The sequence below is a fragment of the Xenia sp. Carnegie-2017 genome, unplaced genomic scaffold (genome assembly GCF_021976095.1).
Source record: "Xenia sp. Carnegie-2017 unplaced genomic scaffold, XeniaSp_v1 HiC_scaffold_24, whole genome shotgun sequence".
Classification (NCBI taxonomy): domain Eukaryota; kingdom Metazoa; phylum Cnidaria; class Anthozoa; order Malacalcyonacea; family Xeniidae; genus Xenia; species Xenia sp. Carnegie-2017.
The window spans coordinates 10,261,010-10,405,188 of record NW_025813487.1 but is presented as its reverse complement, the minus strand read 5'-3'; the positions used below and the strand labels follow the sequence as shown (position 1 = coordinate 10,405,188).

General features: G+C 35.5%; 5 protein-coding genes and 3 pseudogenes across 6 annotated transcripts; 3 read left to right on the top strand and 5 right to left on the bottom strand.

Moving 5' to 3' along the window:
* The window catches only part of LOC124451086, a 1,395-nt pseudogene extending 34 nt beyond the window's left edge, over positions 1 to 1,361 (top strand).
* Positions 1,362 to 21,366: 20,005 nt separating this feature from the next.
* On the top strand, positions 21,367 to 21,981 carry LOC124452114 (P2X purinoceptor 7-like). The gene has a single exon (XM_047002704.1). The coding sequence runs from the start codon at positions 21,367 to 21,369 to the stop codon at positions 21,979 to 21,981; it is 615 nt and encodes a 204-aa protein (XP_046858660.1).
* A 2,255-nt stretch (positions 21,982 to 24,236) lies between these two features.
* Positions 24,237 to 34,723, bottom strand: LOC124452112 (annotated as a pseudogene).
* A 2,905-nt stretch (positions 34,724 to 37,628) lies between these two features.
* LOC124451354 (UDP-glucuronosyltransferase 1A7-like) lies at positions 37,629 to 39,287 on the bottom strand. The gene has a single exon (XM_047001964.1). It carries the CDS (start codon positions 39,211 to 39,213, stop codon positions 37,636 to 37,638), a length of 1,578 nt encoding a protein of 525 aa, XP_046857920.1. The 5' UTR covers positions 39,214 to 39,287; the 3' UTR covers positions 37,629 to 37,635.
* A 24,718-nt stretch (positions 39,288 to 64,005) lies between these two features.
* LOC124451029 lies at positions 64,006 to 95,512 on the top strand. The gene is made up of 29 exons (XM_047001661.1): positions 64,006 to 64,755; positions 68,883 to 69,114; positions 69,646 to 69,876; positions 70,192 to 70,360; positions 72,372 to 72,434; positions 75,054 to 75,188; positions 75,395 to 75,526; positions 76,219 to 76,345; positions 77,185 to 77,470; positions 78,029 to 78,456; positions 78,964 to 79,152; positions 79,683 to 79,943; positions 81,041 to 81,130; positions 81,285 to 81,481; positions 82,101 to 82,208; positions 82,864 to 83,028; positions 83,991 to 84,341; positions 84,860 to 85,019; positions 85,457 to 85,615; positions 85,690 to 85,773; positions 86,375 to 86,626; positions 87,033 to 87,299; positions 87,979 to 88,165; positions 88,581 to 88,787; positions 89,116 to 89,320; positions 91,475 to 91,757; positions 92,430 to 92,652; positions 92,958 to 93,106; positions 95,003 to 95,512. The coding sequence occupies exons 1-29, from the start codon at positions 64,267 to 64,269 to the stop codon at positions 95,156 to 95,158; spliced, it is 5,985 nt and encodes a 1,994-aa protein (XP_046857617.1). The 5' UTR covers positions 64,006 to 64,266; the 3' UTR covers positions 95,159 to 95,512.
* A 5,542-nt stretch (positions 95,513 to 101,054) lies between these two features.
* On the bottom strand, positions 101,055 to 102,152 carry LOC124451034 (annotated as a pseudogene).
* A 21,038-nt stretch (positions 102,153 to 123,190) lies between these two features.
* LOC124451233 lies at positions 123,191 to 131,854 on the bottom strand. Of its 2 annotated transcripts, none has more exons than XM_047001857.1 (2): positions 131,719 to 131,854; positions 123,191 to 126,371 (listed from the first exon to the last, which is right to left on the bottom strand). In XM_047001857.1, the coding sequence occupies exon 2, from the start codon at positions 126,331 to 126,333 to the stop codon at positions 124,999 to 125,001; it is 1,335 nt and encodes a 444-aa protein (XP_046857813.1). In that variant the 5' UTR covers positions 126,334 to 126,371; positions 131,719 to 131,854; the 3' UTR covers positions 123,191 to 124,998. The 2 variants fall into 2 exon arrangements, with proteins under 2 accessions (XP_046857813.1, XP_046857814.1); XM_047001858.1 differs by lacking the exon at positions 131,719 to 131,854 and adding an exon at positions 126,596 to 126,715.
* Positions 131,855 to 142,818: 10,964 nt separating this feature from the next.
* Positions 142,819 to 143,485, bottom strand: LOC124452111 (UDP-glucuronosyltransferase 2B4-like). Its single transcript, XM_047002703.1, is given in 2 exon segments — positions 142,819 to 143,248; positions 143,250 to 143,485. Coding segments are annotated over 2 exon segments (666 nt in total).
* Between the last annotated feature and the right edge of the window lie 694 nt (positions 143,486 to 144,179).

The following is a 144,179-nucleotide window of genomic DNA, read 5'->3' as shown; positions in this document are numbered from 1 at the left end:
ACTCGGGAGCAGATCAGCGCAAGCCCGAAACCGAAGGTAGAGGGTTGCACATGCTCGAGATGGGCACGAATGCAGCACTCTGTTACTTGTACCGGATCAGAAAACACATGGCTAATGGCAAGACATGTGAAGGAATTTCCATATTTACCTGTGTCAGAAATGGACTTGTCATCTGCCAAACAGAAACATGCTCTCCTCGCCGGCAGAGGAAAGGTTCCAATGACATTAAGGGACCTTCCTGTTAATAAAACAGAGGAATAAGGCCCACAACAGAGGAATAAAATCCTTTTTTTTAACATTAGCAAATGTGAAGGCAAGCCTGGCATTTTGTTCCTTAATGAAACTTTAAATGAATTTGTTTGTTGCTCAAGAGGAAGCTCTCCCAAATCCATTGACTGAACAATTTTTTAAGGAAGAGTACATGAAATTAGGCTTTAAAAGCCTGCTGTCAAAGGGAAAGGAAATTATAATTGACATAAAGAAAGAACAATGCTTGCTTATTAAAAGTTCCAACAGAGAGCAATCAAAATCAAGGATATGGTATCAGCAAAGAGCCGGGCGAATCACAGCCAGTAAGCTAAAGTCTGTGTGCCACACAAAAGTCGAAAGGCCATCACAACGTTTAATCAAACGTATTTGCTACCCAAAGGTATGGGGTATGAAATATGAGGATGTGGCAAGAAATTCATATTTGGAGGAAATGGAAGCAAATCACGAAGACTTTACTTTGTCAGATAGTGCTTTCCATGTAAATCTACCTTGGCCTTTTATGGGGGCATCACCAGATGGCATGGTTAGTTGCGAGTGTTGTGGATTAGGTATTTGCAAAGTAAAGTGCCCCTATAAAGCACGTGATGTCCATGCTCTTGATGCAGCTGCTACAATTTAAAATTTTTGTTTAAAAAAATCTGCCGTAGACGCTTGTATTACATTGGACAAAAAGCGTGCCTACTACTATCAAGTACAAGCTCGAATGCACATTTGTGATGTTGAATTTTATGACTTTATTGTTTGGACAACTAAAGAGCTGTTTGTAGAAAGGATAGAACCAGATCGTCACATTTGGACTATTGTAACAAGAGAAGGAAAGGAGTTTTTTTAATAAATTCTTCCAGAAATAATCGGAACGTGGTACACAAGAACTTTCGTTCCATTTTCAGAGTACCTTTTACATTCGGATGATGATGATGATGCATATTGGTGTATTCGCCAGCAACTTATTGAAGACAGTACACTGATACGATGTGACAGTAAGAACTGCAAAATTAAATTTTATCATCCTAGATGTGTGCAGCTGAAAGAGATCCCACAGGAAAATTGGTTGTGCCCTAAATGTTTCAGCAAGGCATAAAGAAATGTAAATATATGTAAATAATTGATTATGTAGTTAATGTATTGCTCTGATTATTTTTGTAATATAGTTAGTGCTTAATCTTCAATCAGTGATTTAGTTTTCAAGGCATATTAATTTAACACGAGAAGACATTACTGGATTCTAATATATTTATTGCAATTATTAATATTTATATATCATTCAAACTTATTGCACTAAATCAAATTGCTACTACGTCTATCATAAAAAATCACTATATTAGAATCCAGAAAAGCCTTCTCTTTTTAAAGATGAATTTATACATACATATATACCAATAAAACAATACAATTAATATTACATACAATTGCTTGGCATTAATTCAGTTGAACCAATATAACTTTGAATTTTGTTCAAAAAAATTAATAGTATAACAAAAATAATATCCAAAATTGCTTAATATGAAAATATTTTTATTATTACGTGTCGCAATTATTCGACATATAACTCAAATAACATGAATAAAGAATTTAATGAAAGTATTTGGGAGCCTTAATATAATGTTAACGTAGCTGTGGCTTATTTTAATCAAACAGTAAAATCGATATTTGACAAACATGCACCGAAATAGTGTTAAAGTTCGAGGAAAACCTTGCCCATGGCTTCATAATGATCTTAGAAAATGCATGACTAATCGAGACCGAATGTTAAAAAAGGCAGGAAAGTCCAACACGGTTGAAGACTGGAATATGTACAAAAGGCTACGGAACACATGTAACAACAAATTAAAATCAGCCAAAAGTTCATTCCAAAGAAAGCTTTTGGATAAAAACTCACTAAACCCCATGAAATTCTGGCAAGTAATTAAGACGATTCTTCCTTTTCGGAAAACTGTAACATCAATTGATGGAAATATACCAGATAAAGGAACTTTAGCAAGTCAGCGGAGAATTTCAGCAAATACTTCTATACAGCTGTAAATAAATTAAAGCACGACACAATGAAACTGATGAATTTTGTTTGGAAATTTCGAAAAACAAGACATTCACGTTCGTCCAACGTTTTTGAAATACAAAGTGTCTCGAATGCTTTTGTCCTCAAAGAACTTAGAAAAATGAAAAGGAATAAGGCATGTGGTGTTGATGATTTACCTCATGGATTGTTGAGGGATTCTTGTGAGCATATTTGTCAACCACTGGCATATATAATAAACTTGGCCATACAAACAAACAAATACCTAGAGTTCGGAAAACTGCGAAAGTGGTTCCAATCCATAAAAAAGGTTCCAAGGACAACCCAATGAATTACAGACCAATTTCTATTCTACCTGTACTATCAAAAGTACTTGAGAGGGCTATACATCAGCAGTTAATGAAATACCGAGAAGAGAATAGATTATTGACAGATTATCAATTTGAGTTTAGATCGAATAAATCAACTAATGTGGCTGCAACTATATTTGTTGACAATATCAGAAGAGAGGTTCACCGTGGAAATTTGGTTGGCGCTGTGTTCATTGATCTAAGTAAAGCATTCGATACAATAAGTCATAGCTCTTTACTGAGTATACTTCCAGAATATGGAATAGTGGAAAATGAATTAGAACTGTTTACTGATTATTTTATTTGAAAGGCAACAAGTTGTTCACTTAGGTACAAGACAGTCAAATATTCAACCAGTTTACAATGGTGTTCCTCAAGGGTCTATATTGGGTCTACTTCTTTTTATCATCTTTTATAACGACTTTCCTGATTGTATCAGCGAGAGTCAGTTTTCGATGTATGCTGATGAGTCAGTAATTTATTCAGCTGGTAAAAATGTTGAAGAGATTAAAAAAACGTTAACAAATGATTTAAAGTTTATTGCTGATTATGTTGATGAGAATGAACTGATCATCAATCTGAAAAATGGTAAGACCGAGGCTATGTTATTTGGAACAGCAAAAAGGATCTCACTCCAAAATCGTCAGATGCAAATCAACTATCGTGATACACCAATAAACAACACTGAAACATATACGTACCTGAGCTACATACTAGACAAAAACCTAATAATGCAAGAAAATTTTGATAAAGCATATAAGAAGTCCTGCAACCGACTTAAGCTCCTATCTAAACTACGGCATTTTATGAACGCAGACACAGCTCTAAGGATATACAAAACAATGATTCAACCTGTCATGAATTATGCTGGAATGCTTAAACTGCAACTAACAGGTACCCAGTTAAGTGGAATGGAATCAATTGATAGGAGATTACAAAATATGATTCAAGTTTCGGGAAAGTTAGGTAGCCTCTACTTTAAAGAGCATACAAAAACGAGCTTGTAAAACAGTGAGGCAATGCCTGCACAAAAAAACATGTGCCAATTTCCATGATTACTTTGAAATAAAAAACCAAAATTGTCATACAAGAAACATGGGATCTCTTATAAGACATCCAAGAGTCAAATTAGATTTTGCTAGACAATCTTTTTACTTTCAAGGTGCAAAACTTTATAACAATATGCTACGGTGGCCCACAACTGTCACGGCAAAACAGTAAACTCACGGCAAAATAAAGAACACTCACGGCAAAATAAAGAAAACTCGCGGCAAAATAAAGAAAACTCACGGCAAAATAAAGAAAACTCGTGGCAAAATAAAGAAAACTCACGGCAAAATAAAGAAAACTCGCGGCAAAATAAAGAAAACTCACGGCAAAATAAAGAAAACTCACGGCAAAATAAAGAAAACTCGCGGCAAAATAAAGAAAACTCGCGGCAAAATAAAGAAAACTCACAAAATAAAGAAAACTCGCGGCAAAAGAAAAACTCGCGGCAAAATAAAGAAAACTCGCGGCAAAATAAAGAAAACTCGCGGCAAAATAAAGAAAACTCGCGGCAAAATAAAGAAAACTCACGGCAAAATAAAGAAAACTCACGGCAAAATAAAGAGATGAAATGGTCAGCGGTCACTGTATGTAAAATAGATGTAAAACTGCTACTTCCGCGCTATTTTCTCCGCACTGTTTATCCATGTGTTTATCTTATGATTTATCGCTATGTTTTGTTCAAATTGTGGACGATCATGTGGGGATTCGGATAGATTCTGTACAAATTGTGGTACAGGTGAGCTTTCCAAATTTCTATATATTATGTCTTCATGGTATATCGTTGATATCGTTTACTTGTGACATGTTTAGGGATAAATTCAACCATACTCGAAGATGATGTTGATGAAGAAAGAGAAGTTTCCATTGACGAACAAAGTCTCATCACGTACTATTTTCATCGTGGGTTTACGTACGATGAGATTATTCTGTTTTTAGCTAAAAGACATAACACTGAAATGAGCTACAGCACTTTGTTGAGACGACTGAAAGTCTATGGCCTTAACAGAAGAGGGTTTTCCAAAGAGATGAATCTGAAGAAACATTTCACTAAGCAAAAAGGCGGATCAGTGAAATGATCAATGGACCGCAATCATCAGCTGGATACCGATCAATTTGGCACACCTTGGAAATGGAAGGGTTGAGGATTCCGCGTGTTGTTGTACAAGATCTTTTAAAAGAATTACATCCTGATGGAGTAGAAGCAAGGAAAGCTCACCGTCTCAAAAGAAGAGTCTATCACAACCCTGGCCTAATTATGCATGGCATATAGATGATTTTGATAAGTTAAAACCTTGGGGCTTTCCCATTCATGGAGCAATTGACGGCTTTAGCCGTCGGATTCTATGGCTTCGTGTCACCAGATCTAATAACTGCCCTGATAATATTGCAACATTTTATCTAAACACAGTGAAGCAATTGATGGGTTGCCCTGTTGAGTTGATTACGGATCTTGGGACAGAAAATGCAATAGTTGCTGCAGCTCAAAGCTATTTTCGAGAAAATCATGATTCTCATAGATATGTCGCTTCCCCTCGGAATCAACACATAGAGAGCTGGTGGTCTTTTTTTTTGCAAGAACAGAGCACATTGGTGGAGAAGCTATTTTCATGATTTGGAGTTTCAACAGGCTATTGACACTTCATTTGAACTTAGTAAAGAGTGCCTGTGGTACTGCTTTTCTGGTGTTATTCAAATTGATTTGAATATCGTACAAGAACATTGGAATACACATTACATCAGAAATTCACGGCACAACACTGTTTGTGGTAGACCAGACTCACTTTTTTACCTACCATTACATCATAATGCAATACCTAATCTTCTTCACCAGGTGACCATGGCTGATATTGAATGTATAAGTTCAAGTATTGTTCCAAATGATGTTCCAAATGAATATGATGAATATTTTGATTATGTCTCTAGTGAACTTTTGCTAGAATCTCCAAAAGATTGGAGTGAGGCATATCAACTATATTGCAAACTTATGGATGTATCTAAAAATGGAGCTTAGAGTAGACATGTGAAAATATACATGAGTATGGGCTAATATTGCTCGTTGTAGACGCATTGTTTTAAAATGGCTTATACTGTATCTAACACTGTTAAGAAAGAATTTCAACTTAAGCACTCTCTAAAATTGTAAGTTCGCAATTATAATTTACACAAATAATATTTTCTAATAAAGTGTTTAGCAGTTTGTATATTAAGCTCGCTGCGCTTGCGCAGTTTGAGCACTCTCGGATTGTGTAGAGAGTCTCATAAAGAGACGTTGACCACTTTCGTTTTATGCAAAGCTCACCTTTATAGGTTTGAGTGCTCTGATGACTCTACAAGACAATCCATACAATGTGTAACTGTATCACCATACCAGGTATCACCATAGTAAAATGGTGACTCTTGCACTTGGGACACAGGATGTATGGCTCTATGGGACACTATGGTTCTATGGGTACTTTGGACACAGGATGTACAGTTTAAGCTGGAAAAATGGTAATCCAGGCATTGTATTGTTTAAAAATGAAAGTTTCTCTGGATTTTTATAAAATTATTTTTTTGAGCTTTTGACTCTGTGAAGAAGAAAATTCACAAAACTAAAATTTCATCCTGACAAGCCTGTTTTGTGATTTCTGAAGAGTGAGAAATCACAAAACAGGCTTGTCAGGATGAAATTTTAGTTTTGTGAATTTTCTTCTTATCGATATTTACGCTCTGCTCTAACGCATCGAGAACTGTAATTACGGAAATCAAATAAACAAAACTTCTTATATATATGACTTCATATGAAATTATATTTGCACAATAATTTGTTATGATTCACTATATGGACATGGAACAATGTGTAGTGAATCATAACAAAATATTATTCAAATATATATTGCTCTATCTAAATTGATATTGAGTACTTCGTTAGTTTGTATACATTTTATTTGATATTATACTATATATATATATATATATATATTACAACAAAGATGAACTGTAAACTGGCATTAAATGCAAACAAAAACTATACATTTATCTATGATAAATGTTTAATCTTGTCAAAATACACCAAAAATATGAACTAACAGAACTATGAATTAATAGATTCCATAATAAGTATGCCTCTTTAGTATAAGATCTAATTTCTATGACTGTAAGCAAAAGACTGTTCATAAATCAAAACAATTTCTAAAAGCAACAGCTGAGTCAAAGTGAAACATAAACATAATCACTAATAACAAAAGATTGATAAAAATACAAGGTACATTCATTCTTATAAATGATGGTATCTATGCCTTACCAAAAGACTGGCCTTTGGAAAATGCCATTAGAAATACTTCTTCAAACTCCTTTGCAGTTTTCATGTGCAGCACAGGTAATGTAAGAACCTTAGCACATGCACCCACTTGGGGGAAGCATATTTTGTGCTGCGGATTCCTTTTTGTGCAATCATGATCAAATCTAACTGTTATAGAAATAAGTTCACCATTTAGTGGCTTATGTTTCTGTCCAGTCAACCACCCCATAATTCCTGCAGGGGAGATCAGGTGCTTGAAAAATATCATCACCTTTGAATTGCTTTGAGACGTCATCCTCATCTTCACTGTGGTTGAACGAAATCGCTTCAGGGAATCCTAATAAGGTTTTATCATCTTCAATCTTAAACAGGAAGTCCTGCAAGTGATCCATAATAGCCTCTTCTACTTGCTTCATTGAGCTGCCATCTTCTGAATATTCAGGATTTATGATTGATAATAAAAAATTGGCATTTACTTCATTGGATCCCCTCGCAAAAAGATCTCGGCAAGCTTCAGGATACTTCCATATGGCTTCAGACAGCCCAAATAACTTGAGCCCTTCCATAAATTCCCTTACCAAATGCTATGAGACAATGCTAATGACCATGGAATTGATAATTTGTTCAACATGGTCATTATCAATTTTCCCAGTATATTCATGATCAATAATTGTGGATGAGAAAGCAGTAACATTACTTCGCACTTGATTTAATAGTTCCTTGTCAGACGGTGTTAAATGATTGTAAGTATCAAATTGCCGAGGACGCAAATTCTGAGCTTCCGCCATTAGATTAAAGACACTGTCGTCCAAACATTTCAGAGCTGGTCCTCCTTGAGCTAGAATTGCAGCCACAATCTGGCCACATGCCTGAAAATCGCCATTTTCTACATGCAATGTTGAGTTGATAGGTGCTCCCAAGGGAAAAAGTGAGCTGTCAATCTTTCTTAATGTTTCTGTAAAGAACTCAAGTGCAATAGCACCAGAGTCTATGCCCTCTTCGCCAAGGATACGAACTCTAACAGCTTTAGTCAATGATGATGGGTTTTTTCTCACTTCTCTCTTCCAGATTGAAAGAATTCTTCCGACAGGAATGCCTCGTCTTATTACTATAAAGAACTGACCAACTTTATCCACATTGGTGGAAATAGAATTAACAACTGATTTAGAATCGGCGAGTTCCAAATCGTGTGCCGGTTCATTCAAGTTCAACTGATTTTGTTCTAGCTCAAAAACTTTATGAAGTTGTTTTGCAAATTGTGCATCATTTTCAGTTTGTGGCTCCTGTTCAATTGGCATTTTAATTTGTTTGGATGGGTTGTTGTTGCTACAAGTGAGGTCAACAAGGACTGGATCTGAAGAAGAGCAAGGCAAAGTAGTCGCTGAAGTGCAACTTTCATCTGAGCAATTGCTGTCACTGAGTTCAAAATCACCTTTAAAATACTTTTCTTTTTACCAAACTCTCATCACCACTGTTGTCACTGTCCAAAAGTCCTTCTGCCAACAAGAACTCGTGTTCAGAACATAGAAACATAGTTATTCTCTTGAAATCCTTGCCAATCTCATCTTTGTATCGTTTAAGAGAAAATGGCTCTTTATCAGTACCAGGTACCCATACTGCCATTCTACCATCCTCAAACAGTAAGTAGTACTCTTGGTTTTCATCATACATATTGCTATTAAAATTCTTCCACTTTTCCAAAGCTTGTTTAAGAAGGTTGACATAGTTTATCGAGGGAAATACACGCAAAGGAAGTCTTTTACCCCTTTTTGGCTTCAACGATTTATCCTTTTCACTGTATTCCATTAAGGATATATTAATAACAACATAATCTTCCTTGCTTTCCTTTTTACTGACTGTGGCACCAGACTTGGATACTCGTGATTTCCACTGACCACCCTTCTCTTTTCTGTAGTCTTCAAAAGACTTAACTGGTTTTTTTATTGTGGGCAAGTTGATCTGATTAGAATTGCAAGTCGATGTTGATCCTTCATCAGGGTTGGAATGCAACAAGGCTTTAAAAAAAGAATAAATAAGTTATCACAATAAATTATAGCAGTTCAATTTTAAATTCAGAATACCCTTACAACTAAATTATTGATTACTAATTTTCAAAGAACAAACTTTTACTAATTAAGATATGTTGCTTTTCAGGTAGATTGCAACACAAGTATATCGAGGAATAAACTGTCATACCTTGTTTTGATTACTTTATTTAGGTTGCTGAGTTAAAAAGAAACATTTTCGCACGTGCAAGCTAAATTCATTCTCCTTTAATACAGGCAATTAGGATAGAACAGTCTAAAGGATCATTTTATCATAATGTCAAATAATATCCATCAGTTTGTGATGAGTAATGCAGTTTGCAGTTAGTTTTTTCTTGTTTTGCTTCTTTGTTGTTTTTCAGCACAAATCTTAGGCATATTTTAAATTAGCTGAGAACTCATAATTTTAACAATGTGTACTTTTTTATTGTTATTGTAAATTTATATGATATGTAATTTGTAATATGTAATTTGTACTTGGTGCACTGAATGCATTATCCAGGGGTGTATTGCTGGGGGGCTCGTCTCTCTAGCTAAAGACTAGCTGAAAATATATATATATTTCAAAGAGCCCTTGTTAAATTTTTTCAGAGCAATATTAAATATCAAACAGGTTATTACTGTTTATCTTCATATAAAACATATAGAAATTTGGAAAACTCACTTGTACCACAATTTGTACAGAATCTATCCGAATCCCCACATGATCGTCCACAATTTGAACAAAACATAGCGATAAATCATAAGATAAACACATGGATAAACAGTGCGGAGAAAATAGCGCGGAAGTAGCAGTTTTACATCTATTTTACATACAGTGACCGCTGACCATTTCATCTCTTTATTTTGCCGCGAGTTTTCTTTATTTTGCCGCGAGTTTTCTTTATTTTGCCGCGAGTTTTCTTTATTTTGCCGCGAGTTTTCTTTTATTTTGCCGCGAGTTTTCTTTATTTTGCCGCGAGTTTTCTTTATTTTGCCGCGAGTTTTCTTTATTTTGCCGCTTTTCTTTATTTTCCGCGAGTTTTCTTTATTTTGCAGTTTTCTTTATTTTGCCATTTTTATTTTTGCCAGTTTTCTTTATTTTGCCGCGAGTTTTCTTTTTTTTTTCTTTTCTTCCGATTCTTTTTTTCCTTTTTTATTCCGTGTTTCTATTTTCTTTATTTTTTTGATTTTCTTTAATTTCATTTTACACATAATAACATATCTATAATAAATTTCTCAATCTATTAAATGAATTTTATAAATGATAACTTTCATATTCTTTTTATTTTTTATTCTCTTATTATCTATACTTATTTTTATATGAATGTACTTTAATAATCTTTTTATATATTTTATTGTTTATATTCATGTAAGTAGAGGTAACATTTTGATAACAGTGTTCTTGACACTGAAATGTTTTTAACCTCTGTAAAGATTAATAATAAGAAGAATAATAATAACATAACATGTGTATAATACTTTATCTAGAACTCTCTGTAAACATCATATGAATTAGCCTATCCTAGTTTTACTCATGCGCGTAATTAAAACTTGCGCACTTGACAATGATAATTACGTTAATACACTTAAGTTTCAAGAACGTTTTCTACGCCGTATTCTTTGACACTGAAAGTCGCTTAAAAAAACAATTCCGTTGCTATCGGTAGGGCACGAAGTTTAATTTAAATAAATTTATGCATTTTCATATGCTGAATAAGAATTTACTTAATGTCACGCGTATAAACCTGCAGTTTATGAGCATTTTGCCATCAAACATCAACCATTTTTGCTTCTCTGAAACTTGATCGCCACCATTGTTCCATGGAGATACTTCATTTAATTTACGGTGATATTACTAGTTCCAGTTTCATATCTGGCTTACTTTTGCTTGGACGTCATTAACTTGTTCAAAGTTGGTAACTTTTATTCAATGTCTTTTGTGGGAAATATGACACATTGCAGTTAAAAATAAAATTGCAGTTAAAAATTATTTGATTATTATAATATTCGACATGAAAATTCGTCAATGTCGTCTAAATCCTCATCAGTACTTTTGCTATCTGAATCCTCTATTTTGGGACTCTCTTCATCATATTAGCGTGATTTGTTTTCGCAGTTAACACAAGATTATAAATCCGAGCATACTAGGCCAGCTTTTCTACATGAGCATGGCATACTTGAACTCCCAGTCGTACATTGACAGTCTACGAAATCAAGAAGGGAGTCTGGAGCCGAAAGACGCGTTATCCATACGATATCAATGCCTCCGTTTGAAAGCTGCCAACCGTTACCAATTAGGAAGAGAAGAGTTATTTGGGGGAAAAGAGACTGATAGCACACACCCGCATGGTAACTTACTCTTCAAATGTTTAAGAAGGCTGTCACATGTTGGTAGCAATATTTCATCTGAACATTTTCCACCCTTAAACAGTGTGAATCGGCATTCATCTGCATTTTTGGATGTATTGTTACCATGTAGTAGACAAGTGAACTTGTTTAAATTGCGTACAAGGACGATGGTACGAGGAAAGTTACAATTAAAGAGAGAAATTTTCTCAACAAATCAAAGATGAGCAATTGACGTTTTATGCTTTTGATCTTCCCTTTTCCGAAAAACGAGCTCGTGCGGTCACTTCCTAAATGTAAAGCAAACGTCAATCCTTTAGTAATGGTTACCCTGATATTTTAGAACTTAGTAGAAATATAATATCAGTGAAAATATTGGCAAAAAATGAAAAAATTATGCAATGATTAGAAGAAGTCATTTCTCTGATCACCCTGATCAAAATACCGTCGTTGAAATACTAACCTGAAAACGCGTGAAAGCAGCGACAAAATTCTTCGTTCATGGCGACAGTAACTGCATTGATATGCGCATTGATATGCTCATTGCACGCTTGGCGTGTTAAAACATATGGGTGTCGGCTTCCTCGTGATCGCTCTTTTAGCGTACTGCATTCACAACATAAAACCGGGTCATCGTCAAAAGCTGAGCAAAAAAGTACATAGCATTTTTCTTTTGCAGTAATATATAAATTTTAAATTTGCGTCAGTTGAGATGATTTGTACTCTTTCCAATGTTCGTACAAAAAAGCATAAGGAACTCCTTGTTTTCTCCACAACTTAAGAATTTTTTCCACTTCTTTATAACGGGCTGATCTTTATCAAAAATTCGAATTCGTTGAACTCCTTTCTCGGCCCTTCTCTTTCTTTCAGGGTTTTTGATACTCAATTTTGAGTAGGGATCTGTGACGAAGTCCAATCTTGTAGCATTACAGTGTAGTGCGATTTTAAGAAGACATTAAAATATTGGATCAGATAATTTACCGAAGGTCTTCCATTTTCATTAAATAAACAATTAAAATGAGAAAGGTCTCTGAATCACGCATAGAATTAACAAAACACTTAATGTCAAGTTACGACAAAGAAAGACAAGTCTACGTCGTTAAATTCAAAAGAATATGTCGTGGTTGCATTTATAAAGGAAGGTCTGTGCATGCCACGTGTCTTTAACATTTACCTTTGATAACTTGCAAATCAGCCTTGCATCTACCAAGGGCATTGTTGTGAAAGCTGCGAATATCGACTTCTGGATTGTCTGCTTCTCTCTCCAAAAATTCAAACAGATTAGATTTTGCAGCTTTTGCGATTCCTCCATTTGGAGTTGCAAGTGACAGGGGAAACGATCCGAGACTGTATGACAATACCTCCTTCAAATTGACGTCACGATTTTTTGCTATGACGTAAAGCTTTTCAAAAAATTCATTTTGATTTTTTTCCTTCCCTTTTTGGCCACTCAGTACTTGTTTCCTCTTTCCAGAGAGTCTTTCAATGCTGCTGCGCTCCAATTTTGTGAAAATATCTGGATTGTCGCAGAATAAATTGTTTTCAGTAATTTCTAAGAACTGCCGCACACCCACTGGCTCTTTAGACAAACGTTGATCTGCCACTGTGGTTTCTATCTCTACTCCACTTGCCAAATTATCAACTGTTCCTGATTAACATCAAAAGGATGAGCAATTTGAGATATAGAAGTTAGTACGTCTTGAATACATTTTGAGTTTGTGGCTAGATATACGCATTTCCTTTAACGTAGGACGAGAAAACAAAAACTGTTGTGTTCGTGTTACTCGCCATATCTCTTTTCAAAATACACTTTACATTTTCAGTTTCAACTACAAGTGAACTTGATGAACGAACGAACTAATTTTATAATTTAACAGAGAAATGTTTATAGTCTTCATTACAAATAAAAAATATTATCATGGGTCAGAATAGTTACTCTATTTAATCTATAAATGGTGCATATAAGGAAATACTGGCAAACCAAATGATGCATATAAGGAAATACTGGCAAACCAAACTGGTACAAACATACGTCTCCTTTGACGTATTTTTGTGATGTATGAGCATGACTCAATATACTAGTAATAATGACAGAGTAAATATATTGCTTCGTACAAACACAGATACACATTTAATTCCCTATTTTAAATCAATGCAAATCAGAAGCAGCGCCAGTATGAGCCATTTAAAAGACTAGAACTAGTACAATAGCTATTTATTACATGTTGTATCCTAAGAGAAAATGGCGTCGATCAAGTTTTAAAGCAACAAAAATTATTGATGTTTGATGGCAATATGCTCACAAACTGATGTTTATACGTGACAACAAGTAAATTTTTATTCAGCATATGAAAATCTATACATTTATTTAAATTAAAACTTAGTGCCCAATCGATGGCAGCGGAACTGCACGATAACTCGATACCGGCCTATTCCGTCTTGCAATAACTGCACCTAGTGAAATATAAATATAAAAGCCTCGCACGTACTGCAAAAACTGTATAGAGAACAGAATAACGGTGTAAATAACTTTTCGCTAGTAGAGAAATATTTTCAGGTTTTTAGTGAATCCTAGCATGACAGGCAACGATATAATATTCGATAAAGAAATCAAATTTTTACAAGAAAAGCACGAAAATTTTTATGTCGATGGACATTGCTGTTATGGTTACGTAGATGAAAATTACGAAGAAATTTTAGAGTAATTTTCAGCAATTAGCTCCACATATTTTGTTACGTCAGAGTCTCATTTTAGACCCCAAGGACTTAAGAGATATTCCGAAATTAGTATGTAAAAACCAGCTATGGTAATGGTAATATAAATAACATAGTATCAAATGGTCCTACACTCAACTGGCTCCCTCCTATAGTTTATAGTTGGGGGGGGGGGTCTGCATGTTGACAAATTTAGCAGTTACTTAACATTTGAAATCATTATTAAAACATATACATAGTAACAAACATGGACTTTTTACACAATCCAATGTTTGAACGCAAACGTGGAAACATTCCAATTTATCATTTTGGAAAGTCGTTTACAATCATCGGAGCAGAAACCAGGCAGTGCGTACATGGATCAGAAAAGATATTTAGTTTACGTTACACTAGCTGAAATTATGTTCATAGCTCAATGTCAAGATGTCATTGGTCAATAAGACTTGCTAATGAACATGGCATATTTGTAGAATTTTCGCTTTCGTTTCTCATTTGATCACTAAGGAGTCAAGAGGTGGCTGGAAACCAAAAGAATCAGACAATCATAATTATGGAAAACACCATCAACTCAAACTTCAAGGAACGCGAAAACTAAATTTTCTAGATGTCATTTAACTACGTCACATACATATTTACGATGATTTTGACTTATCAGGCAGTTTTTTGTCTCCCCGAGCTCTTAGAACAGCCAAAGAGAAAAAATCAATGGAGCTTAAGCAAAAGATTTTTTCTGGCGAGACATTATCAAAATTTTCTCGACATTATCTAAAAGTATCTTTAAGTAGAGAATATGTTGGCCATCCAGTTCGAGAATATGCAATGGTCAACAAATTATAGATAAAAGAATCGTGGAACGAATTCACGAACTAGCAAACAAAAATATAACAGCGATTCTAGAAGTCATTCTTTATTTTTATATGTTCCTCCAAAGATTGATTTAACAAGAAAAAAATACTTTTAAGAGCCCTATAAGACTCTGTGAATCTCCCATGCTTATTGAATATTAGTTACTTAAAAGAGCAACCGGTGAGTGCGAGCGTAGTCGCAAAGTGTCCCTAACTTCTGGTGATGCTAATCCCTTTCAAAAAGGATTTTAGTTTGCAAGATGTCTTGCAAGAGGAGAATGTGTTAATCAAGAGTTTGAACTAGGAAAGAAAAGAGCAATACTTGCATCTGCACTTTTGAGAAGTTGTTATGATGATATGATTGAGCAAAAATTTCACTTTTTTAAAATTCATGCTTAAGACATGTCAAATTTATAGATATGCTAATTTAATATTTATTTATTAAGGCAAGATGATTCCTCTTGTAAAATTTGTAGAGTGTGAAGGTGAAGACTGGGTTGGCTGTAATGCTTGAGGACAATATTTTCATTCCAGCTGTCTTAAGCTTGATTATGGTGAAGGATTAAAAGGCATGTTTTACTGTCCATAGTAATTACTAAGGCTAATAGAAGTAAGATAGCGAAAGTTGTTTTTAACTTTTGATGGCAGTTTGAAGTGTTTATATTACGAATTTTAGCCCCCCTTTTTTATTGCACAATTTGAAAATTTGGACTATTTAGAGAAATATGATATGTCGATGAACAGAAAAATATAAGTTCATTAACTTCGGTATTTTGCGAACTTTGTACGATGCCATAATGACACTTGTGACGTAGATCGTTGAACACGTCTGCTTCCGGTGATATAATATTATATAGAAACATATTAGGTGATTTGAATCTTTTGACTGTCGTTTTTCTAGTTTTTCAAATAAATATACACATTTTTCTTATAAAATAAAAAGAATATAGTAAGAAAAACTATTGCTAAAGTATGGCCTCCAATCAATTTTCAGTTTGAAACGATAACTTAGTGTCTGAATCCGTTTCTTCGAGTCGAGAAAAATCAAATAGCTATAACGTAATGTCAAAGAATTTTGTGAATTTGTATGCGATTACAAACAGCTTGCTGCAGATGGTGAAGGCTGTGCTCCAGACAGCATTTTCTTGGCTACATTCGACCGACAAAGTAACGCTCCTATAGTGCATACTGTATAGCGATCACGCTCTTACAGTTTCTGCGCCACTGGTAGACGATAGTTCATTGTCAAAAACGCGTTTCTCTCTTGGTTGATGTAGAGTGTTTCAAATATTTTGCACTAGCTGTATATCTAATCTATATTATGAAAGATAAATTCTCAGCAGTTTATAATTATACTGGATAGTTAATCATAAGCGTAAATTTGGACTTTGTTGTCATTGCTTTCGATCGGCTATCTCTAACGGCTCAGGTATACCAGCAAAAACAATGATCGGATGCATTTTTCGTCAAGATTCTTTGCTATTTGACTTGCTCTTTTAATTTAAGGTCGAACCAAAAATCCTCAAAATGTGCAGAACAAGCGATCAAGGTAGAGAAAGCCTCGAAGTTAGTCAATGTTTATTCATGTATACCCGCTAAATTTATCCCTTTCCCTCTTTTTTGCCACTTATTTTCTTTGTTAGGAAACAAATAAATTGATGTTTCTTTATTTTTTGAGTTTAACTTTATTTTTGAGTTTAACTAACATAATTAGGTCGACCAGTAACACAACTTTTTGCATCGTTTTTTTTGCATAGATTACTAGTAAAATATGCCATGTTGATTAGATTTGTTTAGCTATCTACATCACACTTCGTTAACATACCATCAAAAAGTTCGCAAAAATATGTTTAAAAATCGCAAATTTGAACGTTTAAAAAATTACCTCTGGAAATTAGATTTGAATTATCATTGCAGGAATGGAATCCCTGAAAGCTATTCTTTGAATTTAACTACTAAAAAAGGGAGGGGGCTACATTTCGTGACATAAACAATTTTAACAGAAGAGAATAAATTTTTGAGGCTTTAGCTTTGTATAGAATGCAGTTGTTCCACATGTTAGACATTCAGTCAATAACAACTATCTATACGTACTCATTGATCAAGGACATATGCTTGCACAGATTTTACTTTGTTCGATATAGAGGCTACTTGAGGAGAGGGCCGGCCAGAGACAAGTACAACAAAATATGACATCTTTACAATTCATTTACTTAATGATGGCACTGTGTAAGATTTGCTCTGCAATCTGTCTAGAATAATCTTATCGACATTGAGGCTTCGCACGTTTTCACCTTCAATGCACAAAATTGTTTGCCAGAATTTGCAATTATTATGTTAGTTATTTAGTTATTTAGTTATTTAGTTAAGTATGCATGCGTCATTGATATGTTCATGTGACTGAACTTGAGAACATAAGGTCGTTAGCTCTTATAACTTAGTATTTCTTTTGTATTCCATATATTTTTCATAATAAATCGATTAGTAATTAACAGGACATGGTCCAGGTGCCGCGTAATATATAGAGTACTTGTCTTTACTATAAAGACGTAAGAAAATCGTGTGTTTCTAAATTTAAACGTGAGTTAAAATCGAATTAGTGACATCGCGGAGATTACGATGATAGAACACTCAAACGGGAATAACTTCCAGTCATGGAAGTACAATATTAAGTTGGTTCTAATGGAAGGTGGCTTATGGGGATTCATCACAAGGACTGAAACTCCTCCGGCTGAAACAGCAACTGTTCAAGCTAAGAATGCATTTCGATTCCGATCGGATAAGGCTTATTCACTAATAGCATTGAGTGTCGATAAGGGCTTACAAGCTCATATCTTCACGACGGTTGAACCTTTTGTTGCTTCTGAAACCCCGCGAAAGCAATTCGAGTTTGTATCATAACACAGATAGTGAGATTAAATCGACATTTATTTGCAGCAACCATGAAAGAAGGGACTGACATTATGGATCATCTCACATGTACGACTTCACTCGCAGAGCAGTTAAGAGAACTTAAAGACGAGATATCTGACCAAACATTTGCTACTGTGCTGCTCGAAAGCCTACAAGAGTTATGCTAAAGTTTTATATCCAATTTAAATGTAAGGAAAGAGACGAACTTAACTGGGACAGTGTTAAAGGTCTCCTGATTGAAGAGTACATGAAACGAAAGGAGAAAGGAGTGAAGCTGAGTCCGGATTCAAGCATTCAAGAAAAACTATTTTCAAAAAGAGGAAGTTTTCCAGGAAGAGGAAGGTTTCGACATGACAGAGATCATGGAGGACAAAATACCGATGGAACAACCAAAACAATCAACAAACACAATTATATCAAACACAAGGACAAGGTCCAAAATGCTTCAAGTGTCAGAAAGTTAGACACATTGCCAGAAACTCTCCAATTAATCACAGGAATCATCAATTAAACATGGCACAATCAAGATAAACGAATGACAGCAATGATGTAGCCTTAAATTCTACGTCAAGTAATGATGAAAGGAGCAATTAGTGGTATGTTAATAGCGGTACAACAAAGCACTTGACATCCCAACATAATTTATTTTTTGATTATATCGAATTCAAGAAACCATCAAAGATATATCTTGGTGATAATCGAGCAATTCAAGCTTATGGCGAAGGTAAAGTCTGGACTGTTATAGTGGAGAAGAAATAGTTTCATTGGCAATATATAAAGTGTTGTTTGTACCAGAGATCACAAAGAACTTTCTATCAGTACCGGCCATGGCACAAATGGCATCAGAAATTCTATTTGACAATGGAAAGTATAGTATAACGAAAGATAAAAGAACCATTAACATTGGTCACCTTGTTGATAATAAGCTGTATGCAGTAAATATTACAATGGAACAGGCTAACATTATATCGGGAAAACCCTCCTTGGAACAATGGCACTGTAGATTTGGTCATTTGAACTTTACTTATTTAAAAAAACTGATTGAAGGATCCTTGGTAGAAGGAATGAAGTGTGGTATTGTTAAACAAATAAAGAATGCTAAATCAAAAATGCATAGAATGCCATTCCCAAAGAAAAGCAAACGCAAAACAAGTCAACCACTTGAAATAAAGAAAAGCAAACAAAGAAAAGCCTCAGAAAGATTTAGCCCAGATGAATGTAATATTGCAGAACCCACCATCTCAGAAGAAGACGACCCGTCTTCAGTTAATAAAGCATTGAATGGCAACCATTCTGACAAATTGATACAGCCCTAGGGGATGAATATAATTCATTAATGATCAACGAAACGTGCGAATTGGAACCGCTTCCAGAGAACTCAAATATCGTGGTTCAAAATGGGTATTGAAAACAAAGAGAGATGCAAATGGAAACGTTGCCCTACACAAATCTAGATTTGTCGCGAAAGGATTTACACAAACAGAGAGAATAGATTATGAAGAAGAGTTGTCTCCAGTTGAAAGATACTGTAGTATAAGAACATTACTCGCACTTACAAATGCACACGATTTTGTAATAAAGCAAATGGATGTAAAAATGGCTTTCTTAAATGGTGAGATTGAGTATGACATTTACATGTTGCAACTCGAAGGTTTTGTCAATCCCAATCTTCCCGAATATGTATGCAAGTCGAAGAAGAGCAATTACAGACTCATTCCCCGATGCTTGAATAAACCCTTGATGATTTCGTTACATCAAACGGTTATCGTGAGAATGGTGGTGACGGTTGCGTATACGTCAAGTTTAGAAGAAACAAAAAATGATTCTATTACTTTCGTAATATTGGCTATTTATGTCGATGACATCATTTCTATCTCAAATGACATCGACACGATAAAGGATGAGATGGTTAACATTGGAGAAATTCAGTTTATCTTAGGTATGTCAATAAAGAGGAACAGAACAACGAAAAAGTGTTTATCAACCAACAAAAGTACCTGGGAAACATGCTATAACGGTTCAGCATGTGTGATTGTAATTCTGTTTCAACATTACTCGAAATGGGAACAGAAATTCAGCAACAAACAGAAGAAAAAAAAAAGAACCATGCGACAAGAATGTGTATTAATAAGCCATAGGATGCTTAACCTATATTTTTACAGCCACGAAACCAGACATCTCAGCAACAGTGAGTATCTTGTCCGCATTTACCTCAAATCCAAGCGAGCAACACTGGAATGGAATAAAGAGATTATTGAGATGTATCAAAGGGACTTTGAGTTATGGATTAAAATTTACAGTGAGTAAAGAGAATTGGACCGGTCACGTAGACAATTGCCGTTCTACTTCCGGATAAGTATTCAAAGTGGCCAATTCTATGCTAATGTAGTTAGAAGCAGGCAAGGGTAACTAAATTCACCCCAGAAGCAGAATACGTCAGGCCAAACAAGAAGCCATATGGATGCGAAGATTTTTGACAGATGTTGGCTGTGCAACGAAGAAATCTACAACGCTATTTGAAGACAACCAAGGAGCAATCGACCTGTCAAGGAGCCCTAAGTTCCATAATCGGACAAAGCACATCGATATGAATTACCATTTTACCAGGGGAAATATTCTATCAAACGAAATATGCTTGAAATACTGTCCAACCATTGAGGTCCTAGCTGATATAATGACAAAAGGTCAAACAAAGCAGACATTTGAAAAAATTAAGAAAGAACTAAATATTCGTTCATTTTAAGGATTTTGTAACATAATAATTAATTGGGAATGCTTGCCAGAATTTGTAATTATTAGGTTAGTTATTTAGTTATTTACTTATATGAAAGAATGTTATATGCAGAGGTCATGGGTTCGAATCCCGTTGAGTCACCTGAATTTTTCAGGCTCATGAGACAATTGCTTAAATTGTCCAGCAAAAGTGCGAAGATCATATCTTCATTTAATTATTTACTTATTTAGTTAAATATACATGCGTCATTGATATGGTCATGTGACTGAACTTGAGAACATGTGGTCGTAACTTCTTATAGCTTATTATTTCTTTTGTATTCGATATATTTTTGGTGATAAATCGCTGAGTAATTAACAAAAATGCATAGGGAATGTTGCATTTCTTTGCTCATAGCAGCTCCACATTCTGACTATTTTCACAACTGAAAATAATCGCTTGTCTCCATTATTTAAAACCATTAGGATAAATGCAAAAGGAAACTGCCATATCAGGGAAAACACTTACCAAACCTGACTTGTCCTTAAATTGATATATGAGTTAAAGGACATTGGCAACGAAAATTTTTATGGCACATATTTGAACCTTTGTGCTGTCTAACAACTAAAATAGCAAAAAAAATTTTCAAAAATATTTCGTTGCTGAGATATTAACAGCAAAAGTTTAATAAATTTCGCCATCTTGGATAAAATTTTGATAAAATTATCTCGAGCGGTAGTGACATCATTGGCTGGTGAGCAGTAAAAACAACAATACAATTTACTTTGTGATTGACGGTGTTACAATACATTTAAAGCATATTTTATGGGGTTTTTTGCTGTAATGGATGACATACACGAAAATCAACGGAGTGAGGTTCTGCCCTATCAGTATAAACCTGAAGTGAAGGCCGAAACAAGTGAAGAAAGCGGTTCCAAACAGGAGAGTGAGCAGAGCGACTTGTCTTCGTCAGAGGATGAAATAGATGCTGAATTTGAGAGAGCAAATGCTTGGCGCCTTCAAACTCTTAATTGGTGTAAGTGTGGACATTGTACTTTGTCGAAAAAGGCAATCGAGTGTCTTTGTTGCCACGAAAAAGCACTTGAATACGATGAGTATGAGGCTTTGCTAGGCCAAACAGAAACTCAAGAAGAGTATTGCTTGACAACACACCAAGAATTTAGGGACAATATGCTGTCAGAAAGTGTGTTAAAGATAGACGTGTGTCGGTATCTTGACGAAAACTGGCCCCTTTATGATGAGGATCTGGAGAGAATACACAAGCTGTATCGATTAGTCGCACATGAAAGATGTTCTAGGGGGATTTTTCAAATTTTAGGGAATAAACATCGAAGACCATTTCCTGCTTGTGCTTATGCTAGCATACGAAAACGCTTCGCGTCACCAGACGGACTTTATACACATTTTAAATACGCATGTTATCAGGAAAGACCGTAAATTTAGTCTTAGACAGACGCTCTTTGATGTTCTTTGTTATGATCAGCAGTTGCGATGCTATATCATTGTCAAAGGATTGTCACGAACTGCGCAAAAGCAAAATGCATGAGTGATCCACCCAAAACTTGTATTCATTCATAAGTTATAAAGTTAATAGAAAAGTGTACTTGTACATTGTGCACGCAAACACGCTCGTAAAACATTACGGATAAACGAAACTGTATAGTCAAGAACAAAACATACCATTATTATAGCTTATCACCTATATAGAACTACATAATCTCGCAGACTCATATATATAAATAATAAATTAAACTTATAACTCTTTGTTGGTCACAGGTTTCTAATATGGGAAAAGGAAATATTTCTATTGCACGAAATGTTCAGTATACAAAACACGCTTATTGTTGTCTGGGCTTACACTTGTAAGGGCGAAAGCCTAGTTGTAACATCTGCTAAAATAAACGTTTCTACGTCTTATAACGACTAAATATTGGAAAAGTATATAAGCGTGATATACTACACAACTTTTGTTAATCTTAACAACCGCCGACTGTTGTTTTCGTTTTAAAATTCCAGTGAACAAATGTGCTATATTTTATAAAATACTATTATTTTATATTGTCTCATTCAGTTGATACCAGCCAATGACGTCAGTAATGTATTCCGGCATAATTTAGCATAAGGCTTTTTTTCAAAAATGGCGGATAAGGATTCAACTTTATGTCAAATTTTCTCGACAGCAAAATTTAAAAGAGACACGGAAACACAAAATTAAGTATTCCATAGCTATCTATGACAAACGTATTAAAAAAAAATTCATTGCCATTGTCCTTTAACATTCTCTAAGCACACAAAACACAGCCTGTCAAAGTTTATTAAAACTAAGTCTTTAATCAACAAGTTTACACGCATTCATTCTGTTTCTAAGTGAAAAATTAAAATGACCTGGCTTAGAACTGAAAAAACGTTTTGAGCTTGAAAATTTTGGAGCCATTGATAATCTCATCAAATGGAATATGGATTCCTTCCCCACCTTGCTTCTTGCTTGCCCTTTGTCAAAAATTGTAATCTGCATCAATAGTTTGTAGCGTTCATCTTGTAGCATTCATCTTGGCTTAACTAGAATGTTAATTGGGGGGTGTGTATATTCATATATTCAGTTGTTCCCTACTGATTTCTTTTGAAATTCAAATCACTTTCAATAGAAATCAGTAGGGCACAACAGAATATATGAATATCTCGACTCTGCTACAAATATCACTATTATACGGCGTTAAAAAGCGGCATGTTCTCTAATGTACGTCCGATGAACTCGACCCAGTCACCGCACCTCACAGTGCTGTGATGAAGTAAGCAATCAAGTTTAGCGTTAGAAACCCGGAATAACGCAAAACAGCGGAAATTCTTTTCGTTGTTCGCTATCGATTGCTTTGTTGCTCGCTATCTATTGAAAATTGGATGGGGAGTAGAGTAGGCAATCAAGTTGAAGCATTTGCGATAGAATACTATTATGATTCTACTAATAGAGAATAGGTAGTAGCTAAAGCTAACGACTCAGAAAAATATTCTTCAAACACTAAAGCACAAAGGTTTAATGACTCACATATTTCGCAAACATTCAGTCAACAAAAACCAAACATTGTCCTTATTGCAAAAATGGCGCATCTAGTCGAATTAGTAACGGCTGTGTTGTAGACGCAAGCAACAAACTGCTAACAATAAAAAGTTATTGTACTTGTCTATTGACAGAGTTTTACAGCATAGCCCAGTGTGACCATAGTTTGTGACATATTTTACGATATAACATGTAACAAAACTCCTGATCACTATAAAAAATGGTCCAATTGCAAGTCATTTACACCGCTTAACTATTTCCGAATTATAAGATTAAGTAAAACCATTTCTTTTTAAGGGAGGTGGGGGAGGGGGATTTCCTGTGAAATATGAATGTGAGAGGGTGATTTTTGTGAGCCCTAATGTCCTGTGACATCGGTATTGCATTGTCATTTATAAGTTGCGAAAATATTTACTGCTTCTCCTCTCCGAAATTATAAAACTCGCGTGCGCCTGTGACCTTAATGCAACTAAACTTCAGATATCCTTCAATAAAAATAAAAAGTCCTTGAACAATTTTCATTTATAGGACATTTAGCACGAAACACCTACAATTAATCTTACTCAATGTTGCTATGAGTAAAACAGTCAGAGAAACGTCTAGACTTTGCGCTGCTGTCTTAAGCTTTCTTATATTTCTAGGTGGATGTTGTTTTTACACATTGGTAAATATCAAAGCAAATCATAAAAAGTGCAAAAAAGATAAGAAAAAATACAGAAAATATAAATAGAAAAATATCAACGGAATACAACTTGTACTCGGGTAGATACAAAGCAGCACTAACTAAATATTTTGCTCCGTCATGACGTAATGCATACTCTATCCAATCTGTGCCTTCCTCTACTGGTGACTCTTTCCGGTCCTTCATCAATTTTGAAATACGTTTCACGTTTTCTTCGTATTTCTTCTTTGACAATACTTTATTTACGGCAGCTGTGAGGTCTTCTGACGTCATCGTATGACGATCTAAGATTGTGCCAAGTCCTTTGAGTTGGACAATAGCGGCTTGTCTTGACCGATCATATAAAAAGGGAATACCTACTATGGGTACACCGTGTAAACAGATTCAAGAAAACTATTTAAATCCAGTTGAGTGACGTATACTTTGGTGGACACGTGACCTAACATTTCGTTCTGTGGAACCCAATCCACAAGCTTAACATTTTTTGGCAAGCGTGAAGGATGCGAGTTTTCTGATTTCTTCCACAAGACAGGTACTAATAAATTACCAAGTTGCTCAGTAACTGTCTGTAAGAAAGATTTACTCAAATTAAATAGACTTGTCCCAAACGACACTAAAACTATATCACTTTTATTGATGAAAGCTTCAAATTCTGCAGAAAGCTTTTCTGGAGGGCAGGCGTAAGTGCCCAGATAACTTTAACGTGTGGAACCATGGGTCATGGATATTCCAACGCAAAATCGTGAAAGATGAGAAGAATGCCTTGTGGTTTGAAGGCATCCATTGCACTGGACGATGACGATTTGGCGTATTTCCTTATCAATGCTTCAAAATATCTCATATACATCGTTCTTTGGTCAACGTAACGCTTTAAAGTCGCTAGACGATTAAAAAATGAAAGTATGTTTGAATCGTTTTCATCAGAAAGCGTGTCCAGGGACAAATAAATCGGTGCCTGACTTTGACTGCGGTATTTGACCATGGGCATTAAAGGACACATGCAAGCTAGAAGACAACTTTATTTTATTGTAATGCCTATAGCGTGAAAATAAGACGTACCAAGTTTCAAAGTCGTCCGCAAAATATTTCAAAAGATATTTAGAGTTATAATTGGTAAAAACACGATATTCGATGACCATTGCTAAAATGCCGTGAGATTGTTTAAGTCTGGGAACTGGGAAAGAGTGACGTATTAGTTGACATAAACAAGAATCGTTCTTATATCGTTCTACGACTTGCACGCAGTGCTTGCACGGCTTTCGGTAGTTTGCTATTACTGTTTTTTATTTATCAAAAATTAATGGAGTCTTCTGAAGAAGAAGCCGATTATGATATTGTCATCAACAACAATGAGGTTCAACCTTACATGTTTGAGCCTTTGGCCTACGCGCAAGGTGGTCATAGTAATGACAATTCTTCATCATCGGAAGATGAATACATTCACAGAATTGGAAATGTTGAATGGTTAGTTGCATTTTGTTGATGTTTCATTGTTTTTCCCAAAGTAAAAACAATTTTTTCATCTTTTAGGTGCGAGTGTGGCTTTTGTGTGGTCATGAGTACAGGACGGGAAAGTATAGGTTGCCAAGAGTTAAACAATACTGATCCTCGGATACATGGCGATCATATTTGTATCACACAAGAGGAAGAATTTGCCACAGTGTGTACAAACGAAGCTGTCGTAAAAACAGCTATGGTCGTGTACACACATGACATTGGACCTAGGCCTGAGAGTGAAGAAAACGAGTGAGAGTCTGACCCATTGTAGCTATTGCTCATCGTCGACGTGCTTTCTCTATCAGACCATACAGCGCTATCCTCAAAATGGTCAATTTCACATGACGTCGTCTGTGTGCTGTGATTTTTTGTTGAAATTAACTCAACCTCCGTACCTTAGCATAAAATTATCGTATTGCTGGATTTTTCACAAAAATCAAAACGGCCGAAATGGAAAGTCTATACCTCTACTTATCATATTTGGCACTTTTGTTTGAGTGGTTCTTGACCTTACGTGTTTTTGCAGACGGATTGTTATGGCTGCTTGGCATTTCACATTGCGCTTCTAAGGTACAAGGAATTTTCTATGAGTTAAAATAACAAAGAAAAGATCAAATGACATTAGTCTGAATTAGTTACCACTGTATATGTTTGTGTTTCGCTGTCTACATTTATTTTGACATCTTTTATCTTAGAGAAACTTCCTTTGAGGTAAAACGCACAAACATTTCGAGCTGATGTCGACACACCGTGGTCGTTGCCTACATGAAAGTCGTCATGTTCTGCAAGAACGTCGTCAATAATATAAAATTATAAAATTGTCCTCAATTTGGTAATGCTATATAGCTTAGTTTTTGATAAATGTAAACAAATATTGCTAACTATAACTATAATAATCCCCTCTTGCCTTCGTCTCTTCTCAAATGCAGTTCTAACATTTGTTGGCTGCTTCCTTTTAGATGCTACACTTGTGGGTTCCAGACCACAGTGTATTCAAAAATCTTGGGTACAGCATCCTTAAGGCGAAGCCGTCCTGCTGTCCATCCTACTGATTGCATCGCTTCAAAATTTTGCACGAAGGACGAACTCTCGAAATGTTGCGAGCACAATTTTGAGCTCTTTGTTGGCTTCAAATTTTTGCGTCGGATTTTTTCAATCCAAATATCTCGCATGCGCTTGTTTTCGGGAAACGAAAAAAAGAACCCTTTTGCTGCGTTTGGTGGTTCTTAGAAGAACCGTTTTTACAATTAAATGCGGCACAATAAACCATATTTTCAATGCTAAATTGTCGTGTTGTTAATGCAGGCAAAGAAGTTACCAATATATTTTGAACGAGGCGCGCAATTGACCGCGTTTAGCTAATGTCAACTATTACGTCACAACGACCTTTTTCCAATCGGTAGCCGTCGTTAGCTCGTCGGGCATTTTCAATACGTTATCCAGTGAAGCATAAACTTTAAACCTCCATATCTTCAAAAATATTTATCCTTAGAGTCTCAAACTTTGGCGAACTATTAGTTGGAGTTTATGTAAAGTACAAAAATAACAATTCGAATTTTATGTTGCATGTGTCCTTTAACCCCCAAACACTGATATCAACACGACTGACATTTAATATGTAAGCTAATATGAAACAACATCGGTTATGAAGATCGCATAACAGAATGTCTGTATGATCTTTGATTTTGTCCATAATGATTTTGTCCTCCAAAAGACTTGCGCAATGTCGTTGTTCGATCAACTGGTGGTTCGTCAAGGCTTCCTGAATGTTAAAAGAGCCCTTCAGACTTTGACCATTGTCACCAATATTGACAAAGGCTGCGAAAACTTTACGCAATTCATGGTGCGTAACCGAAGTATTAAAGACGATCAAGTCGACGTCTTGAAAATAGTCGTATATCACTCGTATGTACTCGTATGTTACTCGTATGTACTTGTATGTTACTCGTATGTACTCGTATCTCACTCGTATGTACTCGTATGTTACTCGTATGTACTCGTATGTACTCGTATGTACTCGTGTGGTGTTTTAGTCACGATCGCCGTAGCTGCTTCGCAAACGTTGGTATTTTCACAATAAAAAGGCTCGTTCTGTTGTTTATAGCTAAAACTAAATTTTGACGGAACGACAACGACAACAGACTTCCTAGTGGTATTCAATTACACGGTCAAACTTCGTACTCGTTGTCGTAGTCGTACTCTTGCTAAAGCTCCCTATTGACGGTATTAAAAATACAGAGTTAAATCGCTGATTTTCGAACTAAAAAATACTGAAATGAGCCACCTTACATTGCTTTTTAACTTATATTACACAAATAAACTCATATTCGAAAAATTGATGAAAATATGCTAATGTATATGTTACTAAATCAGTCATATTTTTGTATGTCATGGAACATGTTATAGGATCTTCAAATTCTATAGAATATGGAAATGAATGTGGCATAGCAGGAACAATACTACAGAATATTTACGTAACAGAATTTAGAATATTATATAGGATTCTTTAGGCCATCAACACAATCAACAAAAAGTAACAAGTCTTTATGATCATAGAAAAACTGAAAAGATATAATAAGCATACAAACAAAAAATATGGTTTCTAAGAATATGGCTTCATTCACAGGTCTTTTTTGAATGGCTGATAGCCGTTATATCACCTTGTTGGGGGTCTACCACCTAATGTGTTGCATGAGATTGTAGAGTGTCTGCTGCAATATGAATGTGTTATCAAAGAGATGCTAAAACATTACATCAAAGCAAATCATTATAAAGTAAATGGTTTGAGCCCGGGAGTATCGTTACATGTTTGTAAATGATGATCGTCCAGGTTAATAAAGTCCTGAGAAGGACTGTTTTTGTTGTTGTTGACTGACGTTTCGACAACCTTAGCGGTAGTCATCTTCAGAGTCAAATGAGGAGTAAACGTCAGGTTAGCCGTATTTGTTATCTGGTTTTACGTCATTGTATTGTACAGAAATGTGTATTGTCATTGTGGATTAGTGTGAAGTGAAATATTTTATTTTTTGTCGTGATGTGTGATTTAGGTGTGATGTTTTTAGTTGTAATGTGTGGGTGTCAATTGTGTAATGTCATTGTGAATTAGAACAACTAAAAACATTACACTTCACACTAATTCACAATGACAATACACAATTGACACCCACACATTACAACTAAAAACATCACACCTAAATCACACATCACAACTAAAAATAAAATATTTCACTTCACACTAATCCACAATGACAATACACATTTCCTGTACACACAATACAATGACGTAAAAACCAGATAACAAATACGGCTAACCTGACGTTTACTCCTCATTTGACTCTGAAGATGACTACCGCTAAGGTTGTCGAAACGTCAGTCAACAACAACAAAAACTGTCCTTCTCTGGACTTTATTAACCTGGACGATCATCATTTACAAACATGTAGCAAATCATTATTTTGCAAGAACTAAATGTTTGCATTTCCCGATATGATTAAAGCTATTATGATAAGCCATAATTTATAAGTGAACAGAATTTTTTTTCAAATGATAAAAATTTAAAACAGCATGTTAAGTAATTAACAGATGAACGTAAAAGGCTGACAGACAGTATAAAGTGAAATGTGGTCTACCAAAGAAACTTGACTTGTTAAATACTCACCAAACAGTCGAGTAATATACCATAGATTCACATTTTACAGGTTTATAAATCTGGTGCTAAACAAGTCATTTACCAATGTTGATTTAGCTCCTTGTAAAAATATACTATTACATTCTTTTTCTACAAATGCTGGAAATAACATGTCTTTGCTTCTTACATAAACAGAGTTTAGAAAAATTTCTGTGTTTAATTCCAATTGTGCTTTCAGTTTATACAAAAAATATCAAATTGAAATATCAAATTATAAGTTATATAAGTACAAATGGTATACAATTGAAATATGTAACAAAAAACAATCCATGTACTTTGATGAACTATATATATAAATTACTATTGTTGTGACAAGATGCTATGTTCAAAATGTAATGCTATTGAGTTTGTGTATCATGATCTATTATGAAAACAACAAAGTGCATCCAATGACATTAATTACCAAGGACGTAATAACTCAATCAACATATTCATAAGCAAAAAGTAAAAAAATATACGTACAATGAAGTAAACCAGCTGAATAACATTTTATATGAAACTCTTTAAATCAAAATGGATATCTATCCATGGAATTTATGTAAAACTGTGTGTTGTGGGTTGATCATAATGAGGAGGAACATTTCTGTAGTAAAAGCCATTTTCATATCGTTATCATCTCATTGCCGGCACTTCGTAAATTAGCCTTTATATTTAGTTTTTGTGACAAATTTTCTTGGAACCAACGGTTAGCAATTTAAGTGAGAGTATTGTTTTTGTTTCCCGTTCATAATACCCGAGTTTTAATGATGAATGTCAAGGTGGATATCTACAGATATATAACGGTGGACATCTACGGATATATAACGCATGTAGCATGTACAAAGTGCATTGTTAGTGTAACGGTGCATAATTTTTTATGTCATTGTTGTATTAATACAAATTAATGAAAATTCCGGTTTAAACTCACCTGAAAGCCTACGTATTATTCCAACATGACATGAGCACATGTACCTCTTCTTCTCCATAAAATTAGTTTTATCTTATAAAGTTCATCGTAGCATATTATACACCTGCTCTTTAAAAATAATAATTTTAACTCATTTATAAGAATGCATCGCTACGCTCACTCCTTGAAAATCCACCATATTTGTTTTATCAATTGTAGTTTTACCCAAGAGGTAGGTAGTAATTTTTACCCCCTACTTTGATTTACCCCATCTTCTGTTTACCCCATGTTCAACGTAAAGAAATTCTCCCACTTTTAGGTGTAATTATTACCGGAACACCAAAAACAGGGCAATTATTTTAATCTTTTTCATTACCCTATTAAATGGGGTAAATTGTTATACCTTGATTTTGAATTACCCTAGAAACAGGGTAATTACTATCCCACATTCGTTTACCTCATTGACAGGGGTAAAAATTACCACAATTTGGGGTGATTTTTGCCACCTGAAATTTACAATGTGAGTCAAACTTCAAGAGTCTAGTCCCATACAAACTTGTAAAACCATTCAAAAGCCAATAAATATTGTCCAGTTGACCAAACCTATCATAACTTTGGCAAAATAGTAATAAGTCAACCTGCTTCACCATGCACATGCACTGTGTAGTTTCAAAAAATGTAGATTTGACCTGTCCATCTCTGTGGGTAGTGAAAAGCAACAGGCCGACTCCTGAGCCTCAAGTGTTTTGACTTTTGACTATTAAGGTCTTCGGCTGTTTCTGCCCTTTCTGGTTTACATCAAAGATCCAAGAAGCACACAACAATATTTTTAACTTTTTGCTATTTCCTTCTCACAAAAATGTCTGGAATAAGTCAAGACTTAAGAAACTGCTATCATTGGACTCAGGTGACAATTCGTTAACAATTTGACGAAGCGATATTTGTCCTGTTATTCCTTTGATGTAACCAAGTTTACATCAAAAAACCCTGAAATGTCCTCCTATTTCCAAAAAATGTGGCTAGATCTAGGATGGAAGGGGTACAACGACGAAAAATGCGAAAAAACTCATTTTCGTAATAGAAAATATAGCTCTTTTGCCCGCTTGAGCCGCCATCTTGGAATGTTCAATTTGCAACCATTGAGTTTTATAATAACTAGAGCGGCTAACTTTACTGGGGCGAGGATGCCAAAAAAATGGCGGCAAAAGGACATATTTCCGCTGAAATGATCGCTTTGCAGAAAAATAATATTCTCGACCTCCCCCTGGTGTCTATAGTATATTATAAAGAATTTTTCAAAAACAAACACGATATCACAGAATATGGATAGCGTTAGTTCCATATTCTGTGACGATTCTTTTTTGGCATTTCTTTTATAATGCCAACACTTCAATCGTTCAATTGTTGTATGTCGTAGTTTCCACAAGAAGGAACATATCGCTTCTCTCAGGTGAGGTAGGTGTTTGTTTTGTTAGTCCGTCAACGATTGAAAAGCAATTATACATGCACTTGAAAAGCCATAAAATACATATTAAAGATCGTATTTTTTAAGACTGACTTGAACGCCAAATATACTGATGTTTTCCTGTTTTTGTTTATAGAGATTGATGATATATGGTTAATATAATCCAATAACTTTATAATTTCTAAAAAGCTTTTAAGCTTCTAGCATAAAAGTACACTATAGGTATGTAATTCATTTGGTTTTATTGCCTTGCTATGACATATCTACTTGGACTTCATCATTCATGTATGGACAAAACACCAGATGTGGATACTCAGAGAACAAAATGCACTACCAACTGCTTATGAAATTTATTATTGAGGTGAAAACTGTGTTAATCAATCAAATTATAGTGCACTTTTATTGCAAAGATAGAAAAAAACAAAACAAAGTGAAAAAGAAAGGTAGAAGTATTAAAACTACAAATCAATTATAAACACTATTGGAAGCATAAGTGTTTTGATGATTATTTGCATTTTGCCCAATTCATATATCAATACAACAAAATCAAAATGTGCTACAACTGTACAAGTATTTGATGCAGTTGCACTTCAGAACATCACAAAAAGGTTACTTAAAGTAATTTCTATACAATATTGTTTGTTTTCATTTACCAAACCTATGCAGACTTGAGTCTTTTTGAAATTTCATATAAAACTCAATTACAGAAAATCCGTAAATATCCAGAGATTTAATATGTACTTTTTTAAAGAAACAAGTAAAAATCCTACAGTAGTGGCGAAAAAAGCCATTGCCCATTGCATGAAAAGAAGCAAAATAGCAATGATAACAAATAAGCTAACTTCTCTCTCGTGAACAGAATAACCGGTAAAAAGTTTTAACCACAAAATTTCTATCTTCTTGGCTTTGTAACGCCTGAAAATTGCGATTGCAAGTTCGGCACTCGATGGATGCCTTATTCAGAGTGTACGGTTGACAGTGAAAACATAAAACGACTGGCTTAAAATGAGCGGTGAACATCTGAGCCCAGGTAGAGTGATATCCTAATTTATTGATGTTTGAAAAGAACTTGTTCATTCAATTTCTTCCTTACTATTTGTCCACATTGATTTTGTGTCTTTTCTTTTCCAATATGGTACAATCGAATTTTACTGTAAATCTTCCCGATGTTTGTAATCAAGCTGTGGATATGTTTGTTTTTTAACTGTTGTATCAAGCATATGATGATGGAGCTCTTTAAACAACGTGGATATCCTACAGGATCCTAATACTGAGGCTGCAATTGCATGAACAAGCCTTTTTTCTAGTTGAAAATTGCCATCATTTGCCTCTAACATTCGTTCAAATTACTTCTCGGTTTCTTCGAAAATCTGAACAACACTTTGTGTTGGTTTGTAGAGCTTGCGTCGTTCTTTCAACTTTAAAAATTTGGTATGAATGTATCAGAGTCAAGAGAAGTACAGCAGTTGTGACAGTCTAGTTGTTTCTTCAGCTTCTTCGCGACATATTCAGCAATATAGGAAATTAATGCTCTCTTGAATTCTGATATGGCTGAAACAATAGGTGAGTCACAATAGTCGTGATCTGCTTGAACTGGATTTCTTTTAGTTAAATCATATTTCCGCATTAGTAAAGCACTTGCAATGGTATTGGTGTTGTTTTGAGTGTTGCAATTATCAGAAACCACACTGATAATATATATAGGTGTTTGTAAATGTAGATCGTCCAGGTTAGTATAGTCCTGAGAAGAACTGTTCTTGTCGTTGTTGACTGACGTTTCGACAACCTTAGTGGTAGTCAACTTCAGAGTCAAATTTTTTTTTTTGACTCTGAAGATGACTACCGCTAAGGTTGTCGAAACGTCAGTCAACAACAACAAAAACAGTCCTTCTCAGGACTATACCAACCTGGACGATCGACATTTACAAACATGTAACGATACTCCCGGGCTCAAACCATTTACTTTAATATCTATAGGATCCTCTTTTCACAGTTTCCATTGTCACTTTTTATTTGGCTACATAAAAGAAGCCTCTTATATGCAGCTGTAAATAGTTGAGTTGTAGGATTGTTGTTAAATCCTCCAGCTGATCGCACTGCTCCAAAAAAGAATTCTAAATGATCTTGACTAAATTTGTAGGTAAGAAGATATTTAAGTGGAGCATCGTGGGTCTCAACAAGCTCATTGAACGTCAGCTGTATGCTCTTGATTGCTACTAAAAATCCAATAAATCCAGTCTTTCTTCGAGATGTATGCATGGTTTCACCACTTGGAAATTTTTTAGACGTAGTATATACTCAAATGCCTCCCCAAGAAATGGATTCCACTGGTTTTTGTTTTACATGCTGAGTGGTGACTTGTATCCTTTAGCTAGAGGATTTCTGGAAATCAGGATGTCGAAGAGGTGATCAAAAACACGTATGAATTTAACTGTTGCTTCCATTCCTTGAAATTGAGGAATTTTTAACTCATTTGAACGGTACTCAATGGCATCAGCTACACTGGAACTAATAGCTTTAGCAGCTAAGTTGACCTTTATCTTCTGTTGCTTCAATTAGATATGAGCCATTTTCAACTTATTACCAAGTCGGAGACCTTCTGCTTCTTGTAACCTCTGAAGCTCAACTAAATACTGCCATTGGACCCTTCCTCCATCTTTATCTATGAGAATAACCCCTTCTGCTAGTGAATTTTTAACCAACTTTAGCATGTGGCATACATCTAGTAGCACATAAATTTTTTCCTTTTGATCTTGTGGATGTGGTAAACATGGAATCATGCTAGATGCCTTCAATGTTGCACCCAATAAAGATAACGTAGAGAAATGACAAGATGGACCATCACATGATATTGAGATCACTTTAACACTAACATCATGTAGACGCTGAATGCAGACTTTCACCATATTAGCAGGTTGTATACCACCAAGAGTATCTATTAAAAATTAACCACAAGGGACTTCCAAGGATTCATTTAAACTGACCACCATGAAGACCAATGCATCTTTTGCTGCAGGTAACGAATCATCTGTGACACCATTTCCAATATCAACATAGCCATGATATCTTTTACAATGCCATGAAATATGCTTTTTTATAGCCATTTCATCTAACATCTGCGAGCAGACAACATCTTTCCAATTATTTTAGCTTCTTCTACCTTAACTTATAGGGCGTTATAAGCTGGTTTTTTGAATATTGGGTCTGCAGCAACTATTCCATACCATCGTCTAATTTGTGATTGACTTGGTAGTGCTTTAAAGTAAATGGTTTGAACCCGGGAGTATCGTTACATGTTTGTAAATGTCGATCGTCCAGGTTGGTATAGTCCTGAGAAGGACTGTTTTTGTTGTTGTTGACTGATCTTTCGACAGGCTTAGCGGTAGTCATCTTCAGAGTCAAATTGCTAGTGCTTTGTTGAAAGTTTTTCTCACAAACTCATATGCTTAAGCAGAATTTTAAAGTCAATGCAAATGATTTCAACATTGGTGAGTATCGCTATCCCTTTCTTGACTTTTTTGCTGTCATTCTTCTCATTAGTGCCAAAGTCACACCACTAAATGTCTGACTAAGCATTTCTTCACAGTTAGTTGAAACTAGATTGTTTTGCTTGAGGAAGTTAACAATTTCTTTCATAGAAGCTACTTTTTTTTAAGCTCCTAGATCGTTGGTGGCAAGATTTTAGTTTTATTTTTAAAGACTGAACTTTTTATTTTTTATTTTTAGCTCCTGTTCAAATTCTGCTCCACATTACTGAAAGAATTGGAGTTTCCATTTTCTTCTGAGCACTGCTTTTTTGTTGGTGGACCATCGTCTTTAACATCATATAATGAAACTTCCTCTAATTATAGATTTCTAATTTCTGCGTTTTCAACTTCTATCAGCTGACAATTGCCTCTTTTCGTCTTTCTTAATGATGGCCGCTTACGTCTTTTTTCGAGCTAAAGTGCTTTTTGCACATATGCTGGGTATTTCTTGAATCGTGTTGGCACTGCAGTTTGTTTCAAGGTCACTTTATGTTACATCTATCAATACAACTCTCCCTAAAATGATCTGAACACACAACAGAAGTTTTGCTTGGGTACCAATCCTTGCGAGTTGTATTTTTATCCATTGTTTTTTCCTTGTTTCGTCTAAAGGAACCTTTAGAATGGGCAGTGAAAATGGAAAGGAGTCGTGTTAATGATAGTATTAACTAAACCAGATTAAGTTCTTGTGTGGGTCCTGTGGGAACATTTGAAGCTACATTTTTCAAGAGCCAGAGTAAGTAATGACATCGCAGACTTTCTCAATCTTCTACCTCAATTATGTAATTCTTATTATGTTGGTCAGGGAAAAATTGAACGATGTATAAATATTGTATTAATTGCTTGATGTATAGTATGTATAATATACGTACATAACTGTGGGTGTACAAACAGCTACTCTATGTTTAATGTGTTTTCAAGGTAATCAATTCTTTTAGAAATAAAAAGTCTACAAATAAATGCTCAATATTAGTAATTGTATGTTTATTAATAGAATTTGTGCTTGTGTCATGTGTTACTGACTCATATATGGGTGCTCTGTTCTCATGTGGCATCAGTTTGGCCAAGTTGTTTGGTTTCATCAAAGTTTCAACATTAAATATTGAGTGAAATGTAATAAGTAGGAATACTTTTGCTGTATGGATTTTTTGCAAACTTGGCCGCCCCTGAAAACACCATATTCATCAGTTTTTCGGAAAAATATATTGGTAATATGCACTTTGTCTTTAATATATACTATCTTTATATCTTCAAAGAAAATTCGAATTAGGTGTTTACCATTATCTTCTTTGAAAAAGTTTAACTTTTTTTAAAGTAGTACACTGTTCAAAAAGTGTTGAAAATGCCGCACTATACTCCTGCTAACCAAGTAGTTAATGAAATCTTTAAAATGGGTGCTATTACTTCTTTCAAAATAAGATGTGTTATATGTTATCCTTTTCCCTCACATTTTATGTTTGGCAGAAGCATTGCAGTTGGCAAATAGCTTTGTAATTAAAGAAAAAGTTGTAAGTTAATTAATAGCACATTCTCATATGAGTATGCTGTTTCGCATGCGTGTGCCTTTAACTAAAGTCAGTGACTTCACTATAAAATCATATTTTCCCATTCCCCATACATCTGCTACTAGTATGAGATGGAAAAAAACCACCTTTGAAGATTGCTCTTTTAAAGTTGACTGGATTTCGAATAAATACTTTTATTCAAGTCTTTGATGTATACAACCCTTATTATGTACAAACAAAAAAGATACTTTTTTCTGTAAACTGCCTTTTTTCTCTTTTCATTGCAAGAAAAAACATCATTTCATCCCCCTTGACAATATTAAGCAATGTAAAAATTGTTCCATGTTGTGCAAACTATGTTAATAAGGCTGATTCAATTTTTCTAACGTCTCGCGAGTTTTCCTGTGTTTACAGTTGTCACATTAAAAATTAAGTCATCTGCAAAAAACTTTCGATGTTTCGTAGTTGGCATGACATTGAGAATTATTTGTAGGCTCTTAGACAATAACAATCAAGATTGCGCCACCATAGTATAACAATGTTGATAATATGTCAAGTTGAATGAGTATCACTCTTTATATGCAAGAAGGATGCCCCCGGTTTTAACGCCTGTGAGCTTACAAAAATGCCAATGAATACAATGCAACTAAGTGTCCGATATCCTTTGATCGAAGTAGCTCAATCTATTACAGTTGCTAATTGTTTATTAAATATTGGGCATAAAACCTGCAATTTTTCTAAATCAATATTGCTAAAAACGTCATGACCCGACCTTGGTGTTTGGCTTTAAGATTTCTTATATTTTAAGAAAGATATTGTTTTTATGCTTCGGTAAATTACACAGCAAATCATAAGAAGTGCGAAAAAGATAAGAACAAATACAGAAAACATAAATAGAAAAATATCAACGGAATACAACTTGTACTCGGGTAGATACAACGCATCGCTAACTAAATGTTTTGCTCCGTCATGACGTAATGCATACTCTATCCAATCGGCGCCTTCCTCTACTGGCGACTGTTTACGGTCCTTCATAAGTTTTGAAACACGTTTCACGTTTTCTTCGTATTTCTTATTTGACAATACTTCATTTACGGTAGCTGTCAGGTCTTCTGGCGTCATCGTATGACGATCTAAGATTTTGCCAAGGCCTTTGAGTTGTACAATCGCGGCTTGTCTTGGTTGATCAAATAAAAAAGGAATACCTACTATGGGTACACCGTGATAAACAGATTCAAGAAAACTATTTAAACCCAAATGCGTGACGTGTACTTTGGTGGACACGTGACCTAAGATGTCGTTTTGTGGAATCCAGTCCACAAGCTTAACATTTGTAGGCACGCGTGGAGGATGCGAGTTTTCCGATTTCTTCCACAAGACAGGTACTGATAAATTACCAAGTCCTTCAGTAACTCTCTGTAAGAAAGATTTACTCAAATTATCTAGGCTCGTCCCAAACGACACTAAAACGACTATATCACTTTTATTCATGAAAGGCTCAAATTCTGCAGAGAGTTTTTCTGGAGGACGGGCAGTAAGCGTCCCGATAACTTTAATGTGTGGGCCCAAGGGTCGTGGATATTCTAATGCAAAATCATGAAAGATGAGTAAAAGTCCTCGTGGCTTGAAGGCATCCATTGCATTGGACGGGGATGATTTACCGTATTTTCTTATCAATGCTTCAGAATATTCATAAAAATCAAATGCTGTTCGTTGGTCCACGTAACGCTTTAATGTCGCAAGACGATTAAAAAATGAAAAATTGTTGGGATCGTTTTCATCCAAGAGCGCATCCTGTGATAAATAAACCGGTGCCTGGCACTGACTGCGGAACATGGCGATGGGCATTAAACCCATAATATTAATATCGACTCGACTGACATTCAATATATAAGCTAGTATGAAACAACAATGGTTTGCAAGATCGCAAATGAGAATGTCTGTGTCATCTTTGAGTTTTTCCATTATACGTTCGTTTCCCAAAAGACTTGCGCAATGTCGTTGTTCCATCAACTCGTGGTTCTTCATGGCTTTGTAAATATCATTAGAGCCCTTCAAGCTTTGCACGTCGTCACCAATATTGATGAATGCAAACATGACCTCATGTAAATCGTCCTGGGTAACCGAAGTGTTAAAAACAATCAAATCGATATCCTGGTATTGACTTTCTATAAAATGCGGTACAATTTGCGTGTAGCGATGTCCCCGCTTCAGCATTTCTTTACCGACGATTCTCATGCTATTTTGATGGCTGTAATAATCGTCCACAGGAAAGCCAACGATGTTTGCAGCGCGGATCTCATTCGCCGCAAGCAATGCATAATAACAAATTAATAAATTACGAAGCAAACCAACAAAATTCATAATTGGTAGGCAGACTTTGTTATTGTTCGGTCTGATGATTTGCTCGCAGTTGCTTCTCAACTCTTGTCGGAAATTACAATGATATGGGGTCGTGGAAATTAAGTCTGCACCGTGTCTGTCGGGGAAATCCCGCTTGGCTTATTATGAGAATATCAAATCTGTGAAGTTGAGGCGTTTTATTGCGATCTTTTATGACTCATGTCATATACAAAACAACCAATTCGTGTTCATTTTATTCTATCGAATAACATATTTCATTCTCTTGATAAAAATTGGCTTGATAATATAACTAATTTGATTCAAAGAATATGTTGGTATAAAATAACAAATTCAGTTTTAATGACCGGTTAATATGTGGCGGAACAGCCCCGCTGGCTAGGATGGCTTTGCTTGCCAGGCTGTGTTTTGAAATCTATTTCGTATAAAATCATCAGGCTTATGATAGTAATCATAATCCAGTTTTAATCCAACATACAAGTCTATTTTTGGCCATTTTACCTAGCAGGCACACATTGCATGGGAAAAGTGGGACCCATCTATTAAAACATAGGAATTGTTCAAGATGGCAAACCAGGAACATGATGCTATACTTTGAGCCTCTTTCTCGTTGGATTCAATTAATATCTTTTGCAGCTTCTTGCAACTCATTTGATACAATCTCACTCCTTTACGCTATTTTCGATGAAGAGTTCATGTCAAATGTCCGCTGTGTTGTTGTTATCCCGGTTTACTGGGACAAAGTGGGGAATTTTTGTTTATATAGAATATTTTCATCCCACTTTACTAAGATCCCGGCTTGTTCGTGAACTGGGCTGGCTCACATACCATATGAGCACTTTAATTGACGGAATTAGCAATCAAAAGATGTTTGCACTGGCTTATGCAAACCGATAAGATGTTTGGGAGTTTTCCAAAACAGATCAGTGCAAACCAGAGCCCTCTCCAAACTACGGCCCGCGTGCCAGATGCGGCCCGTTCGGCTTCTCAATCCGGCCCGCAGAGGGACTTCAGAAAAAATAATAATATTATTAAACAAAATAAATTTTGTGCAGAAAGTTTACGTTATGTCGCAAGCCAACTAGCAAGAGTGGCTTACGTTAATTTTTCTCCCAACTTCCTACTTCCGTTTCAAGCACACTGCGAAATTTAAAAAGCTGAAGGATAACGCGGAAATTTTTTATATTCTTCGGCCCTCAACATGCTGGATGAAAGTTCATGCGGCCCTCTGGCTGTAAAGTTTGGAGACCCCTGCTCTATAGTATAAGAGTTGGGACAAACGGTCTGGGGCGAGCGCGGAGCCGCCATTTTGGTTCCTACTTGCAAAGTGAAACTATAATAATACTATTGGAAATTGGGTTTATATGCAAAAGAAGAAAGCAATTTAAGCTTATTCCATGGTAGTATCAAATATATTAGGAATAATAGCAAGCTCTTTGCGTTTTTTTAACGATTTGCGGCAGACCTGATTTAATTTCATTGGTTTGAGCTTCGTTTGCGGTTTACTAGTTCGTGCTTCAAATTGATCGTGACCCATTGTAAGAAGTATTTTTCGTACGTGAACGTGTTTTCTCGGCTTATGTTCCGACTCTGTAACAAGTTTTCAAGATCTTTAAGCTTGGTGGCAAGCGGCAATGTTATCCTGGCATCAGTGTTATCAAATACTTGGACAAGACTTTGTTCGAAACTTCGAATCATAGTAATCATGCAGATTTGGTCCGGAGAGATTTGTGTTCAAGATTTGTAACAATTTAGTGGTAGTGAGTGATTTATGCCCCCCCAATTTAATCCAAGCATGATATTTTTTATTCTGAAAGATCGCAAAATTTTCTTGCTCAGCAGAAAATGACAGACTTTTTTACTTTTTAGTTATTGAAATATGCAATGATTTGACCAAGATGCATTTGACCTTAAACGTTTTATTCCTTTATATGAAGTTATTTCGCCTTTATCACTTTATAAAGTATTAAAGTTTATTTCTAATAAAGTTTGTTAGGGATTCTGCTGAAAATTTTGGTGAAGCATTTCTTTGAAATGAATATATTATTTCTATAATATGAAACATTTCTGTTTTTGAAGAGCAGTCTGTTTGCTATAAATGCTACTGTTTGTAGTCTTTTATACAGCATATGAGTCTGATCCAATCTTTAATTTAGCAAAGAGTTAAATTTATTGGTTGAGGAATGACAAAACTTCTATATGTGTTTAATGATCAAACAGGGGTGTGTTGGAGGGAGCTCAGCCCCGTTTGTTCAAATTCTATGCCTTGTATTGCCAGTGAAATATATATATCAAAAAGCTATAATATATCAGAAAGCCGGCAATATTTTAATATATATGAGAAAGGCAGCAACAGTTGTAATATACATTAAAAAGCCCAAATAGCTGAAATTATGGAGATATGCCTCTGTGATCTTATAAACCAAAACCTACAATTAAAATATCATCAACAAGTCTAGAAGAGAAGTAATGTTCTACTTTGAGCTACAGAAGTAGGGTACATTTGTACAATTCAATACCAAAAATATATTGTACTCAGCTGTTTCATTGAATATCCTAATTATAATTACTTCATTTTTAAATGATGAACTAAAAATACAAAATACAACATGGAAAATCATAAGAGTTTCTGTGATTTGGTGTAGTTGTTTTAGTATGGAAGTGGCTGAGAATTGAGAGGTTTGTAGATTGACCAATTTCAGAACATAATGAGAAATCATCTTCGATTAAAAAACAAGCTTTGGAATAAGAAAACTATTGAACCTGCATCAGCACGAACTTTGCAATGTTATTTGGCCCAAAAATGTTTCTCTACTTGAGTCAGTTAATTGAACCTTATATCAAAAGCAGTTCAGCACAACAATCACCATACGCAATCAAATTTCGCAAGTTCGACGTAAAGGCATTTCTTTCATTTTTTTCGTAATCCTCGATTTATGCGATATGTAATGACATTTAGTAGCCTTCAACAATCAGTTATTACACACTTATCCATAAAAAAACGCAATATTATCTCAAAATACTGTATTACTAGCAGCAATTGCTATATAAACACAAGCTAAAATTTCAAAACTAGGAACCAAAATGGCGGAAATTGATCAGGTGATCAATATTGCCCAATCAACGTAAGCTAAACGGATAACAATAGATGTCCCAACTCTTATACTATAGAGGGCTCTGGTGCAAACCCTAGAGCGAAGGTTGATAGTTTCACAAACGTTTCCGAGATTTGCATAAGCCTTTGCAAACATGAAAAACATCTTTTATTTCTTTTTCATGATAGCATGTAGTAATGCAAAACAGATAAATTTAACAGAAATGTCTTAATTTTTCCTATAAAAATGTATTAATGATTGATTTGCAAATTCTCTTTAATTGATTTCTTGATTAAGCTCTACGCAATGGTTGAGCTCATATCGGTTTGCACAGGCTAATGCAAACTCATTCAAGGACCAATCAGCGTGCACGTTGTATTGTTGTTTTCGAATATTGGAGCCACTGACTATCTCATAAACAATAAGTGTATTAAGGCCTGTTCGCGCGATCTGATTTGTCGGATACGATTGTTTCTCTTCTGACTTTTGACTGCTTGTTCAGACGTTCAGTTTGGTGATATTTGTATTCGCTTAGATATTTAAAGTCGTGGGAGCGAACATTTATGTTACCAGTACATTTATCGATCTATTTTGCATATTGTTGTTCCTGTGTCCATGCAAGTCTTTTCACATCTAATCTTTTGTACCAAATGAAACTTGGAAAGTATGGACTGTGAACGGTCCGAGACGAGTCGGCTTTTTGTGATCTCCTCGGATGAATGTCGAGGAAGTCCTATTTCCATCCGACTTTTCAGATTGACAAATCCGACTGTCGGATGCTCACTTTATATGTGTTCACACGCTCCGTTTTTTGGATCTGACAAAATCGGATCCGTCAAATCGGATAGTGTAAACGGGCCTTTAGAAATAATTATTTTGATTAAAGGATTCATGAATTTAATTTCCTAGAGCTGTCTTAATGATCTGTTAAGACTTTCTCGCCTTTTTAATGAAAAGGATATCCCCACGACTTAAGATTCTGGCCATAATGCTACACAACTTCATTAGGGAAATTTACTTTGTAAATATTGGGGCGTCGATTTCAAAAATCTGGTATTCAGTCTTGTTTTCATGAATATCGTTATTTTAGCTTTTCGACGTTTTAACACTCTTAGATATGTTTGTAAATGTAGATCGCCCAGGTTGGTAGAGTCCTGAAAAGGACTGTTTTTGTTGTTGTTGACTGACGTTTCGACAACCTTAGCGGTAGTCATCTTCAGAGTCAAACGAGGAGTAAACGTCAGGTTAGCCGTATTTGTTATTTGGTTTTACGTCATTGTATTGTGTGTACAGGAAATATGTGGGTGTCACTTGTGTATTGTCATTGTGAATTAGTGTGAAGTGTGATGTTTTTAGTTGATCGTTTGTTTGTACTGTGAAAAAGTGGTTTGTAAGGTGCCGGTAGTTGCTGTGATCTGTTCAGGGGGGTTTGTTCCAAGTTAGTATACAAACTTTCTAATGTAAGCCGTTGCCTATAGTCAGTACTGTAAGTAATGCTTTTGCCGAGTCCCAGTCAATGTTGTGCTTTGTGATTCGGTGATGATCGGCAATGTGATTAGTTTTGTCTTGTTTCTTTGTAGCTCGTTTGTGTTCAGTATGTCTTATGTTTAAGCTCCTGCCAGTTTCCTCGATATAGGAGGCGTGGCAGTGGGAGAAGTTTATTTTGTAAACTGCACCTTGTCATTCGATTTTAGGGACAGTCAATAGTGCAGCAACACATCAATAGTGTGCAACACATCACAACTAAAAACATACTTCACACTAATTCACAATGACAATACACAATTGACACCCACACATTTCCTGTACACACAAAACAATGACGTAAAAACCAAATAACAAATACGGCTAACCTGACGCTTACTCCTCATTTGACTATGAAGATGACTACCGCTAAGGTTGTCGAAACGTCAGTCAACAACAACAAAAACAGTCCTTCTCAGGACTATACCAACCTGGACGATCTACATTTACAAACATGAAAATAGAGAAGTTGAAATGATTACAACTAGGATATTACAGATTATTAAGAAAATTCAGTGTTCAGATTTGCGGCCAAACAAAGCTTAAAGTTGTCAAATGATCTCATAATTGAACTCACACCATATAAAAGTAGCTACACAAGAGCAATTACCAATATAATCCCTTAGTAAATTAATTGTTCACAAATGAACAAAATATCAGCTATTTTTACAAATACAGTAATAGAACAGCATTGATTATGCGAAACAATATTATATTATCCAATCATTAAACATTGAACAAATAACTTCATATATTAATTTTTAGTTTCAATGAAATGTACTTAATTAAATATACTACAATCATCGTTTGATGAAGCAAACAGAATCGGGATCACAATATTTGCAGATTTTCTCATTTTTTAAGCACTGTAAACGAAGAATTCCCATTCTTTCATTGGTACGTGAGCATCTGTATGCCCCGAAAGGTCTGTCTAAAAAAAACAAAAAGAAATAATTGGCTTCATTAACATTCATTCCCAAAAGTATACATACTTTCCGTGTATTTTATACGATTGTGACATACATATACGTATCGACAAAATCGCAGGAAAATTCTAAAAGGTTTTGTTAAAACTCAAAACATATAGCTGGTCAAATTCATAGCTAACTGATTTTCTTAGAGATAGCCCTTTACTTTATCCAACATAACTTTATCAAGTGTTTTTTTTTATAATGTCAAAATATTAGACGCATATTAATTTTCACAAACGACAACGGCAAACGACAATCGTTGGGCATATCTATAGAGGTCATCCAAAGGTCGTGCAAAGTCAATATATACTATAGCAAAGGAGTAATTATGAAAAACCTGCTCTTGTAAAAGTGTCAAAACACAAATACTACCTTGGCAATGCATTCATTTTGAGCTTTTTTTGCGATTTTTTTAAAAATGAGGCATGCTAGAGCCAAATGAACTTACGATTTTAAGTTCATTCAAGTCTTACCATTCTGCAGTGGTATTGCTATGGGAGGCCTAGGGAGAGCAAAGGTAAGGGTTAGGGTTGGGGTTAGGGTTAGGGTTAGGGTAAGGGTTAGGGGTCAGGGTTAGGGTTAGGGTTAAGGTTGAATTTTGGGAATGAAGTCTTCCAATCCTGGCGACGCCATAACCATTTTTTAGTTTTGTTTTGCGTGACAAATGCATTAGTTATAAAAGCATATCTACTGTTGTCTTTACAAATTAGTCTAAAATTCGCGTCTCATTTTTACTGTAGACAGTCAACTTAGAGTCATTTCGATCACACGAGTCATTTGCAAAAATTTAACAATCTTGTTACTTGTATACCAATATAAAAAGTTTTTGTCTCAGTTCATTGGGCCTCAACAATAATTGAGGACTTAACTTAGATAACATGCTTGCAAAAATCAGGCTATATATTTCAATTTTATTTTATAACTTCGCTCCCTCTTCCCTTATAGTAATAATGAATTACCTGGTTCTTCGACCTCTTTTAAGAAAATATCAGATGTTGTTTTTGGAAAATGAACAAATGCCATAAGCATGACGTACTTCAAAGAATTCATTTCGTCTTCTACTGAAATAGAGAGATGAATTCAGCTCATAGAGGAATAAATATCGAATTAAGGCATTTAAAACATAGTACCCGAGAGACCGAGTTACCTATCCACTTAATTTGAACATTGAAATATCAAACTGTAAAGCATGAGGTTTACTTTCCAATTTTAAAAATCCCATTTGCTTTTGCAGTTTTGTTAACTGTATCACCAAGAGTTGGTCAAAACAAGGAAATACACAACACTGTATATTTCCTTTGTGTCAGGACTCTTATCATCAATTATCTTAGTATTAAAAAATGGATAATCAAATATGAGGTAAATTACTCAGTTGCAAAAAAGGAGAAACTTTACATGTATGTCAAATGAACTTATAAGCGCCTATAAGGAATTCATTCGGGCTACTCGAGAACAGTGGTTGGTTTTTGTTGCCAAATAGCACAACAAAATTCACGCGACCCTTATGCGTGTATATATGTAATCTCGCGACAGTATACGATAATCCAAATTTTAAAGTCGGGTTTGCCTTGGGTGTAGCCAGTGTAATAAAAAAATTTGCGGCTTGCATTTGTTAACGCATTATTTTTGCTATGCAAACTTCACAAATATGTAAATTAAATAATATACAGACGTCTTACAAAACAGGATTGTTTAAATTAGTTTGATAGATTTATTGTCAATAATATGTATTGCAGGGTCAAATTTTTGCATGGCTGCCTAGTGTTTGTGAAAGAAATGTCGTCATAAAATCATGCTAATCACAATATACGTTAATTTTCATTACCAATTTTCTCTAAAACTCTATATGATAATCTATTGAATATATAATTTAGATTATTGACCGACAAATTAATTTGACTAAATTTCATTGAGAAGTAACTTAAATCATGTACACAGAAAACATACCAAACACTTCCCAATGTTTGCCAAATAACTTTTTAAAAAGTACGAGCAAATCTAAATAGGACTCTCTTTTTCACCTGAGTACGTTTAAAAAACCTATAGCAACATCACTTGATAACTTTTCTTAATCCTATGGCAAACTCATGTTTAGAACAGAAACCTTATGATCATAAACTGTGATTGCTCTTACCACAAGACACAAGGAATTTATGAAATGATTTTCAGTTAATTCTATGATTTCTTTGAAAAATATGTATGAAATATCAAAAGCAATTACAAAATGTAATTAAATATAAAAATTTCATAAAGCAACCCGTTCATGACAAACATAGCAAAAACAACTTGTTAGCTCACGAATTCAATCACAAAAGTACACTACAAAGATGGCCAAACATCACGTCCAGTTTAGTAAGTCAACTGTTATTACTATAAATTTTCACATTTGCCTTAAAGCATGCAAAAGATTATAGATATCGAAATTAGTGATATCAAAATTAGTGACAGTAATAGGAGCGATGATAATTTTTATTAGATGTAAAAATTGCAGCATTTAGCTAGAGGTGGATTTATTTTAGCTTAAAGTCAATAGTCAATACATATTAAACAGTGTATTACGTCTTTCAATTGACTTGTTCAATACCTCTTTCAATTGTCTTGTTCTATATATATCCACGGTTGAAGACTCAATGAAAATAAATTGTTCGTGACTAGATTTATAAGTAATAAAGCTATGCATTCGGGATAAATTTTTTGCATGACTGCCTTGTGTTCGGAAAAAAAGTGTCGTGATAAAATCATGCTAATTACAAGATACATCAATTTCATCACATTGTTTCTTCAACAGATGAAAAAAATCGTAACACAAGTTGCTACCCACGGATACCACATTCAACATAATCAAGTTCTATACATGCTTTCTCAACCTTTTAACAGGAGAGTTTCTCTCGCGTTTCCTATTCTTCTGTCTTTGTTGCTGCATGCAAACGCTGACAAGGGTCAATGGAGGCGATCTTTCAGTGTAAGTATATCAAATTTTAAAGTAAATTACATTTAAGAAATAATGAGATATGCTATATCTGTGCAAACTCCTATAAAATCCGAGTAGGCCTTTAGAAAAATTCCTGAGCTAATCAGTGCAAGCCCGAGACCGAAGGTTTGCCCTCGATGCAATTCCCTATACATTAATTGGTGCAACTTCCCGTCAATCGTCCATCAGAATAAGGAACAAACCACCCATAACCGACATAAAATTCACCTATCTATCAAAATCTTTTAAAATCACATTCATGCAAAACTAACGGTTCACCCGCTTGTTTTAAAGTCATTGACAAAAGCTCAATTCAAAAGCTCTAAACCATAAAGGCAATAGTCAACTGATGTCACGATAGAAAATATGTCGTCATGTAAAAGTACTCCTAAGAACAATTACCAAATGACGTGCTCTTGTTAACCATTGTTGCTCGTTTTGTCCGAAAGCACTTGACCAAATCTGCCTGACAGCAAAATGTAAACAAGGCAAGTCATCTACACATATTAAAAGTGCTTACCTTGGTCAATTGACTCGTTCAATGAATATACAAAGTTGATGACTTGACGAAAATAAATTGCTGATATATAAATTTATAAGTACTATAGACATGTTAATATATCTGTGCTTTGCGGCAGAGGCGTAGCTAGAGGGGGGCGCCGGGGTACATATGTCCCCGGGCGCCAAGGTACAGGGACGCCAAAATGAGGCTTACAAAATTTTTATAGCAAGGGTAAAAAACCGGTCACAAGCAAGATCGCAGCAGTGGTTGTGGCAGACGCAGTGAACTCGACATTTAAATAACTGGAATGATAACCGAAACCAAAAACTGAAGCCAAAAAATATTTGTCGTCATCATTCGTCATGACACGTCAGGCTCTAGTCTGTGGCGTATTCATTTTAATTCTTTTAAATCATTTGTCCCTTGGTAATGATAAAGTTCGGATTTTGATCAGAGCGTAAAAATAACAAAATTTTTGGAATGAAAAGGTTCACGGAAAGTGAATCAAAGTGATAAATCGAGAAGCAAGGGGAGGTGAACTTAGTCGATCTGCTCTTACGCTGCGGTTTTCCTTTAAAATATATCAAAGTCTTTAAGGATATTCAATTATTGATATCGAGATGACAACCATTTAGTATTTCAAGCACTCTTAAGAATCGATGAAAAATACAATCGCTCTATAAAAAGTAAAAATGCGAGTTATAGACTCAATATGTTTTATGAAACTGGATATTCAAGTTTCTTTTTCCTTCGGAAAAACAGATTTTTAAATCCACTGAAATGACATGAAAAGACAAACACTGTCTGACACCGTTTGAAAATTTACCTTTCGATATAAGAAAAATTTTTGCTTGAATATTTTCTCGTCATATTTTCTTATTGTATTGTCTTTTTAGCATACAGTGTAATTTTCAGTTGGCTTTTCCTCGTTACAAGTTGAGAGTTACAACGAACTCACTGTAGTAAAGTTTCAGCTGTAAAAAATAGCCTTTGGCGAAGAGTTGGCCTCGTGTGTTGTTTGTCGTGATGTTGTTTATAAGTTTATGCTTTTGCCATTTGTACTCAAATTTATAATGGCAGTGTATGTTTTTTAATTCAAAAGAAATGTGGGATAGATGATATTAGACTTAGAGAGGGTAGGGGAGGTAGACAAAAGAACCATGGTAGGGAGGGAGTGTAGGTAGATAAACAGTAGGGAGGGGAGGGGTAGGTGGATAAACAGTAGGGAGGGGAGGGGTAGGTAGACAAAAGGAAGATAGGTAGGGGAGGGGTAGGTAGAAAAAAGGAACGTAGGGAAGGGAGGGTAGGTAGACAAAGGAAAGAACAGAGGGGAGGGAGGGTAGACAAAAGGAAGAAAGCAGGATAAACACATGACATATTAATCTAAAAATTTCTCCCACATTTCTTTTGAATTATGATTTATATATATTTGTTTCAAATACTCTCTGCACAGACCTCGGTTTTAATAGTTATAGTGTTTATATGGTATTTAATGATATTATAACACTTATATTTGTACTTATACTTATACTTATACATGTACTTGTACTTACAAAAAAGCAAAGAACAAGGAAAGCAAGGAAGAACGAAAGCAAGGACAATGAAAGCAAGGATGTAAGTAGTAGTAGAGACGTAGAAAGGGAAAGAAGAAGGAAGGAGCATTGTAGGGTTAGAAAGGAAGGAAGGGATGTAAGGATGTATAAAGAGAGGTAAGGATGTAAGCAGGTTAAGTGTTCCTGGTTAGTAGTGTAAAGCAAAGTAGGGGGATAAAGATGTAGATAGGAGAAGACGGGAGGAACGGCAAGGGGCAAAGGACGCAGTGAAGGCAGGAGGGAAAGGACGCAGTAAAGACAGGGGGACCGGAGTGGGTCAAGGAAGGGGGTAGAGGAAGAGGGGCAAGGCAGGGGAGCAATGAAAGAAAGAGGGAAGAGGGCAGAAGGCAGATCTTAAACCTGGATCCTAACTTGGATACAAACCCGGATCCTAACTTGGATGCTAACCCAGATCTTAACCCGGATACAACCCCAACCGGTATCATAAACGTAACTGGCAACCTAACCCTAAACCGGATATTAACCCGGATACTAACCCTAACGCGGATCCTAACCCTAACAAGGATCCTAACCCTAGCACGGATCCTAATACTAACCCGGATCCTAACCCCGATATTCACCCTAACCCCGATACCAACCCTAATCCCAATACTAACCCTAACCCCGATACTAATCCTAACCCCGAAACTAACCCTAACATGGATCCTAACACTAACCCGGATCCTAACCCCGATACTCACCCTAACCCCGAGACTAACCCTAACATGGATCTTAACCCCTACCCCAATACTAAACCTAACTCCAATACAAACCATAACCCCGATACTAACACTAACCCCCATACTAGCCCTAAACCCGATAGTAACCCTAATCCCGATTCTAACCCTAACCCCGATTCTAACACTAACCGCGATACTAACCCTAACCCTAACCCTAACCTAACGCTAACCCTAACCCAGATTCTAAGGCAGACCCTAAGGCCAACTCTAAGGCAGACCTAAAGCAGAGAGAGGGCAGGGCAGGAGGTGGAGAGGAGGGCAGGGCAGAGAAGAGGGTGGGCCAGAGAAGATGGCAGGAAAGAAGAGAGAGAGGGCAGGAAGAAAGGAAGGCCAGAGAAGGGCAGAGAAAGGGTGAGGGCAGGAAAGAGGAAGGCAGAGAAGAGGGTGGAGAAAGAGGGGGAGGTTAGAGGGTTAGGGTTAGGGTTAGGGTTAGGGGAATGAAACTGACGTACAAATTGCGTGAATATTTTACTTTGAAAGACTGGAACTGTTGTACAAACCGCTCAAGAGACTAGGACTTTGGCTCAATTTTATATCTATAAAATGTATTGTTGTTATCATTCCAGATCTATATATATATATATACGCAAAACTCACTTTTATAGGTGTGAGCACTGTCGTGACTCTACAGTATTATCCATATAATGTGTAACCGTACGTCCTGTGTCCCAAGTGCAGTAGTCACCATTTTTATATGGTGATAGCTTTGAGGGCACATTGTATATTCACTTTGTATATATATATATATACGATAATGATAAGGATTCTCTGGATTTTATTTTGAAATTTTTATTAAGCTTTCAACTCGGTGCTTCGAGCCTTCGTCAGAATGTGCGAATATATTATTTACAAAGATTTTGTAGGCGTTTGGAGCGTCTGATTGGTTGGTTAGTAGTTGAGTTGATATTATTGGATGGTATAAGACGCGTTGTCATGGTTTCGGGTGTATGGATTGCGTTAATGAAATTTGAGTGTTTTATTTTAGTCGTTGTGTTATTAGTTTGTTGTCTTGGTTTTGTCTTTAGTTGTGAATAGATGATGGGGATGTCAATATGTCTGTTTATTGTGTTGTTGTCTTTGCTGTACCATGCCTCTTTGAATTCTCGTGCGTGTTTTTGTCTGTGCGCGTCCAAGAAGTTGTGTTTTTGTCCAGTCAAATGTGTGGCTGGTATCGTAGGTATGTTCTGCTGGTAGTGATTTTGGGTCGCGTCGTTTGATGGCATTCTTGTGTTCAGTGAGTCTTGTTTCAATTTTCTTGGAAGTTTGTCCTATGTACTGTTTGGGGCAATCTTTACATGGTATCATGTAGACCGCATTGGTTGTGTCAAATGTCGTTGTTCGGTCTTTATGTTTAGTGAAGTATGATTTGAGTTTGTGTGTTGGTTTATGTGCGATGTTTATTTTGAATGGTCGGAGTAGTCTTGATGTCATTTCTGATGTTCCGTTTATATATGGTAATGTCACTATTTTTACTGGTTCGTCTGTATCTTCGCAATCCATACACCCGAAACCATGACAACGCATCTTATACCATCCAATAATATCAACTCAACTACTAACCAACCAATGAGACGCTCCAAACGCCTACAAAATCTTTGTAAATAGTATATTCGCACATTCTGACGAAGGCTCGAAGCACCGAGTTGAAAGCTTAATAAAAATTTCAAAATAAAATCCAGAGAATCCTTATCATTATCATAATACGCCTGGGTTACCAATTTTCAAATATATATATATATATATATATATATATATATATACATACATAAAAGATAAAAAATGTTTTACACTGCACTCAGTGATATAATGAAATTTTTTTTACTTTTTTTAGTCATGTCAGGAAGAAAAAGAATTGGTGCTGAAGGTCCCAAAAGAAGAAAGGAAGCCGAAGTAGACACTGGAAAAAACACCGAAAATAATGAAGACCAAGAGGTCCAACATAATGACGCGCTTGTTGATAGTAACGGGGAAGATGAAGCAGAAGAACTTTGTGATAGAGAAATTGCAAATACAAGTACTCAATATGATGTGGTTACTGCTGTATCAGTTTCATGATGTTGGTTACTTAGAATTTGACGAAATGACAAAGCTTCCGCGAGTATCACAATTTCTTCGCAATGAAATAATTACTCTCGGATCCTCACCTTTTCAGCATACAGACTATCTATCATCAGTATACGGAGAAAGTTTGAATACATCGGCATCGTTTAAACGTCAACTGGTGAATGGAGAGGAATTAAATCGGTCATGGATGTTATATTCTGCCTACTGTTTCTGTTGTCTACTATTTACATTGTCGACTTCAAATTCGCGAGCTGCGTTTGAGTTAAAAAACGGTTTCAACAAGTGGAGAAAGCCAGAAAAACTAAAATGTCATGAAAACAATCCTAGTCATCGCATGGCTTTTACTAAATGGAAGGAAGCTGAACGACGGCTATTTGGTGGTACAGAAATTGACAAAGTCGTTCAAGCGCAGATTCATTTGGAAAAACAACGCTGGCAGGATATATTACAATGAATACTCGCTGTATTAAATTTCTGGTTTCACAAAATTTGGCACTACGAGGTCATGAGGAAAACTTGAATGCCCAAAATAATAAAAATATTGGAAACTTCTCGCGCCGATCAAACTCGTTGCTCAGTATGACCCACTATTGGCAAAACACGTCCATGCAACACGCAAAACAAAATCCGGGATCAGTTTCCTACTTGTCATCCGAAATTCAGAATGAATTTATTCATATACTTGCATCAACTGTAAAGAGCAAATTGTTAAGTGATATCAGGAAGAACAACTACTACGCAATCTTACTTGACTCAACTCCTGATTTAGGACATCGTGAGCAACTTTCTCAGGTCATAAGATTTGTGGATTTGGATTTTCAGAAGTGGTGCACAGCAGTTACATGCCCGCGTATTGAATTTTAATTTCATCGTTTTATTACAATTCTGGAATGCAGTTCTTGGGAAAATTGATCTGGTACAGAAGCGCCTATAGGATCCTACAATGAATTTCGAGGAAGCTGCAATTGATATTGAATCTTTGGTGCAAGAATTTGCTACGCTTGGTAATGTCTTGAGCCAAGCTGTTGTAGAAAACGCCAAAGCAAAATGCTCGACCTGGGGGATTGAAGTGGACAGAAGAATCAAGCGTGTTAAGAGAATGCCTGGAGAACTGGCAAGAGATGCAGGACATTCATCATCAGAAGAAATTGTGCGCGTTATGAAGAATGTATTTGATGGGCTTCAACATGAGATGTCAACACGTTTTTCACGACTAAAAGACCTGAACAATAAATTTTTATTTTTGTTGGACGATAAGATTCTTCTATCTGGCACAGATGAGGATGCAATTCGTCGAAATTGTGTAGATTTTGCAAATTTCTACAACACGGACATCAATGGCTACGAACTTTTCATGGAAATTGGTGATTGCAGAATGCTGCTCCGTAACCGAACTGAAGCTCTACCAGAAACTCCCTTGGATCTTCTTGGTTTTATTGTGTTTTATGGAGATGACGTATTTCCGAATTTGCGAATTTCACTACAAATTTTGTTAACAGTAGCAGTTTCAATTGCAAGTTGTGAACGGTCGTTCAGCAAATTGAACTGATTTTGTCGTATCTGCGTGCATCACTGGTACAGGATTGTCTCAGTGATCTTGCTCTTCTTAGCGTTGAAAGAGAAACATTGGAAGCAACAGATTTCAGTAACGTGATCTACCATTTTGCAGCAGTGAAATCAAGAAAAATAAATCTATTGTAGACTATGTGAATTATCTTTGACAATGACTGAGTGAGTCATATGCAATAAATTGTATAATATTGCTTCTTCTTTAAAAATAATTGTCCATTGAAATGTGAACTGCTTTTCTGTATACAGTAAGGTATATAATGTATTGTAAAAGAAAATGCGATTAAACACGCAGGAGGGGGTGCCAATTTTAAAGTTTGCCCCCAGGCGCAAAGTTTGCCCCCCAGGCTACGCCTCTGCTTTGCGCGATCAAATTTTCTGCATGACGGCCTTGTGCTGTGAATAAAATGATGCAAATCACAATGATGTGTTTTGCTATATTACACAACATTTTGAGCCCCCCCCGTTTTTCTGGAGTTATATTTGATAATAATTATAGGTACTTTTAAAATATCATTCATAAAAAAGCACATCCTTACGCATTCATTTAGTTCTTTTTTTTAAAAAAACTCGGAAATGTCTATTAGGTTTTTTATGTCCGGACTTTTTAATAAGGTTTTTCGTATTTTCGGCATTTTTTGTGGCTTTCCGTGCAAAATGCTCACACGTCTTCGTGCTTTTCTAATATTTGTAGGTTTTAAAAGTAATAAATACTTTATTTCGCTGTTCAGTTATTGAATTAAAATTTCCATACCCATAGCTCCGATCGTGTTCATATTGCTTAGACTGGGAAATTAAATTTCAGGCACCACAATAATCAGATATAGATTCCTCCTGTCAAATTTTTTGCTGTTACATCTAACGAAGCAGTAAAGGCGAAAACGCTTTCTTGAGAAATGAGAGATTTAGATTTGAGGATGCGACTAAGAAGCTCTTTGTGTATCAAAATTAACATTGGGTGTGCAAAATAACTTCCAATCTTTCATGCCAATTACCACAATCAATGTATGGTTGCACATTCAAAGTTGCAGTTTGCACATTCAAAGTTTCAGTTTGTGCATTCAAAGTTATGGTCAATTGTACATTCAATGTTTTAGCGTAGACTCTTTCGCATAATTTCCGCTGATCATGAGCGAGCGAATGTTCGTATGAAACAAAAGAAGAACATGGCGCGTGACAAAAGTAATACGAATAATTTTACTCGCGCTCTTTCTCTGATAATTGAAGCTGTATCTATGTTGAAATCTACTCCGGAGAACTCTGGAAACGCGTCTAAATATTAATCCGACTCTACCAATGTAAATAAATCAGCTATGACTGAAACAACAGCATCAACTCCATCAAGACAAGTTGGACTTGTCTGAATGTTTCCTTTTATGCGACCAGCAACAAGTACCACAGCAAAACCATCGAATAGTAAAAATGCTTTTAAATACAATTTGCGGCCTATTCAAAATCATAAACATAAGTTTCATGGACACATACTTTTGTATGTTTGGCGGACAAAAATATAAAATTCGCTCTATCGAGAGAAGAAAAACGAATTTTGAAGGAAGCTGGCCTTGGAGAAAAAAGATTATGTTTATTGACAAAAATGGTTCATTGGATCACGTCAGAAACACTTTAGAATCCCATTGATGAGGTATTTTTATTTGTACATAAATACCTGTTTTGAGTATTGTCGCTAAAATCAGGAAACAGTTTCATTTTGATTCTTGAAAGAAGACAAAAAATTTAAATAAGCCAAGTTTTAAAAATAAACTAAAGGGAATTTCGATTTTAAATAAGCTTAACATGAGAAAGCCTAGTACTCAAATTATTAAGCCAAACTGGCAATCTTGAGCAGCCATATTTTTTATTTTTACATATTGCTTGTAATATGACATAAATATGATGTTTTTATTTTTACATATGCTTGTAATATGACATAAATATGATGTTTTTATTTTTACATATGCTTGTAATATGACATAAATATGATGTTTTCATTTTTAGATATGCTTGTAATATGACATAAATATCATGTTTGTAAGTTCACATCAAGGATGTTACTGTCAATAATCAGAAAGCAAAAGTATATTCTGTGTTTCTCTTTTCACTTTTGTCTTTCTTGCCACCTTGTCAAAAGGTTGTAGCTACTACCAAAGTTATTACAGTAAAAAAATGTATGGAAAAATTAAATGCTGACTCGCTTGAGCACTAAGATGATGGCCAAGAGGTGAATTTATTGCGCTGTAAAGTTTGCACAAAAAAGAGGATAGAATTACATGCGCAAAAAAATTCTCTCATACATTTTTAACTGGATCAGCGGTTGTAAAGAAAAACACTGTCGTGAATATAATTAATTTAGCAATTAGCGCTTTATAATAATTAGCCTAATATCGAATTGATTAGCCAAAAAAATTGCACATCGTTTTATTCAACTAATTCGCACACCGTATTCTAATGCTATAACTTTCAAAGTGAGTTGTCTAGTATGAAAATGGTAGCAAATATGTTAGACATCATATCATGTGCTCACTTATGTACTGCTTTGTAGAGTTCATTAACCTTTTCATGTGATAAAAGTATATCTTTTTAGATGAGAATTCAGGCTGTACTTTTCCAACGTCGCTTATATTCATGGGTCAATGTTATTTGATGACAAGAAGGCCTTTGATGTCATTTTTGCCAATGATCCGAAGAAATCTCTTTTAGAAGGTGATACCTGTTTTAATAGGGTTACAATCCCAGCAATCCATAAGACATATGAACAATTTAAAAAAGCGTGCAAGGCATCTTTAACCTTTCCTGCACAAGGTTATGGTAGATTTTGGTAATGTTTCAGACAGTACTTTATATTTTTTAGTATCTTTCACAAGAAAATTTTATGTTTTTGATAAGCTTATGTCATTTCACCTTTAAAAAAAATTTCTGTATATTTATATTTTTTTTTGTCAAATGTGACATGAGTTGAATGTAGTGTACTCACGGTTCATACTTTACCATAAATTCAAGAACATTTTTATAGACCATTGCACCAAAATCTGAGGGTTCTGTGTCATCAATAATTTGCTTTAATTGCTCGTTAAAGTTATCATCTGCAAATGGTTGTTTCACTTCAGGGACAACAACTCCTTGGCCATCTCTTTTTTATAAAGCTCCCCACTCTTGTGATGGTGTTGGTCCAATGCAGTCAACACCATACTTTTCAAACTCTTCCTGTAATTGTTAATGTTATATTATCACAACATAATGTTATATTATCACAAAGGCATCTTTTCTGCATAACGTGTTTTGAAAGGTCCACTTCAAACACAAAACTTTTCATATGAGAAAGCATTACTAAAGATACTAGCTAAGGATATACTAAACTCAGTACTTGGTTCCCGAACTTCTTTTGCCACCCGATGTTCACTGTTTGCCATTTAAACAGGCCACTAATCCACAACTGCAGAGGTGTCTTGCTGTTTACAGATTATAGTTTATGATTGTTCCACAGGCGAACAAAGTCCAAGAGTGTTCTTGGATGAGGGGAATGTATACCACATTAAGACAGAACAAATGAATTTCATTTGAAGCATCAAGTAAGTTAATTTCTTCCAAGTGCCTGAACAACCAGTAATATTTGAATGTAACTGCATAGTATACATCCCTCCACAACCTCTCAATTTGCTGGTTGTGAACGCTTCGACCTGTAATGTGACTACCTCGATTAATACTCTTTTGTGAATGACTAAGCATACATATATCTTGGTGTTAAGGTAGGTTATAGCGCGAGAAAAGCCATCAATCGTACAATGGATGACCAGCCTCCACCTAAAATTATAAGTGCACTTCGCTTTAATCCATGCATCTACCCCGAAAGTCACATAATCTCCCCTAATCTCACATGCAGAAGCTCGCCTAATCAATTTGTGATTAGTGTCAGTATGTCATAATTCATTAGGCCCATAAACTTTGTATTCTCGTCGATTTATTGTTTTCATTTTTAAGGATCTCATTATTACACCCTCAATATCTACACGTCGCAGACTTTCCATAACCCGGTGCTCTTGAATCCGTTATCCCGTTAAACGTAATACTCTAAGAACCTTTCTATATCCACTTAGCAAGAAGCATTGCTTGATATCCCTGACAACAATGTCAAGTTGCTTATCGGAGAGTGCGGTGTAACAGAGGGATGTCGAAAGTTCGAGATATTGTAGCCGTCTTTGAACTGTTGCACGACTCTCTCCGAGTAGAGCAGCCATTTTCCTAGCCTTAAAACCGTACTCAATGAAATATTCTAGTTGTTCTCTAGTTATATTATACTGAGGTCGCCCACCGACTCCATTAAAAGTTTTTTCAGGTTGCCTGTATTTTTCAGTGTTTGCATGCCATGCACCTTTTACCACATGTTTGCTTCTGAAATACGTGCAAATACCCAGTGCTCAATATTAAATAACTGAGAAATCAGCATCAAAATATTATAGACTCTTTCACGTTTAGTTGAAACGTAATCCAGCATATCCTGCCTAAAATTTTCACAGGCTAACTGGCGGTTTAGTTCCTCCAACATTTCACATACTTGTTCTTTAATAAATGTACCATCCGTAACGTTGTACTCTGGGTTTTCCGTCATTTTAAATTCAGAAAGTGCAAATTCGTCAGCGGTAATTATTTTGACTTTATGCGCAAAAGCCTTGAATGAAACTTTGAATGTGCAAACTGAAACTTTGAATGTGCAACCATACATTGAATATGATAATTGGCATGAAAGATTGCAAATTATTTTTGCACACCTAATGTTAATTTTGATACACAAGCAGCTTTAGAGAAAAAGCATTCCATCACTCTATCTTATATTCCAAGAGAGCCACTGATTTTTTTCCACTCATTTGTATCTAATGATCGTTTGAAAAACAATGCTGAAAAATACTGGGAATATTGGACACGTTGCTGAACCAGAAAACACTGGAAATACGTTGAACTCCATGTTATTCTTCCTTGCATAACTAATCAACTTTATGTAGTACAACACCACGGGAGCATACCATGTTACACTCAATGCATGTACCACCGGTTGGAACAGTTAGCTATGCGTGAAAATGGTTAGTATGAAATATCGCTTCCATGGAAGTCTAATCACCCAGAATTGCCAAGTGGAGGTTTCAGTCCTTGACAAACCCGTTGGAGAAACAGCCTGAAATGATGAAAGCTCGTCATAGTAAATCAATTGGAAGAAGATGAGTGGTTGAAATCGCGCTTTAGAAACCACGAGGAGGTCGCAAATATTATCTTCCGCAAAAATATGTCGTAAATGAGAAAGCCAAGTCTACTAAAGTAAGGATCGTTTTTGATACTGACGTTAACGACCACCACTGCTGAGAAGAATCTTAGATGTAATCCTGCGTAGTCGAATAAGAAAGCTTCTTTCAACAGGCGATATCAAACAGGCATTCTTACAAATAGTTATCAGAGAGATTGATCGAGACATAATGAGATTCTTATGTATAAACGATCTGCAACACAAAAGATAGTCGTACATCGTATGACTCGATTGATGTTCCAACTTAGTCTGAACCCATTTTTACTTGGAGGAACTTTAAATGTTCATATAAGAGAAATTTGCAGAGCAATGTCCAAAGTGTTGAAAAGAGATTCTCAGCAAGGGACAATTTTTGTGGCACAAGTGGTATTCTAACTTGGTCGCACTTGAAAGGATAACGTAGAGGAAGGGGAGTCTACCTGGGATGAAGATGCTTTAGGAACTAAGCCTTCGGAAACTAAAATTCTCCGACTGGGATTGAACAAGCATGAAAGTACGTTGTCTATGTCGCAACCAAAACAAAAGTTTGAAATGTTTGGAAAATCACATGGGATGCCCAGTTGCCTGAACGCTCAAAAAGCATTGGGAGAAATGGTTGAGCAGTTTGCCAAGTGAGTTAAATTTTCCAAGAAGCATCCCTCGAAAAAGAGTTGAGACTACAGCAATTTACATCCATGGTTTTTCCAATGCGAGCATCTTTAGATGTCGTGCCAAAACGTGATATAACTTATCCAAGATTGAAACATGTAAGATGTCATATGGTTTCCAATTTGGTATAAAGTCCTTAGTTATCTCGCTGTTAAAAGTTTTTACATTTAGACTGCATGATTTAACCGTGTGACTGCAATGGATAAACGGAGGAGGCAACTACATGAAGTTTGTTTTGAATCGTGCGAAAAAAGTTAATGAGAAACAAATGAAGTGAAAGTACGTTCCAACCTACGAAAATCCTGCAAACATTGGTAGTAGCGGTACACTGAAACATTTGCAGATCAACGAAACCTGGATGAAAGGTCCCAGTTGGTTGAGTGCATGAGCTTGATATAAGTGGCCGAAGCAAGTATAAATCAAGCCGAGCGAGATCTCAGACTCAGAAAGTCGAATGGTGAAAGAACTAATGAGGGTAACCATTCCAAAGAAATTGATTTCATTGATGGTATGCTGGAAAATTTTGTCCTCTCCATAACTGTACGAGTTCTAGCATGTTGTAAATGCTTCAGTAATTGACAACTTAGTCAATCTCAATCTCAATCTTAAAAAAAATCAAGATGGAATTTATGTGTGGAAGGGAAAAATCCAAGGAGAATATCCGATGTATGTATCTTCCAGCAAAACATTTATCATCGGAGATGGTTGTACTTGTAAGACGAGCTCATCGAGGGAGTCAAACGTATCATGAGTAAAGTTCTCAACGTATGCATGTTGGATTCCAAAGTTAAGATACTTTGCAAAGAAGGTATTGCATCATTGTTACAGATGCAAGAGTTTCATGCAGTGTCAGAATCGACCCCACTTGCCGGTAATCTTTCCAGTGAGAGAACCAAAGGCACAACACCGTTCAAAATAGTAGGTGTAGACCGTCACAGAAAGATGAACGAAAGTCTTGCATCCTTATATGCACCTGTGCCCTGACGAGAGGGCTTCATGTTGAGCTGTTACCAGATCCTTGTTGTGAACTATTCTTTGACAAGTTTGAAGAGATTTGTTCTGATCGTGGTCGGCCCAAGTTAATGGAAAAACTTTCCACGCTGCATCCAAGTGGATCAAGAAAGACACAAAGGATGAAAAATTTCATGGCTTTCTATAGGATCATCAATTTAGATTGCAGTTCAATTTGAGATTATTTGAGAGAATAGTTGGGTCAGTGAAGAATTCATTTTACAAAGTCGTAGGGGCTTAGACAGAGAGTTACAATATGTGATGTCAGACATGCAGACAGTATTAAATAATCGACCGTTAAAGTACTGTGAAAATGATTTACAGCTACCGTTGATTACACCAAATATCATGATATATGGGGAAAGGTAAATTATCTTTTGGAAATGCCAAGTGAAGAAATCATAGACATCGATCTTAGAAAGAGAGCGTAAAAAAGTGTAAAGATTCCATCTGGCTGCGTTGGGGAAAAGAATATATGAAGGCACTTAGGCCTAGCTCAAATTTCGAACTTTACATGAACCGAACGCATGTAAAGCAAAAGATAATGAGGAAGTTTATCTAATTTTGTTTTGTTTTTAATGCGTTCGGTGCATGTAAAGTTCGACGTTTGAAACAGGCCTTAGAGAAATACACGATTTAAGAGGTAGAGGTAAAGCATATGCAATTGAAAGAAGGAAAGAGAGAAGAAAAGAACCGTGGAAATTGAAAGATCGGAGTAGTCACTGACCTTATATTTGGTCGAGATGTAGTAGTGAGGGCAGGCAGGCGTCGTGTTGGTAAGATATATCTGGAAAGACAAATACAATTTCTCTATCCAATGGAATCACATTGCGATGTAGAGAAACAAGTCGAGTTAAACCCATAAGCAAGAGATTTCAGACCTAAATGGGTAGCGGCAGTTCAGGGAGACAAAAAGTCTCAAGGAATACTTTCATATGAAGATAATGATAAAGTATGAGATAAACCTTATTATTCATTATTTACGTTTACGTGAACAAGAAAAGATTAAAAAGATTAAAATTTTATTTTAAATAACATACATTTAGGGGGAGTGTGTTGTGACGTTAACACATTCCAGTAAAGTTATAGATCAGAGAAATTGTGATGTTAATTTTGAGGAGAGCTGACAAGTAGGCGTGAGGAATTTAATTTTCAGATCTCAAAATCACCTCATTCACATCACGAAATTCTTCAACAAGTAGGTTGTTGAAGAATTTCGTGATGTGAATGAGGTGATTTTGAGATCTGAAAATTAAACCACGATCAGTTAACTTCATTATTCATATCGAGCTTCCTCAAATTGATAGTGGGAATTGAACGAAATTCACCACAAGGCTGTTCTCTTTCTTTTTTACCCATTCATCACTACCTGCACCGACACACATTGTCTTAGTTTTTGTATTTTTCTTGTTATTGTGAAGACTGATCTCGTTTTTGTTACTCATTCATCCCCAATGCACGTCATCACATTTTGTAGACATTTTAACACATGTAAATATTATTGTGTTTATACTTTATTTAGGAATATTTGACGCACTCGTAATCGACTAGTTTGTCATGTTGCCAGTAAAAACATGTTTTTGTCGATTTGATATCCAAAAGTAATGTGTGATGCCCAGACATGCTTTTATTCATGATATTTGAATATGTTTATGTAGTCAACTTGATGATTCTTGGCTAAATTTCACCATTGTTAAAATATGAATGTGGACCCTTGGGGATAACTTAGGACTTATTTCCCCCCGAAGCGTTTTAAACATCTCCTTTTATCCAGAAGCGAACTTCAACTTAAGATGAATTAATAAATAAAGGCTGATTTCCATTCTGTGCAAATTGTGGCGCGATCGACTTTTTCCGATCACTTTCTTTTCAATTGTAAGCTCTCGACCAGAACAGTTTCATACTGCTGCATACAATTCAAAAGAAGGTGATCGCAAAAAGTCGATCGCGCGACAATTTCGACTGAATGGAAATCAACCTTTAGTAAAGATTCCAGGTAGCAAAATACAATAGCGGATTTGCTATCTGTTATTCGTTGTCGTGCGCTCTAAGCAGTTATTTGCATATTGTTTGGTCTCACGAATTTTGAAAACTACATTATCACGCCATAAAATGATGCTTCCGACAACTAGTTGAAATATTTTATTCCCTATTTCAAGCGATGCTACAATAAAGTAAAAAAGTGTTGTGTTGTTGTGAATTATCTGTCATCGCTATATGATATTGTACGCTCGATGTCGCATTTTCCCATGGAATTCGGCCATGCCAATCATTCCAATATTCCAAACACGTGCAACGACACACACATACAATATAACAAACTTTTCGTGCTTGCCTAAGAGCTTAAGAGTGTTTTCAAAATTAAACATGTTTCAAATTAACATCGGAATATCTTTTGCGATATTGTTGCCCAAAATTTTATTGCCATGATATTTCTGCATTCGATTGATAATGCTCAATGTTGTATTGTTACATTAAAATATTCAATGCTGGCTGAGCAATCTTAAGCGTGCAGCGCGCGCTTGATTTGTGTATACACAGTTAAGTGCACATTCGACGCAATGTTTGATCTCGGAAGTGACCCATCGAGAAAAGATAAGCACTACTCACTTGAATGAAAGTCACAAAATTGTTCGCTTAAAAAACGCCTCATATTTTGTCAGAAAAATATATTCATCCTAACAAGGCTTCTAATATTCTGCTAACTTGCACGTGTTCGTCGCATGCTGACATAATGAGATGCAAAACAGTCGACCAATAAGAACAAAGAGCGCCAGACTTGTTGTTATTGAATTCTACGACAATGCGGGTCGTAAATTGTTTATAGTAAGAGCAGCGATTGAATGGTAGACTTCGCATTGAAAGAAGTCGTTTCATTCAAGTTGCGTTTCCTAAATCGCATCGAGCTGTTTCATAAGCTTCTTCGTATATTCAGGAATGTTATGCCCAGGAATGCTTGCTTGTATGTTTGTATTTGTGTAGTTGACGTGCTTTTGTATATTGCAAGTTTCATACCTGGCTGTGAGATACTATTTATACTTTGCTCATAATAAAATTATCGATTTCAACTGGTGTCAAAATGCTGCCGAAGCTTAGAAGATTTCTTGGTAGTAAACCATATCGGAGCTCGAAGCGCTCGGCATCTGGACATGGCAAGGAACTGCAGAACGATATTAACAGCCCAGAAGAATCGTTTCTTGAGGAATCTTTTCGTAGCAGGACAAGTTCCATTGACGAAAATACGTTAAACCAAGAGCTGCATTTTATCGTTGACTACTTGGGATACTGTCAAGTGTCCGAAGTTCAGTCCATATCGCTGCTTTTGGAAAGCGTGAAGCGTGTAAAGAAAGGGTATACGGAACCACGTCGTGTAGACTTTGTTATCACAGAGGGAGTTTTAAAGATTTCCAGAGTTGGTGGACATGCATTGATCCTGACAGTGCCGTTATACATTGTGGCTTTGTGTGCACAGGAATCTCTGAGGGGTTTCGATAAATGTTTTGGTATAAATATCACTCGAAAGAATGCCCATCTGTGTTATGTGTTCCAAGCTGGTTCAAGCCTCGAGGTAATAATGTACTTCCTATGCCGTTTAGAAGTCTCTAGAGTATATCCTTTTGCTTGGTTTGATGCATTTCCGCGTGTCTGTCTAATTGATTCACTGAATTTCTCGTTTTGGCGGATATCCGCAATCGTCATATTTTTGTCTAGTTGCTTGTATTTAACGGTTTAAATGTTTGCACTATTTCATGTGCTCACAATCTTGTTTAAGAAAAGCGGTATAGAAGGACGTTAACTTTACGAGATTTCTGGTCTGGCGTGTTCTCAAAACCCATAGCAAATATGCACGTAATTTTAGGTAGGCTAATCTTGTGAGAAACCTCAATTATTGCTTTCCAACTGGTTGACTAATATACAAATTGTAGACCTTATCTAGTTTGTAAATACTATCTCGGATCCATTTAAAGTTTCCCGGGGTAATTTGACACCTCCTGAGTTGAAATTTCAGTCGAAAACTTCCTACTCCTTATTGATTCTGCTTCACAATTTTCAGACTTAAAGAAAGCTTCCAGGTACAATGGCTCCTTAATGGCTGGTTGCGAAGGCATTTTTGTTTAATTATTCGAAGAAATCGAAGTATTTTCCAGGCGAAATTCGAGTTGTAACATTTGATAAGTAAACAAGAAAGCTTTGCTGGGGATATTTCACACCGTCCTAAATTGAAATTTCAACTCAAAACTTCCTATCAGAACTATTTGTTTACGCGAGTTCGCTGAAGTCTCTAGGAACAATGTTGATAACTGTACTTGAAAATATTTTCTTATTTATTAAAGAAAGACGTGTTATTTTCGCGCGACATTCATGTTTCGTGTTGTAACATTTTATAAATAAACAACTCACAGCATTGCTATAATTCATTGCATAAATTCATATAACGTCCCCTGAGTTTACTGTCAGCTGCTGTGAGATACATAACAATCAATTTGCCAAGGGAAAAAATTTCGCGATATTAGGCCGACATCTTGCAAAATACCATCCAATATTGCAGCAGCGTCGGTTTGTTAATAAGCTATTTCCTGCCCTCGAAATTCATCAAATGTCAGCAATGCTTTTGTTTAAAGGATTCTTTGTTGTAGAAGTTTCAGCATTACTTTGGAGATGGTTAAGTGTTCCGCGCGAAATTTGATTTTACTCGAACATCACATATGAGACATCAGTAGAATTTACCGTCGTTGTTAAGAAATTACATCTGATACTGCAAATAATTTGGGAACTTAACAATACATCATCCCCCCCCGTATTTCCGTCGTATTTGAAATAGACTGAAAAGGTTTTAACAGATTCTGATTACAAATAGCATACTAACATCTTTCGTTTATAGACAAGTTTTCACACGACGAAAGTACTAATTACTGTGTTTGATGCTGGAAGGCGATTTTTTATATAACCCCATTCATTATCGTGAGATGAGTAAATTATACTGTGCGAGACTCTCGCGCATAAAGTGTTGCCTTTGGGAGTTTTGAAATGGCCTTGCACACTTACAGTTAGTAACTAGTCAAGATACTCCTTACTAGTTACTAATAGTAGTTACAAAAACTATTTCTGTTTCTATATTTGCTCAGATTATACTTAAGTGTATGAATGAATGACAGAGTTGTAGACAAAACATACTTGTCTTTGTTTTGTCTTCGTACGCACTTAATCCAAAATAGTATTTGTGGAGACTGGTGTGTGAAGTAGAGTCAATATCTTTTGTATCTGTCTTGAGCTAGCGTAAAAGGATGACAATAGCCATGTGTTTCATGAGCTCTTGTGTAATGAACAAACTTAGATATGCGTAAGATTTTCTTAAATTAATAAAATCCAAAGTCCTGTATGACTTTTTGATTGACTGCTTTATGCCACATGCTTACGCTGGTATGGTCTGAAACAGTGCTATCACAATCAAATTTCCTAACTCCATAGAAAATGCTTAAAAATTCCTCAAATTTTCGTTAAATTCCTTAAATTAGTAAAATTTACTACAATGCCTGATCACATAGGCTCAAAAAGTGTTTTCATGGGTTTTCCTCCTTTTTTTGCTGTTTTCAAGTTTGTCAACGTTGTATTTGTAAAGAAAAATTAAATGTTATTAAGTGTATATTAATTTAAAGTATAAACATCCTTAAAAATATCCTTAAAACATTTAGTAAATCCTAATTTTAAGGATAATTCCTGAAAAGTGAGAGCACTGGTCTGAATTTCAAATAGGAGCGCCTTTAGTATTAGAAGGAGGGAATCATGAGATATTTTTAAAACTCAGTTTCTTTAGACGTCTAGAAGCGTTCATTGCATTGTTAATTATTCTTTACTTTTCTTTTTGGTAGTCTTTCATTGTTCCTATGCAAGCTGTGAAATTTTCTGCAGAAGCATAACTTTTACTCTATAAAGAATTATTTAGTTGTGCTTGTCACTAAATCGGAATTTCTAAAAATGAGAATTTAACTATACCTGTTGTATAATTTAGGATATTTCATTTATATTTTTTATTGCATGCCAGATTTTAAGTTCCCATGCACAGTTTTATGTGTGCCAAAATTATAATTAAAAATTAAGGTGTATATACTTAACACTTCCTAAGTATTTTCTCTCTTAATTAATTCATGTTGTAGTAGTGCACGTAAGTCACGAAATATAAACATATAAATAGACTCAAATTTGTAATAGTCGGGGAGATTGTGTAGATTGTTCATTGCTAATAAACTCCATAAAACAAACCGAATCAGAGTGCAGATCAATTTTCTGGACGAACTCAGTGAATTCTGCGACAATACCCACATTTTAGCCAAACGTACATCTTGATGTTTTGGAAAGTAGCGTCCTTAAATTTTTAGCATAACATATCAACTTTTATAGCTGTCGTTATCTCCTTGGCAATAAAGATTCTTATTGTTCAAATTTACAAACAGTTTTGTTCCAAGTCTCCTTCGAAATGATTTAAATTTTTCAGGAGCCAACCAAACCTTTACTGTTCTTGTGTAATTAATCTGTAATTATTAATTCTTAAAGAAAAATCTGATACAATATTTGAAAAGTATTTAAAGGTTATGTTGGTAGTATGCGATACTTGAAAGCAATTTGAGAATTTGGTCATTTTTTGTTAATATTATAATATAAAACAAATTCCGAAGAAACAAGACATCTTGAGATTGCAAAATATGAATCAAAACAAGACGAGAAGTAAACTGTAAATTTTCGACTTTATTTCAAAGTCATTTACTTCTCGTCTTGTTTTGATTCATATTTTGCAATCTCAAGATGTCTTGTTTCTTCGGAATTTGTTTTATATTATACTTTTTTAAATTGTCGGCTGGTCATGGTTTTTGTTAATATTATGTCGATTAATTTTTTAAAATACTCTTTTCCCTTTTAACGATGTTGGTTACAACATAGTGTTGTGTAACAGCACGTGTGGCGAGTGGCTGATTGAGTGAATTACAAAGATCTACACGAAGTATTTCGTTTTGGAGTGTTATTAGATCGCGGTATCTTTAAACTAGATATTGTTGACATTGTTCTACCATTTGTCCCTATTGAAGTGATTGTAGTTTTTCTTTGGAGATCTTCGGTCGAGTATCAAGTTCATTGTGTCTTCTAAGGTAGTTTAGAAAGTAGGGTAACTTTGCTGTCTGAGATCATATGAATACTTGATGTCGAGATAACAGAAATCAAAGTAAATATGTTCTTTCCAAAATAGTTTAGAAAGGGTAAGCCTGTTCGAGTTCATATAGATACTTGATATCAAGATTATATAAATTAAAGTAAATTTTTCCTTCAGAAGTAGCTCGGGGAGTAAGGTAATCTTGTCGTCTAAAATCATGTAAAAACTTGATATTAAGATAAATCATTCCCTTCCAAAGTAGTTTAATAAGTAAGGTGACCTTGTTGTCTGAAATTGTATGAACACTTTCTGTCAAGATAATCGAAATGAAAGTAAATCTGTTCCTTTTAAAGATATTTATGAGCTAGTTGATATATTTTTTATAAATTGTCGTAGAGAGTTTGAAAGAAACTCTTCTTGTCCTAAAAGAATATTTGTTTTCGTCGACTATTACATTGTCACGTGGTAATATTATTACATTGTCAAGTGACAATGTCAAATGAAGCACTTTGATATTAAGTCACATTACTAATTACATCATACTTCTTTAGGCATCCAGTATCGTTCGATCAGTGGCTCTCTCTTTCAAATCACTCGGTAAAATGTTGCGCCAAAAGAAAGAGAGGATACGAATAAAGCAACGGAGGCGAAAGACTACGTCGTTTCGTCACATGTACGCCGATTCTGATTGGTCGAGCCAGACTGGTTATGTTAACGACTCCATAAATGATTCCTGGCAGACGTTCGATATGCGTTCTAGGGTTTCCAGTACGACAAGTAAAGGTATGGAATAGTTCAGAAATTTCTTTATACAATCTCTTTTATTGAGCGTTAAGTGTCCCCCTTAATGATTAATTTTCATCTCCTGTCAAAATGATCGTCCACTTCTCTAACTCGTTCATCTTGCACTACCATTCCGATACCTCTTTCAAAAGGAACTTAAGTCACTCCTTACCTAATGTGTGTATTTATTTCCCATGTGCTAGTATTCCTCTCTCAAAATGGCCCTATTCACTCCTTATCTCACACCGGTCTTTATTTCCCATGTGTCAACATTCCTCTCTCAAAATGACCTTATTTACTCCTTGTCTAACACTTGTCTTTATTTCTCATATGTCAACATTCCCCTCTCGATATGACTTTAATCACTTCTTGTCTAATGTGTGTATCTATTTTCCATGTGCCAGCATTTCTCTTTCAAAATGAAACTAGCTCACTCCTTCTCTCATGCGAGTCTTTATTTCCCTTGTGCTAGCACTCCTCTCTAATGCTCCAACATCACTCATTTATCTCATGTGTGTTGATATTTCCCAGGTACTTGTAGCGAAATACGATCTGCTATTGTTCATAAGAATTCACTTAATCAACTGTCGTCAAAACGTCCATTGAAGAATCACTTACTCAAACATGTGGAATTCACGTCGCTCTCCCCAGTCCCTTCAAACAGTAGCAGCAACGGTAACAGTGCAAGAATCATGGATAATTTGAGACAATCATCGATTGTGAAGCAGCCTTTTCTTATTCCTAACGTTCCAGATGATGAAGGTGTGAAATCTTATAATGTTTTGTTGTTTCTAGATGCCCAGCAGTCGGAAAAGTTTATGTAAATGCTAAATCCACGTCAAAGTTAAACTATTGAAGACTTACTCCACCTGGAAAATTTTTTGGCCCCACAAAACATCATGTTTTACTTACATTATAATGTTTAAGCGACAGTCATGGCTCACCGTCCCTTTTAACCCCTTACAGAAAATTCTGGCTACGCCACTTATCAGTTATTTGTATTAAGTGCAATAGATATACGATTTGGAAAAACCTGCATTGAAAACTACCCATTTTGATGTGTCTTATGTATATTAGGAAACCTGAAGACCGAAGCTGACGGGCACGAAGATATTTTTCCTCTGCCATACCACGAGAAAAATCCCAACAAGAATGGATGTAGTCGTTTGCAGCCAGGAAGCTCTTCTAGATTGCTGTCTTGTGACGAAGACTCCAGTTATACACATGACGAAGATCAGGGAAATGGGTACGTTATGACGTCGATCATTTTATGTTCCTTTTGCATGCTAATGGATTTCAAGATCTGCGTGCCCCCATCCTCCCCTCCTGCCACACACACATTTTCCATGGACAAGCAATGGATAAGCAAAAGCTTAGTGTCTCACATTAAGAATTGTTTTACCGTTATCCCTCCTTCTATTTTTGAACATGCTCCGATGTTCTTGAGATGCACCAAGATATTGAAGTCGATATTTAACCTCCCATGCCACTTATTGATTTCCGCGTTATCTTAACCAACAGGTAGCTATGCAACAATTTAAAATCTTACCAACAATAATCTTATCAACATATTGCTATCAACAATAGTGTAGCCAACAGAATGTTGACAAATCTTATCAAGGACAATTATTAAAAGTATTATTAAGAGAAATATTACTAATCCTCCACAGCAAATACTGGTTGGTTTTCCTTTCTTTTTTGAAATACTGAACGTTAATTTTTGTACAGGAAAAAAGTATTTGCTCTTGTACTTGTGTTTGGCATGAACGTGGATGCTCAACAACTAAATTTTTATTTGTGTGTTGGCCAATTTCGCCATTTAGGGATTTCCCCCCAAAACACTTTTACCTCACGCTACTAACTTCTTTCCTACTAAGTCATTTTTCGGAGATTTGAGAAGAAGAGAAAAATTGCCATTATCTTAAATAAAAGTCAAACGTTTTATTGAACGTCATATATTGAAAATTTATTGAGTCATTTTTTCATTGGTAAGTTGATTTCGAAAATAAATGCAGAACACATAAACCTATTTTTGGAGAAAAATATGACTCAGGCAATGTTATAGTAACATGACGTATTCTGAGGCAATATGTGGTGATGTCATTATTAGTACAACGGGAGAATCATGGAGTAGTCTGAAAATATGTGTTCTTCACGTTATTTGTACAAATTTAAGCATTAGAGATCGGTCAAAACTGACTTTGACCGAGCGAAAATTTAGTTAACCTGTCATCTTCACGAACACGAAAACATTTCGGCTGTTTTTTTGAGCTTCGCATAATATGCTTTTAACTTTTGTGAAATGTAATGCTTTCCAAGTCATATGTATTTGTCTGCTGTGCACAATATTATAGGAGATATGAATATAATTCGTTACAAAATAACATGGGACGAAATTGGAGTTATTTTTTGCAAAATCAGGAGAAGTGTATGTCTCTCACTCAGTACGCATAATTATGACCAACCCTTTACGCATATACTGCATTTTGCATTGGGCGTTAAATACACTCAGCTGCACTGTGTACCGGAGAAGAGTTACTTCCAATCGTTGGAGAGGGGAGCTATTATATTCAGTATAAATAGAGGCTTCAAACAATATTTTAATACGAATTTTGACATAATTTTTTCACGCATTGGACATACGTTGATGTGAACTTTTAAGGTGAACAAAAATTCTTAAAATTGTATGCGCTGCGGTAGGGAACATCACTCAAATAAAAGAATTTGGGCAAGATAATTTACAGAAACAATATTTTTCGTCGGGAATCGTGACCTCATAAACAGTTATCATTCCCTATAGAACTATAGGATACAGTCCTATCGTCTGCCAGCATCTCGCACTACTAAAGTTGTGCGACAGCACTAATGGCATGGAATACTATAAAAACAAATTTTACCAGTTACAACAAATTAAGCATTTCAAATGGACGACAATTTTCTTTAAAGTAAACATGTTTCGGCATGCTTATGCCATCTTCAGTACAAAGAATAATTTTGATTTCTATTGCGATAAAGAAAATTGTCGTCCATTTGAAATGCTTAATATATATAGTGCTTTTAAAAAATTACAATTAATGTTATGAATAACTTGGTTATCAACAACCATATAGCAACAAAAATTTCACCATATAGTAGTCATGTGCGGCTGTTTTTTTATTTTAAAATGTTTTGTTTTAAAACAGTGGTGTCACTTTGTACCTGCTTTAATAAAGTGAAAATCCTATAATTCTAAGTTTTTTCCCGTTTCCTTTAACTAGTATGAGTGACAAAGATGATGACAGCGACGAAATATTGGAACTCGTGTTATCTGCAATTCAAAGGTAAAAAAATTGGTTTATTTCTTTTCCTTCTGAATCAAAAAGAAGTGTTATATTGTTAAGAATACACTAACACGAAACTTTTAAAATGTTGACTTTGCTATTCAAAACATTCAAATGCTTTTCGCGTGCGACATGATCATCGAGCCATAAGCTTCGCAGTTAAGAAAAGCGGTTGTTGTAGGTTTGTTGAAAGCTGCTCTGCGCCATTTTCTTTGGCAGTGTAAGGAAGAAATGGAAAACACTTTACTATTTTAAAAGTAGAACACAAATTTTGACGAGTATTGCTAGTCGCTCAAGACCATTGTATTATTAAAACATATAAAATTGCGAGAAGTATTTCTCAAGAGTGCTGACATCCAGAATTGAAGATTAAAGAAGTAAAATGGCGGGAGTTTCAAATTTGGTACATGTATATATTTAGATGTAGTTTTGAATGGTTCGTGTGCAATGTCTTATCGTTTGAATAATTTCATCGTATCTTCGTAAATAAGTTTATTATGACATAAAATTTTGTATTAATGATGCATATTATACAATGATGGTGCCATCTCGATTGCGAATTGCTTAGCATGTATAGATGATTCTCAATGTCTTACCATGTAAAAAAAATGTCAAAAATTATTTGTAGTTGTTCAGCCTTATCCAATAATTGCTAATTAACTATACAGTGAAGTCGGCTGCATTGAAGATATTTGCTCTTCGTAGTTTCAATATTAGAATTTGCTTTATATTGCTTTTTGTTAAAAATCGTCTTTTGTGTTGCGTCCTTTATGGAAGTTTATGTAAACGTTACAAGTACTTGTGAGGCGATTTTTTTTGCTGAGAGGAAATTCCCTAAATGTTATGATGAATTGAAGTATTAAAATTATTAACGAGAATTTTAAAATTCGCGCAGGTATGATCACATGCAATATAGGGATTCGAAGCTTTCAAATATATCGTCGTTCATTCAAAACCGTTATGTCGTGGAGGGTCCTTTGTACCAACATGAAATCTTGACAAGTATTGTTAAGTCCCCTAGAGTTGCGACATCCTATTTTATGCATTGAAAAGTTAAAAATGTTGGTGGGAATTTTACAGTAAACCGTGTGAATTTATTTTGATACAATTTTGAATTGTCAATATCCAATCAGTCTTGTTCAAAAGCCTTCATCCCATGTTTATGTACAAATGTCTAACTTCTTACATTTGTGCACATTAAAACAGTACTTGAAACTGGCTACAATTAAAGCTATTTGCTCTTCAAAGTTTCGATATTACGATTCTAAACTTTCAATAACTTGCCTAATATTGTCTTTCATTCAAAATCATAACGTACGTTACGTTGTGGCGTGTCCTTTGTTTAAGCTTATGTATTGTGACAAGCGCAAGTACATGTTGATAGGCGACATCCGGAACTTAAGGATTGTTGTATAAGAAGGTTTAAGCGGGAATCTTAAAAGAGAAGGTCACGTGTGCATTCAGGTGCAGTTTCTAATGGTCAATGTGAAAGTTAGTATCGCTTAAAAGATTTGAGGGTCTTTGCCTGGGTTTGAGGGTACGTAATTTGAATTTTTTGATGCAAAACTTTACTAATATTTTCTACATTGCCACTTGAGCGAAACTGTTATGTCATGATGCGTTCTTTGTGCAATCTTATGCAATAGCGATAAGTTCATCGCAGGCGACTGTTTGTAAAGAGAGGCTATTTTTTTTGCAATCTTTGTGTAATGTTGTGCAATTCTGACTCTTCATAATAGTTAGTCAACATCCGGTTATATGAAGTGGGTTTATAATATAAGAATTTAGTCATTTTTGAGATTGTCATGATTACGTAATAGTTCAACGTGCGTACAAAACACGTTGATCATTTTTCAAATAACAATGTTATGAAATCACATTTGCACATATCGTTTTACGAAGTATAAGGTAGCTTTTATCGACTGTTTGCAGGAAAACATCAAACTTTTCCACCCATTTAGCAATTGCTCTAAAAATGTATATTTGGTAAACCCTTGTATGTAATAGTGAATGAATTAACTATGTGAAAAGTTAATAAGCAATTGATGTCAAAACCATGTTATTTAATAAGTTGAATATCTTTGGAAAGAAGTAAATATTCTCCATTTTACTATAGTGGAAGAAATTATAGAGGAGGTTAATTGTTTTAACTTACATTCATAAAAGTGTGATACATGGACGTAAGAAGATCAATAACGGGGTGTCAAATTCATGTACGCATGATATTCAGTGATTAGGCTCCTTTGAAATCTATTATTTTCAACAGATTATAACATGCATATATAAGTATGATCATCAATCTTCCTGTGCCCATGAAATTGCATAAACACTTTTAGCAAAAGGATTAGACTTTTTCATTTTGAAGCCGAGGTGATAACAAAGATGTCGTTACATTTATTTACAAACTTGTCATCATTTGAAAAACGTCTTTGTTACCCAAGGAGCGAGATTAAGGGCATACGTCAGAGGGCGTTCGAGGAGCTGACACTCCAGCTTTTTAATATGTATATAAAAAGAGGTTAAGAAATTTACAAAAGTTGCATTCTAGTTGCACGCACACCATACAATTCTTTATTATCAAAAGCACAGCACAACTTCAATGTATTTTTATCATTTTAGAGGGGACTTGACATGTTTGTCGTCTTATCTCGACGATGGTGTTGACGTGGATCTCTCTGATTCAACAAGACGTAGTCTACTTTTTCACGCTGTTAATTACAGCAAGATAAGCGTCGTGCAACTGCTCTTGGATAGGTCAGTCAACCAATATTTTTGCATACAGTTTTTTGCAGTTTTGAGTTTTGTTCCAGAGTGGATGGATTTTTGATTTTGTTCGAAAGAAGAGGAATGTTTTTGTAAAAAAGGTGTTACAAAAAGGAATTTTTCAAGACTGAAGAGAAATGGATATTTTAATATTAGAAAATTACAGTCTTATTATAATTTGCATGATCTATTTCTAGAGGCGCTTCTGTTAATTGGGAAGGACCAAACGATATGACACCCCTGCATCAGGCTGCATCTAACCGTGACAAATCAATTGCACAGGTTTTACTTTCTAATGGAGCAAATGTCCGAGCCAAAGACTGTGAATTGTGAGTACTAGCTAGATCTAATGCTTTTAGGGTTTTCAAACTTGTTGTCTTCATCAGGATTCATCAGGAGTGATCTAATGATGAACTTGAGTCCTTATATAGTCCAGTCTAGCGTCTTCATCAGGAGTGATCTGATGTTGGAACTTGAGTTCTTATGTACTCTAGTCTAGTGTCTTCATCAGGAGTGATCTGATGCTGGAACTTGAGTTTTTGTATACTCCAGTCTAGTGTCTTCATCATGAGTGATCTGATGCTAGAACTTGAGTCTTTATATGGTACAGTTTAGTGTCTTCATCAGAAATGATCTTTTGTTGAATCTTGAGTTTTTATATAGACCAGTCTAGCGTCTTCATCAAGAGTGATCTGATGTTGGAACTTGAGTTCTTATGTATTCTAGTCTAGTGTCTTCATGAAGAGTGATCTGATGTTGAAACTTGAGTTTTTATATAGTTCAGTCTAGTGTCTTCATCAGGAGTGATCTGATGTTGGAACTTGAGTTCTTATATACTCCAGTCTAGTGTCTTTATCTGGAGTGATCTGATGTTGAAACTTGAGTTCTTAAACACCCCCAATTTAGAACCTTCATTTGCATGGAAACGTGGAGGCTAGTGGCCAAATTCAAAATAATACTCTCTCAATTACAATGCTCTCTTAATTTTCAATTCATCGTACACTGTTGCTTTTATTTAAAGTCGAACTCCCCTGCACATGTGTGCTGGACATCCTAGTGGTACGGAAATGTCATGTCTTCTTATTGAACATGGTGCTCGAATTAGTGATAACAATATCGATGGTTCACGCCCTTTGGATCTCCTTCCGGTAAGTTCGTAGTTTATAATTAGTAGATAACAAAAGATACCTTTAAGCATTTGGCAATTCTTTGTGATAGAACCTTTGAGGCAGCAAGGCAAAATTTCAGTACTACTTGTATGATGTGTTAATATATTTTAATATGTCACTTTCAGTTCCATTTTCGATTGGTAAATATAGTATTTCATGTATTTTTACTACTTTGCCTAATGAAAGCTTACAAAAATTGGCTCTTAACAGAATTCATCCAATTTCCATTTTTGTGGGTCACACACGTGGCATAGCACATTTTCCTTTGTGTCTTTGGAAAGGATAATGAAAAATTATTACAGCATGTATTTTTAGATAAATTCAACCTAAGACACAATAAACATCCAATAATTTGCAAGTTCTTGGTAATTGCTTACGCTTGAAGCCAAGAATAATGACAGAAGTACAGTATAAATGTGAAACATGTGACGTGAGACGGAGAAGTATTCTTTAGCCTATCAACGCGCAACATTTCGGGGCTGTTTACAAGAGCTTGGTTGGTAGGGATTTTGTGAAGCTGGTTAACAAAATTTCAGAATTCCGTAAACTTCTCGTTTTTACTTAAGGGTGTAGGTTTTTTTGGCCTTAAATAAGGTTTTCGATGTTAAATCTTGTTTTGTCTTAGCTAAGTATTTGGATTTCAGATTTAATATCGTAGATTTCAGATTTCGTTTCTTAGTTTCCGGATTTTATTTTGTCTATTTAAGATTGTAGCTCGCGCATTCTAGTTTCATAATAACACATTTTGCATTCGATGCTGGCGTGCTGCTTTTTAGATTTAGATTCCAAAATCAATTTCTAAAACATGCTTATTCTAGGACTTAAAAGAGCTTCAGAGTCGTTTGGTGCAGTCAGTTTGTGAGGTATTTATGGCTGCTGACATCAGCAAATCGCACTCAGACTCCATTATGTCTTTGCCATCTGTATACTCTGTGCACTCTGCCTGCTGGGTCACCCACTATGGTCAAAGCCAGGGGAACGTTGTCACTAATTCACAGCCATTGGCTCATGCTCGTGACGTCAGCCGAAGATTTATGGCCAATTTTGACGTTGGAAGCTTTCAGTGGAAAAAAGATGCAAAGATCATCAACAGTGATGGTTCAGGTAGGAGTTTATCGGTTCACTATTTCAAGGTTATAAATAAATAGAAAAACTTGGTCCTGATTGAAATATTACCGTTGCAATTGTTTAGAAACTGTCGTTCAGTTTTTTTATGATTCAAATCAAATCAGGTGATAAATATTTTGAAAAATTAAACATGAATTTAAGTCTACAGTTTGTCTTTTTTCTCTCTTTGCTTAGCATTTATGATTCATTACCTAGTCAGCAGTTACTATACCCAAGTGCATCGCATCACAACAACGTCATTTTCTTGTCTATAAGTCTTAAATATAGAGGAAAGTTGTCCTGTATTTCAAATATCTTAGATAGAAAATTGGAGACAAGGAAAATATTTTTACTATACTTGAGTTCATCACAATAACCAGGCTACAACATAATGTTTGTTTTAATGTTAAAATGTGAAAAAAAGTAAAATTATTTTGAATTAACGCATCTTAACTTCTGCAATACTTAGTAGTATAGCAATATTAAAAATTAGCTTTAGTCTTTAAGTGAAAATCATTGACCTAATGTTAAAAACGTGTAACTCGCTATTGTCAGAACAACATCAGCAACCAACAGTTATACATGAAGAAAAGATTCTCTCTACGTGCAACATTCATGTAGACAAAACAAACGCGTTTGCTAAAAACGATTTTCCAGCAACTACACAGGGACAAAACATCAATACGTCTTGCTCTTCAAGTAACCCGAGTATGATGGCGGAAAGAATAGATGAGGAGAGCTCCTGTCACGAAAACATCCGAGTATCTACGAAAAGTTCGCGACGAGGAACGATGATTGTCGGTTCCGTTGACACATGGACTCGAGGTATATTGTCAGAAGCTGTTATGAGCTCTACTCCAGCTGATTTTGTCTTGGGCGAGAAAGCTTCTTTCAAATGTGATACACCAGTGCCACTGACCAATCCTGAGAAATGTGCAGACTCACGTTTCATGACATATCATGATCCAAACTCCACCCGGCAGGTAATTTAGTTTGCTTGGTTTTATTCCAAGAAGGTTGTTAGAGGCAGATTCAGGGAGTGCTGGGAATATCTTCATGGGGGTGCAGGGGATGCAAGAGAAAGTTTGTAGGGGCAGATGCTAGAGAGGGTGTAGAGGATGCACACCCTCCATGAGGTCACATAGTTTGACAACTTGTTAATGAAATGTTATTGCATTTCGACATTTCCAAATCATGCACTCCCCCCTCATATAAAATTTTCGATCTGCACGTGTCATTGAGGTTTTTTCTTACTGTATGAAGATCAGTAGATTGTTTTGCTTGTTTCGTTTTATATAAAACTCTTTTTGATCATCAATATATTTTGTCGTGGTACACATGCAGGTTGCTTGCAAGCAAGAAAACAGATAGATTAACTAGTTTACTTATTTATTCAACTTAACATATTGCAATGTGTTTCCTTTTTTCGAAAAAACTCCAAAGCCAGTCGAAAATTGATCCCCAGTTCATATACAATGCTTTCTTCACAGGGTATCTTGCACAACAGCAAGCTACATAATGATAGTGATGATTCGCTAAGGAGAAGAACGCGAAGGGACTCGGTTCGATTTCAAAGCATTATAACATTAGAGAAAGGGACTGGGGATGGTGTTGTTGATCCAGAGTCTTTGTCATTAACTCAGGACGTCGGTAAAGATCTGACTGACAGAACAGACTCGGTAAGATTTTTTTGTAAACTAAGTCTGATGAATTATTTAGTTGAGCCAGTCCAATGTACAACTGGAACAATAGTTTCACCGCTACCTTTGAAGCAAATATGACGTCAAGCATGATGGTCGTTCCATTCCTTTTTGTTCAAAAATCAGAGCAAAAGCAACAAAGAAAAACATAAAATATTTTATATTTTACATTGTCTTGTTAATCATACGTTCCCCTTATTTAAATTAAGAAGAAACGGAAATACTTCGACTAAAACAGCAATTTTTAAGTAGTGTTTAAAAATATTATCTGGAAAAGATTTGCAAGGAATGCCATACTTGTTGCTATGTACTCTACAAGTCTTTCCAGGCCTTTACAATTGATCAAGATAACCATAAAGCGTTTGTATTGAGTTATTGTTTCATTTGATTTTAAAGCTCACTGGTTAGCATTCGATCGCCGCATATTTTAATATGTCGGCTCAGATTACAACATTTCATTATTTTTAGCCTCTACTTTAGCGATAATTTCTTTACCGTTTGTATTCTAGTTCCGCGCAAGACAGCGATCAAATACGGACAGCGGTTACAGTGGCACATCCCTCACCCGTTCCTATAAAGAGGAAGATCCTGTTTTTGTTGCTCTTAACTCTCTAGTGAAGCTATCATTTAACCCCGAGTGTCAACCGTTACTCTTATCTTACCTTTGCTTACCCAAAGCGTCATCGCTGCTGTCCTTGTTTGCAAAATCACCGACATCTCGACCATGGGTGGCAGAAGCAGTTTGTATCCTGATCAAAAATCTCGCCAGTGTAAGTAGTAGTAACGTATCCGGTCGGCAAGTTTGGTCGTGCTGTGTAAATCTCAGATTATTAACATTGTTTGAAAATCTTTTGTTTTTACAGTGTGCAAGCCCAGCAGAGTGTAATCAGCATAACCAAACTTTCCACACTTCAGAAATGCAAAAAATACCAACAGCTAGTTTCGATTGTTTATTGAAAGGAAATGATCTCTTTTTTGCCCCCCCCCCCTGAAAACAGTTGCGATTTTGGTTGCAGCCTGGGATATAACATAAATTATGATAATTACGATAGAATATCTCTGAGTTAGTACAGTACAAGCATATTTCTTTATGCCAGATTTAAAAAAATCTAAATTTACGTGCTTCAAAGTGCATTGTAGGAAAACGACTCTTCTTTATAGTGCTCTGTCCAGTAAGAGAGATGTGTTGGTCTAGATCCATACCGTATTTATACGTATTAAATAATTAAGGGCCTGATTATATGGAGGCGAACTGGCCTGGATAGCGAGGTAGCCCGATGATTTCAAGAGATTGAAATGGTTAAAAACTTTAAAAATTACAACTTACGAAGCACCACATATCCCTCCTTTTGCAATTCTCAAATTAAGGCAAATTGGTTGTTTCAATTTTAAATGTTTTGAGAAGTTAATAAATCAAAATATTGTGAAATTACTTGTGAAATTTATCTAATGATAAGCATTGAGTCGTTTTCATTTGCCAAAATCATTTAACGCTTGGCTGAATCCCGGCTACCGGGCTCATGTAATCACCTTTTAAGAAAGTAATTCTTCTTTTATATGAGACAAAATCTTGGTACGTTGTGTTCAAAGCTGTTTCCTAACATAAAGCGTGTATACCCAACAAGAATAATTTTGCAGTATCTTTTATTTCGTAAATCTAATACTGAATAAATATCCCATGTCTTAAAACTTAACTCTGAGCTCTATAACCAATTAAGAGAAACATGTTTTTACTACTTACCCCATGAAAGCTCAGAACCCCGAGTCTACCAAGAATCTGAAAACCATCCGTTGAAATGCTATCGCAACATTCCACTAAACAGAAACAAGACATCTGTGAAACATTTTGCTTGCTTTCTCTTCCTAGATCGAAGGTCCAGATAGTCGACGACGAGCATCAGACGCTGGCCTTGTGCGAACTGTATTGCAGCTTGCTGAGACACAGGATCCAGTACAGGTGTGATGATATTTGAAACAATATATTATACCTAAGGAGAAAAATAGGAATTTTCTTCATAAAAATGGGCTGCGAAATTGTTTTTAAAATGGAATTTTCTAACATTTGTTTTTCATGATATTTCTTTGATTTCACATTCGCGTTTTTGTTTCAGAGAACTTGCTTAGAAGTTTTGGATAATTTACTGAAAGATGTGAACTGCGAACGCGAATACAATTCAACGATGACAAATATCCCTTCGGAGCCAGTTTTGAACCTTTTGTGTTGTTATAATGATGGAGAACGTACAATACATAGTCGTTGTGCAGAAATTGCTGATCTGAATGTTGGAATGACTCGAAGGATTTTCCGGTAATTTTTGCCATCGTATTTATGAAGTCTTTTAAGTAAGACCTTTCTCGTATATTCTTATTTTCTGGATTTATCATTTTCCGCAGCAGTTAGCTAAAATGGAAAGTCCTTCAGTGCAAATATTTGCGTTTGTGCACTGTAATATGAATAAACGAGAAAAATTTGTTGTACAGATGAAAAGTTCATGGTGGCGTCAACAAGCAAAATACTTGTTGACGCCACCGCTTGAAATGCACGAACTAAATTTTTCTGTGAGACGCCAGTCCACAATTGGTTTTGTAGCTGAGCTAGTAGAACATTTAATGACAATGTTTATAATGTCAATGTATCTGAGTACATCTGAACAACGTGATGTTATTTTTTATAAATGAAAGAAAGTAGACATGTGTTCTGAAATATCATTACAGTTCACAGTCGATTTTGTAGTTGAGTTTGTAAAACATTGGAGACAATAATTATTTTGTTACTATACCTGAGTACATCACAGCAACGTGAGGTTATTATCTATGATTTATCTATGATATTAAGATGTGGTAGAAACTATTAGTGGTTTTCAAACTTTGACATGTATTTTATCTTCATTGATAATTTTTCCTGATATATTGTTTTGTATTATCAGCTCGTTTCAAGATCCTCATCATAAACTCAATCCACGACTTGTTGCAACTCGTCTTCTTGTTGCATCAAGTACTCATTTAAAGGTACAAAGAGAGCTTGGTGCACAAAGGTATGCGCATGCGTTCATCTTTAACTAATAAAGTATAAAACGAAACAAATTCCAAATGCAATTTCGATCTTTAGTTCAATATCAGAAAAGACACACTAATATATAGTATGTATTTTTGTGTCGTTTCATTTATCTCAACTATCGAGGTAAAGATGGACATTATATTCGGAGTTTGTTTTGTTTTAATTAATGGAATTAAAAAACGCCATTATGTATTTCGTGACGTATCTAACAAAAACTTTTTGGTCACGCTATTGTATACAGAACAGCGCCCTATGACGTCATGATTTACAATCATACGTAGAGTAAGACATAAGTACTTTATTGAAGTGTAATGTATAAATTTTAAAGTACAACGACGAGTAAATCACTCATCACTCCTTCACAATCATGAAACAAGCTTGTCGGGATGAAATTTTAGTTTTTGTGATTTTTTTAAATATCACTATACATATTTACGCTCTGCTCTCGCGCATCGAGCACTGTTCTTTCACGGAGAATCGTTACACACAAACTTCCTTTGGTAGTTTTATATATATAGAGCAACAATTGTTTATATCGATGTTTATAATGGTGTTCAAGTAATCGTGACCAATTACCATTGGCAATTCTAAATAACTAAATGCAGTGTAATACTTTAAATTGCATTTTTTAGAGCGATAGGCTTACTCCTAGAAGCTTTGCGAGACGATGACCACGAGATCGTACACAACGCGGCTGTTACACTTGCCAATATTGCAATGCACGATGGTAATCATGAAGTCCTTGACAATTCCGGTGTTGTTGAGTCGTTGACGAAGTTTGTGGAAAAGGATTCTAAGTATGTAGTCACCAGTGGTAGGCACTAATCTGTTAATAGAATGGATATAGCTTCTATAGGTATCAAAAGTTAAGCCTAATTATACATGCAAAGTGTATTTCCGGTTACCCACTGGAGATACAAATTACTATAGGAATGTATGGTGGATAACGTTTACAAACAAGGATTTTCGAATATTTAAGGTATTTCGCGACCTTTTACTTATCCCAAACAACTGTCATGGATAAAACAAGTTCTTTAAATCAATTTGAGTTCAAAATATCGGCGTTCGTGTTCATTTGAAAATTGCTCGTGCAAGAATCGAATTTGCCCATAGTTGCCAAGGCAAGAGAATTCACAGTCCGCTTTCAAGTGTAAAGGCAGTTATGATCATGAATATGTTTCAATGTTTAAAAATTGTGATTTGTACTTAATTTTATCATTCTTTTTAATTTCAATTCAATTAATTCAATTCATTTTGCATATATAATTAGGCTTCACTTTTGATACCTATAGAAGCTATATCCAGTCTTTTATCAGATCAGTGGTGGTGGGTTTGATATAGTTTGTATGTTGCACTTGTTTTCCTTGCTTCCCACAAAGATCAGATAGTTGAAGACCACCACTACAACACTAGAGAAAATTCCAGTCGCGTAGATAGCATTTTGCTACCTACAACTGATTCCTTGTTTCTGGTTTACGCTAAGCAGCAAAATGTGTTAAGCTTAAAGGTTACTCACTCACGCAAAAGTTGTCACAATTTTTCTGATGCGAAATTAATTATCAAAAGAAAAAATTCGAATGGAATTAAATTTCAAAAGAAATGAACAGTAATTTTACTGAAAAATTTGCCTCACACAAGTAACAGATTTCTGCTTAGTAATTATTTGAAATATGGAAATCACTACTAAAGGTGTGATAGTTTGATGAATAAGTCATGTTTAAACTCGACCAATCACACAGCGTCTTTTCCTATTTCGCAGAACATACTATCACGTGACCCGTGCACTAGTCTACCTGAACTGCGATGACGACGACTGCGGCTATCTGTTTGATCAAGACACAGATAAACCACGACTGTTGTACACAGACTGCTCATCTAACCAAGAACCTTACGTCAAGGGTGGGAATTTGGAAGAACTGGTGAGAGTATTGACGACGAACGCAATTACTCTCTGGGGTGGTGTGCCATTACTCGGTCCCTCCCCGACGAGTAGATCACTCATCAAGGGAGCAAAGACACGTGCGAGTGAAGAACAGGTTATCGAGTTCATTTTAGCAACATATGCTACGTACACAAATGCCGTAGTTCTCATGCGGTTGCTGATTCATAGGTTAGTAAAACACTGCATGAAATCATGGAGTAATGCTACTTACACTGACACATACGTCATTACTGATATTTTAGTTATTGTTACATGTCATCGATTGACCACACAACCCCGCCAGGCCTAGATTATTTATAATCAGAACCTTCTGTCTTCTATTTTGAATCCAGGGTGTTGCTCTGTTTCCTTCATCCAGGAAACTAGTTAGTAACTTAAATCATTGATATGGGCATTAAAGAATCGCACATTTGTAATTTGTGGAATTCCAACATATTGTTACCAGCTAATTAGATGAAGCCACAATGCTGAACAATTTTACTCAAATGAGACGTTTGTTATGAAAAGAGAATATTTGCAACGATTACCATTAATATTGCTGTGCATGAGAAAAAGAAGAATACTCTTAATTTTTTAAACACAAACCGTTTATTTTGAGAGAGAATATTCAAACTTACACTGCCAGAAACAAGCACATATTAAACATCATTCAAAATTATATTTATCATCCAATTGTATTTCATTAGATTTCATGATCCGTCACTGATCCACTTATTTGATGATGAAACTGGAGTACTTAAAGATCAGTCAAGTTGTCTTCCATTGGTGCACGTTTCTTTGATGAGGATATGGGTCACGTGGCTCGAGAAATTTCCCCATGATTTCCGTGAAAATCACGTGCTACAGGTTTGTCTTCATGGCACTGAAGCATGGGACCGAGTATGGAATTTATTATCCATTCTTGTCAGTCTGGGTACTTTAAGGTGTAGCTGGTCAGCATAGACAGGTCATCTTCAGTAGCGCATCCTGAGTTAGGCAAAATAGATTTTAGATGTTAAATTTAAATTGAAAATACTTCTACAACAATGCCATTGATTTTAAACTAAAAAAAATCGATGAGCTTTTGCAATATATTTTATCCCATGCTTCATCTGCCATAAATGATGTTGCCATGTTGATTTCAATGCACCTAGCCTCACCATGTTAAAAAATTAATAAAATCCTTATGGCTTACTCACCAGATTAGGCTTTGTTCAAGTCGATCTTTTAATTTGTCTGTACTCGCTAATATCTCATGATGAATGCCAGCATCGTTTTATGACTTTTGCTTTTCTTGCTTATAGGTTGAGATGTGTCGTCTAGTTCGTAACTTAGCGATCCATCAGGGTCCTTACCTTGTTTGTGCCCATCATTTACGAGATCTCCTGACTTGCTATCGAGAGAATTCTACGATTTCTTATCCACCTGACAATCATTGCCACCACGACCTTTTGTTTCGCACCGTAAGTAAAAAAAATTTATGAAATCTTTCAAATACTTTGGCATATGCTTGCATTATGTTTCGTGCTCATTGCAGTGCCAGCAAGCTGTGGTCAGCGGTAAACTACCTGTGAGAATCGATGACGCAGTTTATCTTGCCGCATTACAGTTATATATTGAGGTCAGTATTGATAAGTGATGATCAAACCATTGGAAAACTGTATGTACTTTATATAATACAATTTTCATAAGAATGTGCTCAGAGTTTGGTAGCCAAAGTGCAATGGTGATTCCTACTCTTGGAAACACGACGTCCATTTGCACATTGTTGAAATTGTACTGAAGAGTCACCAGAGCAAAGTGTTCTAACTTCTACAAATAAACGTTGCATAGCTCTAAGAGTGCTCGAACTACGCATGCCTAGTGAGCAAAATGATTATTTGATATCAGTGGTTTTCTTGTGCAAAATTTTACACTAAAAAAGATCAAAAGACTTAATGAAGAACAAAAGACATTATGAAAGCTTCTTATGTAGTAGAGTTTAATGTAATCACAAGAAAATTGAACAAAAAGAAGGACAAATAATTAAATGATAAAGATATTTTTAAGTCTATCCGTCCTTATGTGTTCAACGAAGACTTGATGAAACCTTCTTATGTAAGAGAGTTTTCACAAGAAAATTGTGTGATTGGCTCATAAAAAGATGTTATCGATATTCCTTAGCATATTTGTCCTTCATTTTTATTCTACCAAAATTATAAATTACGACATTTCATCTACAGCAATCGTCATCAGGAGACCAACCCAACTCAAAGGTGTTCGTCACGGACTACAGCATGGAAAAAATACCTACATCTCGCATTAAACTTTGTCTAAATCCTTTCTTTCATCGAGTGAAGAATGTCTATAAAAAAGTTCGCACATATAATGAACAAATAACAAGGGATGCACCAAGTCAACGAAAGGCCAAACATGATTTCATCGATTGTTGTCAAGGAATGGCCGCCTATGGCTGTACGTTTTTCCGTGTGAAGGTAAATAACTACCAATACTTGATTACTAGGTAATGCTGTAGCCATACCGATAATTGATAAAAAACTAACAATTATTGGATGAGGTTTAACATGATATCAAGAGTTATTCAGACCGAGATCATGAATGAAATTTATCTTCTGACGCAAAGCTGAGGCAGATAAAGTTGACCGAAGTCTGAATAATTTTGATATAATGCAAAAGCCGAATTTAATAATTGTCATCTTAATATCTCATTCACCTCGTTCAACTGAAATAGTAATAAAGTGTTTGATGTAAAACATTTTCAAAACCCTTTTTTTAATTTGCCCTTTTCAGACCGTTTATTCAATTTCCTCTCCATTAAATATGTTGTAAAGTCAGCTTCGTCGCTTTTTTAGTGTTTTTCAAATTTTTTCTTTATTTCAGGAGATTTCGTCTAGTAATAAATCAAGCATGCGCAAACGACTGCTTGGCGTTGGCGACAAGGAAACGGTGCTCCTCGAAAATAAGAGTAGGAACGTGTTGAAAAAATGGGATTTGACGAGTTTGCTGGGATGGAAGGCGGAGGAAAACAACATTTCGCTATTACTGTTGTTTTCCGAGTGCAGTCTTCATTTTCAATGTGAAAGTTACGAAGATAGAGAACTTCTTCAAAATACCATCAAGAAATGTGTCTTTAAACGTCATTGCGAGGTAAGGAATTAGGAATTTGTCTTGTTTTTGTGGTAACCTTGCAAAGATGATGTGATTCAAACTAATTGTAAAAAAAACAAATTTGAAACTTTTGCTTCGAACGAAAATAGGTTTTTTGGTCAGGGCCTTGTCTTAGACTCGCAGTATCGAAAAAAAGTTTCACTCTCATACAATTAATTGTCAATACAGTAAGTTGTCTGTCATACATGAAATATTATATTGAAGTTTTTACTTTTTCATCAACATTAACTTACTATGTTTGCCGTATTTTTTGTCACAGTTAAAAATTTATTTAGCTAGATGTTTACGAAAATCTCGCTTTCGCAATTTTTGCGTTGACCTTACTTATGGTTCTGTTATATTACCTCAAAATTAATGATTAAAAACATGAATATATTAGTTCTAGTGTTATATTGTTCATTTTATTTATTTTAAATTTCCCACCCCACCAAACCACGCATTTGAGAGGTTATCTCGGTCCCTCCTACCTCCTTCCCCTTTTTTGCTATTTCCTATGTCCTTGTTTTCGAGATGTAAAAAGAATTTAAGCAATCACTAAAAACTAATAATTACTCCTACTTAAAAAAATCAGATTTATTGAAAATAACCTCCTAGCGATCCATGCATCCTTTGAAAATGTACGGAGGTTATCCCATTTGTTTTCCTGTGTTTTACGTAGGGAATAAACAGGAAAGATTATCTTCCATGGACGAAACGATCAGAAGACAGACAAAACTGGGGAGATGCAGCGATGGAACAGGAGATCAATTGTCGATTGGAAGTTCTTACAAAAACTACCAACATATTTCAAAGTCGTGATGAGTGGCAATCTTATAGTCTTATGTACACGATACGAGGAAATGAAGGTGTTGTGAAATGTTGGATTGTTATTGTGTTCACTAATTTTTGTGGAATTATTGCTTTAACTCCTGAATAATACTCCTTGAATAGCAGATGGACCAAGGAATGATCTTATCATCTAATTTTTTGTTTGTGATTTGTGTTTGTGTTCAATTTTCTTATGATTACATATAACACTCTTGTGTAGTAAAATTTCATCCAGTCTTTGTTGAACACACATAAAGGACAGATAGATTGGAGAATATCTTTTTTATCGCATTATTTGTCTTTCATTTGTCTTTGTGTTCAGTTTGCTTGTGGTTATATCTAACTCTCCTATTTACTTAGGAAAGTTCCAACAAAAAATTGTAGAAACACATGATTAGATTGCCTTTATACATCTTTTATCATGGCCTTATTTTATTCACATTTCCCTTTTAGAATCAAAACGTAGACGACACTCGTCCCCAGTTCACAAAAATTCTAAACAGCGCAATGATCATTTAACTTCGATGCCGTTCTTTAATAATAAGATGGCCGTCGATGAGAATGTGGGTGACGATGTCTGTGTTCCATTGATGGCATATAGTGTTGGTACATTAGATCAGAAGATAGCTGAGCCTTCGCACTTATCAAGTATTACTTCATGTTAGTAATTTTTTGTTGAATTACTTTGTTAATACGTGTTGTTTTTAGTAAGAAAATATATAAGAATTGAGATAACCTGTGTCAGTGCTGGTAGTGATGAATGAACAACAGAGAACAAGAACAGTTTTTACACTATCTAAGATATATAAGAAATAAGATAACTCGTGTCTTGTAGTAAAGTTGATTGAAGAACAGAGATCGAGAACAGTTTTTACACTAATTATGTAAGATTTAAGATAAAGTGTGTCATTTTCGGTGGTAATGAATGAATAATAATGAGCACTCATCAACCACAATTAGCACGAAATCTATGTTTATTTTTATTTAGCCTCGCAATACAAGCTGTCGTCATCACCAACAAGATCAACATTGAATCAACCTTCGTTGGCAAATATGATTACTAACTACGAAGATTGCTCAAGAGCTCAAGGACAGAAACCGAACACAGAAGACTTAATGTCTTCTTTAAACCTTTTTGTTTGTATGTGTCCACCAGACGCTGAACTGGCAAACTTTAACCGTACTGATTTCACGTAAGTAAATATTTGTGTATGATGTGAACCTCCACCTTAGTTTTATGCCTTAAACGGCGACGTCTCCCGTCTCGTGTGTGTACTATAACTTGCCCAAGATATCGAAGTCAGAATGATGTGAGACAATTAAGATAGAACTATTAGAGACCTAAGTAGTGTGCGGTTTTTTATTACATGAACATTAACAAATATCTCTAAAACATTATCTAAAGGGTGTATCAAAAGAAACTCTGAACACATAGTAAAAACGTCGATAAAGTTATCAGTGCGCAAGATCTGCAAACACCTTTCATGGAAAAGATAGTTGGACTTCCAATGGACAGTCTGACATTTAAATGTTTGCAAATTGTAATTTTTAAAGTAAGAATTCTGTTACCCTGAAGCACTTTTGACATAACCTGCGCGCAAAAATGACAAAGTAAAAAAGCTATTGTAACACTTAGGATTAAAATATGGCACACGTTGTTCAAGGGAACCAAAATGTAGCCTAACCGTACGCAAACGCTAGGCATCCAAATTGTGGGATATTTTGAGTTTTCCCTTTTTAAATGTCGTTTTCTTAAAAGTCATTAATTATTGATATTTGTATTAATTCAAGCATAATTTAACTAATTTGCGCATAACTGTTGAGGATTATAGCAAGAAGGTAAACACGAAAAATTCAAACAAATTCTTTATTTCGAAGCTACGAAATTTTCTAACACTTTGTTAGCTTGAAGAACATGTGTCATATTTAACCCTTTGTGTTCAAATTGCTTTTTAGTTTTCTCATTTTTGCGCAAAGCTATTACAAAAAAGCTTCTCAGTAACGCAATTCTCATTTTAAAAATTTTTTGCTATAGATTCACTGTCACATAAACCATTAGAAGTGTAGCTACATATTTCCGCAAAAGTTACCCAAATCTTACGCGCTGATGACTTTAGTGACGTTTTTCATGTTGTTCAGTTTTTTTTTTAAAACCCTGTATAGTATTTCTAGTCTGTTTATGATAAAACTTGGCAGACGTTAGCATGCGATAAAACAAGCAGCAGTATTCATTACAATTTGTATACTCAAAACAATTGTGATACAGCCGAATTGAACACAGCCTGCATCATATGCGTACGCGTCGGGTTGAGGGCAGCTGCCCCAATTAAGTTTGAAGATTGAAAAGTTGGTCGAGTTTTTAATGTTAGTTTGGCGAAAATATGGCGTAACCTTAATTGTGATTTTGGGAAAATATATGCGCCCCCCCCCCAAAAAAAATGATACCTTCCGTACGCCTATGGCCTGCGTCTTTTGGGTTATAACATACACTCTCACAAAATACAAATCATAGGTTACAATTTCTTTTTAAGAGGTGTAATTTGTCTGTTTACACGAAAATTGTATAAATTTAGATCTTTACGGTGTTTGCTGTACACTTTGAACACTTTCAAACGTAGACAATAATCAAGACCTTACAAAATATAAGATATTTATCGTGTCCTATGGCAACTTCATCCAGAAACACAAGCTATTATAGTTTTTTTATCATCATTCTCAAAGATGCAAAAGCAGGTTCACTGCGTCACATGTGTGACCCACGAAAATAAAAGATTTAAAGTTTTCTTAACAAGTGCAAGACTTCATGTAATGAAAAACTGCAAATCCCTTAATCCTAATTTAAAGAAATATAGTAGCATGATTAACATCCTTTTACATATCATAGAACTAGTTGGAAAGAAATGTTCCCCACAATTTTACTTTCAGAAAATTTCTTATTGCATTTTCACTTTTGTAAAACTATTCGTTAATACCAAAGCCATGTCGTAAGTTTCCACTCTTAATATAAGCTCACTAACACACAAAATTGCTTTCCGACATTTTAATAAACCCAAAACTTCGCATGTCATATTTTAAGATATTTTAGGCATTACTACAAAAAGCTGGTGCTCGTTTTAAGCATTTTTGTACCTTGTAATTGATATGCGTTCTTTTTTTTTCTCTCTATGACAAGCTTGTTTATTTATGATATCAAAACTCGTCAACATGTAAGGCTTATAAGCTCTCTTGGCTTACAAAATTTGCTTGCCGCATTATGTAAGTTTTTGCCTTATCTTAGGAAGCTTGGGGTACTTATTTGAATGTTTAGCCAATCAACGCCAAATACTGTTTTGTATGTTTACACACAGTTTGTTAAAGCTTCTTCGCTTTCCACGTGAGCTGGCCAGACAGATCACTCTTATTGATCATGGACTGTTTCGCAATATTACTACCGCTGACATACTGAAGCGTGTGACCGACGGCTCAAATAAGAGGCAAAAGAAAGATGAGAATTACCATGGAAGGACTACTGTCGAGTTATTTTCGGATCGCTTTAACCAGTTAAGCTCTTGGGTCGTGGCCAGTCTCCTCAAGGAAGAATGCGATGAGAATGTTGCCGAAATGTTGGCTCAGTTCATTGAGACCGCAAAGGTTTGTGGGAAGATCCTTCAACTTTTTAAGTCTAGCGTTTCCTAACCGGGATTCAGCGAGGCGTGAAACAATTTTGAGTCTTCGAAAGGAGCAAAAATTTTAAACAAAAAACTTTAACCTTTTCTTAAGCATCATAAGTCATTTTAGTTGTAATTTTCAAATCAGGCTAAATTTATTAGCTTCCATTTTAAAGGTTTTGTGAATTTGCAAAGTAAGAGCAGAAAGAAATTATTCAAGTTTTTTTGTCGTGAAGTGTTTAATCTTGTTCATTTGCCAAAAGGATTTAACGCTGAGCTGAATCCCGACTACCGGACTCATGTGAACAGCCTAGGTGGTTTGCAGAACACGTGCGAAACTCTCTTACAAAATACTAATATACTTAACAATTAAACTGAGACAATTGTGATTAGTGTTTAATCAAGCGCCCTTCTAAAAATCTCACAATGATGATAAAAAGATAACACAATTCAACAAAAAAAAAAATACTGAAGAGCACGGCAACAAGTATCCACTGAAATGTTCATTCAAACCAAAGCACCGTTTTCTGCCATCCTGGAAAACTATTTGCCGACGTTACAAGTAGTAAGCCTTGCGCGAAAAAGTCTGAGATCGATTTACAAAACTCTACGACTGCGAGCTCGCTGTATTTAATTTTCTACTCTTCTTTTTTAGCAATGTCTTGAGCTTCGTAATTATAATGCCGTAATGGCGATTGCTGTGGGTGCTCTATGTAGTTCACCAGTTCGACGACTTCGTAAAGCAATCCCTGGCCTTATCCCTAAGGCATACTTGGATCAACTTCATATCATGGAAGTTTTGATGGACTCAAGAGAAAATCACAAGAAATATCGAGAATCGTTGAGAGTATGCCCAAGTCCAGCTGTCCCTTATTTTGGTTAGTGTTGGCTGAATTTATTTTATCTGTAGGAATCATTAGTTGTTGAAACTTGACCCCTTACATACTCCTGTGTACTGTCTTCTTCAGGTCTAGTGTCTTCATCAGGAGTGATCTAAGGTTGATAGTTGAATCTTTATCTTCATCAGAAGTGATCTGTTGTTCAAACTTGAGTCCTTATATACTCCAATCTAGTGTCTTAATGTGATGTTGAGAATTAAGTTCCCATATATGTAATTACGAAAGTCTTTCTGTATTGTGCTATTATTGTATTTCAATGGAATTTTATTATTAATTGTTTCAAGGAGTTTATCTCAAAGATTTGATCTACATATCTGAAGGAAACCCAGATTATCTAAATGGTGGCATGATAAATTTAAGCAAACGGAGATTAATGTACAGTGTATTACACGAGACCAGACGGTTTCAAGTGAAATCTTACAATTTCGAACAGGTTTGTGTTTTTTTTTGTCAGGGGGACTCTTGTGTCAACACATGCAATGATCGTAGGTTACGTAACTTGTTCTTACAAACTTACATATGTGTTTATATTTTACAAATGAATATCGATGTGGGAGAGTTAAGCAAGTAAAGAAAACTATAATATCAGATTAGGGATCTGGATCATGTTGCACGAAGGCTGAATAGCGCTATCTAGAGCCCTGTATTGGGAGAGTTGGGACATAAGGTCTGGGGGAACGCGGCGCCATTTTCGTTTCTACTTGTAAGTTAAACTTATAATGAAACTGTGTGAAATTGGCTAAATGAGCAAATAAGTGAAGCAATTCCGCCTTGTTAAATGGAAATTTTTAAATACATCGGAAACCACTATCAAGCTTTTGGCGTTTTTGTGAATAATTACTGCAAACCAAACTCAATTTTATTGATTTGAGCTACATTCGCGGTTGACTAGTTCGTGCTTTGAAACTAATCGTGACCTACTGCTAGGCGTTTTTACGTATGTGAACGTATATTCTGGCAGTTTTCACCAATAGCACCAAGATATTTGTTTTCATTGCTTATAATTTACCAGCTTTAAAGAAAATACTCGACATTTCGGTTGCATATTCTTGGCCAGGAAAACACGTTACTAAACATACGCATCCAGATCTGAATACGCATCCAAATCATTGGTTTGGGAGGCATAAGGTAACTAAAAATAAATCACTGCAGCTCCATTTTGGTTGTATTTAAATTTCGAAATCGTTGAGGCAACTTCACTGGTAAAAATATATTCTGTAGAAATTCATCACTAATGATCTTATTCTACAACTGGAAAGTATTTTGAATTTACAATTGAGCTGCTATAATTTACTTTGACTTAAACTGTGCCTGCCATTAAATCAGTGTTATCCATAGTTGGAAAAAGTTTTGTTTTGAAGCACTGTAGTCATGAAATTTTGCTTAGGTAGTACATATTTTGCAATGTAATCCAGGCATGAAAATTTAATGCAGACAGATTAAAAAGGTTTTTTGCTGGAAAATTATGGACTTAAAATATTTGTTGGATGCAGTAGCTATTTAATATTCTATTAATGTAATGTGAAGTTGTCAATTTCTTTATTGCTTGTGAAACTGTGATTACAGTTAAAGTTGAATTCTAATGCAGAATGGTATATTCTTCTATTTGGTGAGGCATTTGCTGAAAAGAAAATTATTGTTTGTGCATTATAAAACAATTCTGCTGTTGAAGAACAGTCTTAATTGCTACAAATATTACTGTTTGTACAGACTTTGATATTGCATATGAGTCTGATCCAATTTTTAATCTAGCTTAAAAAATTAATAAGTTGAGTAATGACAAAACGTCAGCATGTTTTTTCAAATTATAAAGGCCAAAGACCACACCAAATCATTGATTATTTAAAGATCACACCAAGTCATTGATAAGCCAATTGAACATGCTCTGGTTTAAAGTACAGACAGCAATTTATATTTTATTCCAAGTAATGCATTTCACCCAGCTGTTTCAGTAAATATTTTATTTTTAATTACTTGTACTCTAATTTCAAATTATGACCTAAACGTACAAAATGCAGAATTCAAAACTATATTATTTTAGCATATTGGATTAGACATAATTGTTTGAGTGGCTAGGAGCTTGTAAATTAAAGTCATATTTCAGAACATAATGATAATTTATAATCTTTCTATAAAGCACAGGCTTTTAATGTAGAATACTATTGAATCGTTAGCATTGGGGAAAAATTTTCCAGTGATCTTAAAGAAACGACAACCACTTTTTTCACAAGTTGGAAAAAATTACTTTTCAATGGGTTGCGCTATAAAGGCTTCGTTCAACTGGTCCCCTGTTATTTAAAAATTGAACTATAGGTCGTTTTTTTTTCAGGTACCTGAAATTCGTGAATATCTTTTTAATACAAGATTTTATACGGACGACGAACTTCATCAAATGTCGAGGAAAATCGACACGAGTTCACGACGCACAATCTCGGAATGCAGTCGTGAGGTATCGATGTCGGTATCGGGGGCGTCTATCACGTGACTTGTATCGATCGTAGATTTCAAAAATGTCGTGTGTATGGTGAAATATGTCAAAATAATTGCGTTCATGGCTGGATTGGATGTGAAAAAGGTTTTTACGGATGAATAGTTACACATTTTATTGATCCATATTGAGAAGAAGCTCATATTCACATGTTTCTGCTCTTAACGAGCAAGTCTGCTGTTTGGATATTCAGTTTGTAGCCTGTAACGAATAAAATAGTTTGATGTGATATGTGCACATTTGAGGTTTTGCACAATGCAGTAAAGAATACTTTTAATTTATTTGAAAGGTGACGACGATTAACTTAAAAACGTGAAATTTTGATGAAAAAAAACTTTGCGTGCATTCAAATCTGGTATTTATTCTGTAAAATTTGTGTTTTGCTAATGTCGCGATGCGACATTGATCTTTAACCCTACATTGCTACCCCGTCGCACACCTTTTTCATATTTGCGATAAATTCGCCGCTATATAACTTGCTTTTTGGCGCGTTCTAACTGACTTGCCACCCATTTTCATTTTTTAGATCTAAATACGTCCGAAATATTACTTGTTGATTAGAGATTGATAGGGATTGAATTCGCATATGGTACACGGTGTTCCAAAAAACGGAACCTACGTACAGTAATTAGCTGGTTCCGGTTTTTTTTGGAACACTATGTATACGCCATGTTTTTGGCGACAAACCGTACGCGAGAAAACTATATGAATGACTCACTCTCTCTCCGTCTTGTATAACTCCATGGTTTCACATGGTTTAGCTGGGCTTAGCTCAAGAATACCGTTCAACAATTACTCTCCATGAATGGTTAAGTTTTCTGTCCTTTACTGTTTATTGATTCTTACTTAACATGCATTAAACATTAAATCACACTCAGTAAAGTTTATGCATGAAACAATGAAATTGTCTTTCATTGTGAAGAAATGACAGTTTGGGATTTATTCGCCCGTTTCTTCTATTGTGATGTAAATTCACTGCGAATACAAGATTAGACCATCTCAGCTTGGCAGATATATTAATCAGCTTCGCTTTGGCAGATAACACTGACCTCGATCTGAATATTTCTTGATATCATGCTGAAACTCATCCAATAATTGTTTAATATATACTTGTATAGGTGATAGTATGGTTTTGAGTTCATTTGCGTACAAGCATTTCTTGATATTGACATCGTTGCATTTAAAGACTGCAACATGTTATCGCAAAAAGGGTTCCAACTTTGAAATGCCTTGCTCACCCATAGAATCAGATGTGTTTTCTTTTCAACACACTTCACAAAGATTATTTGCAGCAAAAAATGAGAAGATCTATTAGTGAACATGAAATTTAAGAGTTGAAATTACATTAAAGCTGTCTTCGTATATTTTTAGAGGTATGTGATCATGATATTAAGAAATTTTCGTTCCATTTAATGAAACGGTACATAAAGATTTACCATTCTTATATGTTAAAGCAAATTAGTTTTATTTTATGTACGCGTCGATCTATGTCAAACAAACATTGTTTGTGACTTAAAATTGACTAAAAACATTCATTAATGTAGGTACAATTTAAATCTAAACCTAGTTTAAAGATTGTTTCAACATTCGTATAACAAGCATTAAAACATGATTTTTGTCAAACCACCAAATATTACAGGTCACAAATATTTATTCAAATTATATTTCAAACATTGCGTGGGAATGAGTAAATGGAAGCGTTTTGTTGTTATTCGGAAGCTATTTCGGTCATCGTTGATTTTAAACCATCGCTGTAGAGGCTTTGTACGGTGGCTCACATGGTTCACACACAAATAAAAAAATATGCACATAAATTTGTTAAAATATATAAAATAACCTACACATATTAAAGAAAGCAAAACTCTGGGCGCGCATGACCGCATTTTACGTTAAAAACAAACGCCGTCTAGTATGTCTAGCTTTTCCTCTTCATCATTTTTACAGTGGTTTTTAATAAGGCATGTTCTGGCTGCACTGAAAACAACTTAAAAGATAGGACAGTAAACTGCGAAAGCTGCGACGCCATAGAAATATTTGTAACCGTGGCTATCCATACGATGCTATTGTTAATATTGATGTGCAAATATCACAAGTGACATTGAAAAACCGTTTTAGACGTTAAGGGCTGATAAGAAGAGGAATATTTATAACGAAGAGCAATTGCGTTTTCTTATTAATGGAGAAATTCAAGGGCCTGGACAGCTTTCCCGAGAACGAGGAATTTGGCATGCCTTGCGCTTAAAACATGGTGTGCATGTAAGCCATCGTGTTGTTTGTAAACTGCTGAGAGAGATTGACCCTGAGGGTGTTGAGTCAAGGAAGACTAGGCGACTACACAGAAGATCATAAACCAGCAATGGGGCAAATGTCTGTTCGACCTTGGTATGATTTTTTTATGTTAATATAATCCTGCTACCTCTCAACCTCTCCTTACGAAAAGGTTTAAACCACCATTAGAGGGAGAGAGCCAACTTTAAACATTGGTCACAAATGTGTGATAGGCTTGAAAAGTAGGGTTAAGATTAACATTTAATCAATAATGTCAAACTTAAGAAATTCAGAAAAGGATATATGGTGAAACTGTTAAAATACAATTGACCATCCGTGACCATTTGAAGATAATATTCCCAATGCATCTGAGAATAAGAAAATAGCAAAATTCTCCTTTTAATTGTTCCACATAAATGTTACAAGTATTCTCTGCTATAAATTGATGCAGTTAATGCAATGAGTACTTCAAACTGTTGATCAAACTGAGCAAAATGCAAAAGTTATAAAAACGCGAAAGTTACCAAACCAATAAACTTATTGCTTTTTTAAGATCTGTTCTTAGCTGATGACACTCAAGTTTCTACGTAGCAGAATACTTCTCGGAATCATGGAAGTCCGTCGCGAAGCGAGGATGACGTCAGTGGCGCCTCATACGGGGTGAGGCGTACTGATTCCTGGGCAAGTAGTATGGAAGTCCTGCGCTGCCCAAACTCCAAGACTCCCCTCTCGGCCTAGACGATGTAGTCCAAAGTCCAAAGGAACACATAGTGCTACAGTTTGGAATCGCTTAGGCTGCAGGAGCTGCCAGAAAGACGACAGGGTATGTCAGCAGACTGCCTTTGGAGCCCCACTCCGGATTTCTGTCAGGTTTACTCCTTAGCCTTGTCTTCTCCCGACGATGCCCACAAGGCAGTGGGACCATTTATCCATGGGTGGAGCACACTTGGTCGTTGGGTCACTCCTGTGGACCCTCCTCCCTGGCCGTTGGCTGCCTGTCGCCGCTCGTCCGCCCAGTGGTGCAGTGTAAACACCACCCACTCACATGGTTTAGCCCGCCAGCTGAGACGGTGACCGGGGCATGGCGCTTGGAGCCACATGTGAGAGATTTAGGGATGAGTGGGGACCAGTGATGCCCGTCCACCCTACCAGGTAGAGTGCAGCAGCCAGACACCAAAGGTGCTACCCCTCCTCAGAGCCCCAATGCCCCACTTCTCGGAATAACTCTGTGTGAACAGATATGGCTTCCGTAACACCCAAAGCATTCAAGCCTTCCTTGAAACTGGTGTATTATGGTTCGCATCTTCTTAAAATATACCAATTGATTGTGGACTGGACAACTTTTTCACATCATCTTTTGATTGCTCACTTTCATTGTGCCCGCTATATCAAACATGCCATCCAACTTTTCATCCGTGATGAGTTATTGAGCATCATCAACACTAGCAGCTTCCAGTAATTTTCCTAAACTGGATTGTAACTGTCGATGTTGCATTCATTGAAAGAAATTTGATTTATGCTCACCAAAGAGAATTTGAGAATCAAGCAACCATTCTGTCATTAGGGTGAAAAATTTCCTTGCTCAACCTCCCATATCAACAGCCCCTTCATATTGACAAATATCATCAGTAAAATTTGCGGATAAGCTATGCTTTGGGGCGAAGGAAATTCTGTTTATGGCTCGATTTGGTTCCTTGCCATAAGTTTCAGAAAATATTTGTTGAGAGAGTTTTGCTAAGACCTCGGTCAATGTTACTTCTTCTGTAACTTTATCATTTGCTTCTACAACTTCAGCCACAGCATCAATCTCAATAAAATCAGAATTTGTTTCCTCCAAAAGCACTGTTGCATACATGTCATCTAAATCCTTAAGTTGGGGTTGAATGGTGTAGATGGAAGTTGAGATATTGCTGGACTTCACATAAGTGTTTTAAGTGTGTGCAGCATAATTGATGAACTGACCTGGTGTAATGACAAGTTGTCATCATCTTCATCTAAACTTTCGTTGCCAAGATAGTCTTCTGGTTTGCAAACACACAAAGTGAGTCTATTGTATGGCCTCCCAAGCTCATCTTTATACTCCTTCAACGTAAATGGTTTTTCAGTCACTGGTATCATAAAATTTGAGCCCCCCTTTTTTAATAGCGAACTTAAGATGAACGACGGGAACGCCAAAAACGGGGCACCGGAAAAATTTCTCTTATTTTGTTGTTGTGCGCATGCGTCGCCTACCGTCTTGTGCCGTAGAATACGTCAGGTAACGTATTTTGGCGTTGTGCAGAATACGTCAGTGTAATTTTGTGTTTTTACTTCTTCTTCTTCGAAAATCTGTACGTTAATTATCATTTATCAATGAAATATATCCAACACATCTGTCCCTGAACAAATTCGACAGCAGACAAGTGCAGAACAAGGGAAAAAACTTGGTTCTAAAAGTTTTTTAAGTTTTATAAGTTTTCAGTAAATTTATCAGCTGATAAATACACACTTATCCATGGTATATTTTCAGTTGACTTATATCGTAGGATTAAAGCAAACATTTTCTCGCTCTATTTGAGGCCTTTTAATAAAGATTTATCCATTTTAGCAAGAGAAATAGTTACACCAAACTGTTTACAAACAGTCAAACACACAGTAGCATGAAATTATGTAGAAACTTCACAACATTGACAGACCTACTAAAGAAGGTCGTTTGTTTTTCACTTTTGAAAAGCTAAATATCATAAATAGATCAAATTTTAAAATATTCTATTCCTTACCGTAGATTTTCTTGATTTTTGATGCATGTATGTACTGTGTTTTTCACACAATGCTGAAGCATTCTCAAACGTTACGCTGTATCTTAGTTATTTTTTACTGGTTATAAATTATATAGAGTTTTTGAGAAATCAGAAAAGAATGAATATTGAAAATATTTTTTACAGCAGAAGTTTTGAGCACCAAAATCCGCCAATACCACCATGTTCTTGACAACCGGATCCAGGCCTCTTTTCCCCTCCAGTTATAGGAATCGATGGTTCTGCTACATATAAAGATAGGTCGAAAATATTGAAGTAATTACATAACTGGACGGCGACCCATTAAAATAACTAAAACCAATGATTTAAGCAGTACTAGTATATCCACGCACAACCCAAGGGCAGTCCACGATTTAAACAATAAACAGTGATGGACTTTACGTAAACACGCACACTTATGCGTTAATTAAGAATATAAAATTTTTACAAGTAATGACCGACAGATGACTGAACAAAATTTTTAACAAATTGATAATATTTATTATGATGTGTATGGAGTATATTCATACAAATCTTCTTCTTGTTCTGTTACAACTGAAATTATCATAAAATACTGGCAAAAAAACAATAATATATGTGTATATTTGTTGAAATTATTTCTATAACTGTGCTAAACAAGTTTGAAATAGAAAATTTTTGAAAGAGCTTAATTAATGTCACTTAAGTGCATTACTCATCATAATCAGTATCATTTATTAGCAAAAGAACCTCTCCCATTTTTACTGACTTTTCTCCTCGGTTACTGAACCAGAAGTCCCATATCTCTCCATCTCTAACATTTACTTTGCAAGGCACCTTACTACCTGCTCTTCCGACTAACACTGTGTCACATCTCCCAGCAGCTCCTGTCATTACAGCATTGGGTGGCATAAGGTCTCCTTGTTTACTTTTAACAAATGTGTGCCCAGTATCTATCTTTATTAGTTCTTCCACCGCAAATGGCCTCCTTTAGGAAGAAAAAAATTTATGAAAACTATGGCCGAAACAATGGTTTTTATCGTCTATTGTATTTGCTTTTGTTAAAAGGTCTCCTCGTTCACAACTTTTCCACTTTGGTTTAGGATTTGACGGACGCACAAAGATCCCTTCCTTACTTCCTGTTATTGAGATACAGCCATGAGCTTTTGCATTAACTGCAAAATCTTCTTGCCACATTATACTTCCATCATGAACAGACAAGTAAGTTGGCTTACTGATGTCTTCAATAGCAACTGGTGTAGGCTTATTTTTTAAAAAACACAAAAGCCACCTTGAATCAATTGAAAATACGTTTTATTTTCCATACGTTCCTTTTCATTTTTTTTTGCGGTAGACTCCTTCCACATCACAGGGTGTGCACCTGATGCAAAATCGTTTGCTGACATCTCGACAACAATGTGGGAGTAAAATTCAAATTTATGTAATTTCTAAAACGAACGTAGAGTTTCTCCACTCCTCTAGTTTTGTTTGTCACGTAAATGTTATGCAGCATAGCTGGTGAACCTGTCAAAACAATTAAATAAGTCATTATCATCAACAGGCCATGAAATAAAATCTTTGGGTTGTATAGTTTTTAAAAATATATCTCTGCCTTAATAAAATCTTTTTGTTTAAATACAGTATGAAGAGTTGTGTTCAACTCTTCATACTCACTACTGAGAACGAATTGAATCCACAAAAAATTTTATAAATGAAAAGGAAAAATTAACTTATCTAAGAATTTTACAAATGTTATTTACGCGAAAGGAAGGATTATGAAATTGGCTCGTGCGAGTCAAATGAAAATATGCACAGTGGTGTATATAAAGCTCACGCTGGTTGCACTCAACTCGACCAAAAATTTCCACAAAACAAAGAGTTTGTGGGTTTAAAAATTCAAAATAACTTAGTTTGAAGTTCAAAACAACTTTAATCCATTTATTGCGGATTTTGAGCTGATGATCCAAATCTTTTAATAACGAATTTGGTTAAACACGCCATTTAACTCCATAAACACGCTATTAACGATTTTGGTTTAACAAGTAGCTGTGCAGAAACAGAGTGCCGGTACCATATTTTCGCAGCTTATTCGGGCTCTCAAAATTTAGCCCGACCAAACAATATATTTTATAGAAAAAATATTCCTACTCTAACTGGCTAAAGACAACTGAGCGTGCTGAAACTTGCAGATATGGAGAATCTTGTCACGCTCATTTTATAGAGCCCAACTTGAGCCTTCGACATTAATACTCGGGAAAACAAAGTATGCGTTATATGTTAAACTAGTATTTTACTTAAAATTTACTGAAGTTGAGCAAAAATTTTGCACCTATAACTTCATAAATGGCGATATTTTCTCCATTCGGCAAGCTGGCGAACCATGAGTTATTTAAAGACCAACATCCTCACAGTTGCTTTTATTTCTTGCAAAGAAAGCTTGACTCTAATGTACTTTTCAAAACAGGCTATATTTTGCTTGCCATCTTTCGTGTATTTCTGCTACTTTAACATCATAGATGAAGACAGTCCCTTCCACATTTTTGGCTTATTATAAAATTACGACATGGCATATTTGCACATTCGACATTTGTCTTAAAGTCAAAGACATTGGACATGGAACATTTATGATTTTGCACCTTATGTACACCTCATTTACAAATTAGGCAGGCATGATACATGTTCAAGCGTATAATGAAGTGGTATCATGATAAAAATGCTGATTCAAATTTATTGCCTTAATGGTCTGGTCAGGAGTTTGCATACAAAGTGCATGAGTCTTATCGCAGCTTTTATAAAGGCGATTTTTGTTTATTTCTTGAAATTGTGCATGCATGGTTTCCCTTTTCTAAAATATGGTTGAATAGTTTATGTTATTATTTTGAAATTTATGGACAGTTAACTGGAATCTTTCTAAGCTATTCTAAGTATATTCAGTGTTGGTTTAAACATGATGATACAAGATGAGTTTTTAAATGATATGGAAAGTTGTAATTATATTGAGTAACTTGGAGTTGACTGAAGCACCCGCCAAAGAATTATTGAGTTGTATTTGTCCTATTTAAAGGTATTAACACTTTAGAATAACAGCTTGGGTTTGTATATGTTTCTTTTGAGAAATAAAATTGAGTTGATGTATCAGTTCATAAACGTATGATATTTTCTTTACCGTGTATGCTCATTTTAATAGTGCCATATCATTCTTGTGAAGAAAATATCATTTTCCTTTTTTTATTTCCTGCTTAGATTATAGGCTGAATTTGTTTTATAAAGTTGCATTTATAGTTCCATATCAAAATGTTTTTGCAAGGTATTTGTGCTTTTTGAGCTCTTACAGAAGTGGTGTTTGCAATGTGGGTTTTTGTTCATGTAAGTGCCAGATCTAGCAGAATTTTTACGTCAAAAGATACTGGTACGTAGTTGCCGGGGACATATTTGCATGGTGTTCATTATTTAAATAAAGAATTCAGTGGATTGCAGCTTGTGTTTTGATCTGCATATAAGTGGTAGTAGTATGTCGGTCAAGTACTTTGAGAGTTCGTATGGAGGATTAAAAAATACAATGATAACAGTAATCAGAACGAAACTAGTGGCAATATAATGCTATTTCGAAAATAGTGACTGCAAAGTTATTCAAGCTCTCGGTTGAGAAAAAGTATTACACTTGAATAACAATGTGTATTTTCAGGTATAAATATTAGCACGCATCATTAAGCCTTAATTAGTGCCCATCAAAATATACAACAAATTTGAAGTTAATAACTATGGAAAATATTGTGTAAGTTAATAATCATGGCGAGGATTGTGTATGTTAAAAATCATTGGGAGGACTGTGTATGTTAATAATCATGGGGAGGGCTGTGTACGTCAATAATCATGAGAGGGGCTGTGTACGTCAAAAATCATTGTAAGGACTGTGTGCGTTAATAATCATGGGGAAGGCTGTGTGCGTTAGCAATCATGGAGAGGATTGTGTACGTCAATAATCACGGGGAGGGCTGTGTACGTTAATAATCATGGTGTGGATTGTAAAAAGTATGAACAGAATGTAGGAAATTCAATATCAATTTTAGCCGGCAAATAAATACTGTTAGAAAAACATATAAGTAAATTTAGAAAAAAGCTTTGGTCAAACGAGCGCAACATGTCTAGCCAACATTGTCCAACTTTGTCGGCTAAGGTGTTGCGACTTTGTTCTCATGAACTGGTCGAACAAGAAAAGGGGTAAAACGCGGAAACAAAATAACGAAAGCAGAATGACGGAAGCGGAATGGCGGAAACAGAATAGCGGAAGCGGAATAGGGGTAAAACGCAAAATAGAGGGTAAAACGCGGAATAGATGGTAAAACGCGGAATAGAGGGTAAAACGCGGAAAAAATGAAAATGCTGCATAAAAAGCTGTACATGGTAAAGTAATTATAAGTATTTGCTACAGTAAATATTGTTCAGTTTTAGACAATGAGCGCATGTGAAAATTAAGAAAAATGAAAATTCACTATTTATACTAATTAAATCCGTGTGTATTTGCAAATTGCAATTGACTCACGAATCATCGGAGAAACAGTCATTACAAAACCCTGCATATATGTAATGAAAATAGTCATAACGAAATAGCTCAGCATATTAAACAAATGCAAACTTTGCAGGCGATCACCAATATCGATTAGATCTCGTTCGTGCATACGGTACAAAAAACTTTAACTTAGTAGGAGCAGTTTACTCTTATTTAACCAGTTTAGTGCATTTACCGTAGTTTATTTAAGGCTTGGTTTACTTCGCTCATAGTACGTTTTGGAGAGTTTAATGAAAGGCCTGAGGCAAATGAACATAGTTCGCTTTCCAGTCTTTAACGATTTTCAAATATTTTTTGTGTGAATTTACATAATCTCAAATGACAGCAAATGCTCTAATAATATATCGCTGCAAATATATCAGCTGGAAGTACAATAATTTATTTTCAATAGATACCTGCAATGTGTTATCTATTTTCCTTTAAAAAATTAAACATTGTTTGCAAGACACAAAATACTTGGAATGTATATTCTTTTGAAGAAGTTACTGGAAAAAATAACAACAAACATCACGGCCGGTTTGCTCAAAAATTAGTTAAAACAAGTATCATATATTATTTTAACCAATACAAGTTACGTAAATGTGTTCATTTATTTAAATGGACGACATTTCATTCACGTCATCGAACTGTTTTGAAAGATAACTTTTTGCCAATTTTTCAGCAACCACAATCAACAAAGCAACCTAAGCCCATTTAGGCTGTATTCTATGGTGGATTATTGTTCAGGTTGAGATGCAGAAATTCATGACTAAGTAAAAACAACATAGATGTACTGATATGTACTCACTTAACATAAATCTGCCTGTTTACATCCCGAAAAGTTGCAATCAAGAGAGCTAGAGCCATCAAAAATTCGACATTTATTTTCTATATCCGCCATATTGTTTTGTGTGAAATTCGCTAAATTTGCTGGCTCATATTCAAAAGAACGGTGCTAAATAATGATTAAGGTCAATCTTTCTAAGTTAATTTGAAATGATATGTTTAGCTATTAATCTTCCATAGCTGCTTGATGGACAAAAAGACTAAAAATTGAAAAAACAATTCTTGAAATTGAATTGCGAAGGAGTCCTTCATCTTTTTGTGTAAATAATATAACGATAATAAATTGGCACATGAGATTGCGTACTCAGAATCCTTTGGTCGCCATCTAGCTCCTGCTGTACACACTGCTGAGCAGTGCATTCTTAATAGAACATTTCATTGAAATCGTTTATGAAGTTTTCATGTGTATCGTCGGCATCATCGTAATCGCTATCATCGCACTCATCCGGCTCTTTCATTGGGCCGTCATCTTCAGAGGCGTAGTTACTGCAGTCAGAACAACCGCAAATGTCAGTACATTGCAAACCAGACTTCACGCACGAGCATCGAAGATTCTTGCAACCAGCTTTACACTTGCATGTCACGCACTCAATAAGTGTATCTGGAGCAGATGGTCCAGTCATCCAAAGAATCTCTAACTGACCATTTTTCATATGCCATCCATGGCTCACAGGAGGTTGAACATTAATGTGCGATTGCAAACTATTCTTCCAGATGGCTGCTTGGTAGTTGGCTCTCTTAATGTGCAAAAGCATGCTATCTGCATTCGGGGGAAGGCATTCGTCCGAACACTTGCCAGATGCAACGAGAGTGTACCTAGGACCGAAAGAAATACAAAGCAAATGCAAAAAAGACAATAGTAGCAAAAATATATTTACATTTACCTTGAAGCATTAACTATCGCTGAACTCGTGTCAATAAATAAAGATCTTTACCAAATTGTAGAAAAATTGGACATTCCTCACCATCAGTAAGACAACAAAAGTAAAATCATATTGTAGGTAGATTAAGTACAGAACATGATGTTACAAAACAGGTATTGGAATACCTGTAACATATTGGTTTATTTGTTACATTATTTACCGATTGAGGGACGAAGGACTTTTCTTGCTTGCATATTATGCCTATTGATGGCAAAACTGCTTTAGTTCTTATCGGAGGTTTAGAACTGTCATAACAAAACGAGGATGATCGTAGCAGTTTCGTGTGAGGCTCATTTACATCTGTCGACTTATTTTCTTGTATATAGTTTTCATTGACAGTGGCTGCTGAAGCTTCAAACGTTTTGCTCATTCTTTTTTCAGCCCGTCTAATCAGGCCGACATTGGTGAACTTTGCCTAGCAATTTCTATGGTACTTTAACTCTCCACGGTACTCAGCCAAAGGACTTTTCATGGACTGAATTTTTTTCATCAAATTTTCGTTCTTTTCAGCGATGTCTTTTTGCTCACCATTGTATAGTAACCAAAGCTCGTGACAATGTAAAACTTTTTTCAAAGATGTCTCGGTAAAATCAGTCAATGGCCCATTTTCACCTTTAAAATGGATTACACATCCCCGCAAGCTCGCCTTTTTGTTGTTTTGATCATTGTGCATGTTACGTGCGTGGTCCCGAAAGAATAACTATTAATTTTGGTTCTATTTCCACACGCAACAAAGATAGTGTGAACCAGTTATATTTCTCAAACAATTTATTAACCAACGCGTAAATATTAAAGTGGATAAGTGTCTTAATTATAATATCAATAAGTATGAATAAAACTTATCTCCTCTGTCTGAGTACAACCGTGAGTCTTTATTCTTGAGCGTTCGTGAGTCCAACAATGATTCACAACAGTTTTCCAAATAGATTAAAGGCACAAAAGCCAAAAGATAGTTATGGCATAAATGCCAAGATAGTTGTCTGGTAGATTGTAGCCTGTCAAACTACTTCGGTAGTCTATGCCACCTAAGTTTATCTCCTCGTAGCTTGTGCTCGTAGGTTGTTCTCGTAGGTTGTACTCAGTGGTGTAAACTACTCATATATATATAATATCTAATGGGAAGTATTGTGGTTTTGTGACCTACATCCCATACGCAATACAGTATGTTACAGCACTAAATAGTTAACCACAATAACAACAAATGCGGTTGCGGTTTCAAAATATGTTTACGCATGTAAGCAAGCTTCTAGCGCATGCAAGCAAGCTTCTAGATTATGTCCTAATTAGTAATGACATTGCAAAATGGATTTTAAAGTTAAAATATAAAAATATGGAATGCTTAGTAATATAATATAATATAATAGTAGTTTGTAAATGATATTACATGATAGTAGTTGCTATCATGTAACAGTGCACACGCAATTTTTGCTATATTGTCATCAGTTTCACAAATAAAACAAGATGGCGACAGGTAAAACTTTAAACGAATATTATGAAACTTTGGAGTACTGAAACTCCAAAGATTGCAATTTCAAGAGATGCAAACAACTTAAATCATATTCAGTCATTAAAAATAAGTAGTTTTCTGTGATTTTTATGTAGTCATGAATTTCGGCATTTAGAAATCATTTTTTAGCACATTTTCTTGATACAGAATACGGCCTAATTAGTTAACAACTAAAGATGGCCAATAATCAAGTATATGCCCCATTTCAATGCCAACAACCAGTCCATCAACGACAGTAGCCACATTACTTCCTACATCAGCAACTAGAAAACTCCTCTTTGTCTATGATTCAGATTCATTCTAGTCGGCAGCAGGCTATTTACATTGTACTTTTGCAACTGTGTTCACCATACATTAGCTCAAACATGCTTTGATTGCACACAATTTCTGAAACCACATGTGCAATAGCAGCAGCCCCGTACGATTGTCTGAATCGTTACATGTGAATCTTTACAATGTGAATCTTTCTAATTTTGTTTATTTCTTATTTTAAATAACAGTTATACTAATAAAATTTTCTTCCAAAAGCCTTCCCATCCACTTCTCGTCATGTCTTCAAGACAACATACCTAGCTGGATGTTTTGAAGGAATTTTTTAATTTAAGGTAAATTGTTAAACGAATCGTTCTTAAAAAATATTATTCATATTTTTAATAAATTTTTGTCTATTCAATCAATCAAATTGTTTAACAGCTACAACATCATCACAGCTATGCCTATACAGTTAAAGGAATACTTAAATAAGGTATTGTGCAATCTTTAAATTATCATTCTCGTCAGCTTTTTTGAAAGTTTGGGGGGCATTGATGTAAAGATATATCATCACCACATCAAGAAACTTTTTCTTCCATTTAATGAAACGGTAAGATAAGATTCTCCATCATAAGATGATGGCTCAAATTAGTTTCTGTTTACGCGTATGTACGTATCTAAGTAGAACAAAGACTGTTTTTATTTAAAATTGACCAAAATACTGATCAATAAAGCTAAAACTCGAGTCTAGAACTAATTTGTAGTTTGTTTTAAACATTCGTGATGAACATAAGCTTGAACGTGGATGTTTTTAAACCATAAAATAAGCAAACAAATTACACTTGAGTTTCATTCATTGGATGAGAATGAATATGAGTTAAACGGACGTTGCGCGTACATGTAATTAAATTTGACAAAGTTTGTCTTATTTGGAATTTTCTTTTGTCATCATTTCACATTAAAATCATTGTTTTTGATGGTTTTCCAAAACATAGTTGTGTACATCCGTATAGTATTATTATGGTATTAAACATGTATGTGTATCTATTGACAAGCATTTAAAACAACTTAAAACGATTTTCTGTGAATTGCCTTTCAAAACTTATTAATGATTGAGACAATATGCAGTCGCTAAATTTCTTTACAAGATTTATCTAGTTATTTTGATTCATGGGCGTAGAAGCATCGATAATTTAAGAGGAGTCATATTCAAATATGGACAGTGTGCATTTATTAAATTCCTTTGAAATGTAATGTTTTAAACAAAAGAGTTGCATGTTTGTAAATACAGATCGTCCAGGTTGGTATAGTCCTGAGAACGACTGTTTTTGTTGTTGTTGACTGACGTTTCGACAACCTTAGCGGTAGTCATCTTCAGAGTCCAATAAGGACTAAACGTCACGTTAGCCGTATTTGTTATCTGGTTCTTACGTCATTGTATTGTCTGTACAGGAAATGTGAATTGTCATTGTGAATTAGTGTGAAGTGTAATGTTTTTAGTAGATCGTTTGTATTGTGAATAAGTCGTTTGTAAGGTGCCGGTAATTGCTGTGATCTGTTCAGGGGGTTTGTTCCAAGTTGGTATACCAACTTTCAGACTATTAACAGAAAAAGATTGAAAAGTTTTATTTAATAACAAATAATTTTACAGTATTTTTTCTGTTTTTTAACATTAAAATGTGTTTCTATGCATATAAAAACGCGAATGTTTTTAAGGTCCGTGGCGAATATATTGCAAAACCTATGCTCGGGACACTCACTATATTTTTGAATGCTCAAACGCAATGCAGATTGTTTGGAATTGTTTTCGCATACATTCAGATTGGTTACAATTTTTTTCAACTGTTTTCACATAAATCTAACCAATCTGCATAGCGTTTGAGCATGTAAAACAGATTTCTGGGCTGCCTATGCTTCTATAGGCCATATGTTTACCATTTGTGGAGACTGGGCGCTACTAGAATCCAAATACTGACAGACGTAGCTTTCCATCTATTTAGTTCAATGCTTTAGACAGAAATACTACAATTAAATTTTAAACAGGAGACCTATTTGTACTGTGAACAGTGGCATAGCTAGCAGTCCCGCTACTCCAAGTAGGCGGGACTAAAAAGTTCCCCCCCAAAAAAATTTCTATTTGGAGATGAGATTAACATTATTTCAAAAACAAATTGTAATATTGTGTTTTATTTGTTCATTTTTACGCTTTTATTTGGTGGTTCGTAATCGTAATAGCGCAAAATCTCAAGATTTGTCCTGTAACCTGGCAACTGCCTTTTCTCGGACATTTCAATGCGTACTTGCGTGATTTCTCGACGTATTCCGCTTATCTTCAGAGGGCGGAACATACAATGCAATTCTATATAAGATGTTTTGGATCCTCGTTAGCTAAGGGACTTTTGCATGCTCAAATCTTCTGTTTTTATAATTGAACTCTCGCTATTTTGAATTGGCGGAGGTTATAATTATTCGACCTTTTTCATACGAGTACAGCGGTTAGTGAATATCATGTTACTAAATCATTGTCGGTATTAATTTTCGACTGTGTTTGCTCTCAAATTTCTATTTTGTATTTGTGCATGACACAATTGGTTCAAGTGTGCCTGCGATTTGCTCAACTGATGCTGATATAGTAAATAGCCTATTAGCTAAACCGTTCTCTGCTCGATCGTCGGTCGACCAAGAATGTTATCGTTCATGAACGGCCTACTCCTGATTTAACAATCCATAAGAGACGAGCATTTCAGAGAGATTGGTATGAGGCGAAGGACTGGGCTGTGTGGCAGTACAACCTAGCAGAAAGTGTTCTGTTGGCCATGTCTAATGTTTTCCCAAAAACATCGCCATCGTGGACTAAGAATGGCTACAACGATATGCGGAGTATTATGTCTGATGCTAAGAAGCATGAAAAATCTAAATCGCATTTGACTGCTTTTAAGACATGGAAAACCTATGGAGCTAGTGAACGAATTGATTGTCTTATGTCCCTCGCTAGAAGAAATAAGATTCAGCGTCACAATGAGGAGGTAAGACAAAATCGAGAAAGTTTAGAAACTGTTACTGAGCCAGCGCTGTATTTGTCAAAACACTAGTTGCTCTTTAGAGGTCACGATAAGTCCGAAGGTAGCTTGAACAAAGGTAATTCTAGAGAGATGCTCGAATGTTTTGCTAAGTTTGATTCTGTATTTGAGCGTCGACTGCACAGTAGACTAGCAGAATCTGATATAGTTTGTGACAAAAGATTTACTGGAGTCTCCCTAGAAATTCAAAATGATCTTATCAGCTGTCTTGATTCCATTATTGAGGATGGAATCAGAAATGAAATAAATGATTAAACATTTATGAGTATTTTAGTTGATGAAGCATCTGATGTGTCCACCAAAAAGCAGCTAAGTTGTATTGCTCGGTTAGACAAAGCAAGTGAAATTATTGAGAGGCAATTAGGATTTGTGGATATAAGTATGAACAGAAATGCCACAGCAATATCACAACTTGTCAAAGATACACTTTGTAAGTATTCTGATATAAAAGAAAAACTGGTTTTGCAAACATATGGTGGTGCTTCTATCATTTCTGGCCATATCAATGATGTTTAAGCATTGGTTCGACAAGATTACCTTTTTGCCCATTTTGTTCATTGTGCAGCTCATAGATTGGACCTGGTCATATGCCAGTCAGCCTAATCAGTTTCTCCTTTTAAAATCTTTTTCGTTAATATAGGTACATTCAGCACATTTACAAGCAATGCACCAAAAAGAAAAGCTTTTTTTGCATCAAACAACCTTAAGTTTCCTGCCCCAGGTAAAAGAAGATAGTATTATCGCTCTAGATTAATCAATGTATTGCACAAAAACTATGAAAAACTTTTAGATAATTTTGAGGGGTACTTGAACAATCAGATGGGTGGGATGATGAGTCATTAAGTAAAATAAGTGGCTTTTTGCATTGTCTTGATAGGTTTCTCTTTTGTTTTGTAGTGTGTGATTTTTACAGGATTTTAGAACAGTCCACACTTTTGTATTCCATTCTTCAAAGTAGGGAAACACATTTTAATTATGGCATAAGCAAGATTAACAATTTCAAGCAGTTTATTGTATCACTTCGCACTGCACAGATCAAACTTTCACCAAGTTTTGCCAAACTGCACTAGAAAAAGTAGGCCCACCATCAACCAGAGCAGATAGTAGATACAATTACAAACAGCTTTATTTTGAGATTATTGATTCCATTAAAGGCCTGTTAAGTGAATGATTTCAAGATATTTATCAGTTCGAGTTTTTAGATCTTGTAAATCCTAAAGTATTTACTACATGGAAAGAAATAGCTACACGGTAGAAGATCAATCTTCTCAAAGATAAGTATAGTCCCCTTTTTGGCATCCTAACTTTATAGAGTCAACTTTCCTTCATTTATAACGACAAGGACTTTCACAAAGAGTTCAGTAATTTAATCTCCAATCGAGTTTACGTTAAGTGGAAAATTTGTTAAAATTGAATGGTGTCTTGGCAGTGGCAAGTGCTTCAGTAGAGAGGTCGTTTTCATGCTTGAAAAGGGTGAAAAGCTATTTGAGGAATAGAATGGGTCAAGGTCGGCTTAGCACTTTTATGTAGAATATCTATTCACAAAGATATCATTGAACAAAAAGAGGAATCAGTGGTGTTGCATAATGAGGTAGTTGAAAAATTTGTAGTAAAACCCTGGAGGCTGGCCTTTCTTCATAAATGATGGGTATAGTATGTGTTTTAATATTTGTTCTTATAATGCTTGGTACTTCATTGAGAAAATTAAGCATAATTTTAAAGAATAAAGCCATCCCAGTCTACCTGTCCTAATCTTAAAATGTGTAAACTAACAAGAGGAGTGCTAAGGACAATCCCTCCCTATGTAGTTTAAGTAGTGTCGTATACTAAGTTATTTTTTATAATGATCTAAATTTCTTCTGTTTATTCAGGGGCAGTGATGAATTTGTCATTATGTTTTAGGGGACAATTGTCTCTTGCGTCACTTTTCTCTGAGACACCTTTAGTACCTTTTCAACTAGTTGCAGTTTCGACAATTGCCACATTATGAGAGCAGCTAGTAAAAACGTGTTTTTATAACTTATTGTACAACAAAAAATTCGCCCACCAAATCACAGGAAACGCTGTTTCCAAGGCTCTGGATTTCAAAATTTTGCGGGGAAACTGCCCACGGTCCCCCTTAGTTGCAACCGCGCCTTAAGCGCGACATGGGTGGGCGAGAGTTACAATTTTTCCGGGCTACGCCACTGATTGCAAGTATGAATGTAAACTTTCGGAATGCAATGAAAAGCGATGGTATGGAGAATGTAAGGATTCTTCATTCATTACTGATCAAGCAATATTCTGATACTTGCTCAGAAAGCCAAAGTTTATATCTTTGCTGCTCGATGGCAACGATGATCAAGAACGGTTAAAGTCAGTCGAGATATGACAGCTGAAAGTTATATTTTTGTCTGTTTTCGTAATAATTCACGGCTTCATGGTACAAATTATATTATTTTACAATTTCCATATGAAGCATTGCTTTTGGCATAATTCTTGCGACTAGTTTATGTTGTTATATGTAAATGTTAAGGTCTAGCATGCCGTTGTTGATGCTCTAATTGTTTGTAAATCTGAACTAGATAGTATTATGTCATTGTTTCATTATTATCTCATTGTTTCATAAATATATGAAATTCATATGTGCCATAGCTCTAGTTGCGCATTTAGGTTTTTGGTTATCTACGTGACAGAAATGTGTTTTCATATAAATCATACATATTCTAAAATATAAAGTTTAATTAAATTGCAATTCTTAAAAATTTGCTACTCGGCGTTTTATATACAAAAGCAATCTTCAGATGAAGATTGAAATTGCTTGTTTTATTTCTGCTGGTAAGTGATAATAGCTTAATCCATGTTTTGAGGCAACTAACTTCGATTGAATTAGTTTTGAATTCAGGCTATTATGCTGAACGTCCTGTCTTTTCATGTGTTGCTCACCAGCACACTTAATATTTTAAAAGCAGCTATAAACATCTTTTTTCCCTCATTGAATCGCATGAGAGTATAGATTCAGGATTAACAGGTAACTATTTGATTAAAATGAGGAAATTTTAAATTGCTCGGAGAAGAACTGGTATGTGTATTATATCTCTAAGCCCTTCAGTTATTATAAGCCTATTATTGCTTTCTTTAATTATTGGAAGAGATATTGTTACCTGTTCTTCAGATTGTGGTGAAATCTGTAATAACTTCCCTGGTTCATTTACAAACAAATAAAATAGCCAACAGTTGATCTTTCTATTTTGTTTTGCTATGAAGTGACTTGAGAAACCGGGACAAAGTTTTCACCCAAACCATTTTGCCCCTTTGGTTTTTTTAATTTAGAATACAGGTGCAATGAAAAGAACAACTTTAGGTACATCCCACTCATTAGTTTCTTAAAAGCAAAGTTACTATCATTATCAAAATTTTAAGGAGTTTTTATAATTTCCAATTGTTTTTGTATAAGCAGGAAAAACATGCAGTGAACAAAGCCCTAAATGAGGCATTTTCTTTTAAAGAACCGATAGCTTTGTGTGTGCCTGATGCTTCTCTTGCACCCATTTCTAGATCTGCTTGTGCAACATCTGTTTAGTCTGTTAAAAGTTCTGAAGGGGTTTCAACCACAGTTAAAATTCTAGTTTTACATTGCTTTTTAGGTATATTACCTATCAACTCATGTGAATGTGAGAGATCAATTTCAGTGCTGAAGAATCAGAAAACCTATCAAAGGAACAACATTATTGTAGAAAAAGGTTTAAGTGGCTTGGCTTTTTACGAATTCATTCAGAAATTATTCCTGACATTGAAGGAGTGATTGATAAGTTTGCTGAAGATAATACCTGTTTAAAATTTGCTTTATGTGTGTTTTGATACGTTGCTGTACAAATATCAGACAACGCAACTGGCCGCTGTAATGCTTTTATGTTGAAGAAATGTCAGACAGCGCTACTGTCCATGCCAATCCCATGATTGCTTTGTACTATGTGTTTCGTATGCATGCTGAAGAGCTCTGACATTGGGTACAACGGTCTTTGCAAGTTTACGCTTATTAGCTATATTGGGAAAAAACTGAAAAACGGTGATTTATTTATTTTGTAAACCTGTAAAAATTGAAGCCGGATGCGTACGACGTCCACCGTTTTTTGACTGATGTTTGAAAAATTCTGGATCCGCCCCTTGTTAAACCTGAGTTCTAGTTCAATCTCATTAATGTCTATCAATTTGTAATATTGCTTTTGGAGTTCAACACTCTAAATGCTTTTTCCAAAAAGACAGCAATCATTTCAGTTCTGACTAACAACCTTGTCTTGCACAAAGTTTGATTTAAGGGTAGGATTATTTAGAGCCAATTCAGCTTTAAGTCAAACAAATATGTAGTGCCTTAGGGGAATTTTCACAAATTCGTAGCGACAAAGTCTTATAGAAAGAGAAACACAGTATGCCAACAGCTCCACGATACTCCAAATTAGGGAAAGGTTACGCGAAATAAGATGCATTATAATTTGTCAATGTTATCATATATTTTGGGGGGGCTAAGCTCCCTTTTATAATTTTTTTGAAAGAGGGCAAAAACCTTCTCAGCTACTCCCTCCCCCAGGAATTCTACGTCGACGTTCGATAGATTTGGTTATGATATCTAACAAAGAGTGCTCAGGTTTAATTTTTTAAAAGGTTGCTAACTTTAAGCATTTCTGAATACGATTGACTTTGAAATGAAGAAGTAGATATTGATTCCAATCAAAGCAAAGTAAGACAGTCTGCGTAAATGTGGAAGTTAAAGTTTGGGTAGTAAAGATGTTTTAAAATCATTCTTTATGGCATGATTAGATACATGTTTGTAATTGATGATCGTCCAGGTTAATAAAGTCCTGAGAAGGACTGTTTTTGTTGTTGTAGACTGACGTTTCGACAAACTTAGCGGTAGTCATCTTCAGAGTCAAATGAGGAGTAAACGTCAGGTTAGCCGTATTTGTTATCTGGTTCCTACGTCATTGTATTGTGTGTACAGGAAATGTGTATTGTCATTGTGGATTAGTGTGAAGTGAAATATTTTATTGTGATGTGTGATTTAGGTGTGACGTTTTTAGTTGTAATGTGTGGGTGTCAATTGTGTATTGTCATTGTGAATTAGTTTGAAGTGTAATGTTTTAGTTGATCGTTTGTTTGTATTGTGAATAAGTCGTTTGTAAGGTGCCGGTAATTGCTGTGATCTGTTCAGGGGGGTTTGTATCCTAGCGTATCAAAGAGACTTGTCAGCCTAGCGTATAAAAGAGACTTGTCAGAGACAACCAAAGACGAGATCAGAAGCAGGATAGCCTCCACTTTACAATCGTCCTCTATACGTGACAACAACTTGACAAAAGACGAACAACAAGCACTCAAACGACTAAAACACGACAACAACATCGTCATTTTACCAGCAGACAAAGGACGCGTGACTGTGGTCATGGACAGGAATGATTACTTTAACAAAATGGACACCCTTGTTAACGACAGACAAACGTACGAACAACTCAAACGAGACCCAACACCATCCCTAGTACGCAAACTTAACAGCAAGATCTTCTCTATGAGAAAATCTAACATTATATCTGAACGTATTTACTATCGACTCAGATGTTCAGTACCACGACCACCTAGACTATACGGACTACCAAAACTTCACAAACCACAAATACCCATGCGACCAATTGTATCATTCTGTGGTTCGCCTACTTACGAACTTTTAAAGTACTTGACTAACATACTGCAACCACTTCCAAACAAATCAAAACACAAGCTACAATCCACTGAAACTTTCATTAAAAAACTGTGCACTATACAAATACCGGACAACTATATACTAGTGTCTTTTGATGTGAAATCACTGTTCACCAGTATTCCACTTAATCTGGCACTTACTTGTACAAAAACCCTTATTACAAACACCACGGACGTACTGCCATTACCGACAGAAGACATTATGGAGTTACTAGAGCTCTGCCTCACCTCGACTTACTTCCAATACGAAGGAACACACTACAAACAATTACATGGGACAGCAATGGGCTCGCCCGTTTCTGTTGTAGTTGCTGAAATTGTAATGCAATCTATAGAGGAACGGGCACTCATGACTTACAAACATGTACTACCTTTTTGGTTTCGCTACGTAGATGACACAATCACAGCACTACATGCAGACGAGATTGATGACTTCCATACTCACATCAACAAACAGAACAGCCACATACAATTTACCAAAGATGTTGAAGAAAACGGAACTCTTCCTTTTCTCGACTGTTTGGTAAAACATGACAATCAAAAACTAGGAACAACAGTTTATCGCAAGCCAACACATACTGACCGACTACTAGACCAATCATCTTACAACCCTACATCATACAAAGCCACCACAATCAGAACATTAACAAGACGTGCACAAATTATATGTGATTCACCGGACGCTTTACAAAACGAAAACAACTACCTCAAACGTGTTTTTGACAAAAACAACTATAACTCTGACTTTATCAAACGCAACACTTACAAACCCAACGAACCCAACGAAACGAACAACTCAGTGACAACAGCAACGATACCTTACATCAAAGGTACGTCTGAGACTATCTCGCGTATCTTACGACCATACAACATACGTGTCGCACATAAACCAATCACAACTTTACGACAAGTACTAACGAACATAAAGGACAAAGAACAACCCAACGAACGACAAGGTGCAGTTTACAAAATAAATTGCTCCGACTGCCACGCCTCCTATATCAATTAAAAACGTCACGCCTAAATCACACATCACAATAAAATATTTCACTTCACACTAATCCACAATGACAATACACATTTCCTGTACACACAATACAATGACGTAGGAACCAGATAACAAATACGGCTAACCTGACGTTTACTCCTCATTTGACTCTGAAGATGACTACCGCTAAGGTTGTCGAAACGTCAGTCTACAACAACAAAAACAGTCCTTCTCAGGACTTTATTAACCTGGACGATCATCAATTACAAACATATAACGATACTCCCGGGTTCAAACCATTTACTTTATGATTAGATACGATGTTTTTTCCCTCTTGTGCAAAAAGTTTGTTTTTTGGAATTGTCAAGGGCACAGAAGTACGAGATTAAGTTAGTTCACATTGGATGTGGCCTATCGCGAGCATTCTTAAAAGCTTGTAGAGCGTGTGAAAAAATTTGTCCTTGAACTGACGAATATAATGGTGATTGAAACGTGACTGAAATAAGAATATAAACAAGGTACAGATTACAAGGGTGATCTGCAAGTCGAAACGATCTCTATGATTCTACGGGTTATATTTAGATAAGGCCAGCAGTACTGGGCTTCTAGGTACAGTGCAAAATCATAGGGTTCGAAGGGTTGTATCTAAAAACAGCTTGTAAACTCACGCAGTTATGCTAAATGCAGCTGCGGAACTTCAAAAAAAACCAAGTCAATAGTATAATAATAACAAATTGTACAATTTTTACACTAAGATCTTTTGCAGTTTCTCGCTCGTGCATTAATTGTGAGAAACATAACATAGCTTACAGACAGATTGATTGAGATGAAGAAAATGGTCGACAGAAAGCTAAGATTTTATAGCAGTTCGAAATGTTGAACAAAACGTTAAACAGACTCCAGCTGAAACTACATATCTGGCTGAGTCAGATTAATACAGACTCCAGCTGAAACTACAGACTCCAGAGTCAGATTAATACAGACTCCAAACGTTAAACAGACTCCAGCTGAAACTACATATCTGGCTGAGTCAGATTAATACAGCAGTCATTTTTCGTTTTGCAATGTGAATCTTTCTAGTTTTGTTTATTTCTTGTTTTCAATAACAGTTATACTAATAAAAGCCTTCCCAACCACTTCTCGTCATGTCTTCAATTCAACATACCCTGGATGTTTTTTAATGAAGGATTTTTTTAATTTCAGGTAAATTGTTTAGTGAATCGTTCTTAAAAAATGATATTCATATTTTTAATAAATTTTTTGTCTATTCAACCAATCAAATTGTTTAACAGCTACAAGCAGGGACGGGTCCAGCTTCTGGGCTGACCGTGACCCTGTGCCGTACCGAGCGCCTTCGGCGCAAGCCAACGTTAAGGGGGTCTGGGAGCATGCTCCCCAGAAAATTTTGAAATCTAGACTCTCGGAAAACAAATTCAGGCATTTTTAATGTAGAATATAACAATATTTTAGTTATAATCTCATCTAAAAAAAATTCTAATATCGCCATTTTTTAAATTCTGTTCGGATAGAAGAACAAAAATTTTACTTACCTTGTGGTGTCTGATGTAAAATCAACGCAGTTTCCGTACCTTTCTGTAATCACAGGATTGTTGCCGCTGGAGTGAGAGAAAGATGAAGCATGTTATTTTTGCAGTGAATAACCAAAAGACAGTTCACTACAAAAAAATAATTCCCCATCTTTGTTGCCCCACCAAATGGTTTTTTTCGAAAAGCAAGGATGCCTTTTGTAACAGCCATAAAGATGGCAAGACTAATAAAAGCAATGTTCAAAGGTGGTCTTCCAACAACAGCAAAGACGTTTATCCAACAATCGTAAAGATTGCAACATTAATAAAAGCAATGTTCAAAGGTGATCTTCTTCCAACAGCAGCAAAGACGTTTATCCCACAATCGTAAAGATTGCAAGATTAATAAAAGCAATGTTCAAAGGTGGTCCTCTTCCAACAGCGGCAAAGATGTTCATCCAACCAGGGGCGGATTGAAGCTACGTCACATTTAGCACGCGACGTAGTTAAATTCTGCACAGCAGCGATAGAAAATTAATCATATTTTAAATGCCCTTAGTTAAAAAAAATAACAATTTCGAGTGTGGAACGAAGCTTGTTTGGTCGAAAGGACCCAGAGACCTTTTCTATGCGTCGTTTGCAGGTTCGAACCTCGTCTCGGTAGGGTGTCGTTTGTTTCGATGTGTGGATAATGACCATGAATTCTTTATCCTAAAATTAAATAAATTTTTTGTGTCCTCACAACGAAAGCATTAGAAAAATAAACTATTGTCAGGGTTAGGGATAGTATTATGAGAAATTTGTGCAACAACGTGCATTCACTGAGCAATGTTATTGTTTCCAAGACCTGGATTAAGCATCGGATTAAGAGATCAAGTGGCTAAAAATACTTGTAATTCACTTGCGGGAGAAATACCCATAGCTAACCCACACAGAGTCAGCACGCCTAAAATTGTGCTGAATTTGGAGACTAAAATCTGTCTCTTGATTGGTTTATTGCCGTTGTGCTGACTAACGAGCCGCCGTTTTTGCTGAAATGTTCAAGCGGTGTTGTGCGAAATTCAGCACAGATTGAGATTGTTGATAGCCGAGGTTTTATCTTGAGCTTCAAAACCAACAATATTAATGAGAAGCATGGCATCTTTCACTGACCGAGTTGAAGATGCTTTTACGAGGAAAGATGGGACTTTTATGGGACAACTCTACGGAGAGATGTTGGATTGCCTGAAAGTCAAAAGCATTGTTACCAGCGATAGTTTGTTGGATCGTCTCGGTGTTGATATTTTCCGAAATATCAATGCCGAATTTTACATACCGCAGAGTGCCAAGACAAATAACACAAATTTGGTTGCCTTAACGTTAGAAAACTTATGACACGTTATGCATGCATGCTGCCCGATGGATTTGTCAGTTGTGGTTTATTTATGTGATTCAAAACAAAACAAATTTCCGAATTTCGTTCATATTTAAAACGGTTCTATTGATTTATTTCTTGATATGTTCAATAGTGTACTTAAGATAAGATATACAAAAATAAACTTAAGCATGATATTTGAAATTTACATAACATTATTTCAGATCTGCTACAAATGGCAACTGGCTCTATAGTTCATTGTCAATTCTGCTTGTTGGTGACAACTTTGTGGTGACTATTTTGAGGCTGATGACCTCTATAGAATTATTTTTATTTGCTGATTATTTTGCAAAACATCCGTGTTTTTCAAATCTTTTTGAAACTCAGCATAACAAACACATTGATTCTATCTCAAGCATGGTGGCCATGTCAGTCTCTTCTTAAGCTATTGATAGTGCTGGAAGTGGTTGTTCTGTTTCTAAACTGGTCAGGGCAGAAGCTGTGTTAAATGCAAAAGATATGTTATGGACTGTGTTTGTTTGTTTGTTGGCACTCTCTTCAGTTACATCATGTAGCATTTTTTCTTATTATCCTGACATATACTCTAGTGCTTATAAAGGGAATTTATTATTTAACCAAAGTATTGAACCTCAAATTCTCTCTAGGGCTTGTGCTTCCACTAGTAATTATTTGCGAGTTTTGTTTTGCTTTGAAGGTTTAGCTCCTCAAGCAAAACAAAGGTCTCTGGGTCCTTTCGACCAAACAAGCTTCGTTCAACACTCGAAATTGTTATTTGTTTTAACTAAGGGCATTTAAAATATGATTAATTTTCTCTCGCTGCTGTGCAGAATTTAACTACGTCGCGTGCTAAATGTGACGTAGCTTCAATCCGCCCCTGCTAGATTATATATACAAGAGGAAGTTAGGGTAAAAATTAAGATAGAATTACATATGTTAGGTGTACGATGACAAATTGGATAACAGTGCCTTGTTTCTATGGCGACAAGAGGAGATGAGTTCGTTACGTTTGTTGAGTGATGATAGTTGTAGTTGGTAGGTGATAAAGAATTTTTCTTTCAGGCAAGTGTCATCTTTTGTTGGCGCTGTTGTACGGTTTGCTGTGAGTAATGATGTTCCATGAGATATCGTGAGCGATGCTGTTTTCTTTTAGTGTCCATATGTGTTTACTGAGTTCGGTAGAGTTTCTTACTTTTTTGTGGCGGAAAGAGACAGTGTGGTTCCTATGTCAAGTATTAAATTCGTTTTCAGTATAGTGTCCAACCGTTTAACAGTTGCTTGGTATAGGAAATATTGGAAAAGCTGGATGCATTACTATAATCTTGATCATCATTAAAGAATCATCTTGGTTTATGTTTGTCCTGTCCTTAAACAAAAGTATTTTTTTCAAACCAACAGCTATTGTTATATCAATATGAAATAGCTCAGAAAGGTTTCAAATAATAATTCGAAAATCCATGTTTGCAGACGTTATCCGCCATACATTTGTATAGTAATTTGTATCTTTAGTGGATAAATGAAAGTGCATTTTGCACATATAATTAGGCTTCGCTTTTGATATGGCGTAGCTAGAATTTTAATTGGGGTGGGTGGATGGATGTATATTCATAAATTCAGTTGCGCCCTACTGATTTCTTTTGAAATTCAATTCATTTTCAAGAATGATTGATTAGGGGGTGTTTACATGAATCCGGAATGAGTTTCGATCCGGAATGAACTCATTCCACTTTAAAAGAAATCCTACTGCATGTTTACATGAATCCGGAATGAGTCACAACTCGATCCGGATCGATTTCATTCCTAGTTTCATTCCGGATCGAAATTTACTTTTTATCTAATGTAAACGCGAATTGACTTTCATTCTGGAATGATATTGTGATTAATGACGAAGCACGCATGTGCCATGGGTATTGTCTTCTGGCAAATTGAAGCTCGTAAGTAAATAAAGAGGCTAAATGGGTTAAAATGAGTGCGAAGAAAAACAAAAATTAGTTTCATGTAAACACGGATTGACATCACGTTTCGATCGGGATTGAAAGTCATTCCGGATTCATGTAAACACCCCCTTACTCACGCAACACAATCAAAAAAGTATGGTACTCTTCCCGATCCATTTAGAATGTTGTCTGTTTATGGCAAAAACTTTCTTAATCATACTGATATGATGAGATCATGACATTTCTGATATATAGCGATGTTTTATGGTTTGTATGTTTACAAAAATTCTGTATATCAATTTGTATTTTTTATTTATTTTTAGTAAATTCGTGCTCACATTGTATTTAGTTTCACATTTTATATAGATGACGATTGATCACAAAAATGAAACGTTCCTAAACACCACCATTACAATTGAGAACATTGTGCAGTAAGATAACTCATCATCATTTTAAAATTTATCGTCACGTCACGAGTTTGCTAGCTATCACATCATGATAACAAGCTTTTTAATGTAGAATTTGTATGATTTTGAATAGAGCAAAAAAAGTTACTAAGTTTCAAAACATTTTTTTATTTACTTGAATAGTTTTTGAAAAATTAAGCCTTGAAGTTGCAAATTTGGGTTGTTTTAAAAAGAATACGAATAAAGGATAGAAGCAAGACGAAGAGAAAAAGAAGAATTAAATCATCGTTTCAATGGGCAAAACCCTATAAATATTAGTTTAAATGTAATATTCCCGTTATATAGTGTCGATGAATGTTGTTTAGATCACAGTATAGACAAAAACTCAACATCGAGATTACTGGTTTTACATACATGTGTTTGTATTGCAATAACGAATTGTTGGTTGATGCAAGAGAATGTCGCTACTGTAATGAGATACCGAAGTGCATTCAACCAGTCTAAAATTTACAACTAGAGTGCGTGACATTAGAGCATATGTACACAAAGGCATAATTTTTCTGGCAAAATTTGATGTCGTTTCAAATTTTTCATTTTCTATTTCGTATTCAGGACAACAGTACGAGCCCTTGTTAAAGCTAGATAGATATTTTGATTTCTAAATAACGGCACCGTTTAGTAAGGAAATGCAATTTTCCCACAAGTTACCTCAATTGTAATTAATTTATATTAAATGACAAGACGGGTTCCTGAGTCCCAGTCCCCCAACAGCGCGATCAGACTGAGTGCCAGAGAGCGATACTCTGGTTCTGGCACAAATCTGCAGGTCGTTCACACTGCGTAGTACCCACTATCTTTGTTTATTTATAATTTCATGTTTCTCATTCTAAACAAGTTTTAAAACCATGTGCTGAATACATGCTTCTCTGCACACATTACTCAGTGGTCGTCGTTCACATTGGTGCCTGTGCCCGAGCACCGTACCCGGGCACTCTAAACGCGCTATAACATGACGAAAATTTTTACAATTTTTCATCTTTAAATCTTTGGTTTTCAAAAACTATTCAAGTAAATCAAAATATGTTCTAAAACTTATTAAGTAACTTTTTATGCTCTATTCAAAACCATAAAAATCTTGTAGATGATATAGGCACATTAAATACCGCTGTCACGGCATATTTTCCCAGTACTCTGGAGCATTTTAAATAATTAATCAATCTACCAAAATTTGCCAATCAATCATCAATACATGTTGGAGGAAAAACTGAAACGTTTGTTTGGAAACACTTATTTTTTCTCATTGTTATTTTATGAAAAAATAAAAGATGTTTTTCGTGTTTGCACTGGCTAATGCAAATGACGAAGACGTTAGTGAAAACTCTCGAGTAGGTGCAACCTTCGGTCTCAGGACTGTACTAATCTGCTCTCGATTTCTCAGAAAGGTCTCCTCAGTTTGCATAAGTCAGTGGAAACATAGTAAACACCTTTTATTTCTTAAATATTAATTTGAATAAGGTTTCCTGTCCAGGGATTTAGTATACAAGTCGGTGCATGGAACATGCAAATGATTTGGAAGGTTTGCATGAGAAGGGTAAATGCAGATAACGTACTCTGGTAGGTCAATGCCCATGTTTAAATCACTGATTTATGTTAAGTTTACAGCCTTTCTTAAACATCACCAGAGATGTAATATGAATTAGAGTGGTTGTAGCGGACAAACTACACCTATTTCGCGGGCTATAGAATCAACCGTTATGACGTCGTCCCATGTCATTCTTCGTTTGTTTTTTTTTATTTCAACTCCAACTTTCTTGATGTGACGTTTTAAAATATCTAAGCAATACTGAGTATGATTTCCAATGCATGGATGTGGGGGATTAGCCCTTTGAGTATCTGATTTGAACACATTAAATAAGCGATTGAGATCCGATTGCGAATATTTTCTACACATGTCTTCCTTTCTGCCGGCTTCACTAATCGACAAACAGTAAGAAATTGGAATGAGTTTTGCATATATGCTATCAGTATTCAACGGTCCATGGTAGGCAGTTTGAGGCTGACGCAATAACTGATTGCCATTAACTATGTCATTCATTTGAAGTCTGTGACCCTCGGGCAAACGGTTGTTGTAGACGTTTATGTCACCACACATTTCTACATCCCATTCGTAGCGATCTTTCTCGAAAAACCATGCGTAGCTCAAGATAACAGATACAGGAGAAATAAAACCAGTGCCAGTGTGGTAAAAGTTTTTAAACGCTTCTTCGAAGTTATCTGTCTTGAAATTTTTCAATATGTGTTCTCTGCAGCGTGTTATCGTGTCACGGTACATGTACACAGGAAAATATGTCATAAAATCAACCAACTGCGGGAATCCGATCGCCATCTCTGTTGTTTTTGCCCATGATTGCACCCAGCCTATTTGCATTGTACAGTCTGTGCCAAGGATTCTTACTTTACCATTTGGCATTATAGTTGACATGGTAACTGGGAAAATGAATGGCGAATCACTATCCAACCAAGCTATCACCTCGTCATCTGAGTAAAGATCTATGAAAAAACTGCTCCATAACTGACGATTATAACCTGGTGGTTTTAGCTGACTAGGAAAAGTTAAAACTGTCGGATCCTTGGGTAGTGGCTCGTACTCTATTTTGAAAGTTTGGCGAGGAAAATGTCCCTTTATCTGATTCAATAGTGTTTTACCAAAGGTGTGATCCTCTTCTGACTCTTCATCAAAAACAAGAACCATTTTGCCCAGCCACCCAGGCCAGAACAGAGGAACTGTTTTTAAAATATTGCAATAAAATCTTTTTTTGTGGTCTTCTCTCTTACCTGACATTCTCAAAAAGAGTGAAATAGATGGATTCCTATGTTGGATATTGTTCTTCGGAGAAGTATTTTCATAAGATATTGGATATAAAATTTCTTGATCGACAGATTCCAAACTCTTTAATGTTACCAAAAAGTACATATATAACAAGCCCAAACAGCCAAGCAAGACGAGCAACGATTTGACACCAACATTCATTGTTATGGATCAATTGTTGTTATTGAGGCGTTTATGTCCTATAAAAATGACGGAATACATAAATATTATTTGCCGACTGGGAGGGAGAGGTCCGTACCGAAATGTTTAAACTTTCACTTTGTAAACACAAATTTCACTACGTAAACGCAAATTTCGCTTCGTTTATACACAGATATTAAACCCATAGACAATAAACTCCATGAACTCGCATATCAATTGTTTGTAAGAAGTTTGTGTTTTGTCAACATTAATCTATACTCACTAAAAGATATCATCAAAGACGACAGTATGTTAACCCAAAAATTTCTGCAGCAAAACGTCTGTGATCTTGTCAAAACAACAAATATTATTTGACTATGGCTGGTATAGACAAAGTATCTCCTTAACAACAATAAATTGATTTGCATTAATTGCATGTCTATGAGCGGGATAACTACTTAGAAGTAAAAAATATATAAAGGATTCATTGATTTGGCAGATTTGCAGAAGCAGAAAATAGACTATACAGGGTGTATGAAAACCTTAGCAGTTAGTGGGTGTGTGAGTGTCAATTGTGTGTTGTCATCGTGGACCAGTCTAAACAAATGCGTTTAGTCGCTCGTTTGTTTGAGGTTGTGAAGAAGTCGTTTTTAAGTGCAAGTGTTGCAGGTAATTTGTCCCCACAGTTAAATTTCTAGGAATTATGTCCCCGTCGAGGGACGTATTTCCAAAGAAAATTGTCCCCTCTTAAGAAATTTGTCCGTTACAAACGTTTACCTTGAAAACTGTAAACTTTTCAGTTTTAAAACATAATCGCACGCGATTTAATATATTAAAACCTATTTACACCAATAAATTTAGTCAGATTTTATAACAGCAGTCAGAATAACCATCACACTCTAGCGATGACATCGTGCATTAATGAACATGTCAATATTCACGCCTCTAACAAAGAGCAGTTAGTAATAAAACTAATCACTCAGAAAACAATCCGCTAACACAAAAACGCAAGGGATTGACTGACTAACACATTTCACCTTAACGTTGATTCACAAACACAAACGGCATTACAAAACATTGAGGAAGATATCGCGGCGTTCCCTCGTCTGTCAAAACAGGCTTCAGAATACACAAACAACAAACTACTTTGTGAATTGTACCTATGTGCTTTGTGATCGGCAAAATGCAATAAAAGGAAACAGCCCGCTTTAGAAAATACTTAAGCTCTGTTGATACGTCGATTTTACATGAGCCGTGCATTTAAAACAAAAGATAATGAGGCAATTTATCTCGGTTTTTTGTCTTCAATGCATTCGGCTCATGTAAAATGCGACGTTTGAAAGGGCCTCACTCAGATATTTAAAATAAAACCCCGTTTTTCCCTTCTACTACTCTTTCAAATAAGGGGAGAATTCACGAACAAAGGTTATATTTCCTAGAAAATGTAGCCCGGGAGAAGACATTTTCCTAAGAAACTTGGTCCAGGGAGGGCATATTTCTTGTGACACCGGTAAATGTTGTGTTCTGCTCACACCAACTTTCTAGCGTAAGCTGTTGTCTAACGTTAATAAAGGGTGGGGTGTATATTGTAATATTCAGTAATATCCAATGATTTCTTTTATACCTTAAATAATCTTGTCCTCACGGGGTGGTAATGCATTTCGACGAGTCCCAGTCAATGTTGTGTTTTGTCAGGTGGTAATGTTCGACAATGTGATTAGTTTTGTCTTGTTTCCTTTAGCTCGTTTGGGGTCAGTAAGTCTTATGTTTAAGTTCCGGCCAGTCTCCCGATATAGGAGGCGTGGCAGTCGCAGCAGTTTATTTTGTAAACTGCACCTTGTCGTTCGTTTGGTTGTTCTTTGTCCTTTATGATCGTTAGTACTTGTCGTAACGTTGTGATTGGCTATGTGCGACACGTATGTTGTATGGTAGTAAGATACGTGAGATAGTCTCAGACGTACCTTTGATACACGGTATCGTTGCTGTTGTCGTTGAGTTGTTTGTTTTGTTGGGTTCCTTGTGTTTGTAAGTGTTGCGTTTGATGTTGTCAAGCGTGAATGTAGTTGAGTTATTGTTGTTTCTGGTAAAAAACACGTTTGAGATTGTTTTCGTTAAGTAGAGCGTCCGGTGAAACACATATGATTTGTGCATGTCTTGTTAATATTCTAATTGTGAAGGTTTACAATCATAGAGTGGGCTGTTTACGTCAGCAATCATGGGGAGGCCTGTGTACGTAAATAATCAAGGGGAGGCCTGTGTACGTTAATAATCAAGAGGAGGGTTCTGTACGTTAATAATCAAGGGAGGGCTGTGTACGTTAATAATCAAGGGGAGGGCTGTGTACGTTAATAATCAAGGGAGGGCTGTGTACGTAAATAATCAAGGGAGGCCTGTGTTAATAATCAAGAGGAGGGTTCTGTACGTTAATAATCAAGGGAGGGCTGTGTACGTTAATAATCAAGGGAGGGTGTGTACGTTAATAATCAAGGGAGGGCTGTGTACGTTAATAATCAAGGGAGGCCTGTGTACGTTAATAATCAAAGGGAGGCCTGTGTACGTTAATAATCAAGGGGAGGCCTGTGTACGTTAATAATCAAGGGGAAGCCTGAGTACGTTAATAATCAAGGGGAGGCCTGTGTACGTTAATAATCAAGGGAGGGCTGTGTAGGTTAATAATCAAGGGGAGGCCTGTGTACGTTAATAATCAAAGGGAGGCCTGTGTACGTTAATAATCAAGGGGAGGCCTGAATACGTTAATAATCAAGGGAGGGCTGTGTACGTTAATAATCAAGGGAGGGCTGTGTACGTTAATAATTAAGGGAGGGCTGTGTACGTTAATAATCCAGGGATGGCTGTACGTTAATAATCAAGGGAGCCTGTGTACGTTAATAATCAAGGGAAGGCCTGTGTACGTTAATAATCAAGGGAGGGTGTACGTTAATAATCAAGGGGAGGGCTATGTACGTCAACAATTATGGTGAGGACTGTGTGCTTTAATAATCATGAGGAATGCTGTGTGCGTCAACAATCATGGTGAGATTTGAGTGATAATAATCATGGGGAGGTCTGTGTACGTCAATAATCATGGAGAGGTCTGCGTACGTTAATAATCATTGGGAGGGCTGTGTACGTCAAAAATTGTGGGGAGGGCTGTGTACGTCAAAAATTGTGGGGAGGGCTGTGTAAGACAATAATAATGGGGAATAAAATTGAAACAACCAGTATCCCAAATGGATTAAATTTCATAAACCAAATTTTGATAATAAGTGCAGATTTAATGGGTAATAACAAGGTATTGAAAATCATCACAGGACACTTATGCTTTTTAATTACACTGTATACTGAAAATATGTAGCAAAAATTAGTTGTTTTTAATCTCAAATTTTTGACTAATGAACTTTTAAAAGTATAATAAAAAGACAATTTATGATCTATAAAACCTGATAAAATCATCCATTTCTGAGTCAAAATTAAACATTACTTAAGACGACATGCTGCTCGTATTCCTCGTCAGATGCATGACTTCAAATTTTGTAGTATCCCATCTGGCTACTAAGCCAATGATATTTCGACTCAAAAATAAAAATCTGGTATCCTGTGGATATGGGGATACCGCAAATTTCAAGCCAAGCCAGGAAATACAAAATATAGAGTTTCACGATAAACATCCATCAATTTTGACTTGCAGATACTCTGCAGGAGTGTTATTGCTAAAGGTCAAGAATCAACCAGTTTGCTTAGCATGCTCTAATTACGTCAACCTGTTTATCCGGTTTCAAAATGTATCAAATTTAACTTACAGTGAGCAAATGGTCTGAAATTGCAAATTGTTTGACTGTCTTGTATATTGAATCTGGTTTCTGAATCATTTTGTCTTATTCTTTTCCACAATAGAAATAATTGTTAAAATATGTGATACGGTATTTTATTTGTTCTGATTTGCCACAATTTAAATTGACACATGAAGTCCCTCAAATCAACTGTCACTGACATTGACATTCAACAGTTAAGTTTGTTCTTTCCATGACAATCAAGAATGGCAAATATAAGCACAAAAAGTATAGCTCTATTAAATAATGAGTACAAATTATTGTAATGAACCAAAGAAAAGTAATTTTTTCCTTAGTATTTTTCCTCTCCATATTTGCTTTAAATTTTGAGGTCATAAATTTATAAAATTAACATCTTGCTTTATATGCCATCAAAAATGTCATTAATTCTTTTTGCATTTGTGAGTCATCTCATCAAGACCCCACTGACTCATACGTATTGTTCATTTTCTATAATACAACTAGTTTTATCAAAAAGTAAACTGTCATGGTAATCTTTGATTGACAAAAAATCAATTTGCCTAATAAACATACTAACTTTATAAAACAATAATCTCTTTATTCACAGCTTTAAAAATTCAGGTTATACGTAGCAAAGCCATGGGAGGTGGTGGGTTGACAAAATGAAATATCTGTAAAGGGTGCATTATTTCACACTGGTCCTACCGGAAAGTTTTGATCTACTACGCCACAGTAATGTTTAATGACAATATCAAACTATCTATAACCCATCGTACATCTGTGATCTCTTTGTAACGATCCCGTTAATGTAGCACAAATGGCTAATATTTAACATCATAATAACAGCTCATTATAATTAACTTTTAATTATCAATAAGGCAAGTAAGAAGTTTTATTACAAAATTTGTGGGAGCTATACCCAAATATTTTGTCATTGTGCAAAAAATGACATCTTCTTCAAATAAAGTTCAAATACAAACATTAGTCAAACCGATATAAGTTAAGTCATCTAACAAGTTGTTAAATTGTATTGTTTAAATATAGTCATTTGTGGATGGACATATTGGATTTCCCTTGTTATACATGGAATTTACGTAGTGATGAATCTAGCTAAAGAGCAGAATTATTAGTGAGTTTTTTTAAGACTACTTCAGTTGTCTGTATTTATCTTATTGAGAGTCACGATTGGGACAAAACATCCTATAACTGTCAATACTGTGACAGTGCAATTGATGCAAATTGTTCGTGGTTGATTTAAATATTATTAGCTTGGAGCTTCGCTTAACATTGAATTTAATTTTCTTGGAAGTTAGAATTATCATGTAGTGAATTAAAGTTGACATATTTTACGCGTGGCGTGTGACACGTATCACTGAAAATGCGCAGTCAATGAATCGAAGCAATAGATGACTTGCTTAGTTTACGTTCTGCTGGCAGAAAAAAATCCTAACAGAGGTTAACCATTGTTGCTTGTGTTGTCTAAAGGCACTCGTTTGACCATATCTGTCTGCAGGCAAAACGTAAACAAGGTGCAATTTAGCTAAACCGTTGAACAATGTAACGAGTAGGTAAACAACATTGCTTTAAAATTAATGCTTTACACAATTTTACTAACCAAAGAACTGAAAGAAGATCAACTTCAGCACTTCCACAATTCAGCACTAGTTTCTTTGTTCCACAAAGTAGAGTCTCAGTTTTGTTAGGAATAGAATGCATTGCAGCATTGATGAGTTAAATGTTCGTTGGTTGATGGTAGCTGCTGCGCAAGCGTAGCTAAGCACTATTTCCGTCGGTTTGTCGGTTTGTCTGTCGTTATTCTCGGAGATAGTCGGACGAATGAGCGATGACCACTAATCTTAAATAGACTGGATAACGCATCTAGTTGCAAAAATTGAAGCCGGAAATAAATCTGCCCGAGCCCCGAATCGAAGTTGGGACCCACTTTTCTATAGATTTGTATTACAGAATCATTGTTCTTGCAATAATTTGCCTTTTACGGGTTTGTGATCGGGGCAGTTTTCTTATCACAACTATAGAAAGATAAAAGAATACTTTGGAAGAAAATTTACGGTTATGTCGACTTCACAACGCTGTGAAAATTGATTCGCAAATTTCAAGGAGTGAACAACTTCGATATTATACAAGCTTTTTCTGAATAAGGCATATAATTCTTCACTGAAAATTGATTCGAATTCTAAATACAGATTTAATGATCCTAGACTAAAGTCGTGTAGAAATTATGTTTTCAACCATCTATATTCTTATCAGAAGCGAAAGCTGTTATCGAATAGACAGAGGCCGCGGAACCGGGGCAGGCAAGTGCCCCCACTTTTGCAACAGGGACAAATGTGCCCTTTTCTGGAATGAAAGTGCCTTTTCATGGCATAGAAATGCCCTTGTTTTAGGTAAAATTGGACTGAAGAAGTTTTTCTTAGACACAAGTAGCCCGAGAGTAGAACAAAGTCTGTCGGCATCATGCGAAATCAGCTATAGCTTAGTTTTGATTTTGATTACCCAGATGGATCAAAATCGCGTTTGTCGATTGGGGTTGTCTTCGTTTGTCAACTGTTACTTGCATAAATGCCTTGAAGACAAACTTGCAGCGTCAACGAGACAACTTCTCTTTGTTTTACGACCAAGTAGTTGCTTCAAGCAAGGCTATCAACTTTGCAGGCGATCCAACACAACCAAGACCGAAGAAAGCTTCGTGGCGACTTCAACACGGAGATGGCGAGCAACATCATTTCCAAACTGCAAAAGACGCCCACCGTGCCCAGTATGTTGAGGCAATTGATGCGTGTTTGGCTTCACTACAGGAGCGCTTCGATCAAAAAACATATTCTGTATTGATGAACATCGAAACCATGCTCATTAATGCAGCAAACGGGCGTAAGTTTGAGCTGAATGATGAAGTTGAACACCTTTACGAAAATGACTTCGACTTTGACCAGCTGAAGGCGGAGTTAAAGCTTCTTGAAGGAATTATCTCGCAGCGACTTCCAGAAGTAAAGAAGGTGACATCAATTGACACCATAACATCAATATTATTAACCGAAGAAAATAACTCATCGCAGATTGTCATGGCAATGTCTAATGTTGTCCGACTCTTGCAGATTTACCTTCTTGCTCCAATAAGCGCAGCCCCAGGAGAACGATCTTTTTCATGCCAGCGGCTTGTCAAGACACATCTCAGGAGCACAATGACGGCAGCACGCTACAATAATCTTATTGTTATGCATGTAAACAAGGCCAGAACTGACGAACTGGACTTACGTTTAATAGCTAAGGACTCTGTTCTGAAAAACGAACGTAGGGTTAGATTTTTTGGGAAATTTTAATGAGATCGCATTACTTAATAAAATTGTTAATGTAGTCATCTTAGTTCAATTTGTTAGCACGCACGCCGAGCAGTAGAGAATACGCATAGCATTCTAAGAATGTCTACCAATATTTTGCAAACTTTGAAACTTAATCATGATTCATGAAACAATGCGTATCTGTAATATACTAAAACAGTAAGCTGCAAACTCACATGCCCTTTTCGGTCAGTGCCCCACTTTTGAGATACTTCCACGGCCCCTGCGAATAGATTTGGACTTGGTTTTCTGGTCACTCTGGTGTGGGGAAATAAACATAAACCATAAAAGTCTTTATGGATTCTTTTCAAATCCTGCATGACCAGGCAGCGAAATTGATACCTGACCTAGTTGTACTTTCCTCTGAGTTAGTGGCATCATAGGATCTACACTAGAAAAATTGTTAATTATTTCAAGACCAAAATACTTTAATGTTTATAATACTTGTATGACTAGATGTAAAAAATTATTAAATACTCTTCAATCAAATTTAAATAAGAGACTACAGAAATCTTTCAATAGCTATATAGGAGACTGGAATATGCTTCCTGATAAATGAAGACTTTACTGAGAAAGAAGTATTTTTAATAAACAATAGCAATTCGCAATTTTTAATATGTATAGATTTGATTATTGCTGATAAGCATCATTGGATGACCTTGGTCATCTGTAAAAGTTTTTAAATTAAGCTACATTAAATTAAAAGTTAAGCTTTCAATTGGGCATGTCTTTAAACTACATGACATAATAGACTTGGTCAGTTACTGCACAAATACAAAATAATGTAGAAGTGTAGGAGTTGTTTTCTTGCTAAATTTAGTTATTAGTAAACCAGTGCTCACAGGCCAGAATAAAATGGTTGACTGAACGTAACTTTTACTCAAATTCGTCTAACATCGATTTTAAGACAAAAATCCTTCGTCTTATTTGGAACAAGTTTGTGTATTGTAGGCTTGCTTACTCCTTCAAATTTGCAAATCAAGTTTCACAGCGTTGTGAAGCGAAATAAATGTAAATTTTCCTCCAAAATATTCTTCTTATCTTGTTATAGTGGTGTTAAGAAAATTTGCATGATCAAATACGCTTAAAAATGCAAATATTGCAAAAACTGCCTTTCTGTAATACAAATCTATAGAAAACTGGGTCCCCAACTTCGATTCGGGCAGATTTACTTCAATTTTTGCTAGAACTTCTATTAGTTACATTATCCAGTCTATTTCAGATCAGTGGCTATAACGAAAAAACCCAGTCTCTGTTAGGTTTTTGTGATGTAGCCATCTACCTTCTTTAGTATATATTGACTTACACCAAAAACGAATAGAGATATTACAGATAACTGTTATGATCACATTTAATTTTCAACGTCAATGTCTATGGTCTACGATCTATCGTACAATGGTTAAACTACTTCTATTTATACAAGATATTACGTATGGATATATTTGTTTCTTTACTAAATATGGTAAATTTACAATCAGCGGAAAGCTATTAGGAACTATAAAAAATATTGTGATTATTGCACTTAAGTATCTCTTAAAATAATCATTTAGTTAGTTACATTTGACTTAATTATTTACTAATTACAGGAAGAATATGAGAGCATATCTTGACAGTCTCTTCCTTAAATTAAGCATTGAGTTCTATAATAACTGGAGGGCCTAAGTGATTGATATGTAAATACTACTGGCAGTGGCGTGGTGGCAGGGAGGGGCAGGGGGGCCAGGCCCCCCCTAGCTGTTGATTTTGGGGGTTGCTGAATTGAATACGAGTCGTCAAGTTTTAAATATGGGCTATAAAAAATTAAAAACGCATTTGAAACAGAACAGTTATTTTCACAGTTATATATTCAGTAAATGAAGTTAACTTTAGGGCATTAGGGAAGAAAGGAAGTAGACAGACCAAAATGAAACCCTATCAGGGGGTCGATTAAAGAATAAGGTATTGACGAGCATTCTAGAATTAGATGTTTCGTTTGTGGCCACACCACCACTCAATTAGCATTCTAGTCTCGCCTATGCATGCACGGCCAAATTGTCCTCTTAAGGGGCCAACAAGGCCTAAAATGTGTAATATTTTGCCTATCTGAATAATTGTTTTTTTGCTTCCCTCACAGACAGAAATCGTTACTGGCATTGTATATTATTATTAATCCGAGCGTAATAATATATTTTTTAAAAATCACAGTAGTGCAGTCATCGATAAATTGCTATCATAATGCATAGTCTAGCATGAAGTAGCCCTTAATGATACCGCAGCATGTACTGCATTGTTCGTATTGCGTTATTTACATTTTTATCGTTACGACGGCACATTTGTCATTTTTAGTAGTAAAGCAAGTTATTATACGGTAAAACGTTTTTAAATCACTTAAAGCTTCTTCGTAAATGTTCAAGATTCATTTATCCGCAGTTATCGATTGTGCATAACAGCATATATTTCATTGAAATTAAGTTATTTTTTTAAACAACAACATTTGAAGACCAATTAAATTAATGTCTCAAAATGCAAAACTCTCATTTTGAGCTTCCATTGCTGGCAATACAGATGTAATTCACAAAACAAGCATTTCATTTGACAATTGCAATTGTGTTGGGAAATCTATTTTAATATTATTTAATGTACATCATAGATCATGGTGCAATGTTAAAGACTAACTGCAATGTCTGATTTTTTCAACACCACGAAGAGAAAAAAGTCGGGTGCTGAATTTGACAGCTTTGTCAATTCATATGAACGTAACAAAGGCGAATGCATCTCAGAATCTGCTGAAAATGGATTGAATCGAAATATTTCTATTGATAGGAAAGAAAACACGTTTGACCCTGGGACAGTTGTTAGTACTTAAAATGAATCCATGCCAACCATCCCAGTTTGTTTTGAAACAAAGGAGGATAGTACAAGGAGTTTGCACTCACTATTGCTCCCAGCAGGTTTTTTCCACGATGATGGAACAAGACGAAAATGGATTTCCTACTCTTTAAGTGAAGACAGCTTGTTATGCATACCATGCTTTCTGTTTACAGATGTAAAGTCTTAGGGGAGAAAATATTCGGTCAAATCAAGGAAAAGCTTTTTGCAAACACTAGTTTCTCCAAATGGAAAAAGCTGTATATTAGAATTCTGGAGCATGAAAAATGCAATTCTCATCTAAACGAAAAAGTCGCAGAAGTTCTTTTCTTCAAGAAAGCTCAATATCGGATCAGTTTCATCACCAGAGGAAAATCGAGTCTGAAAGTCGTAAAAAGGAAGTTGTTTTAAACAAAACAGTTTTGAAATGTGTGATAAATGTTATTATGTTTTTCGGAAGACAAGGGCTTTCCTTTAAGGGTCACTGTGAATCAATGACAAACTTCTATCTTAATACAGGAAACTTTTTGGAAACGCTTAAATTATTGTCAGAGTACGATCAACCAATAAATGAGCATCTTGAAAAAGTTCGTGATCACCAAGCAAAGCAATCGACAAAGGATGGTAGTAAAACTGATGTAAAAGGAATCAAAGGACGTGGCTCATGGCTAACGTTTTTGAGCAACGATATTCAAAATAAGTTAATCAATATCATTGGTAAAGTAATATCTTCTATAATTGTTCAAAAAATACGCAACTGCAAAGCATGGGCATTGATTGCTGATAAAACAGCCAATATAACTCATACAAAGCAATTGAGTATATGCTGTGATTCTATGCATTCAAACTCGCGATTTTTGTCCTAACACAAATCATGTCGAGTATTTAATATATGAAAGTGGTGAAAAAATTTTTTACCGTTAAGTTTTGATACAAAATTCATATTTTAAATTTTGTTGAAGTCAGTGTCAGATTGTATCCATTTAAGGAGGAAATCTGGATTTAGTCAAATTAATATTAAAATGTGTCAAGTTCAAATGTTCAGAGCAAGTAGCAAAAAAGACACAATGTATTGAGATGTAGATACGAACGTCGAAGGTGAAACGGAAAAAAAGGGTATTTTGTTGTAACAAGAGTATTTAAGAACCTGTAAACATCACAATTGCCTCAAAGTTTCTCTGTCTGCGTTAAATTTTTTTGTTGGAAAAATTCGTTGGACACATCAAAATTTTGGTCAAAATCAGTGAAAGTATCTGTTTGCAAACACCGTTGAGAAAATCGTGTACAGGCAAGCGGTTAGTACTGTTTGTATTTTATTTACAAAGCAAATATTTCAAATATGAAAGAAAATCATTTCCCTTAAAACTATTAATAGCTCAGTATATTGATTTTTTTTGAGATATGACCAAGTAAATTATATTTTAAATTATACTTTCGTTATTTTGGTCTTTCTTCTTGTATTTATTGTAATTTATTTTATGGAAAAAATTTACAGATGTTTGAGCAAATGTATTGAGAGGGAAGAAAATTCTTTTAATCATGATGATGACCACAAGGTATAGAAAAAGATTAAAGAATCAGTCGAAAAAATATTTATATCATTATGATGAAAGGTTGTTTGGATGATGGGAATACATTATAAAGTATTATTGTAAAAACGTTTATCAACTACCTACAGATTTTTTAAAATGGCTGCAAAAAGAATATTTTCAAAGTAAAATGACGTGAAAAAGAATTTCAAAGAAATTAAAGATCTCAGTAAAGTATTAAATATTTTTATTGGTATAATCCAAAAATTCAGATCACTGAGGGTAAGTTAAAAAGCAAAGAAAAAAACAGAAGACAATTTTATATTAATGTCTGTTTTTTGGTAGGAAAATTATGAGATATTTTGAAAGAAATAGAGTTATGACCATATTTAAAGAATAAAGTAAATGGTTTGAACCCGGGAGTATCGTTACATGTTTGTAAATGTAGATCGTCCAGGTTGGTATAGTCCTGAGAAAGACTGTTTTTGTTGTTGTTGACTGACAATTCGACAACCTTAGCAATAGTCATCTTCTGAGTCAATTTTTTTTTTGTTTTTTTTTCTTTTGACTCTGAAGATGACTACCGCGTGCATCAAACAAAAGTTGTGTACAAACAAAGTTTTTTCGAGCATTTTACCAATTACAGCCCGTGTTTTGAAAAGGTTATCTTATAAATGAATGAAGTAGGCACTCTTTCTGTTCACTTTCACAAATGTGCCTATTTAAATTGCTTATGACGCGATTTTTACGTTATTTGTATATTAAATCTAAACTCCCTTGAAACGAAATTGATCTTTCTATTCTACATTAATGCTCACTTAAGCACATGAATTACATTGAAATTTGCTTACTTTTCTCCATTACACATGTCCAGCGGGACTAGATCGACGTAGGCTTGGCGTAAGACTTTTGATAAGGAACCATGATAGGAAGTATGTCCCCAGCCAGTGATGGAGCATCTGTAGAAAATATTTTTTCCCGGTAGGCATAGAGGCATGATATCTCTGGGTATTCTAGCCGAACTTGGCATTTGCGCGATAGCTGAAATACAGAAAATCTCCAATTTTTTTTTCATGAGCAGTAATTTTTTACACTCATGTCTACGGTACCAATTGTTGTCACTGGCTGTAAGGTGAGTCATTAATTATACAATGTAGTATCTTAATCAGGACAGATATTCTCTTAAAACTTGAATCCTCCAGTCCGGTTTCTTTATTGAAATTGATGATATGTTAGGACTTCTGTCCTTATACACTTTAGTCTAGCATCTTAATTCATCCGGAGTGATCTGATGTTAAAACTTTAGTTTTTATATTCTCCAGCCAAGTGTCTTCATCAGTAGTGAGTTGACGTTGAAACTCGAGTTCTTTTATACTCCAGTCTAATATCCTCAACAGGAGTAATCTGATGTTAACACTTGAGTTCTTATTTATCCAGTCTATTGCCTTTGTCAGGAGTGATATTTTCTAATGTATATGTCCTTTTTTAAGTCTTCTATTTCCATCACTTACCAACATCATAATTTCCAGAATGTGTTTCATTTCTTGGTCGATACTTCGGATGAATGTGAATTGCTTCAACTCCTATCTTGGTATTGCTACTGGAGTTTAGTTCATGTGCTCCCAGCATTAAAGTCCATTTCTTGATGCACTTTGTGTAGTTGTCTATGTAAATGGAGAATAATTTGCAATGTCCTGGACTGTTGGTAAAACTACGCATGCCCACCGAATAATTTTGATACAATAAGAGCAAAGTGGAAGACTTTGAAGACAAAGTCGTAGCTCTCATCTAGGATTACTATTTGCTATATATGGCATAACACATTGTAATGGGAAAATTCAGTGTTCTCATCCATCGCCATGTTGTAGAAAAATCGCTTTTAGTGAAAAGAATTTATTTTAATTTTGTGGTCTGTTGAACATCGGCACTTGAACCGAAAAATGGCCGGTGTGACGTCACATGCAAACTTTCTTGAAATGTATCTGTTCTTGCTCACTGCAAAAACAAAAGCGTTTTATAAAGAATGGAATAATGATAATGCTCGAATAGCAGGTCTAAATCGTGGTGGGTTGCTAAGTTTTTGCTTGAAATTTCATGTATTTCATAATTTTTCTTCTTGATAGATTTTGTGTTTCTGTAAACTCTTTCATTAAAATATAGGAACGACTACTTTGATTCCCTTTTTTTATGTCAGTGGTTTACTTCAATCATTTTATCGTTAGTTCCCCATGAAAGTCTTATCTCATGGGCAGATCTAGGGTATGTCAAATCAGTCATGCGACAAATGTTTATAGTTCAAAAATTATTCATCAAATTTAATGATTAAAATTTTTTGATCATTAAATTTTCGTTCTGTAATCGTTTTGATTTCATCGTCAAAATTCTGTTTTGTATAAAAAAACTTATATAAATACCACCTTAGTAAACAGATCAGTAGATAAAAACATATCTAGAATTATATTAACTGGCTGATTGATAAGCGAGATGGCTCGACTGGTTCGACCGATAACAGAGTTCAAGAACGCTTATTAAAGCCATTCCATTGGTCAATAGCCAGGTCAGTGGACGATCTGGAATAATCTTGATCGATAAGCGGGGTGGCCGGACCTATAAGGGAGTCCAATTGCTATCGTGTAATTGGTTCGATTGAATTTTTGTCTTATTGTGATTGGTTTGACCGATTTCGACTGATAGCCAACTGAACTAACATAGTCAAGCTCACTGTCTGAATTGAATGTTTGATCGTTTCATGGTAGTTTTCTAAAGCATGATAGAAACTAAACTACAATCAGATGGAATTTATGGAAGTCTTTTACAAATTCATATATTGACATCAATGCTGCTGTCCAAACTGTGAATTTTTTCAAGAAGGTTAAAATTTTGGATGAATTGTAAATGCTTGGCAAAGACGATCTCGCGAGCGACATTTCAGTCATTGATGTTCAAAATCAAGCCAACTTTGTTTTGAGTTTTCTCAGCATATAACGGTAGGTCCTGTAAATATCCTCACTTTTGCTGGCATTGAGCTCGATACGTATGCTATGGAAGCCCGTCTACCAGAGGACAAAATCCTCAAAACAGGCACGCCTCTCGGAGAATTCCTCAAAACAAAAAAGGCCACGTTAAAAGAAATCCAGTCTTTGATTGGCTTATTGAACTTTGCATGCATGGTCGTCGTACCAGGCAGAGCATTTCTTCGTCGGCTAATTGACATCACCAAGGGAGTTAGGGTAATCATTACTAAATTCGTTTAACACGGTCTGTAAAAGCAGATTTGAATCTTTGGAATCTTTTATCGATGATTTTAACGGTCGGTCATTTTTTCTTTCCGACTATTGGCTTCCATCTAATTGGAAGCTGCAACTTCTATTTTACTACAATCTAGTTTTTAGCCATCGTCAGTCCCCACTTATCGTCGTGCTTGGAAATTATACCAACAATTTTCGCACTAGGCTCTTTAAAGAGCTTTAGTTTCACTTCCCATTTCATCAAAAGATCTGAGTTTATTTATTGCTTTCTTGTTCCAACGCAAGTATGCGCCTTCTACGGTGCTTACATATGTGTCTGCTCTCGGGTACTGTCATCGACTGGCGGATTACCCTGACCCTAGTAAAACTTTTTGGATTGTTCAGATTTTAAAAGGCTATAAAAAGATAGGAACTCGGATTGATTCTTGGTTGCCAATTACTTTGCCCTTACTTCGCAGCATTCTGTAGAATATGGCAACATAAACTTCCACTGTGTGTGACAAGAGGCTTTTTAAAGCCATGTGCACCACTGCATTTTTTCCCCTTTTACGTATAGTTGAGATTACAAATTGTCATAGGTCACCTTCAGTTATTAACATTAACCAGGTAGTTAAGGTAGTCGATGAAACTAATAAAACAATCGAAACTAAGATAACATTAAATGACTTCAAGCATTCGTATAACGAACGACCTGCCGTTCAGATGTTATCACGTCGTTCAGATATCTGTCCAGTTCAAAGTTTGCTGGATTACTTTTCTGTTCAAGATTTCTCTAATGGACCGCTGTTTTAACTAAGTTCAGGCAACCCTGTTCCATTCACTTTATTTACCAATTTCTTAGCTTCAGTGTTTAGAGCGTGTGACCTATTCATCCAAATAGAAGGGCATAGTTTTGATATGACATAAATTTTCATAATTCACTGTGGTAATTTGTTTTATATTTCTTTTTCTCATGCAAAAGCTGACATATATGAAAGCCGAAATCATAATTAACGTATTTTTTCGTTGTTCACGACAATTACAGCAATCTAACGACATTTTTTTTACAACAACCGTGATTCTCGTCAGTTTTACAAAATACAACATTTTAGAAACCAAGCCTCAATTACAATTAATTACGAAAAAATATTTACGTCAAATAAAATGCAAATTATGTCATTTGAAAAACAGTATTGAAAACAATTACAAGAAATAATTTCTGACGAGTTATTTCATATGAAAACCAGCCTTTGCAACATACTTTTCTTGTACCTACGCTGAGTTTGACTAGTTATATACAAATCATATTTCGCAAAAAACTCGACGATAGTGCATTGCTAATTTTACAGTATAGTTTGTATTATTATTGAAAATGTATTTGTGGGATCCAAGACTTTGGGTGCGCTGTCTTTCTCTAATTCAGAGTTGCCACTATACTTTTTCTGGAAATATATTTTGTACGTAAAAACTGATGTAGAAGCTGTCAACCAAAATGCGGTATAAAGCACTTTAAGCTTTCTTATACTTTAAGGAAGATTTCGTTTTTACGCATCGGTAAATTACACAGAAAGTCATAAAAAGTGCAAAAAATATAAACAAATAAGGAAAATATATACAGAAAAATATCAATGGAGTACAATTTGTACTCAGGAAGGTACAACGCATCGCTAACTAAATGTTTCGCAATATCATGACGTAATGCATACTCTATCCCATTGGCGCCTTCCTCTAGTGGTTTCCTGTCCTTTATCAATTTTCAAATAAGTTTGACGTTCTCTTCGTATTTCATATTTGTCAATACTTCATTAATGGCATCTGTAAGGTCTCCTGACGTCATCGTGTGACGATCCAAGATTTTGCCAAGTCTTTTGAGTTGGACAATAACAACTTGTCTCGGTTGATCAAATAAAATGGGAATACCAACTATAGGTACACCGTGATAAACACTTTCAAGAAAACTGTTTAAACACAAATGCATGACGTGTACTTTGGTAGACACGTGACCTAAGATATCATTTTGTGGAATCCAGTCCACAAGATAACATTTTAGGTACACGGAAGGATGCAAGTTTTCCGATTTCTTCTACAAGATAGGTACTGATAAATTACCAAGTCCTTCAGTAACTGTCTGCAAGAACGAGTTGCTCAAATTAAATAGACTTGTCCCAAACGACACTAAAAAAGATTATATCACTTTTATTCACGAAAGCCTGAAATTCTTTTGGCAGCTTTTCTGGAGGACGGGCAGTGAGTGTACCAATAACTTTAATGTGTGGGCCCAAGGGCCGTGGATATTCCAAAAGGGCTTCGTGTTTGTTTTTGAAAAATTCAATACAATTGACTATAGATACATGGGGGAGGTCGAGGACAATTTTTTTATGCAAGGCTATTATTTCAGCGGAAATAGGTCCTTTGGCCTCCATGTTTTTTTACAACAGGTCCCAGTCCACTTACTCGCTCCAGTTGTTATAGAACTCAATGTTTTGTCGATAGTTACATAAAGGTTTCCGAGGTTACAGCTCACGTCATTAACCATTCAACCACTCGCCCCTTACAAACGAGCATTATAATTGTAACCAAATAGCACAACAAATTTCACGGTAATGCAATTTTACATGTACCAATATATTATGTATGAAAATCATGTTTCATTATACGAATCATTAGTGACACTTACGCATGAAACGAGTTAAGAAAGATTTTGATTAATTCAAGGACTTCGTGTCGGTCACGCGTGATTCGCGCAATCTTGCGACAGTGCAGGAAAATGCAAGTTTCAAATATCTATTATGATCGACACTGACAAAGAATATCAAAAGATATTTAATATCAACTTGTTATGCTTGGCCTTTTATACAAAAACAAATTTTTTGCACAAATTGTAGTCACTCTCAACCCGAATATTATATTTCACTCTCTTAAACAATTTGTTCACCTCTCTAAGAAACATTTTACATCACTCCCATGATTTTAGAAAAACAAATCAGTGTTACAGTTAAACTGAGTTGCTCTTACATGGCTATGTTTCAACTCTGTAAACTACCTTGGGTGACTATGCTACTTACTGCCCGAAGATCCTTACTCCCTTAAATTTTTAGGATCACCACTGTAAAAAGT

Excerpts from the sequence above, each read along its gene's own strand:
- LOC124451233 (XM_047001857.1), bottom strand. The coding sequence starts at position 126,333 with ATGAATGTTGGTGTCAAATCGTTGCTCGTCTTGCTTGGCTGTTTGGGC.
- LOC124451029 (XM_047001661.1), top strand. The coding sequence starts at position 64,267 with ATGCTGCCGAAGCTTAGAAGATTTCTTGGTAGTAAACCATATCGGAGC. Across the intron at positions 70,361-72,371 it reads GACGAAGATCAGGGAAATGG|TATGAGTGACAAAGATGATG; the intron begins GTACGTTATGAC and ends TCCTTTAACTAG. Across the intron at positions 89,321-91,474 it reads TTTAACCGTACTGATTTCAC|TTTGTTAAAGCTTCTTCGCT; the intron begins GTAAGTAAATAT and ends GTTTACACACAG.
- LOC124452114 (XM_047002704.1), top strand. The coding sequence starts at position 21,367 with ATGGATGACATACACGAAAATCAACGGAGTGAGGTTCTGCCCTATCAG.
- LOC124451354 (XM_047001964.1), bottom strand. The coding sequence starts at position 39,213 with ATGAATTTTGTTGGTTTGCTTCGTAATTTATTAATTTGTTATTATGCA.